This window comes from Saccostrea echinata, unplaced genomic scaffold (assembly GCF_033153115.1).
Source record: "Saccostrea echinata isolate AGI-Se365-2 ecotype Australia unplaced genomic scaffold, CSIRO_AGI_Sech_v1 ptg000027l, whole genome shotgun sequence".
In the NCBI taxonomy this organism is placed as follows: domain Eukaryota; kingdom Metazoa; phylum Mollusca; class Bivalvia; order Ostreida; family Ostreidae; genus Saccostrea; species Saccostrea echinata.
The window spans coordinates 2380732-2502627 of record NW_026889776.1 but is presented as its reverse complement, the minus strand read 5'-3'; the positions used below and the strand labels follow the sequence as shown (position 1 = coordinate 2502627).

Below are 121896 nucleotides of genomic sequence, written 5' to 3'. Positions count from 1 at the left end.
ATTTTATTAAAAGGGTTTCTGAATTATAAATAAATCATGTACCAGTGAAGTTTCAAATACAACTTTAATTTCAGGAAATGTTCCGAATATATTCCACTATCGTTCGAATAATGCAATCGAATAATCGACTAAGGAAAATATTAAATATTTTGACATCCCTACTTTATATATATAAAAGTTATCGCATTACGTGAGCCCATGATGCAAGATTGGACAGGACGTTCAATGACTTGGGGCACTCCAGATGCTTATTTTGGGTGCTCATGGTTTCAATTTGGGGCGCTGGTGAAGTTGCAATTTGGGCGCTTGTGTTGTACTTGGGCACTAGTAAAAATCATGCATGTGACATTCTGGTTTTGGGGTGAAATGACAGTAACCCAAACCGAAACCTGTACCCATTTCAGTGCATCAAATTCACCCATAGATTACATAAAATTTTATGTCTCTGCGTAAATATTGTGCAGATATGATAAAACTTGTATATTAAATTTGACAGTTGTCATTATACTTCAGACACACCAGAATGGCTGAAGAGACGGCTCCAGATACACCAACAGACACAGAGTCTGTAAGGTTTACTAGTACACCTTTATCATGTGACTCAAAACCAAATGTCGCTGAGATGTTCAAAAAGATGGGAGATCAGTTGGGATGGTTCCAATACAATAACTTAGAAACAGCACTGAGGACGGTATGTTTAAAAAAGAGAAGCCTGTTTGAGAGAATATATATATACATGTATATACAACATGTGTATATATATATATATATGTGTGTGTATATATATATATATATATATATATATATATATATATATATATATATATATATATATTTTTTTTTTTTTTTTTTTTTTTTTTTTTTTTTTTAATTATGACCCTCCTTCGAAGAAGGGAGGGCATATTGCTTTGCTGCTGTCTGTCGATTGGTCTGTCTGTCTGTAGGTCCAAAAACAGTTTCCATTCATTTTCTTGGCAGAGGTTGCACATACTAAAATGAAATCTGGTATGCAGATTTATCATAAGAATATCTAGGTCAAATTCTGTTTTGGATACAATTGAGCAATATTTTACAGATTTATGCCCCTTGGACTTAGAAACATTCCAATTATTTGCAGTTTCCCTTCATTTTCTTCGCAGAGGTTGCACATACTGAAATGAAATTTGGTATACAGATTTATCATAAAAATATCTAAGTTAAATTCTGTTTTGGGTACGATTGAGCGATTTTTGACAGAGTTATGCCCCTTGGACTTGAAAAATTCCAATTATTTGCAGTTTCCCTTCATTTTCTTTGCGGAGGTTGCACATACTGAAATGAAATTTGGTATACAGATTTATCATGAGAATATCTAGGTCAAGTTCTGTTTTGGGTGCGATCGAGCAATTTTTGACAGAGTTATCATATGCCCCTTGGACTTAGAAAAATTCCAATTATTGGGGGGGGGGGGGGGTATAAGTGTTTCACAAACATCTCTTGTTTAATCTGTAAGTTTTTTATCTACTTTCATTAAGTATATGAAATCATTATCGTTGAACATTTTTGCAGTTGTCCAAGAGTAGCAAAAAACGATCAACAAAATCCAGAGCTGGTAAAGTGGCTCATGGTTCTGTTAAAGGTATATTTCAACCTTAACTGTTTTTTTCTTTTTTTAAATAAATCCTTTATTACAATATTTTATTGACAATTTTTTCAAATAGACTTACAGGGCTGTTCATATGCAATGTATTTTTCCCAAAATATTTTGTTGTCTTTGAATTTAGCATATACTTTCTTTACAGAAAAGGAGTCAAAGAATACCAACAGATCCAAAGAAAAGCACTTGTTACATCAAGATAAAGAAATACACAAGCTTTCCTTTAACACATCACCACTACAGGAGAAACAAATACTTTACAGTTATGAAGACTTGATAGAACCAGTCTTACCTAGGAAATCCAAAGCTTGCACTGATTTAACTAAGGAATGGAAAGAATCAAAGAAAAGTCTGAAGAAGACAACTCGCATATCCATAATTCCAGCAGCAGATACAGAAAATATATCACCAGGTTTGGCTGTAAACAGTGACAGAAGGTACTCCATTTCAACTGCTGAAGTTGGAAACCCCATTCAAGAATCTACAAGAATTCATAGCAGAGAAAGCATTGACAAGCTATTAGACTTGTCCAATAGTTCCAACCTTTCAAAGAAAGAGAGTTCAAAAAATGAAAGTACAAGACAAAATGTAACTGATGAAGATTCTTATAGACACCTTAATATAATGAAAAATCATAAACAATCAAATTTTCCCGAGGATGATCAGACAAATTCCATAAGTGTGATGCAGATTAACAGATCAAGACATGAGGAAACACAGTTTTACACTACAGCACAGTGTGAGGTTTTGGAGCCTGCTTTTCAGACTGTGATGGAAGACTTTGTTGATATCTCCAATGATGATGTTCCAGAGAAGCCAGTCCAGGCATTAGAAGATTTACAGAACATTTCTGATAGATCTGTCAAGGGTCCAGAAAGGACCGATAACTCTTCCTACATAGAGATAGAGGATGCTTCAGCGCAGGCAGATGTCAGAGAAATAAATTATTTATCTGATTCCAAATCTCAAAAACTTGAAGGAGATGATTCTATATCCCCTCAGAGCGATGATTCAATCCGGAAAAGCAATGATAGTTCTGGAATATATCCTGTTTGTGAACAGATTGTTAAAGTTACTGATGTTGAAACTGAAGAAGTAATGAATCATGTAGAAGAAAGTACTGATTCCTCCTATGTTGAAATAGAAGATGTCTCCTTACAGACCAGTGCAGTTGTTCATAGCCAGAAAAACTTTGATGAAGATACAGCATCAGGTTCTTCATACGTGGAGGTAGAGGAGAGATCATTCCAAACAAGTTTCATCAAAGTTTCACAAAAAGGTAGCCAAGGAAACACAATTTCTCCTGAGAAAGCCACCCAAAACCTCAATAAAATTCAAAATGCAGGGAGAGAGGGGAACAGATATTTTAAAACAGAACAGAATTTGTCCTCCCAAGAGGAAAATTTTATGGAAAGTTCAGTGACGTGTAAAAGTAAGGAAGAAAGTGGAATTATTGGACATACTAACTTCAGTAGTGATGAAGAAAGCTCTAGTGATTGCCTCTTTACAAAGAAAGTTGTCCCAAAAGCACCAGGTTTCACAAGCTTGAGAATAACTCAAGAGGATGAAAAAGGCATGGTGGATAATAGGACTGAAGATGTAAATGGAGAAAAGGAATGTAATGTAGAAAGTTCATCAGACTTTGATGATTTTTTACCAGACATTAATCAAAGAATAAAACACACACAAGACAAAGCAGGAAACAGTGCAAATAAAGTGAAAACAGCTAAATATGTAGACATTTCCTCTGACTCGGACAGTGATTTACCAGATGTTAAGGGGGCAGGGTTACAATGGGATGAGGGAATTCTGTCGTCTGATTCTGATGATTTTCTTTCTGATAGAGGCTTTTCTGTTAAAAAAAACAAAGTATCCAGCAAAACTGGTCAACAACAACCTAGCACTGTCCACTGGAGGCAAGTGTGACAACTATATTACAAAATTACATGATACAACACAGATGAAAGAGACATACAATGTTGTTTTTTTGTTGTTGTTTTTTTTTAGAAAAAAAAACAATAACATAACTCGACATCCATAGAATATTGTTTTACTGTAATATTTTAATTACAGGACTCCAAAGCACTACAAGAGTGATTCTAGTGATGAAGAGGAGGAGTTAGAATCATGTAATTACAATTGTACCAGTTTTTGTAGACTTCAGTGTAAATAAATATCCTACACAATTGTTTGGAACCTTAAATCAATTTGCATAAACACAACACATTAAATGTTTTGCCGTCTCACTGAAATGTTGCTTTTTCCATTGATACTGATATTACATGCCTGTCATCCATATTTTTGTGGATGGCAAATGGCAAAAATGTAGATGGCAACATGGATGGTAAAAGTTATTTAAGGCCATATTGTTACTTGAGAAAATTTATTCCAGTGTTATTTTTTCATCCAAGGAATTTTAAAATATTTTGTTTCCTATGGAGCAATGTTGTTTGTAGTCCACTTTTCAGTGACATGATCAATGAACAACATCATGACTTAAAGTAGAACCTTTGCACAGACAAGTAAAAAAATGTATACATAACAAAAATCACTCATTTTAGCCATGTAATGGGCATATTTTGATAGATGTTCAGTTGAAAAAAAAAATGACTGGACTAATGAAATGCCATTGTTAAATATTGTCTGTTGATTGTTGCAGTTTTCCAAAAGATGAAAGCTCCCAAGAAAGTGTCATCAAAGGAAACTCCCAAAAAGAACAGAAGGTTTGACGTGTTTCCATTTTCATAATGACTGAATTGCATGACTTTATCAGTTGATATTATTGAAGCAGGCACAGTGACAATTTGAAATATCTTTGCATAAAAATTATTATTACTTGATATGTTCAGTTGTTACAAGATATATTCAATAAGCTTTTAGTAAATGATTGATGAGTATAACCAGATGTTGGAACATTGTTTAAGTTTAGATTATGTATTTAATTTAATCTGGAACAATTTTCAGATACAGAGCTTAGTGGCCATGTCAAGTAATGTCAAGTAATTTACCAGTTAATGTATACCAGATACGTATGTTGTTCTTTACGGCCTTGACTTATTTATAGTGAATGTTGTTTTTTACAGCATTGACCAGTTTATTGCGGATGTTGTTTTTTTATGGCCTTGACGAGTTTATTGTGGATGTTTTTTTACAGCCTTGACCAGTTTATCGTGGATTTTGTTCTTTACAGCCTTGAACAATTTATTGTGGATGTTGTTCTTTACGGCCTTGACCAGTTTATTGTGGATGTTGTTTTTTACAGCGTTGACCAGTTCATTGCGGATGTTGTTTTTTACAGCCTTGACCAGTTTATTGTGGATGTTTTTTACAGCCTTGACCAGTTTATTGTGGATGTTGTTCTTTACAGCCTTGACCAGTGCATTGCAGATGTTGTTTTTTACAGCGTTGACCAGTTTATTGTGGATGTGTTTTACAGCATTGACCAGGTTATTAAGGACATTTTTTACAGCGTTGACCAGTTTATTGTGGATGTTGTTTTTTACAGCCTTGACCAGTTTATTGTGGATGTTGTTTTTACAGCCTTGACCATTTTATTGTGGATATTGTTCATTACAGCCTTGACCAGTTTATTGTGAATATTGTTTTTTACAGCGTTGACCAGTTTATTGTGGATGTTGTTCTTTACAGCCTTGACCAGTTTATTGTGGACATTGTTTTTTACAGCCTTGACCAGTTTATTGTGGATGTTGTTCTTTACAGTCTTGACCAGTTTATTGTAGATGTTGTTCTTTACAGCCTTGACCAGTTTATTCTAGATGTTGTGTTTTTTTATAGCCTTGACCAGTTTACCAGTATTGTGGATGTTGTTTTTTTACAGCCTTGACCAGTTTATTGTGGATTTTGTTATTTACAGCCTTGACCAGTTTATTGTGAATGTTGTTTTTTACAGCTTTGACCAGTTTATTGTGGACGATGATGAGATGAGCAGCAGTGACAATGATGAAGATTTCTACATCAGCACGAGTAACATCCTCACCACTCCACACAGGGTACACAGGTAGATACTGTAAACCTATTAAATTTTGCTGTGTATTCTTTATAATGCCTTTCATGGAAAGCAACTTCCACTGTTTGAAGTACAGCGCTGATTTCTTGCACCTATACACATAAATAAGAACGTTAAGAAATGCGCTAAGTCAAATTTACACTAACTTGTTCAATAATCAATTTCAGCCAAATATGGTACATGCTAAATATAATACATTTACAGTAGATTCACTCACTCATTCAGATCTGTGTAAATATTTGATACAGACCTGTCTTCCTTGAAAAGTTTCTCACATTTCAAGCAAATCTAGTTTCAGGAGTGTGTTGATCAAAGTCGGAGGAAATATATGCATAAATTCATGCATTTTACCAAAGATGCATCAGAATTTAAATTCTGCACAATTATGTTAATTGCATTTGTGTTTTTAAATAAGAACAGAAGAGAAAGAGAAAAAAAATGAAGATTTCTTTAAAATTGTAGGAAAGTGGAACCAATCTTGCTGGATAACAGTGATGATGACAACATCTTCAAATCTGGTGGGTGCTAATATATCTTTGTATGTTTTTTTGTTTTGTTTTTATAAACACACATGAATATAGAGTATTTATATTTTTTGCTATTTTGTTTGAGAATGGAAATTTAAATTTTTTTTTTATAAAGAAGAAAATTATTGAATACCTCTCTGTGTATTAAAGATGGAAATACTAAGACTATCCCAAAATATTTACATTTGTCAATTTTTAGCTCTACTGGTCAGAGACCAGAAAAGCTTATGTATTTGGTGTCCGATGTCTGCCCATCTGTCCATCTGTAAACAATTTGTCAAAACACTTCTACAGTTTTTGTCTGATTTCAATAGTACTTAGTACACAAGATGAATAATTCTATTTCTTGGTTTTTAATTTTGACAAATAATGCTGTGGTAACTAAAAATTGAAATTTCTGTGAAATTCTTTTAAATGCTATGCCTCGTATAATTTTGATCTGATTTCGAATAAGACTTGGTGTACAAGCAGTAGACTATACTAAGATGCATAATGCTATATATCATTTAGTTACTAGTACTAAAAATTAGAATTTCTTTGGCATACTTTCAAAATGCCACTCAAACAATTTTGGTCTAATTTCAATAGGACTTGGTAAAAAAGCAGCCTATAATAAGATGTATCTTTCTTTTTATAAGTACACACCAGTAGAGCTACAGTCTTGTTAGAGACTTCTGGTTGTCATTAGTAACAATTATTGTAATAACCATTACTAGTAAATTCATAGATTATACCTTCGTAATCACCTTACATCTTGCTACAACTTTGAACTCTTCCTTTTTGTTTTTCATGACTTAAGCATGGCTAATATATCAATAAATAAAAAGATAGAGGCCAGGGTGGGAGAAAGGTGATAAAAACCAAGTGGTTAATTATAGTTTCTTTGAAGTGTGATACAAGGGTAAGATGTAAACTTAAATAATAAGTGTCTATTGTTTTGTTATTGTTAATGCTAAGTTAATATGCAATGGCACATGGTATTATACTTGCATTCAAAAAAACCTTCCAGACGTTAAGCCCATCATAAGGAAACCAAGGCAGAAAATCCAGAAGAAGCCAATGTCAAGCACGGAGAGAGATGAAGTGTGGGAGGACAAGCAGGAACCCAAGTATAACTTCCTTAAGTCTCTGTCGATGGGCACTCCAGAGAATCGGTGTGATAGAGAGGCTCTCAGGTCAGTCCTAGGGTTTGGTGTGATTCTAAATAGTTTAAAAATAACTGGATGATATGTTTTATAGCCTGACTGATTTTTTGGATAAGAAAGATGTTTTCATCCTAAAGTGCAAGGTACAAGATGGCTCCATTTTTGTTGAAATATGTTTTGTTTAATCCTTTGAAGTAAATTATTTAGCCTTGCTGAATTATTATGATGGAAGGCATTGGTTGTATATGATATCACAAACTGAACTTATTATCACAGTGAAACTTGTCTTATCCAGATGTTGTGCATTCCGAAATCTTGCCTAATATGATAAGTAAAACTTTGTTATAGCAAAGTCCTGGGTAACTATAAATTTACTTTGCTTATCCTAATAAATCCATACATAACGAATTCAATAATGTACATTTATTGATTTCGCAATTTGCATCTTTTCCTTCAAGTATGACTACCCAAAATGGTATTACAAAATTTTCATTGGAGTACTTAAGCTGATTAATTGAATTTCAAATCTAATGTCATGTCTTATGAAAAAATAATGTCAGTTCAATATTTTTAATCGCAAGCTTTTAAAAGTTGTTATAAAAGATGAATTTCATTATTTACATCCTCTATGTGACACAAAATCAGTTCGCTATATCCATAATTTCATTATATCAAAGTTCGTTATAGCCATAAAATTTTCTTGGGATTTGTTAAGAATTTCACTGAAGATTCCAAAGTATTTGGCTATATCCGTGAATTTGCTATAACTATGCTCATACTAAACAAGACCCCTTTAGTTTATTCAATGTTGTCTAATCCAGAATGTTGTCTAATCCGGCCAATTTTTTTTAACCAGATGTGTCCTGATTTACTGTAATTTGGAAAATGTAGGTTGAATTGGAACCATGAAATTGAAATGTCTCGGAAAATGTTTTGATGCATCTAGCAAAACAAAAGTGTTGTGCTATATGATGATTATCCATATGAATTTACTATCTTTATGCACAATCCATGCACTATTTACTTTCTGATGGGAAATCAAGAAAAAAATCTTGTTTTTGAGGATTTTTGTTTTTGTTTTATGAAGAACTGTCATACATGTATTGATGTTGCAAAGCCAACATCATGATATATTTTGTTGCAGATTTCTCGTTTTTAGTTTCCATGTGCATGTATGTAACTTCCTGAAGAATTTTCAAACAATTTGAAATTCAGATTCAATATCTAAAAGTATATCTATCTAAATTGTGAGATGTGATTTATTCCATGTCTATTTCTACCTGAAATGCATGCAATATTTTCACAGGAAAAATGCCAGCATTTAGGTGAAAGATATTAATTTTGTTTGACAGAAAATGATTTCCTTGTTAAAGTTTTTGACACTGTCAGATAATCCAATACACATGTAGTTGAAAAGCATTTGATTCATGTTAAGGACATATAAATGATCCCAGTGTTTAGTTTAACATTTCTGTATTTTAGGTACTCTAAGAATTTCAAAAAGATGAAAGAGGACTTAACCAACAGACTGTATAAATTATACAATGAGACTGTTTTTGAAAAAAAGGTAAAAGATTCCGGTTTTGAATGTATTAAAAGGATATGTTATGTTACCTTTCAAGCTGTCTGGTTTTAGACCAGAAGTTTTCCATTCTTTGTTTAAATAGCTAATTGTACAGCATCTGTAAACAATTTTTCAAAATGCAAAATTTCCTACACCTTTCAATTACTTTCAGTAAAACTTGGTAATAAGGTATAATAACTACAATAAGATACAATTTTCTTTTTTACATGCAATACAACTGTACTAAAGATAATTTTTGTGTATGAAAAGGAAATGAAAATTATTCCTTTTTATCATATTTTGCTATTAGCTGAGATTGAAGAAGCAAGGTACATTTCTTTACATGTTTTAATACAAATGTACCTTGGGTAGGGCATAGAACTTTGGTTCTTGAACATCGATAACTTGAATACCATAGATATGTTTAAGTGAGTTGAAAGAACAAACCACATTTTCTTTCTGAATGTTAGCCTCAATATCTTAAACCCTTTGACATCTTGTTTTTTCTCAGTCCTAGCATAATGAAATTTTGCTATATTTTATATTTTGATAAATAGCTTTGCCATCATTAAATCTCTTAAATTATTATACCCACAGCTTTTCAAGCGGGGGTTGTATAGTGATTGAGATGTCCGTCCATCCATCTGTTATGCTTTGGGATACACATCATTTATTCACAACTCCCTTTATACCACTGAATGAAATTTAATGAGACTCTCAGAAAATCTTTGTAACATAATGCCATTGTGACCTCCTATTTTACTTTTTTGATCAGACACATATTTCAGGTTCTCAGTAGCAAAAGATAGACACTGCCATTCTTCCTATAATATTGAGGGGTACCCATCTCTTATCTACAACTCCTCCTATACCACTGAATAAAATTTAATGATACTTTCATAGAATCTTTATTACATAGTGCCATTGTGCGCCTCCTATTTTTTTTCATCTGATGCTTATTTTGGGCCTCCCATAGCAAAACATGGACTTTGCATTATAATCATATGGGACACGGGGGATCATTTTGTGAGCTCAGTGCACACAGTACCTCTAGTTTTAAAATGACATTCATCTTTTCATTCATTGTCACCAAAATTTATAAATAAACGACTATAGAGGAACTCTTGAAAAATTTTTAATTTTAAAACGTTCTAAATTCTTAAAAAAAGAATAATGTCAGTGTTCAGAAAAATTGTAAAACTTGAAATATTATAAGTCTAACGTCAGTTTTTTTTTTCTTAGTTTTACAATTTCAAACCTGTAGAGCCAGTGAGAATCAAAGACTCTCAATTTGTGCTTCATTTGAAAAGAACACTTCAAGTACATCTATAAAGTTCAATGTACTTTATTTTAATTTCCTACAACAATGCTTTTGATGATACAGTTGCCTTGATTATTCATTCACAAAAGACTCTTAAAGCTTTAAACAAAGAAAGTATGTATTGATATCTGTCATATTTTCATAAGCTTCCAGAGGATCTGCCAATATTGTGGAACAATCGCCTCTTGAAGACGGCTGGGTATTGTGTGTACAAGAAGAATGCCAAGGTTCGAGACAGCAGCTCAGTCCGAGTCGAGCTCTCCACCAAAGTCTGTGACTCACCAGGTAAATACATCATTTATTAAAAGTTTATATTGAATTATTAGGAATTTTTGGTACATGAAAGTTCATTGAATACAGTTTCATCTTTGTACCTTACTTAAACTTTTTTTTATAATTATTGAAAGTTTATTGAATACGATTTCATCTTTGAACTTAAACTTTTAGCTTACCCAGACCAAAGGTCTTGGGTTTTATTTCATCTGTTATCTACTTGTTTACTTTTTTATATTTTTAAGTTTTCCTCAATACCCACTGAGCCAATTTTAACTTTGTAAGGAGCATTCATAGGTTGAGGGGATTCAGGTTTTATTAAAACAAGGACCATGCCCCATACTAAAGGGAGGTAGTATAAATAGGCAAAAATCATCTCCTGAAAACAAAGGGAAAAACTTACATGAAAGCACCCTCATATAGTAATACTGTAAACCAACTATTTTTTGCGCAATCTTTTTTTCGCGATTCATCAGTTTAAAATTTAATCCGTGACGATTAATTTCTGTGACTGAGGAAACATTCTCTACAAATACAAAGCAAAAGAAATGGTGATTAATATTTGTGTTGAAGTAGGTTGCGAAATTCGTGGATATTTCTCGCACATGAATAAAAGTTGGTTTACAGTATTTAAATCATGGACTCAAAGGTTAGGGTAGGGAATCAAAATTTTGCATCAAAATACCGGTATAGAGAGAAAATCTACAGAATGAGGAAAATTGATAAGTAAATATCTATCCCCATGTTGTATAATTTCATGATTGTTCACATTTTGGCCCTTGAGCATAGGATGTAGCCACAGTAAGGGGGGGGGGGGGGTCAAATTTTTATGTAGGAAGGAATCTTTAAAATTTATTAAAGATTTCAAGAGTAGCAGAGTATCAATAAGTTTTATTACCAGTAAAATGCAAATATCCCAGTCTGATATAGATTCAAATTCATACAAAACATAACCTTGAGGCTAGTGAAGGCTAATCCGATTATGATGGAGGTTTTCATACCTGAACATTTTGGGCAATAAAAAGGCTATGACTTGGTTGCATGATCTCAATTAGTTTACCATTTAATTTACTGTATAATGGAATTGCTAAATGCATATTTGGGGCAACACTATAAGGTTTTATTAACTCATTCATTTGTCAGAAAAGGAAAGAGGCTCAGGTGAGCAATCTTACAATTTGGGCCTCTTGTTTACTATGCTATGTTTTAGGTCCTCATGAAAAATGTTGCATAGAATATCATCAAATGTCCAACCATTCACCAGAAAGCTATTTGTAAATTATAATTTGTTCAAACTCCAGATCTTGTTATCTGGAACTCAATGGGGCTGAAAAAAAACATGATATCTTTGGATTTTTTATATTAAGGATAAAATACATGCAGATAAAGTGTTTTTAACTTCCAATCCACTTCAATATACACATGTATATCCATGGTATTTAAGATATAGATGTTCAAGATACAGGTTTATCTGTATTTGCACACAAATATAATATCTTGAAGTGGGTTTGAAGAGATACAAATTTTTTGATGAAGTAATTGACATGCTTTAAATTATTCATCATTTCAAACACTTTTCTTAAGTCATAATTACTTTCAAAAAAGGATACTTTTCCTCTTTGAACACTTGTATCCTTTGTACTTACAGAGAGGGTGAGGGACACCTTGATCCATGAACTCTGTCATGCTGCTGTTTGGCTGCTTCACGGCAAAAATGATGGCCATGGTCCCTACTGGAGAATATGGTAATACATCTCGATGAAGTAAAAAACTTAAAGAGAAATGAATGAAATCCTTTAAGAGAAAATATAAATTTCTTTGGACAACTGCTAAATATTGCTGTATCAAGTATTATATTGGGAGAAAGTTTAGAGATATCATTCATTGTATTTCTGCTTACTATAGCTATAGAACAATTTTTAGCTCACCTCAACAAAGTTGGGGGAGCTTATATAATACCCTCGGCGTCAGCTTCCCAGGTTAAAGTTTTTGGAGCAGATTTCTTTTCAAGTACTTCCATGCCCTGTATCAATCAGAGGTGCATGGAGGATGCTTCTAATGTGTTTCATGGTTAATGTTTTGGAGCAGGTTAAAGTTTTTGGAGCAGATCTCATTTCCAAGTAAATGAAAGTCCTATGTTGACCAAACTTGCATGAATGATACATCTAAGGATGTATACTACTGGACTTGCTTCAGATGCTGGATCTAACCTACATTTTTTGGATGAGTGACCAGGTTAAAGTTTTTGGGAGCAGTCCATTGCCAAGAAACTATAAGGCCTATCTGAACCAAACTTGCATGGATGATGCATCAAGGGATGAACATTCAAACTTGCTTCAGATGCTGGATTTGACTACCTCAAAGATTTTAGATAAGTCCATTCCCAAGTAACTGCAAGCCTTATAAGACCAAAGTTGCATAAATGTTAATTTGTATCTAGGGATGCACACTACTAGATTATTAGTTTAGTGTGGGACTTTGTCTTACTTAAAGACAACATTCTTTGAGGTGAGCTCTGTAATCTCTTATTACCTATGTTTTAATATTTTTTACCCACCTTCTTCAAAAATCAGATCCACTTCATTAAAGCCATTGATCTTTGTGTATTCAAAAATTTCACAATGAATTTCTGATGATCTACACATTTTCATCTCTTTTTCAGGGCCAAAAAGGCTAATTTGACTCATCCTGAAATTCCTATCATTGCCCGTTGCCATAGTTACAGCATTGCTACCAAGTACACGTATCAGTGTAGTAAATGTGGATACAGGTATTGAGAATGAATTAAATATGGTCCATAAGTTTAGATTTCTGATGGTGTGATATAAATTATAAATTTTAAATATTGTCTATGTTAAAAACTATCATTCTTAAAATTTTCAATTAAATTTGACGTGTACAGTGATATATATTGTGCACTACATGAGCATGATGGTAAATTAGAGATTTTTCAGTATGAATTTCAGATTGTAGTGGCTATGCAGCCTCTATATATAGTAACGATCTTGAACAATATGCTAGCCTAGCTGCTACGTAGGGAAAGCTAAATTTTTTATGCTAGGTACGAAATCCAGGATGGCCTACTAAGTTACCACCTTGCATCATACAAGGTACTAAAAAAATATGAGGTTGTTTTCTCAATCTTAGCAAATTACATGTAAATTTTAAAACATATACATATTTGCTTGAGTTTACCTTACTTTATTCCAAAAATTAGTTATTTATGAGATATTTGTATCCTAAATCTTAATCTAGCTGCTAAGTGAGTTGTCTGTTCATTAGAGCTAGATATCTACCTCCTAGCTGCTAGGTTAGCAGCCCAGAAGACCAAATGTGACACTGTTCCTCCCAAAAGATAACATTCAAAATAAAATAGTGTATAGATTCTTTTATACATCCTGTAATAATGATTCCTACATTTTAGTACAGTGTACTAAGAAACTCAGCCACCCTAAATTGAAACTCATGGCTTCATTACTCTTCTTTACATACAGCACATTAGGATTTTAAAACCTCCTTATTTTTTTAATCTACTTATTTGAGAAAATAACTCTTATCTGATGCACAGAATCCCCCAACTTTTAGGCTAATTCAGAATTTACTTTGCCACGCAATGTTTACAACTGAACAGTGAGGAAATTTCTGCAGAACAATTTTCATTCGCTACCCTGTCAAAATGGTAGAAGCAGAAGCATTCAAATGCAGCAGTTTTCTGTCGGGAACAAAAATGAAACTTTCCAAAGTAGGATTAGTTGCATAAAGCTGTTTCTTGAACATAACCATTGGCATTAAGTTATATCCTGGCTCATTACCTGGCCTTTTTAAAGGTGATTGGTTGCATCTTACTGAAGTTTGAAGACTCAATTCCACATGGAGCAAGTAAAAAAAATGTGAAAATAAGAAAACTATGCATTGTTTATTTTGTTTCAGTATTGGTCGACACTCAAAATCACTGGACACTTCAAGAAAGGTGTGTGGATTCTGTCACGGACAATTTGTCCTGATAAACAACCGACAGACGTCCCAGGGGTCAGGCTCTACCCCTGCAACACCCAGGACCCCCAACAAGTTTGCTATGTACGTCAAAGAAAACTATGGAACCATGAAGGAAAGGGAGAAAGACCTCAAGCATGGGGAAATTATGAAACTTTTAGGGAAGGCATTTACTGAAAGCAACAAAATCTGCTAATGAGCCCGAGAATGACATCAGCATATGCTGGAGAGAGAGATTACTGAAAAATGGAAATCACTCTCCAGTGTGGCAAAGGTTTACTGTAGAAAACAATATTAGTCTATACTAAATTAGATCTCTGTCAGGTGCTTGTCTTGTTTTTTGACAAATGAAATTTTAAGTACTGTCTGTTGGCAAAACAGTTGTAAGGGACCATGTTTACATACACATTTGTTAGAGACAAGATGAATCTGTCCCCTTATGTTGATTGTATTATCATGCTGGAATGTATCTGTTTGTTACACTGGAAAATTTAAAATAATTTCTGGAAGGTAAATTGTCATTTTCTGACGTTAGAATAAAACAATGTAGTGCTTTTCTTGTATTCAACTTTGTTTGAATCAAGGACCCTTGTTTGCTACAATAGGGTCTTAAGTTTTACATTTTATTAAGGTTATTATTATATATTAAGTATCCAACCATATTAGGACCTAATATTCTAACCATAACTATCCATTATATATGAAATACTCTGATATTAATTCAAAGCATTTTAGAGTAGAAAAGGATTTACCAAGAGAATTTTTCAAAAATTTAATTATGTAAGCAGTAATTGATGCATTGGAGTCTAAGGGGACAATTTTTTGAAAATAAAAAAATGAAACATTAAGAATATCAATAAATGTTGTGGTAGAAAGATGTATTTAATCATCAGGAATAGAAAAATGATTAAAAACTAATTATATATCAGATAGGTTTTTTTAGAATTAATTTTTAATGATTAAAAGCAAAGGGAAATAACTCTTCAAGGACATAACAAGTTCTTAAATTAGGGCACATTCAGTCTTGCATACTGATACTTAAACATAAAAATTATGTCTAGATATACTGAGATTTCAACCCATACATATCTGTTATGCGTTCAGTTTCATTGAATTGCTATTATGGGTCGGATACCTTAATAGGAAATTCATATTGCATTGGCTGAAAACCAATTTGACAATGTGAACAGGCATTCCTATGTATTTCAAACATTTTGATTCCAAGAATTTACTAGTATATGTGTAAATTTAAGGAAGTTTTTAGCTCACATGAGAAAAATCTTCTCAAGAACTACTGGACTAGAAAAGATAAAACTTATATGAAAGCTTCCAGCCATAATGTAGATTTTAAATTGTTCAATTCATGAATGCTGGCAGTAGGCTGGGGCCACAACAAAGGATTAAAGTTTTAAATAGAAATATGTAGGAAAAATCTTAAAAATCTTCTTCTCAAGAACCACAGGACTTGAAAAGATGAAACTCATTTGGAAGCTTGTAGACATAATGTAGATTCTAAATTGTTCAAATCATGGACCCTGAGACTAGTATGGGCCAGAATAAGGGATCAAATTTTTACATTGAAATCTATAAGAAAAATCTTAAAAAATCTTCTTCTCAAGAAACACTGGACAGAAAGATAAAACTTAGGTAAAGGGTTCCCTTTTGTCTTTTGGTAGTGTCTAACTACCTGCCAAATATCTCATTGATATCTGAATTAACAAAAAAGTTATGCCCAAAAATGATGCTAAAATTGTCAGGAGTGCAACACCTTTTTGTGACATTTTGAAATTTCAATATTTTTGGAGATCTGTGAAATAAATAATAATGCTTCATGTTGAAAATAAAGACTTTCCGGATAATATTCAAAGTATATTGAGCTTTAAATTTGGACTGTAGTAACTTTCGTTTAATCAAGTTGTGGTTATGGCTGATGTTTAAAAAAATGTTATACCATGTCAGGAGTGCAACAGAAAAAATGTAGTGTTGCCAAAAAAACATCAATTGTAAAATTCTGAAAGAAAATTAAGACAAAAAGAGAATTTTCGAAGTGTAAAACAATAACTGATATACATTTTAAAACTTAAAAATTTTATATAAATCACAAGCAGCATTAATGAGAGTCAAGTATATGTGCATACCCAATGATGTCAGGAGTGCAACATTTGATGTTTTGCTCCCAAGCATGAAAAAACTATTATCATTATGTGATTTTCTGATTTTTATTTTGGAAAATAAAGACACAAAGAACATTTTTACCAAATAGATTTATCAATTACAGGATCTTGCTGTGCTTCAGATCTATATTTCTATGGTCAGGAGTGCAACACATTTTTTTAAAGATTCAAATTGTGTGTCGAAAACACTTCTATTCAAGCTTAGAAGTATTCATTAATTAATAATGATCTTTTTGTATAATTTAATACTAAATTATTGACAGTTTTATTATAAAAATCCTTCTTTTTTCAATTTTATCAATTCAGATGTGTTTTTATCTTTTTTGTGATTTTTTTAATGAACATTAAAAATAAACACACTAAAAAATTGTCATAAAATTCAAGTAATTCCTCCTCAGCTTCACTGAAACAACAGAACAAGTTCTTATGTAATTTTCACTTCACAATTCTACTTTGAATGCCCCAATGCTTTTGGTCAGGAGTGCAACAAATATGTTAGAATTATAAATCATCCAATAAGAATAAAAATAAAGAAAAAATGATGAATAGAATTTTTCTAGTGGGTTACTGTGTTCGTCCTCTAAAGGAAAATATGCTATAAAGTATATTTCATCTTCTAAGTATACATTTAAGCTAGTTTTTTTGGCATAAATAGGGAATAATTTCAGATAAAATGTGAATTTTAAATACTTTCATCTGTTTTAATACTGAAGTATTGGGTTATAAATATTGCACAATTTCATTACCACTTGATGTTGCCAACACTATATGAATTTTTGTGCTATATGGTTTTAATTTTAAATTTTACTGCAGTCAGGAGTGCAACAAAACTGCTTTATAATTACCAATGCTTTTTAACTATCTTTACTAAAAGATAAGTTGAAGAAAATTTTTGATACTATTTGATGTTCAAAGCACTATGTCTCAACAAATTTAAGAAATTTTACAGTCAATTCAGGGAATAGTTTTCATCATGTCACATATAGTTTTAAATACAATTTATATATATTACACTTTGCAAATAATCATGTTTTAAGGTCTTCAAAATATGAAAAACCTGCCGTAAAAGATGAAAAATATCAAAACGACAAATTGATTTACAAAGTAAGAATGGGTTATTGTGTGTTATAATTTTTAAAACAATGTTAAATAAAATACATATCAGATGTCAGGAGTGCAACACAATAATGTAACATAGGGTTACTTCAAAATCTTGTTTTTGTAAGAGAACTTGTATATAAAAATCCTTGTTTGGCTTAGATTTAAAGAATTGACTTGAACGGACAAAAAAGTGACTTTTGAGGAATTTTATTGCTTCATATTTTTTTCATATTAAAACTTTTCAAACCAGAATTGAAAAAAATAATGTAAAATAACAATCAAAAAGCCAACTTTTTTCACATATACAAGAGAAGATACTCAATCAAGGTCTAGGTTTAATCATCTATACCCCTTTTACCATTTTGAAGCATAAAAAAAACTATAATTTCTTGTGATTATGTATTTTAGAAAGTCTTTTAAGGTGTAATGACATTTTCTTTTTTCAAAAGAAATTTTACTAATAAAAAATCTGAAACTTTTTTATCCAATTTTCTATTATATTGCCACTACAGGATTTTAAACTAGAATGCATGTGCAATATGATGATATAAGTGAAAAATATTTTATAAGTACCGGGTAGTTGAAATTTTCCAAAAAAATTCAGTTTGATGGTCATTTTTTTTTAATTCAAATGCCCATGTTGTGTAAGTTTATTTTTTTTAATTAAAGACCCCAGGTAGAGGTGGCTAATATCAGGATCAAATTTAACTTGTTGTGTGTATACAGGGGGAAAAAATTCTTCTCCATAACTGCAAGGCTATATTAGCCATATTTATATTAAATCATCCCAATGGTGTGCGGATTCAGAGACCCCTTAGAGTTAGGGTGGGTCCATAATATTGGGTCACAATTTTTCAAGGGGATATAAAAAAAGCAGGGCTGCAGTAACTCATGCAGGTGAGCATTGTGGCCCATGGGCCTCTTTTTTTAAAAGAGCAACATGGCCTCATATTAAAACATTAAAGTACCTTTCTCTTACAAAAAGAAGTCCAAAATTTTAAGCAGGGGTACAAAATTGCTTCATTTTGTAAAATTGTTATGTGTTTATCTGATGTAGACCTGTAGTAAAGGTGAGGATCTAAAACACATTGCAGGCTGCTGAAAATATTTATAGATTAATACCAAAAATTAATCAAGCTCTTTGTTATATTTTTAAGTAGGTATTCTTATTTCTGATCCTTTCCCTCAGGCCTGATCAGGGGATTTGGCCACAATATCGCTCCTAAGATGTTTGTAAATATATGAACTGATGATTCCATTTATCATCTTCCAGAGTTTGGAAGATCAAGTCCAAGAAAGTACTAAGTGTAAAGTTTTGGACAAAATTTGAAGAGATTAACATGACATTTGGGTTTCATACTTGCTTCAGAGATTCATGCCCAATAGAAGATTCCAGATCCTAAAGTACATTTATTATTGTCATTTATTAGCTCACCTGAGCAGGAGGCTCCATCCAGCACCCATCTGTAAACTTTTCACATTTTCAACTTATTCTCTATGTCTACTGGGCCAATTTTAACCAAACTTGCCACAAAGCATCCTTGGGTAGAGGGGATTTAAGTTTGTTTACAGGAAGTGCCACATTCTCAAGGGGAGATAATTAAGAATTCATGAAAGTTTGATGGCATCTTTTAAAATACTCAAGAACCATGAACTGGGCCAGAAAAGATAAAACTTGTGTGAAAGCTTTATTACATACTGTAGAATCAAGTTTGTTCAAATCATGACCCCTGAGGGTAGGACGGGGCCACAAAGGGATCAAAGTTTTATTGGTATATAGGAAATATCTTTAAAAATCTTCTCAAGAACAGCAAAGACATGATTAATCATATTACATGTAATACAGAAGCATCCTCAGATTGTGTAGATTCAAGATTGTTCAAATGATGACCCCCTGGAGGTAGGGTGGGGCCACCACAGGGGATCAAAGTTATACATAACATATGAATATATAGGAAATATCTTTAAAAATCTCAAGAACAGCAAAACCATAATTAGTCATATTTGTACAGAATCATTCTCAGGTAGTGTAGATATAAGTTTGTACAAGTCATGACTCTCCGGTGTAGGGATGGGCCACAACAGGGAATCAAAGTTATGCATAGGAATATATAGGAAATATCTTTAAAAATCTTATTAAGAGCAGCAAAGCAGTGATTTTTAGTCATATTTTTATGGAAGCATCAACGGGTAGTATAGATTGACATATGTTCAAATCATGATCCCTGGGTGTAGGGTGGGGCAGATATGGGGGATCAAAAGATTTTAATAGGAATTTATAGGAGAAATCTTTCAAAAAAAATCTTTTTCCCGTGAACAGCAAAACCAGAGTAATAGTCATATTTATTTGAAAGTGTCTGCAGGAAGTGTAGATTGAAGTTTATTCAAATCATGACCTCTGGGAGTAGGTAGGGGTCATAATGGGCAATCAGAGTTTTGCATAGGTAAAATGTTTAAAAATCTTCACCTCAAGAACAGCAAAGCCATGATTAGTCATATTTATATGGAAGCATCCTCTGGTAGTGTAGATCGAAGTTTGTTCAAATCATAACATCATAATAATTAAACCCCCTGGAGTAGGGTGGAGTCATAATATATGATCAAAGTTTTACATATGAATATATAAGGGGAAAAAATCTGCTTCTCCTTCTATAAAGAATGAAAAAAAAAAATAATGAGAGATGGAGATGTATTATTGAAAAATTGGCATGGCCATGTGGAAGTAAAAAAAAAAAAGCAATACTTTCACACCTCCCTTCCCTTAATTTTGTCATCCCCCTCCTTCTATCTGGCTATACTCATGCTCTGCGTAATCCAAATTGCACTTCAAAGAAGAAACAAAAAAAAATGTATAAAATGATTATTAATTGAGGTGAGTTCATGGTGTTGAATGTCCTGTCATTAAGTTTTTAGGACAATTCTCACAGAAGCTAGCCTTTACCTGGACCATGCGGTGCAAGATGGTTCTGCTTAGTGGTGCAATACACAAATTCACCTTTATATTTGTTGTATGGAAAAAAATCCAGAGTTAAATGTTGAACCAGGTCAAATACAATGCTCATATAAAACTTTGAGTGATGTTTTATAAGTCTTATATTTCAGGATTGCTTTACTCTTGTCACATTTTGGGCAAGGTAATATATTTCTGAATCTGTGTTAAATGAGCAAAATAAAAGTAACAACTGTAATATGATTGAACATAGGACATCTTTTATTAATTTTAAGGGCCATCCATCAGTTTGATTTGATTATCAAACCAATTTTCTGAGTACATGTATTTGTTACAGAGGTTTTTTTTCTTATAATGTTCATAAATTTACATTGACCACATTCTGATTGTTATCCAATATTTACATATAAATTATTCTAGAATCCTTTCTACTCGTGATTACCCTGATAGTTTTACTACATATATAGGTATCCTTAAGTAGGTAAACTCATTCAGATTTTCAAACCTGTATCAATAATTATAATAATTGATTTTAATATACCGTAATGCAGAGGAAATCTTCCTAATTCCGACAGTACAGCAAAATTCATACTTTTCTTGTGAACAACAAAAACACACATGGAAATTTTAACTGAAGCTTCTCATAATAAAGAGATTATTTGAGTCAAATGGTGGTGATTTAGTTTTTTCCACGAGATTGTGTTTCCATCCCATATTTCATAATTATATTAAAGAATTGGTTTTATTGTGTGTTCAAAAAAAAAAAGGGTAAATGTTTTAATTCTAGCTGCTAAACTTAGACTATGAAAGTCTTTTTTAATTCAATATAGAATCCTTTCAAGGCTGTGTTATATACTTTAGATTTAGAAATACCAAAACTTCCAGATGCATGCTCCAGGATCATGAAACATCTTAAGCCTAAGTCAAAATCTTTATGTGGCACTAAATTTTTTTTAAAAGTCAAGCAGAACAAAATTAAAATAGTATTCAATATTGCTTTACAAAAGTGTTCTTATCTGCAAATTTAGAGATTGATTCAATGATTAATAAACATTTTACAAGTGATTGAAAATTTGACTTCGTCGTTTTTATGATCCTTGGGCGAGATTAATGAGTAACCAAATATTTTTAAGAAGATATACCATACATTCAATAAATTTTATTTTGGAATTTGGCTTACAGATTGTATGACTTTTTCTTCCACATTCTTCTTTTTTTTTATTTTCTTAAATGAATATTAATTAACTTTCGAACACAAATCGCCCTATAATATTGTTCTAAATTAGAAATTCTCTGCTGTAAACATTCCGCTGATGTGGACAGCATTAAGAAGAGAGAAATAATTGGCCCTAATTTTATTATTAAAACACTAGATTTTTATGTATTTTGAATAAACATATACTTGAGGGAAAACCCCAAAAAATTGTTTTTTTCTTTTGATAGATAAATTAATAACTGATCAAGCAAATGATTTGATAAGAATCTGTTTCTATGTGATCAGAAACACCATTTTAGTTAAATCTGGATAGAAAGAACATCTCTCCTTCCATCCAGATAAATATAGAAAGGGGTTTTCTAAGTTTATGATTGTTCCACTTTTCATGGGGGTGATCAGACCCTTTAGAGTCATTTTATTTCGCACGTTAAAAGCATTAAAGACAACTCTCTGAGAAAAGATTGTTTGCGTTTAAGTTGTAATTGTACGTTTTATATACAGTTGAATGAATGAAGACTTGGTATATAAAATGTTTTAGAGGGTTATCCTGGAAACTACCTCGAAAATTAGTATCGCCTAAATCGAAGGTCATGGTTTAGTGACGTCACGATACAACAAAATGGCGCTATATTTGTCAGCTCCGTTTGGAGGATGAAAATATTTTTCTCGAATGTAAGACATAAACAGATGGATACTTCAATTGGACGGAATGGCGGAACCTAAGAGATTGTCTTTCACGACTGTTACACAATCGAAGGAGGCAAAACCAAAGAAAAAGGACCCCAAAACTGTGCGCCTAGAATTGACCCTAAAGCCATCAACTGATACAACATGTCCAGAGTTTTTCTACACCGATCTCGTGAAGAACGAGTTGGTAGGTTACTTTATTTCATGAAAACCTTAAGATACATGTTAGTTCTAAACTTTTGTGTAATAATATCAAATTCTGAAAACTTAATCCAATTTTATTTTGAACTTTTCACTACACAACTGATAGGGGGGATTCCAAAAATTTGATACGAATTTCAGCTATCCAGCATGTTTTATAATGGCATATGTGAAGAAAATGGCTGAACAAGCCATAGATAACACTGAGTTACACAGAGTGAATAACTAGCCAACAAAACGCCATTTTGAGTGACTAGATTTCCTTTGACAAAGAGAGTAGGCCTACCCATGTTCACCCATTACACACGCACAGCACTTCATGCAATGTGTTCAGATTTGTGTAAAATGATTGAAAACATTCTAGAGTTTTATTCATTTGGTTTGTTCATAGTTTGGACATGATGTATAATGCACAGCTTGCGCAAATATGTGCAATCAAAGGTCACAAAGGTTAATATTACCGTCAGGTCTGATTGCTGCTCTTCAAACACTGTTCAAGTCTACCTTCTACGATGCATTAGTACAGTATGTTTGCGTTTTAGGTTTTGGATGATTCCTATAGCAAGCTCCGAAGAAATTCTGTTTTAAACTGAAAGATGATTTTTGCTTGAATATTTTTATTATTTCTTGATGATCCATTTTGAATGTAAACACAAAGAGATTAACAATTTACGCTCAATGGAATTTTTCTTGTCGACTGCTAGCCTGACAGCAGAAAAGCTTGTTTCTGAGATTAACATATTATGTGAACTTTGTATTTTTTTCTCTCAGAATTAGATAATTGGTGATTAAGTTTTAGAACATTAAATATTAACAAACAATAGATGGACCATAATATGGGGTCGCATGTAGGTCAATGCTCTAAAAATAGGTGTAGATAAGTGTACAGTATGCATGTACACATTTATGTATTTAGCAAATGTACTTTGTCTGTTTTATCGATTGATTTAGTTTTTTTGCTACATCTTTGCAGTTCAACTTATGTAATGATAAGTAATAATTTAGAGAAAATTAATACTGCAAGATGTTATAGGCCTATTGATTTTGCTGTCGATAAAATTATCGGGACTCGGGGAGCGCTATTGGTGCGTGAAGTTGTGTATTGTTGAGCGGTCTTATCGCGCATTGCGGTATACGGGGGGTTTTAATCGAGCGGTGAAGTTATCTTAGCGGTGGGGTGAGGAGCGGGGGTGCGGGTCAGGGCGGGGTTGCGCGCTATCGCGCATGCGCGAAGGTTGAACGGGAAATAGAATATTTAAGGGAATTGCACGCGAATTTTAGGTTAACGAAGGGGTGAATGTGATCGTGTATGGGCTTTTGACGATGAAAAGAATTATTCAGCAGAAAACTATAATTATGAATTCATTATAAACAAAGTATAGGCCTAGATGAACAATGAATATTGTCCGCGTCAATCTGATTTATGCATTTTAAATATTGAATCTGATTTTTTTTTTTTTTTTGCATGTAGGTTGATAGTAAAACACCAAATGGAGGAATCCCAAATCCCGATGATCCTTTTGGGGATGACGAAGACCACGAAAAAATTGCTGCGTTGGCAAAGAGTTTTGAAGAAAAATATGTAAGTAGAAAATGTCTCTGATTGCAGACAGCTAAGCCTAAGCAGAGTATTTTAGTCCATTAATTAAATCAGCATCGTTGCAAGCCAGGAGTCGACGATGATAAATCAGTAGTTTCAGCTTAATTACAATTTTAAAAGCCATTTGGAAATCAGATTAAAATTTATCCAATAATTCATCTCGAAATGGTGGGGTTGTTATTTTCTTTATTTTCACAGAGGCAGACTTAATCTATCACTGATTTTCATGACACAATTATGAAAAGGGATTATATAATAATGAAATTCTCAAATAATTGTTTGTTCAAAAATAATTTTCAGTGAAAATGTACAGAATCACTCTTTTTTATATTTGACCTTATTGTTTGAAATGTAGGCCCCAAAGCCTGGCAAAAAGGGTAAAAAACGAGCTGGGCGCATCACTGACCTAGTAGACCTGGGAGATGGATATGATCAGGAGGATCCATTTATTGACAACTCCGAGGCAGTGTGTATATTGTATATATAAACTGTTACATCAAGTATTACTATTTTAGAATTATTTTCAACACACTTGAAATGATAATGATAATTTGTCTTTGACATTGTATTTTGAATTAACCCCCCCCCCCCTTCTCTCCCAATTTTTTAAACTGCTTTTCAAACAGCAACCTGATGTAAAATAGAATTTATTTGGGTGGTATAATGAAAGAAAAGGAAAGAAAAAAAGTTGAAGGTGGATTGGGGTGTGAAATTTAATTTCCAAACATGCAAAAGTATATACTCTGATATTTTTGCCTTGCAGTATGATGAAGTTGTGCCATTGTGTCTGACTACCACATTAGGTGGATTTTACATCAACTCAGGGAAACTCGGATTTAAGGAGGTGTCTGATGACTCAGGGGATGAATTTATATTTCTTAAAAAGAAAAAGAAGAAGAGGGTAAGATTGATATTAAAAAAAGAAACATTCTGCTGTTTCTCCTTATTTTTTTTAATTCTGAATGTTGACATTTTTACATGATTGTTATGTACAGATGATAGCATCTGATTCCGAATCAGAAAACGAGGAACATAGAAAGAAAAAGGTCAGTTCTTCTCTTTTGATTTTGTTCATTGAAACTACCAGCCTCAGGTGACAAGAAAAATATTTTGCTTTTCTTTTTTTTTTTTTTTAATCTAAAAAAAATATATATACATTTCTTTAAAAATGGTACACAGTGAAGTATAATTTTCTGCATACTGAGCTGTATTTTATTTGAATTTATTAGAAGAGGAAGATAAAGGATGGAAATTTATTAAATGAGAAGAAGAAAAAGTTACTAAATGGAGAGTCAGAGAAGACATTTAAGAAACCAAAGATCCCCACAGAGAAAGAAAAACAACCCAAAAAGTAAGGGGTCATGATTTCAGTAATTTTTATTTATAGTACATGTATATGTGTATCACCCCCCACCCCCCACCCCCACCCCCACCCCCACCCCCCAGCTCCATCACTACCTTAACATCGTCACTTTTGGGAAACAAATGTGAGATTGTGACATCATTTTTTGCATGTTGACAATCTACAGTCAAGATATTGCCAAGATATTGTCACAGTCAAGTTCAAAAATGTGTCAAAAACAAATAAAAATTACACTTTATCTATTCTATTTTATGTGAAATCAGCATCTTTTCTTTTATGCTCTATTCTATTGATATCTCCGACGTGCATCGACATGCTCATTTTCACGCCAGCCATTTTAATTAATGAAGGTTTATGTTAAAGCTTTAACATGATATACCATGTTGAATACAGCTAAACATATTTTATTTTTTGTCAACATTTGTCTTAATACACTACACTTTGGAGAAAACATTAGCGTGACATTATTACATATAAAATATGGTATATTAACTCTTTTTTTCCAATTGTTGATAGTTTTCTTAAAACACAATTTAGGCCTTAAAAAATTAATCACTTGGTTCTCAGGACTGCCCGCATCTCATTTAACAATGAGCAATACCCATTTTTATCCTCAAATGAATGAAATAAAATTTCTCTCCTGCGCTGGTACGGTGCCAAAAAAAAAAATGGAATCCCAGACTGCAGTTTAGATACTCCCTTCAGTAAAACGTTTGACAAACATCAAGATGATCCAGACTTTTGGCCCAGTTAAAAATTGCAAATACAGCCACCAAGTTAACAGATTTAAAAAAAAACAGCCTCCTTCCCGGATTTATTTTTGAGAAAACTGGCCTGAGAACCAAGTTATTAATTTTTTAGGCCTTAATACTATTTTAAATTTTATGTTTACAAATGTAAGAAAAAGGGACAGAAAAACTAAACTGGGGAAAAATATTGTATTTTATACGTTGGCATACTGTAGAGGACCCTGGTGACGGAGTACTAGGGTACATTGAATGTAATACGGGATACACATTCTGTTTAGTGGTTTCATATAAGCTCAATAACTGCACTTTTTTGTTACTTGAACTAAATCAATGTTTAAGTTCATTACTAAGTGTAGCAAATGAAATGTGGTTCGATATGGGATGATAAAGAATAAACACCATGTTGTAGATGTAGATATATATATGTATATTTAATTTCAGCAAATATCAGTATCACAGCTCTGAAATTAAAATAACAACAATAAGTTTTTAATAACAATACTTGACTTGCCATATAGCATGGTCTAATCAAGAGTTATTTCCCTTTAATTGTGCTGATACATCATTAGATGAAATGTTAAGAGTTATCTTTCTTAATTAATAATATGTACAAAGTATAAACACTCTGGAATAAATAAAACAATGAGATCAAAATATACTGAGCTCTTTCCAGAATAATATAATTATATAAGGAATATTCAAATATGTACATCATATCTACATGTATATGTGATATAGGGCCATTACTCAAAATACGTACATATGATTTCAAGATCTCTACTCAGTGATCTGTATATGAATAATACATAACTCTATTGCATTTTACACTTGTTCTCACAAACATAAAATATACTGATACCGGTACATACAATCATTACTTTGAATATTTACATAGTCATAAAATAATCACAAAGACTGAACATTGAATTTCATACTTTATATTAGAATGTTATTATAGTTGAACTTCGGTATCTCAAACACTGATATCTCGAATACCATGGTGATGTCGATGTGATTTGGAAGCAGGGATATTTTTACCCTTTGATTCCAGGGGCCGGGGCCGTCAAGATTGGGAAAAATAGCGATATTTGGTTGAAATTGGGAAAAATATCTTCATACAAATAAATAGGAAAAAACAAGCAAAAGTCAAATATTTAGTAATTTTTCTTTTTTTTATACACCTGTAGTATGAAGCTGGCTTAAACCAGCTTTAGTGATACAAAATAATAGCAGCTGTTGAAATTCAGAAGCTTAAAAATGGCAAAGCTGCAGGGTATGATAACATTGTAAATGAACATATTTATTCGTCATCTTTATTACCTTTATGCAAGAAGTTCTTTCAAATAACATTTAATAGTGGATTTGTTCCAGATGAGTGGTTAATCAGTATTGTTTGACCAGTTTATAAGAATAAGAGCGATTCAACACAGCCTGAAAATTACCGTCCTAAGCAAACTGGAGAGACTGACATGAGCATGATGCACGTTTATTTTTCAGATAACGATCCCGACTTTAATTTTTAAACATCGATCCCACTTTAAAAAGTATGCATGCAAACATCCGGAGTATTCCGAATAACTTCTCGAAAGTCCTCGGATGGCTGGTACATCGTACATAGAGAACATAAACACCTTTTTGTCATAATTTTATTTTAATAATTTACAACCTAATACTTTTTTTTCATATTGGGAATTTTTAGGTATGATTTTGGGAAAAACATGCACTTTTCAGCATTGGGAATGGGGCCGAATTTCGGCCCCAGAGAGACCCTAAAAAAATCCCTGGGAAGTCCCAATCGCTTATTCCTTATGTATTTTACCCTGGATATCTCAAAGTATTTTCTCAGTCCCATCAGGTTAGAGATAACAAGGTTTGACTGTATTTGGGAATTTAGCAAATAAACAATTATATAGAGATAATGAAATTAGTAAAAGTAAACTTACATTTAGTCCTGTCTTGGTCATGTCATAATTCAGTCAATATGAATAAACAAAGAAATATCAAGAAGCCAAGATGTCTGCTTCCGATCAGACCAAAATCTCAAAAATAGTAATTAGTAAAAACCAAAAGAGAGGGAAACTAAACAACCAATGAAATCCAATATGGCCCTGACCACAAGAAATACTGATTCATGTAAATAACTCCATGTGGATAAAACGTAAAGAAATAAATATGATAATTTAACTGAATTAATTAAATCCTGAAATAAGATAATTACTACATGAAATGAATCACACAAACAAGAAACAAATCAAAAAATAATATGGAGAGACACGCATGGTGTTTTCCGCAGTTCAACATTCAAAATTGCAAAAAAGTAGACTTTTTAAATTACATGGAGTAGATGTAGTCAAAAGCACAACCCCTCAATCAAGAAAATCATATGAAATCTGCTGTTTACAGGAAGAAGGCGACAGTGGCAGAACTTCTAAAACAGCAGGGGGATATGTCAGTTAGCCAGACCAATGGAACAAGTCTTGACCTGGATCTCATTAGTCCCTCTTCTAACGATGATTCCTCCCAGGATGCCCAGTCTTACGATGAAAGGATTGGTGCTGTCATCGACTCTGTCATTGCCATGGCTGCTTCTGACAAGAATATAGAATCCATGATAGATAATCCCTTCAAAGATGATTCTAACAGCAAGGATGAGAAAGTCATTGATGAAGCCACAGCACCTAAGCTTCCCCTTGACATGCCTAAAGAATTGGAGGAAACCATCCAAAAACTGAAGCAGGTCAGTACCAAAAACAAAAAAAGCAAATGTCATTGTCTTCCAACAAAATAAGGTTCTTTTCCAAGAAGTTATTACACTGTAATTCAGAAAGAATTTAAAAGTTTCTTGCATTTCAGGCTGCTAAAACTTCTCAAGAGGGAAAATGCAAATTTTTTACCAAGGAAGTTAACAGTATGCTCCTAGAGTAAGTGACAACCATCATTCTGAAATGTGATTTATGATTATTTTATATTTTTGAGCCTCCTATTGTTTGGCCTTTCAGTGTGGAGACAGGCTCCCGACGTTGGGGTAGCTGTGGTCAGAGGTCCAGTATCTTCAGCCATCTGGCTGCTTTCCTGCCCTGTTCCAAAGATACCCTGTTAAAACGAGCCAAGAAACTGCAGCAGTCTGAACAGGATGATCAGCTTAAGGAACCAGTGCAAAAACTCAGAGAAGGTTAATTATATCAGCAAATTAAGTTTGATAAAATGAGAAGCTGTATTGAAAGGGCTACCATAAGAAGTTACAGCACCACTTAAAGCATATAGCATGGGTTTGACTTGTATATTCTACTCTAATTTCAGCCATAAATGGAATGATGCCTGCACTACAGGCAAGACATGAGCAAGACTACCAAGCCTTTTTACAAAAGTAAGACTAGCAAAGGGAGACTAATTTTTCATTTATTAAGAACTAAAATATGTTCCACTGAATAGTAAATAATTGGAGGTGTAAAATCTTCTACTCAACAAGGGAATTTAATTAATTCTTCCCAGGTAACTTTGTATAAAATGCCACAGGAATGATAAATTCAGGATCTTCCATGGTTTGTTATTTTCTAAGGAGTTGTGTATTTTCTATCCCTGAACCTTTGGCATGGAGTCAAAAATTATATCCAACCACAAATCCTGGAAGAATTTTCTTGTCCCACTTTCACTTTCTGGGTTATTTTTTTTATTGAATACAACTGTATCATTTGCAAGAATCAGGATCAGATTTCAAAATATTTTAATCCAAGGGTTTAAAATTTCTGAATTAAATTTATTTGGTCCTAATTTTTTTTGAATCACAAGGAAAAATGAAAAATAGAAAAAATGGATCACACTTCCTGTTCTTTATAATTTATCGCATGGACTATAAATCCCCTCTAAGGAAAAATAACCAAATTGAAGTTTTTCAATCTCATTTACTGTTTTGTACTTAAGAATTTATCGAGTGGACATCATAAAGCTCCTTTATGGTTAACATATAGTAATTAAAATTGTGATTTTCAGACAAAAAGAGGAGAAGGAGTCAAAAGAGGAGCAGGCTCCTAAAGAGGGCGTGAATGACACCGAGGACAGCGATGAGGAAAAGACAACTGAGGGTAGCAAGAGAGGAGCACCTAAAGGACCCAGGAGAAAGTTCATCTGGACAGAAAGTATCAGGTAGGGAGGAGTCATTATTTAGTGTATAACTGAGAGTAGTAAGAAAGGAGCACCCAAAGGACCCAGGAGAAAGTTCATCTGGACAGAAAGTATCAGGTAAGGACGGGGTCATTATTTAGTATATAACTGAGAGTAGCAAGAGAGGAGCATCCAAAGGACCCAGGAGAAAGTTCATCTGGACAGAAATTATCAGGTAGGGAGAAGTCATTATTAGTGTATAACTGAGAGTAGTAAGAGAGGAGCACCCAAAGGACCCAGGAGAAGTTCATTTGGACAGAAAGTATCAGGTAAGGAGGAGTCATTATTTAGTATATAACAGAGAGTAGTACGAGAGGAGCACCTAAAGGACCCAGGAGAAAGTTCATCTTGACAGAAAGTATCAGGTAGGGAGAAGTCATTATTTAGTGTATAACTGAGAGTAGTAAGAGAGGAGCACCCAAAGGACCCAGGAGAAAGTTCATCTTGACAGAAAGTATCAGGTAGGGAGAAGTCATTATTTAGTGTATAACTGAGAGTAGTAAGAGAGGAGCACCCAAAGGACCCAGGAGAAAGTTCATCTGGACAGAAAGTATCAGGTAGGGAGGAATCATTATTTAGTGTATAACTGAGAGTAGTAAGAAAGGAGCACCCAAAGGACCCAGGAGAAAGTTCATCTGGACAGAAAGTATCAGGTAGGGAGGAGTCATTATTTAGTGTATAACTGAGAGTAGCAAGAGAGGAGCATCCAAAGGACCCAGGAGAAAGTTCATCTGGACAGAAAGTATCAGGTAGGGAGAAGTCATTATTTAGTGTATAACTGAGAGTAGTAAGAAAGGAGCACCCAAAGGACCCAGGAGAAAGTTCATCTGGACAGAAAGTATCAGGTAAGAACGGGTTATTTGTATAATTTAAATTTTAACATGATTGAAGCATTTCATATACAGATATTTACATTCAGTGTAATTTCCTCTATGAAATCCATTGGAAATCTACAACATTCAAACCCCTATTACACAAAGGAAAGCTTGTCAAGGCATGGTAGAATACACAATAGGAACTCCATACATTTTAAATACACCAGGAACATCAAAATGTATCCTGTTTTTGCTCAATTTAGTTTAAAAAAAATTACTCTATAATTAATATATGACAATTGTATGTTTAAAATAAATTTGTCATTTTTTCCCGCGTAATATTTATTTGCGTTATTTAACTTTCCACATCAGCATGATCAGAACAGCTCTTACATCTTTTAACCACACCAGTTCTGAAAGGTGCTAAATTTAAAAAAAAGATGAAAAGATGAATAAAATAAACATTAATAATGCAAGAAAATTAGAGAATGTGAATATAAGCATTGAGTTCTTATTTTTGGATGTTGATGGTCGTATAGCAGCACCTGTCCTTACTGACAAATTATCGTACCTTGCTAGCATGCAGTTTTCAATTTGCCAGCATGGCCAGGTGCTGTTACACGAGTGATAACATGCAATAATAAGAATTCAATGCTTAACTGTTGGTTGTAATGATGAATCATGGATAAATCCAACAAGACAATTGAAAGTAGTTGACAAGTAGGCCAACAGGCTGTGGACCCTCACACACTTCCATATTTCTCTGTACCTTTTATGGAGAAATTTGATTAGGCAGCTGAATTTGCAACAACCAATCACATGTCTGTTTTTATTTGCTCTTGGAGTGCATTGTTTTCATGTTTTGTAGACACTCAGCATCACGTAAAGGTTTATTGAAATAGTACCCAGTAGACCCAGTTGTGCTATTCAAAAATACTATTTTTATTATTGCACATTTTATAGTGCTGGAGGAATACATAAATTAGGGAATAACTGTCTTCTCATTTGTTATTTGCAACTGTTTATGCTGATGAAACGGTCGCAAACCAGGTTTAACCGGCAACACATAAGCGGAGCTGGTAAAATGGATATTTGCAACCGTTAAATCACCATTAACGAGAGAAAATACAAGAAAAAAGATAGCTATTTTTATTTTAATGCAATAAATGTATTTTGTTTGATGTTAACTTATTATTTTGATGAGTTTTATCATGCAAAATATGTCACACAGCATAATTTTGCATTGTTCTATTATGACATTACAATCAAAAAGCTTTCACTCTCATTAATGCTTGTTTAAATGCCTTAAACACCAGTGTATTGGCCAATCAAAATGCAGATTACAAAATAGCTGCATTAGAATGCAATATTAAGAGTGTCAAATGAACTTGTTTCAGGTCTTTACTGTGTGATATAGTTCGTATCAAGATGAAGAGCTTTGACCTGATGAAAACCAAGACACAGTCAGCGGAGGAATACCTGAAGCAGTTTCTAGACAAGGATATCAAACCACTCTGGCCTAAAGGATGGATGCAAACTAGGTAGGGCAGAAATTTAAACATCATAGCTGTTCAAGGTTATTTAATGATGTCAAATGTTAAGTAAAACTTTACAGAGGAAACTTTGCAACTTCAAACCTTTCTTTTAGGAATCTTATTAAAGAGAGCAGATCAGTTCATTTGCAGTGGACAAATGTGTAAGTAATGATCATATCCTTTGGAGCAAAGCTCAGATTTCATGAAAATAATTTATTGTATTAAGTAATCTTCTGCTATTTATTCAAAGAATTTAAAATTACACTGTAAATGTGCATTAATATTTATCATTTTGTAGACAAAAAGTGAAGAAGCAAGCAAACTTAATCGTTAACAAAACCTCTTCCATGCATTCCACACCAAACTCACAGTCATCATCTACTGCCTCAAAGTTTGCACCAGGATCCTCCCCTCTCCGTCCCCCAGCAGAAGAAAATTCTAACAAAGAGAAGACAGAGATCCCCAGTCAACCAGTAAAGCCTGACCCCCTGGCTGTTCATAATTATGCTGGAAAACAACCTACTAAGCTAAATGTTTCTCCACAGTCTGCGACTAAACTTAATGTTTCTCCGCAGCCTGGAACTGCATCAAAACTTGGAGAAGTGCACATGTCGTCTGATGCTTTGTCCCTGTTGGCTTCATCAGCAGCCAATCAGAAATACCTAGACAAATCATGGGGTCATGAGGTTAATGACATACTTAGAGCATCACTCACTCCTCAAGTACCTGACAGCAAGAAAAAATCTGATCCATCTAGTGCTAGCAGCAAATCATACATGGAACAATTCCAGACTTTTGCTTCATCATTGATACAGAGACAATTGTCAGAGGAAGCATTAAAATCTCAGGAAGTTAGTCCCAAGAAGAAAGATTTAACATTAGAGACTAAATCTTACACTCAACAGCAGTTACTGAACAGGCTTCAGTCAGTGGCTGCCCATCAGGCAAAACCTGTGACCCCATCTTTCTCTCATCAAGGGGTTGTAAAACCAGAGGTTAAAACAATGGCACCTCCAGCACATCAAAGCAAACCTCAGTCAAGCTTACCAGGTCAGACTACCAGTACAAAGCGACAAACTATAAGTGATGATGTATATAGAAAGTTTCTGATGGAAAGTGGAGTAAATCTACCTCCTGCACATGCTAACAAATCAAACACTTCTAGCAATATCATGCATAATGCTAGTGGAATGGTTAAAGTGTCAACCTCAGAACCAAAAAGTGATAAAACAAAAACAATAGTGATGTATCCCTCGGCTTCAGCAGGCAGTCGGCCAGCCCAGTCTCTGTTCAATACCACAGGCACAGCACGAGTTGTCCAGCCTGCAGCAGGTACTCCCTCAGGTCAGGGAGCTGCTCAAAACAAATTGTCTTCAGTGTCAAAAACATCCCCTATGCAAGTTCAAAAACCAACAGGACAGAGTTCATTGTCCCCAAGTAATCCAGTTCCTAAAATGGACAGTAAAACTGCTGAGCTCATCCAACAAATGATTAATTCTCAAGTCTCTAAATCACCTTCTTCACATTCCCAAGTGAAACAGATCTCACCCACCAGTTACCAAGGGAAACCTGTTTCTCCGTCTTCTGTGTACAACAAATCCTCACCCCAGCAGAGGGTGTCCCCACAGAACTGGAATGTGCCCCCCATTACTGTCCAGCATAAGTCCAGTGTTGGAGGTATGATAAGTCCCTCACTCTCGAACCCTACTCCTGGATACCAGACTCTGAAACTCTCCAACTTTTCCAGGGATTCAGCAGCTTCCTCCAGTTTACCTCCTCCTTCAGTTGTCTCCCCTGGTGGTTTGTAGATTGATTTTTATAGTATAAGTAATTTATTTTTGTAAAACTGGAAACATAAATTTTTCATTGTTTTTTTTTTAAATCCATTTCCTGTTGTAAAATGTTCTTTCCATTCATGTTATGGTATGGTAAAGAAATTTGACTCCACAATCAATTGATAAGATTTCATAAGGTTTTATTAAAAATTCCAGGTATGTATCCTCCAACCAGTCCTCTATTACCTGGCATGCCGAATCCCCTACTTCAGACAAGACAACCTCATCCAGGTAAGAGTTCACCTGTATTTATCAAAAGTGTTTATCATACCTGGTTATACATGTAGCAAGTGCACAGTCTAATATTGTAAGTGTATCAGAAGTTTATCGTTACATAAATCTGTGTGTTTTTGTTACTGCACAGCTGGTTAACAAAACTTTCAGGTGAACACTCATATCTCACCGTAAATTTATATCACTTGGTTCTCAAAACAACACATATTATTTATTGAAAATAGGGTAACAGTAACATGTGTAAAGACATTTAAGAAAAGAGAAAATCACTAAGTACCATTGCATGATACATGTATGTAAATAAGATTACTTGTTTAAAATCAATACTGCAAAGTACATGTATTTCAAGAAATCTTGATTCAAGTAGTCATACAAAAGCTGATTTATTTCTAAATTACTAGATACTAAGCCTGGTGATTAAATCTTACTTTCTTTGCACTTTGCTTTTCTCTATGTCTTAAAACTTTAAATAATAAGAGCATCAGTTGCCTATATGTATTTCTAACAAGCATATTGAGACACAAGAGATATCATCTAGCCAGTGACTGTTAATTGATGCTGCTGTATAATGTCTAACCCACGCTTTGCTTTCTGATGGCGTTACAGGGCTGTACCCCCCATACACTAGCAGTTCTCTTCTGCACCATCCCTTCAACAACAGCCAATACTCAGGTAATGTCCTTGTCTGGTGCTTCTGTCAATTCTATGTCTTAGGGTCATAATCTGTTGCCACATTGACTTCATTTTATGTAACACTAACCCTAGATAGGATATTGTGTATCTTGTTCTGCATATTGCACAACTGTCACATAAAAAAAAATCTGCAAATTTTTTCTTAAAAATTGCAAACAAAGCAAAATCAAGAGACACACACAAACAAAAACAGAATGCAAACATTTGATTTGGATTTGGCAGGAATCTTGGTGCACTTGAGAAGTAAAAATTTCATTGACCTGTCACAGGATATTTTAGCAATCTATCGATGTATCAGGTTCTTGTGATGTAGGAAAGGGAAATATTTTACAAATATTGTGATTTGGTTTGTTAAATATGGCTAGATGAGTCATTTGGTACAAAATGTTACTTCTTAGTTCACCTGAGCTGAAAGCTTAAGTGAGCTTTTCTGATCACCAGTTGTCCAGGGTCCGTCCGTCCATCAGTCTGTCCATCCGTCTGTAAACTTTTCACATTTTCAACTTTTTCATAAGAACCACAGGGCCAATTTAAACCAAAGCTGGTACAAAGTATCCAAGGGTAAAGGGGATTCTTAATTTTTAAAATGAAGGACCAAGCCCACTTCCAAGAGAACCACTGGGCCAGAAAATCTGAAAGTTATGTGAAAGCTTCTTAAGGTAGTGTAGAATTTAAATTGTTCAGATTCAATTGAAAATTGAAATATATAGGACAAATCTTCATCTCAAGAACTACTAGACCAGAAGAGATTAAATTAATTTGAAAGCTAAATTAGTGACGATTGTAAATAGTTCAGATCATGGTCCTCCAGGGTCAGATGGGCCATAATAAGGAATCATGGTTTTATATTGAAATATATAGGGAAAACCTTTAAGGACAGATGATACAAACAAACTGTTATCAAAAATCTTGAAAATAACAACTTTAAGCATGTTTGTATAAGTAAAATGAATAAGTTTAACTGCATAGATTTTTATTTTTCATTCAAATTTTCACAATAATTGGATTTTAAGTGACAAAAAGTTGAATAGATTAAAAGGGTGGTTGTAGAAAGGTGGAATTTTAAGCATCGTAGAAAGTTTACATTTTCTTAATATTTTAGAAATTTATTATTCTAATCATTTACAACCAAAATAAGTCAAAAAATATATACCTATCCAGACATCCATTTTTTTTGTTTGTATTGTCTGTCCTTAAAATTTTTTTTTCTCAACAACCACAAGACCAGAAAAGATGAAACTCAGGTGAAAGCTTACTGAGGTAATGTAGATTGTAAATTGTTCAAATCATGGTCCCCAGGGGTAGGATGGGGCCACAATTGGGATTATATAGGGAAAAATTTGTAAAACCTCCCTTCCCAAGAACAGCAAAGCCATGATGAATCATATTAATGTGGATGCATCCTCTCTTAGTATAGATTCATTTATTTTCAAATCATGGCCCCTGAGCATAGGGTGGGGCCTCAAAAGACAATCAAAAATACATAGAAATACATGTATATTTGGAAAAAAAATCTGATGCTGAACAGCAGGGCTAAAGGTACTCAGGTGAGTGTTGTGGCCCATGGGCCTCTTGTTTAAAGTGTTTTCTTTAAATTTGCTATCTCTGGGTCAATGCTCTGTGATTTTGAAAATGTTATATGTGTGCTTTTTAACTCAGAGAAATGAGCAAACATTTCTGAAAAATGGAGAGAAGACCCAGAGACACCAAAAAAGAAATTTTTCCAAAAAATCATACATAAATGTGCTGCTTCATAGTCGTTTTAATACCAGCGATACCACACTGGTATATGTTATCTCTCCGTTGAGGGGAGGTATCAATCAGTTTTGGTTCAATCCTTTTATGGAGCTTTTATTTTTTGTTTAACAGTCAAGTTGTTTGTCGTTTGCATCCGCCAGTATACCATATTACCATACCTTATAGGTGTTTATTAATAATGTGAAGTGATACTTTGATATCATAACTGTTATTATAAGTTAACTTAATTACCTCAATTTTTTGACAAGGTATTTCAATGTATTGATTAATATAAGATTTTCCTATGTGTATAACTTTCATAAAGTTTTTACAATTATGTTTAGCTTTCCAAATTGTCTGCTCGATTGGACATTTAAACTGTGAATGATTCATACACACTATTCCTGCTGTTTCATGCCAAAAACACCCATCTTTCCCAATCTTTTCATATGGCCACCTGAATATAATTGCAAAATGAAGGGATAGATACTTGAGTGCTTACACTGAAATATAATCAAATATTAAGCTGTAGAAACCACAGTCAAACGTCTCTTTTTACTGCAAGTCAATTAATACACGATATCAGCAATGATTTTTACTAGTGTTGTCAACGAGTACCCGGTTAACCATCGAACGATATGAGTATCGGTTAGTAAAACTGCTATTCGGTTACTCGGATAAAAATACATTTTACATAGTAAATACGTAGAAAATAAATGTTATATTGTTTATAAATGTTTAATGACACATTTACCTAAAATTATTTACCATTAGACTTGATCTAGTGGTTCACAAATAAGATTGATTTGTTTTGATTAGTTTTCACACTTTATATAATTGATAGCTTTGATTGCCAGGGGTATAAAAAATTTGAAGACCTGAGTTATAATTACCTCATTTATGCCTGTGCTAGTCAAAGGAGGAGCATAATTTAATAAGATGCCGCCACAGACATATAAAGCTTTGAAGTATTTTAAAAGAACAGCTGATTTGAGATCTGTAAAATGTAAATTATGTGAATCGGAGTTATTGTATACGAGTGGGACTTCAAATATGTTAAATCACCTAAGATTAAAACATTATTCCGAAACCAGCCATTTACTGGACACTCTACGAATCAACCAGTAATTACGGGTATTTTAATTCTCCTTGATCGCGACATATATCAGGGGCTGAAAAGAAAAATGTAACGATCGAGAGCCATTGTGAAAATGGTGATTGACGACTATATATGTTTTCTTCGTGTGTCGATAAAATTATTTACCTAAACAAAAACAAACTGTTCGTTTTGATTGACGTCTAAAATCAAAATTCTTTGAAGATATTGTGTATGTGTTTGAGTTTGTAATTGTAAATAGTTCATACACAGTACATTTGTTTTATTTCTACTGATAGGTAAAGGATGAGATAAATAATAGATATGGTACATGTAACTGTAATGAAAAAATCATCCGAGTAACCAGTTACTCGATCGGAAAAGTAAGCGAGTAACCGGTTACTAAAAATCGTCCGATTTGACAACACTAATTTTTACTGTTGTGTATAATGTACTGTACTTTATTGTTTTCATGGGAATGTGATAACATTTTTAACTGCCTCTTGATCAAGTTCTGCTTTCATTTCTTCTTTGCAAAATCATTCTGTTGTATTTAATTTAATTACCATAATGAAAATAAAGAGCATGAAATTTGCACTTACAGATTCCTCTTCTTCATGAAATCATTGTTAATTTATAAATATTGTTAGTTCTCGGTCACAATGGTAAGAGGTTAAATTATATATCCAAGTTTGTCAGTTGTAGATTGTCTAAAAAAAAAAAAAAAAAAAAAAAAATATAGTTGTCAAGTTTTTCTTGCAAAATCTTGTATTAAGGCCAAAAGGCTGATTTGTCAAAAGAAAAGCTCATCATGAATCAAATTCATGACTTGAAAAAAAGGGGGGATGGAAAAAATTGAAAATTGCTTCATAGTTGAAATCCCCATTTTAAAGTTGTTCTAGGTAGGGTAAACCTTTTTTATGGGATATTTACTTCATTTTTGAGTAAATAATTTATTTGGATAAAATAAAGGATCATTACATGGAATTTATTTCATAAGCTAGCACACCCAAATAAGAAGCTCATGAATATGTTTTGTTCTTAAAATTAGACATTAAGGCAAAAAAAAAAAATTAATCTTCAGTTTGTCAGGCACTACTATATTGGATCAAACACTGCCACATTGATCAATTTTATTGATATATTGAAAGGAAAATACCCATGTAATATAAGAGTATTAAAAAGTAAGAATCGGTTGATATCATCATTTTATTCAGAGGTAATACTTGCATAAAAAAAAGACCTGTCTGCCACATTGAATTTCGAAATTTTTGGTCTGAGAAACTAAAGATTTTTGGGGGGGGGGGGGCTAAATTCAAGCATTTTATCCATTGACTAATGAATGATCTAAGTTCTGTTGGTTATGGTGAGACTTTGTTGAACTACATCTTGTTGTCTGCTGTTTTTCCATGAAATTGTTATTTATATCACCAGAAATTCTGTTCTAAAATTGATGAAGCAATGTAAAATGTTTTTTTAATAAAATTGTTAATGCTATAAAAAATGTGCTATTATAATTAATCATTATTCTGCATGTACATGTAACTTGAACCTTTGTGATCAATAAATCAGAAGAAAATAAGGAAAGTAAAGTATAGCATGTACATAAGAAATCTATTTTTGTACAGGTAAACAATAATGTAGTTTTCTTTGAGAGCTCTACTTCTTCATCAGAAGTACAGAAATATATAAATCTTCATTTTAGAAAATTAATTTTTTAAGAAATATTTCTGACATAAAAAATTTCAGCTCATATTGTTGTAAAAAGTCTTTAAAAAAGAAAAATCTTATATATGTTTTTTTCTTTTTTTTTCCAGACAAATCTAAATCACCACATGGATATTAATAAGTATTTGAGAACATATGGAGATAGCCATGACATACCAGTACCACATTACAGTCTTGTCAGATATCAATAACATACCAGTACCACAATAGCAGGATTCCTACAGTTTTGTCAGACATCAATTACATACCGGTACCACAATAGCAGAATTCCTACAGTTTTGTCAGACATCAATAACATACCAGTACCACATTAGCAGGATTCCTACAGTTTTGTCAGACATCAATAACATACCGGTACCACAATAGCAGGATTCCTACAGTTTTGTCAGACATCAATAACATACCGGTACCACATTAGCAGGATTCCTACAGCTTTGTCAGTGGGACTCTGTAGAATAAATATGCTACATGATAATCTGATATTGTCAAACTGGAAAAAACCTAAATCCTTATGAAATAATTAATGAATTATAAACATGTAGTCGTCTGTTTGAAGTGATGACTAAGTATTGTAATTTGGGGCTAGCCAAATAGAGTAACTGTTAACACATGCATGTACCTGTATTATTTTAGAGAACATGATATTTACAATACTAAACTGATCTCGGATTATGTTTCTTGTAATAAAAAAAAGTATTGAACTTTTCCAGGTATGAGCTGAGAAGTGTACTGTTCCAAGAGATTATTTTCAAAATGAAATATCCAATTAATTTGTTTGATGAAAAATATCTTAAAAAAATATACATGTACTGGTGTACTACAGGTCAATTTTGTGGGTTATTTACATGCAGTAATTGTCAGTTAATCACAATATCTGAAAAACAAAGATATAATTAGATAAATAAAGGATGTCAATGATTTTTTTTTCTGAAATTGTTTACATACTCATTATATTAAAGATAAATAAGTATATGAAAACACATGTATATGAAACTTTGATTTTGTTGTAGAAGATACCAATTTTAAAATTTGAACCTATATTTATAAGAAATTATTATATATTCCATGAATATTAAGTTAATTGTAAATATTGATTCTGATTTTTTTCCATTACTGCATGCATTTTATTTTAAATTAAATAAGATTTTCACTTGAAGATAATGTTTGTAAATGATTAGGATATTAGTGTGCTGGATATGATGTCATTGTATGAATCAAAATCCAGTGTGTTATTGTTATTTAATACAATCCAATCAGCAGATTTATGAAGTTATATTTGTTTATATATCAGCGTCCAGTATGATGTAGAATGTTTCCATGAAGCCAATAACAAAAGTATGCCCTTGGTAAAAACCAAGGTCTTTATTGTACCCCCACTTGAAAAGCTAAAGCATACTTAGGGGTACCCATCTCTTATCGACAACTCCTCCTATATCAATGCATAAAATTTATTGAGGCTTTCACAGAATCTTTATTACATAGTGCCATTGTGCACCTCCTATTTTATATTCTGATGGGACAGATATTTGGGTGAGCTTTTCTGATCACCCATCGTCCATCAGTAAACTTTTCACATTTTCAACTTCTCAAGAACCACTTGGCCAATTTTAACCAAAGTTGGTACTAAGCATCCTTTGGTGAAGGGGAGTTTAAATTGATAGAATGAAGGGCCAAGCCCCATTCCAAGGGGAGATAATCAAGAAAAGATAAAATAGGGTGATGTCACTAAAAAGATCTGATGAAGAACCACTTGACCAGAAAAGCTGAAACTTATGTGGAAGCTTCCTGAGATAGTGTAGAATCTAAATTGTTCAAATCATGGCTCCCGAGGCTAGGGTGGGGCCACAATAGGGAACCAAAGTTTTACATTGAGATATATGGGAAAAATCTTCTGATGAAGAACATTGGACCAGAAAAGCTGAAACTTATATGGAAGCTTCCTGAGGTAGTGTAGATTCTAAATTGTTCAAATCATGGCCCCCAGGGATAGGATGGGGCCACAGTAGGGAATCAAAGTTTTACATTGAAATATATAGGAAAAATCTTCCCAATAACCACTGGGCCAGAAAAGCTGAAATTTATGTGGAAGCTTCCTGGGGTAGTGTAGATTCTAAATTATTCAAATTCATAGCCCCTGGGGCTAGGATGGGGCCACAATAAGTATTACAAGGGGGAAATCTCATGAAGAACAACACGGCAAAAGTTATTCTCGTGAGCGTTGTTGCCCATGGGCCTCTTGAATCAGCAAACTATATGAAAATCCTTTAAAATCTCTGAGCAGTATAACTACTCATTTACTCTTGCAATTGTACACTGAAGTCAACAATATAAAAAAAAGGTAGTTAAAAAATATTTTAAAAACAAATCCTTAAGCTGAACACGACTCGTAAATAGGCACACGCCATTTTCGATATTGCTATTTACGATATCAGAACCGGGGTATACTCTAATCAGGCCCGTAGGAAGCAATTTCAGTTGGGGGGTGGGGGGGGGGGTGGGCACAGCCATACATTTTTCAGTTGACAGTTGAGGGGGCACTACCAAAAATTTTCTGACAATCAAAAAAAAAAGTCATCAGCTACCAAAAATTCCTTAACAAGCGAAAAAAAGGTCATCAGACCTTTTTATTGAGGGGACACAAGCATATAGTATCTATGTTTACTATAGTACTCTATATATCGGCAAAATTATTGGGGGGCACGGCCACCCGTGCCCCCCCCCCACCCCCCCCCGGTTCCTACGGCCATGATCTTTGTATTCGTTACACCTGACTGCTTTATTGTCACGGATATCGGCGTGGAGTGGCGACCCGTGTTCGTGCTGCTTATCTTGCATTACCTTTGTTTACATTTATTGCAGTTACGTGTATTTACAAGTGTTTGTTTGTATACTGCACTGACCTGTGCAACTTTGGTATCTTTCTTTCTGCATTACAAGAAGTACACAGTTATATTTTGTCGCTACCGAGTGCTGTATAGCAGACGTCCATCTACACCAGTGACGATTGATTACAATGAACATTGACCAAGTCAGCGGCTTTATATAGGGGCCCTCAGATATAGCGAGAAACCAGTCGAATATGGCGGACACATTCCTTTTACCAATCGTGTTCAGCTTTAACAACAGCATGCTTTTAAAGCTGTCTAAGGAACTGACCTCCAGATAAATCTAGATATCTTGTACCTCACATCGAATTTTGTCAGAGAGTGTCCAGATAATTAGGTTCTCAACCTGAAATGTTTTCAGGAAGGGTCCCCAAAATAAGTCCAGATAACTAGCTCTTCGCCTGCAGTTATGCTTTTGATTGATTGATTGATTGTATGTTGTTTTACGTCCCGTTCGAGAATTTTCACCTATATAGAGACGTCACCATATACCGGTTAAGGGCTTCAAATTTAGACCTTTACTCGGCACTCAGGGCCATTGAGCAGTGAGGGATCTTTACCGTGCCAACGTCTGCCGTGACACGGGGCCTTGGTCTTTAAGGCCTCATCCGAAGGACCCGCAACTTTCACTTCGAAATGCCGAGCGCTTGACAGTTATGCTTTTGAAGCTGTCTTAGGACTGAAATATAATTATCTTAGGATCGACGAATTTATGACATGTCTTAGTCTTAAAAGGGGCCAAGGCCGCTATCCTATATTAGGAAGCTTTGGCTTAACTTTAAGACGTCAATGAGCTTATCCTAAGACATAATTCGGATGATTTATAAAGAGCTAGTCCCAGCAAAACAGCTTAGAATTATAGAATTACAGAGTTTGTTATTTGAAAATGAGTATAAAGATACTGGTCCTTTTGGGGGGGGGGGGGGGGTTAAAAGGCTAAAGAATATAAAAATAAAATATGACTTGAATCTCTCCGCACCTCCCTCCAACATCCCACCCCCTGAATATGTTGACTTTTTTTATTTGACATTTAACTATATGATTATTTATTTGTTACAGCAATCAAAAAAATGTAAATAGTTTATTTTATTTTCATAACCAGATTTATGTACAAGTTGAGCATTTGATAATTGAGTAGCACCAACCTGTTACATGTGTCGGTTGAGTGGTTTGATACACACTTCATGGGAAATATCTCAAAAAAAGGTCAATCTTGTAGCAAGCGCGGTACTCCCCCCCCCCCCCTTTCACCAGAGAGAAAGAGAGAGAACTGTTCATTGTCTGGAGACATAGAGCGACAAGCAACATGTCTAATACTGACCTAATTCTTTTCTCATTTTATTGTTCTTTCATTTAAAAGGGAATACTGACCTCACTATAGCTCTGTGCTTCATTGCTCATAAATTACTTATCAAGTAATAAAAATGTCTATGAATATATTATTTTTCAGCGTGATACCTGTAATTAAGATTTGAATGGACTAATTTGCTAAAACATTTTAATAATGACTATATTGCATATGATGGAACTGCGAATACGAACTACATGTAATATTTGTTTTACAAAAAAGAAAAAAAAAATATTTAGGACGGAACGTACGGCACCTTGAGATATTCCTAAGACCCTTTCATATTGCACCATAAGACATACGCATAATTTTTTTCTCAAAAAACTTGATTACAAGGATTTTCCACATATTTTTGTGCAATGGACAGTACTGAGTAATTTTAGCTAGTTTGTTATGTGACGAAACTGATCTGGAGAAATCTTAACACAGTTATTACAGCTACATTAATTATTCAAAACATTAACAAGATTTGTCACTTCTTTCATATTCGCGGAAGTCGTATGTAAAACGACACTATTTCCTGTAAAAATTTTTGTACATATATATACTGTTTACCTGTGGGAAGAGGAAAACTTGGGGTTGTTGATTATTTATGTATAGACAAAATGCGAGGCAGCAAGCACTGAAGGGAAAGACACTTTTCTTCAAAACAATATTGCTTTAGGTAAAGTAATTTTTTCTTAATTCTCCCTTATTCAGGAATGTTTTGCACATTTACCGTTGACAAGTTGTTTACACTTAATATTTCTATGTAATTTCTCTTGAATAATGTGAAATTTTGCTTTTTGAGTGGAAAGAGAGGAAAAAAAATAACAAATGTTTTCGCCATTTAAAGGACGATTTAAATTAATGTCAGTTTTCTTTGCGTCAACAATTTTTTTTCAGTTTTGTTTTGAAATGTCCAATATTTCATTTTGTACATTTTTTACACGTTATCTTTAATTGTCAAAATATTGCGTAAAATGTGTCATTATCGGGAAATTGTTTATTGTTTATTTTTATGGCCCCAGGTTCGAGAATTCTGGTTTTGGGGTGGGTCTATATAGATCGTATAGTGAAAATGCTCGAATTCTTTGAAAATCTTTTCTGCTCCTGATTATTTAGTAGAAAAATAAAGTGCATGGTTAACTTACGGAGAGCAAGAGTGCCTCTTCCAAAATTCTGAAATTGGTGGGCCATGGGTCAGGGGTTCTGTAGATGAAGCGGGTTTCTATATCATTTAGTGAAAATGCATGAATTCTTTGAATATCCTCTTCTCTGCTCCCGGGTATTTAACACACAATCTAAGTGCATAATTATAATGAGCAAGGGTGCCTCTTCCAAAATTTTGAAAAACATAGCCTATGAGTCAGGAGATTTGGAGTTAGAGTGGGGCTCTGTTATGATAATTTTATAAAAATGCATCAATTCTTTGAGCATTTTCTTATCTGCTGCTGAGTATTAAGTGAACTAAGTGGATCGATATGATGAGCAAGGGCGTTTTTCCAAAATTGTGAAATTCATTGCCCCTGACACTTGAGTTCTGGAGTTAGGGTTGGGCTGTATTTCTCATATAATACAAATGCACTAATTCTTTGAAAATCTTCATTTCTGCTCCTGAGTATTCGAGAGCGCTAGCAACTACGTTAGTCTATATTTCTGGAATACGCATGCTCGACTTCACGGTCGGGCATTCTGGGAAAACTGTTGTAGATAGACTGTACGATGACAATTTCGTTTTATCATTTTAAAAAAAATAGATATGATCCGAATTCTGAAGTTTCTTAATTTATTGTCTAACCTTCACATAAAAGTACAAGAAAAACTTGGGTCATATAATGCCAAGATTGTAGAGATCAACAGGTAAAACCTAGCTTTCCTTACAGTTATACCACCTTCCTGGATAATTACGGCAAGCTCAGGAAAAAAAGGATATCTTTTCAGAGTATGTCGGAAAGACACGAGAAGCGATTGATACAATGCAATACCACACTGATATAATTATAATTCTTTAATTTTTCATTTTTCCTTTTTTGACAGAAAATCCCGAGTAATGATCCGATTGTTATTGCCAGCGCTCTCGAGCGCTAGCAACTAAGTTAGTCCTTTTTGACTGGAACAAGCATATGCTCGAATTCACGGTAGGGCATTCTGGGAATACTACTGTCGATAAACTGTACCATGTTAATTTCGTTTTATCAACTAAAAATATATATGATCTGAAGTTTCGTGTTTTGTTGTCTAAACTGTATATTAATGTACAAAAAGTAAAAGTATAATGCCATGACTGTAGAGATCAATTATTTCTAAATTATAATAAATACCTAGCCTATCTTCCTGGATCTTTTCTGCAAGCTCGGAAAAACAATCTCGGATATATGTTTTCCGAGCTTGCCGGAAAGGCCCGAGAAGATGCGATTGTTACAAAACAGTACCACACTGGAATATTTTAAACTAGCTGCTCATTGGTTCTAGATCTACTGATCTCTTATTTTTCACCTCAAAATTGAAATTACAGTAGACTACAGAATGCTGAAAGCACAGTTGATGAGTTATACCATTGCCGATGTGAAGACCGGCCACTCTAGACTCACCATTCTGAATTGAGACCCCCCCCCCGTCCACCACTGTGTCTTCCTATTAATAATTAATCGATTCAGCAAATTAAACCAATGGTTCAGGTATATACTTCTGTGTTTAATGGTGGCTACGGCGCTAGCTCACCTATCTTTTTAAAAGATAAGCTTGGTAGAGATACTAAGTGTATAGTTATGAGCAAGAATGCTTCTTCCAAAATTGTGAAATTCATGGCTCCTGAGACAGAGGTTCTGGAATCAGGGCGGGACTCTATCATAATAATCAAGATATTCTCCTTTGTTATCCACTTATGATAATCACTGTAAGTAATGTAATTTATGGCTAAATGAGAAAAAATAACTCTTCACTAAATGGATTTCAAATATTTCTCGGAAAGATACGAATGTTGTGTTATAAAAGTGTATTTTTTAAGGATAGTGGGTCTTTGCTCCATGTTTTTGTAATAAAAAATATTAATATATAAATAATTAAATACACAATATATATAAATAATGGAAAAATATGAATAGTTTTACGCATACTTTGAGTATAATGTTTCAAAAAAATGGCGCGAAGACCCGATCATATGAGAAAATTGTGATATTTAAAGTATTAAAAATGATAAATTTTGCCGTCTTTGTTGTGTATATGTTAATTATTTCATAGACAAATAATTGTAATCTTTGTGAGATTGTTGCAAATTGGAGATTAATTGTACATAAAGTATACTTCAATGTTGAGATGAAATATGAAAGAAAAATTTGTCATAATTGAGATTTAATTTTTCTCTTCTTTCTTTTTGCTAGCAATTTGCTAGCCTTAATTGTTCGTCCATCTTCTTTTCTTTCGAAAACACTTCGCGACCGAGGAGTTAATCCTTCATCATCCACGTCAGCAAGAACTTTACAGCTATGAAATACAGCTAATCTCTTCTCTATAAGATACGCTTAACTCATATAAAGTTAAACATGGTTAGCAAGAGGATTGAGAATTATCTTCCTTGAAACAGTGATCATGGCTACATCTGTCAACAATATACAGTGTATTCTTTCTTCTCAACACCAAAGAATTGTACTGGAGTTAAAATTGGGAATAAATCTCAGAAATTTTTACACTATTTCTCTTCTGGAGACACAGGCGGCATCCGAAGCACCATAATTCCTAACTGCAATAGATATGCATCCTTTAGACAATCATTATCCACGCTTCCTACAGGCAATATTGATGCATCCTTTAGACATTATCCAAGCGTCCTATAGGCACCATCCATACGTCCTTTAGACATTATCCACACGGCACCATCCATTCATCCTTTAGACATTATCTACACGTCCTACATGCACTATCCATACATCCTTTAGACATTATCCACACGTCCTATAGACAATATCCACTCATCCTTTACGTATAATCCGTGCATCTTTATTCAATGATAGAGCTGAAAAATAGAAAAACTTTCAAAACTTTCATTTATTCACTCTTCCAGAAAATATAGGTCACATACAGCGTCCAAATTATAGGTTGTATTATATCGAGTATAGTTCCAAAAATAATTAGATCTCAGAAGAAATATAGGTCACATTCAGATTAAATGACATAAAAACTCGGTTAATGCAAGTTTGATCAACATAAGAATTAAAACTGGTGTTACACGTCCCAAGGGGCTGGTAAATATGTGCATTATACACTTTACATCTCGTCTCTTTTTCACATTTTATAAACTGAGATCTTATCTCGCATTAACGAGATAATTCCTCCTTTGTTATGAGATAGTCTAGGTTTTTAAACGAATATTACCTGATATTTTTTGGCTTTTGTGAATTTTCTTTAAAATATTGTTTTTTCTTTGATCTGACTTGTTATCGCTAATGTCCTTTCAACATCAAGATGTAGCGTTAAAAAGTCATTAAAGGTAATTATGAGGAGGTTATCTCATAAAATGTTAAAATGAAGCGAGAAGCAAAGTGTTTAATGGACATTTTCAACTAGCCCCTTGGGACGTATAATACCAATTTTACAAAAGTAGCTGTAAAAATCTTGACTTAATTCATGTGTTGTCAAAATACTAGTAGAAATAAAATCTATTTTGTTTGGCTTGAAAAGAAAGCATGCAAAGTTCATTGTTGACAGAGCTTTTATATAATAGGCTATAACGACTATCGATTCGATGTTCTTTAATTAAATCAGAACCAAACCATTTCCCCCTTTTAAGATACTCTAATCCATCAAATATTCTCTATGATTTCTTCCCCCTTAAAATTCATTTAATGGACGGAAAGACGACCAGATTGTATAATGCTGTTGAAACCAAACAACAAAGTGAACAAGCAGTCAATGTATATTGTAAATCGGTACTTCCCCGGACTGCGGACACCACATTAATTATTATTTTTAGCTCCCCTGGTCTGAGACCAGAAATTAAGTGATGGGAAAGTTCTTAAAGTGTATATTTTTGCCTATCAAACTGTTTCGATCTCCCTCTGTAAAAAATATTTTTGAAAATGTTTCTCCCTTTGTTTTGTACCGATTTCAATAAAACTTAAAAAAAAAGCATATAAGCAGACTACACCAAGATACATAATTCTATCGCGATTTCGATGAACAATGTTGCCATGGTTACTTAAATAGAGTACAGTATGAGATTCTTTCAAAATGTTTTTCCTCCTACAATTTCATCCAATTTCAATAAAAAGTGGTGCACGGGTACATGACACAAGAAGGTCAGTTTAGCTCACTTGAGCTGAAAGTTTAAATGAGCTTTTCTGGCCACCCGTTGCCCGACGTCCGTCCAACTAGATGTCTGTCTGTCTATCCGTATGTAAACTTTACAAATTTTCGCCTTCTTCTCAAGAACCACGGGACGAACTTGCCACAAAGCATTCTCGTGCAAAGGGAATTCTAAATTGGTCAAAATGAGGGGACAAACATAGGGTTGCATGGTTAAAAAATCTTCTCAAGAACCACTGCATGGACCATAAAAGATGTGAAAGCATCCAGAAAAAGTGTTAATTCTACATTGTTCAAATCATACCGGGGGGTTAGGGGGTTGTTGTTAATGTGGGGCCACAATAGGGGTTCGAAGTTTTAAATTGAAATCAATAGGAAAAAATCTGTAAGAAATCTTCTAGAGAACCACTGGACCAGAAAAGATGAAACTTTTGTGAAAGCTTCCAGACATAGTGTTAGATTCTAAATCATACAAATTCTGCCCCTCCTACCCCCTCTCCCTTGGGGGGGGGGCACAACTGGGGATAAAAGTTTTCATCGGAATAAAAGGAAAGTTTTTTTCTCTTTGAATAATCTTCTCGAGAATCACTCATGGACCTGAAAAAATGTAACTTATGTGAAAGCTTCCTAACACAATGCATATATTCTAAATTATTCAAATCATGGCACCTTGGGGTAGGTTGTTTCTGTCGTGAAAATGCATTTATTCTTTGAAGATCATCTTTCCTGCTCCTGGGTAAAATAAATCAAATGCATAAAATAAATCAAATGCATAGTTATAAGGAACAAGGGTGCCTCTTCCAAAATGTGAATTTCATTGCCCCTGGGTCAGGGGTTCTGATGTGTGTGTGTGTGTGGTGGGGACTCTTTTGATTATATAGTGAAAACGAATTATTTCTTTGAACATCTTCTTCTCTGTTCCTGAGTATTAAGTGCAAGTTATGATGAGCAGAGGTGTCTCTTTCCAAATTGTGAATTTTATGGCCTCTAGGTCAGAAATTTTGGTGTTAGGACAGGGCTTTATTGATTAATATTTTTAAAATGCATCAAGTCTTTGAAAATCTTCTTCTCTGCTCCTTGGTATTAAGCAGATAAACTAAGTGCATCGTTATAATGAGCAAAGATAATTTTTCCAAAATTGTGAATAGAGAAGATTTTCCAATAAATAATGCATTTTCACTATAGATTCAAAAGAGCCAGGGACAGGGGTTTTTGGCAGGGGGGTTCTATTGTTTGCAAACTAAATGCATGGTTAAGATGAGCAAGGGTGCCTCTTCCAAAGTTTTTGAATTTCATGGCCCCAGGTTAGGGGGTTCTGGTGTCAGGGTGGGGCTTTACTGATTATAAGGTAAAAATGCATGAATTCTTTGACAATTTACTTCTCTGCTCCTTAGTATTAAGCAAAAAAAAATAATAATAGTACAAAGTTATGATAAGAGAGGGTGCTTCTTCCAAAATTTTGCATTTTATGGCCCCTGGGTTAAGTGCCCTAGTGTTATGATGGGTCTCTGTTGATTATTTCCGAAATTGTAAATTTCATGGCCTCTGGGTCAGGAGTTCTGGTATTAAGACAGGAACGTATAAATCAGATGGTGAAAAAGCATCTGTTTTTAAAATACCCTTTTCTCTGCTTCTGGATATTTAATAGACAAACCAATTGCATGGTTATGATGGCCAAGTGTGCCTCTCAAAAATTTGAAATTCATAGCCACTGGGTCAGGGTTTTTAGAGTAAGGATGGGGCTTTTTGAATATGTAGTGAAAATGCATTTAATCTTTGAAAATCTTCTCCTCTGCTACCGGATATCAAGCGAACAAATTAAATGCATGGTTATGAAGAGCGAGGGTGCATTTTCCAAATTTTTGAATTTCATGGCTCCAGGGTTAGGGTATTGGTGTCAGTGTGAGGCTTTATTGATTATATTGTGAAAATGCTTCAATTCTTCGAAAATCTTCTTCTCTACTCCTAGGTATTTAGCAGATAAACTATATGCATAGTTATGATGAGCAAATGTTCCAAAACTGTGAATTCCATGACCCCTGTGTAAGGAATTCAGGTGTTAGGGCGGGCCCAGGGGTTGTGTTGAATTTATAGTGAAAATGCATTATTTCTTTGAAAATTTTCAGCTCTGCTCCTGGGCATCTACCGTATTTATGAAAATCTGGACCACACGGTCAAGTGTTTTGTTGCTGGGCAGGATTCTATTAATTTGTATTCTACTGCGAGAAGTTACCCGTTGCTATTCACACTATTTACTCTTGCTTTTGGGCAGTGTATCTTTTTATTTCAGTTTATATAGTTTTATTTTATACGTCTATGGATCCTTTATAGTGTTGTATTATATTCAGGTGACCATTAAGGCCCTTGGGCCTCTTGTTATTTATAACCTTTTCTCTAGGCATTTGATAATTGTTTGCACCTGAGAATATATAACATTGTTCATGTAATGCACAAACAAATGCATGTTTCAAGGAAACTTCTTATTTACCTCAAATTATACATGATATATTGACTAATACTGGTGATGTTTGTATTATATGCATGCAAATCTCAAAAGATGAAACAGGTGCACAAGTGCGTGTTTCTACGTGCATGTTGAGGCTTAAGTAAATGGTATCGCTGTAAGCATGCTCAGTGAACACAATTTTTCCTCTCGTCATTATCCATCCGGTTTGAATCCGTACTCATCTTCCCATGTCTTTGTTCATTATCTCCCAGTACGTTATTTTCACTGCAATCTTAATTTCACACGTTCTCTGTTAAGAAATTCTCAGTGCATTTAATATAATATATTGAGAGATTGAGTAACTGTTACTAGAGAGTGAGTAGAAACTGAAAAGATACGGCTGGTGTCTGATATTGCCAATGTTCGCAATCATGTGTGACACGAGGGGACTCGGGACACCTTACATGGGGGAGGGGGGATGCTGGTCCCCTTTTTATTGACTTGACAAAAGATCAAAAGATGTGTATACGATTTTTACAGAAAACTGTGTGTAGTTTTATCTGACTTTCATACTGTGCCTTAAGGACAGATGACACAAACTTTTTTTTTCAAAATTCATGAAAATAACTAAATAAGTTTAGCCGCAGAAAGTTTCATTTTTCATTCCAAGTTTGTCAATAATGTCCTATAAAGTGATTTTAAAAATAGCTAATTTGTAAAGGTGATAGCAAAAAAAAAAAGAAATCTGAACATTAAAGAAAGTCTACAATTTCTTAGTATGATGGAGATTTGATACATGCATCATTTACAACCCAATCAAGTTAAAAAACAAATATATCAATCCGTGCATCCATTTTTTTTTTATAGCATGTGTTCTTAATAATAGTGTTCGTTTTAAAATACATCATAAATTATGTTCTGTTACGCACGTCTTTTTAATATAAATTAGTAGATAACCCACAAACATGTATGTATACAAGGTAAAATATACAGACTGTCACGGTTCGTTGGTTAAATTATTTTCAAAATTGTGCCACTCTCTTTCCCCCCATGTGAGTGACAATAAAACAAATACGAATATCTGTACGTTTTCCGGGGGATGATGCGGCTTGTTTTGAAGGTTTAGAGGTATGTACTTTCATTATTGATCTTATTCCATAATTCCAGTACATAAATGACGGTTCTGATGTGTGCCTGTTTCTTGTTCATTAAATTTATGTGGCGAATGCCTTCACCATTTACATATCGTTAATGAATTCTAGAACGTGAATGTGTACCTTTATCATGTTCAGTTAAAACTGAACTATACATGTATTTAAGTTGTTGATATTCGAACCATCAGCATCTTCCTATATTCCCGTTTCCCTTGATTACGTGTAATTAATATCACATAGAAGATACCTCAAGGAGAAATATTCCAACTAGTATTTAACTAGCATTTACTGCTATATTCAGCTGTACTTTTATACAATCGTACAGTATGTCTTTTACTAATTAACAATTTGCAATTGCCAATGAGTGTATGAATAATTATAAATAAAGACCACAGGCACTTTATTAAAAAAAACAAACAAATTCCACACTACAATTTTTTATCAAAGAAAAAAATATTTTAAAAAACGTTAAGTGCCTATGGATGTGACAGTATACAATTCTCCGCTGGATCTGACAGGTACAAAGTTTTTTTTAATTAAACTCATAAGGGAAACTATTCCTCAAGACTTGCCAGAAGGAAAACATTTGATGAAAAAAAAACTATCCTCCATTATCCGTATCGGATAAGCAGTTTATTATACAAAATGTATACATATATATTACTTCCAAAGGACCTTTGCTCTTCTTAATAAATTTCTGACTTAAAGTCGTTTATTTACCGTATTTTCTGACAACGAATGGAGGAGGATCGCCCTCCCTTTCCCCAATATTTTCTCTCGCATCTTTTTCTACTTACATTAAAATATGCCTAAACTTAAGAGTAAAAAAGTAACGCATTTTGATGATCTAATTTTAATGTAACATCACCCTGCATCAAGACCTAATGCTTCCTAGTTATAAAGTAGTCCCCCCCCCCCTTTCCTGGAAAATCTAAACCCGTCCTTGATCTAGAGTATCAAGAGTGGTGAAAGGGCTTTATATCCGTTAAGATTATGTATGTGAAATGTTTCATCACTAGTGGGCGAATTTGTACATTTTTTTAAAAAAAGATATGGTTTTCATAAATTATGTTATTTGTGTCAATGAAACATGTATTACTGATGCTCCATGACCCTCATTTACTCGCAAATATTTCTCTACGCAAATTTTTTATGCCCCCGTAATCGAAGATTCGGGGGCATATAGTTTTTGCTCTGTCCGTCTGTCTGTTTAGCTGTCTGTCTGTTTGTCCGCAAAAACTCTAACCTTTCCCATAACATTTGATTGGTTAGAGCTATGGCTTTCATATTTCACTTGTGTATTCCTTGTGACAAGACCTTTATTTGGGAACCATCAAATTTGACGTTTTGACCTTAGAGTTTGACCTACTTTTACAAAATTTTATTAGACTTTAACTTTGGCCATAACTTTTAAATAGCTGGTGCTAGGGCTTTCAAACTGTACATGTGTATACCTTCTGACAAGAACTTCCTTCGGATACCAACTTTGACCGTTTAACCTTGATCTTGGAGATGACCTACTTTTGAAAAACTTTAACCTTAGCCATAACTTTTGAACAGTAGGTGCTAGGGCTTTCATTCTTCACATGTGTATTCCTTGTGACAAGACCTTCCTTTGTATACCAACAATTTTGGCCCTTTGACCTTGACCTTGGAGTTTGACCTACTTTTGAAAAAACTTTAACCTTGGTCATAACTTTTGAACAATTGGTGCTATATCTTTCAGACTTCACATGTGTGTTTCTTGTGACAAGACCTTCGTTTGGATACCAACATATTTGATCTTTTAACCTGGAGTTTGACTTTGCATATAAGAAACTTTAACCTTCGCCATAAGCTGCCAGACGGAGGGCATCAGTGTTTCAAAACACATCTTTTTTTTTATTTTGCATTTGTGTACATTTTTCTTATTCCCGAAAATTGATAATCTCAGTTTGCTTTCAAACTGACGAATCGCGCATAAAAGTTGTTGCGAATAATAGTGGTTTCATTAATGATTAGAAATCCGTTCGGTATGTACTGTCAGTATTGAATTGTATGCTAGTACATTATCAATCTTGAATGGCTAGTACATTATGTTATTTATGTAATATCAATATTGCATGGCTAGTACATTATGTAATTTATGTAATATCAGTATTGAATTGCTAGTACATTATGTAATTTATGTAATATCAGTATTGAATGGCTAGTACATTATGTAATTTATGTAATATCAGTATTGAATGGCTAGAACATTATGTAATTTTAGTACTCGAACTTACATTGATAAACTGATACAGTACTCCTGGCTACTAAAATATTCATGTAGCAATAGTGCAATGTTTACTCCGGAGAATTTTATCTAATAGACCAAATTCAGTTGTTTCAAAACTAATTTCGTTTATGTATGTGTCTTATATCTTTCAATGAAATGAAAGTATCTTTTGCTGGAGTTAGAATTAGAAAATTGATTTATCTCTTGTGAAATGAAATCCCTACAGTATACTGGGGGAGATTAGATACTGCGAGGATGTCTACGAAATAGATTTCTGCATATATCATATTTTTTCACTATGAATGTAATCTTTGAAGGTGTCCTGTCTTCTTCTTCATTTATCTGTTATAGATGGAGATCATTCCACTGGAATCAGGCATTGATTAGTAGAGCGATTTACTGGATTGGTCAGAAACAATAACTCCCCAATACACAAACAATGACAGCAATGAGAAACATCGGCAAGCGCTGCACCTTCTCTTGTTCCATCATAGTAAACAAATGGCCACTCGTAAACTCATTATCTACCTTGTTTCTTGTGTGATTGGAGCTTCATCTGCCTTACTTCTTAACACAGAACATGAATAATTCCAACTTTTCTGAGATTAACAATTCCAGTGAACACCTTCCGCATGAAGCACTGAGTTCCGAAGTCGCCGCGGTTTGTTATGCCGTCATATTTGTCTTGGCTCTCTTGGGCAATAGTCTGGTTATTGCCACCCTTGTCCAGAACAAGAGAATGCGGACAGTGACCAATGTGTTCTTGTTGAATCTGGCCATCAGTGATCTGCTCTTGGCACTTTTTTGTATGCCTTTCAATATCATTCCCATGCTCATGAGAAATTTTGTTTTTGGACCAACATTTTGTTATCTTTCACGATACTTTCAAGGTATGTATGTACATCTATATATAGCCGTAAGAAAATTATTAATATTGAATTTAAACGGGGAGATGTACCAATTTGTTTGATTTTCCCCCCAAATTTTTAATTTTTTAAATTAATATCACTAAATTTAACACGACCTCCCCCCCCCCCCCCCCCCGATTATCAAAGATGCCTGAAGCCATAGAATAATTCTTCCATCTTTTGTTAAGCTTTATCCAAGTCATTTACGAATTGCCCTTTTCTTGTGATAATATATTCAAGTCCGTCAGCAAATGGATGTCAACCTAAATTAATTCTGATTATCACGGGATAGACAAATCTTGAATCTGCTGTAGAATTTATGAAGTCATACCTCCCCAAGTTTGCACGTAGACAAATTACTTACTTTGATTAACATTCTATAGGACATTTGAGTTCCCTTGATTTTACTCTATATCAAATCTGTTTTTGTAGAGTGATATTCCGAATCTACAAAAACACAACTATAACCCTATTTTATTACTTTACTTTCTTTTTTTTCCTTTTAAGACGTTGCGCACGGTGTCAGAACATATTGACGTTATGTGAAAAAATTATGGTTTTAAAGTCATGACGTTGTTATAACTTCTAACCGTTATTATTCCAAATTTCAAATATTTAGCATGAATATTATCAAAACAAAATAGGACACAAAAATTTCATTGTTTATATCGTCTATTAAAAATATAAAAATGTTTTTTTCTTAATAATAATAAATCTTTTAAATAAATGTTTAGATTTTTATTTTATAGTACACAGGCACTCAACAGGATCTCAATAACCCTCATTCATATATCCCCTATTCCTCTTTTTTTTCTTTGTATCTCTGTCTTGTGGAGAGAGAAACAGTTCAAGAAGTTTCCGTTTCTCCCTCATTTTTTTTTTCAGCTTTTGCGAAAGCGAGATAGCATTAAATCTCATTCTTCCTTCAGTCTGTCTGTCTGTCACAAAAACTTTATTTTAACTGAGAAAAGCCAGGGCTTTCATATTTCATACATTACCTGCATGGCCGTAGGGACCGGGGGAGGGGGGTGCCCACCAATAATTTTGCCGATATATAAAATATAGAATACCATAGAAAACATAGCTACTTTTTGCTTGTGCCCCCTCAAAAATAACGCCTGATGGCCTTTTTTTTTTTTTTTTTTTTAAATTTTTTGCTTGTCAAGGAATTTTGGTACTTGATAGTATCCCCCCAACTGAAAATGTCTGGTTGTGCCCCCTCAAAGTGAAATTCCTTCCTACGGGCCTGACCTGTACATTGATTATAACTTTTGAATGAGAAGATAGCTAAAGGACATTCATATATGACATGTGCACTACCTGTGACACTTTTCCAAACATTCTATGATTTTTGACCCCATGACCGTGACCTTGAAGTTTGACACAATTTTCAAAAATGTTAACTTAACATAACCAAGATACATTAATGATTGGTATATCAATGTCATTAATTTATATATTTCAGATACATGTATTTATAAATGCATCTTTTTGTCTAGCCAACAATGTTTATTCATCACATACGAATGACCTACCCTTATGTCGAGTATGGCCTTTTTAATAGGTTTTTTCATTAATAAAAAGATATGGGGCATTTAAGGCTTACATTTCTAATCCGTGATGGTGACCCCCCCCCCCTCCCCCCCAAAAAAATGACTGTAGACAGAGACAGAGAGAACAAAAAAAACCCTTTCGGTCTGGGGGCATAAAAGTATTTAAAAACTACGATTAAGGATTTCCACAAACTGTCTCTCAAAAGGTCTTTATATCAAGCATTTAGGGAAAGCCTCGAGTTAAATGATATTTTGCACCAAAACTGAGAAATTAAATGAATGCATTCACTTGTATTCAAAAGTTGAATGTTTCAATTTTAGAAAATCAAGATTCTATTTATCGAATAGATGCCCAAAGCGATTCTTTTATATCATGGTCAACAGACTTGAATTCATTCCATGAACAAAACAGCGCTTAATTCCACAGCTGATGCCGTATAAAAGATAAAAAGAATACTTAAAAGTAACAAACGATTAATGTGGATTATTTTTGATAGATAATCTGCTCTGTTCGATAGAATCTTGTAGTTTATTGACAGTACGAAAGTGACTTTCTTTGGGTTGAAAATAGCCTAGGATTTCTGAGAACGAAAAGAATCACACAGGAATGACCTTTTGACAAGTATTTCTTCAAAACATCTTAACAACCGAGGGCATTATTTTAAAACTAGGATGTTTTAAAATAAATTGTTTAAAACAGGACCAATTCAATTAGGTTATGCTAATAACTTCTCGTTTGTCGTGATTTTTAAAAGTTGTTAATCTACACTAGCTTAGAAATATAAGAGCAATAGATGTAATGAAAAACATTCTGCGATATGACAAAAGTGGTTTAATTTGGATACGAAAGGCACCGTTCAAAAAGATCAAAGGACATTCCAACAAAAGGGGAAAAAAGCTCTAAATTACCCAATATTTTTTCAGTAGATAACATTCTCCTGCACATAAATGTTGTGTAATTTAAGTACAAGTTGTATGGACAATGGAATCAATGCGCAGTTAATGGATTTTCTTGAGTTACGATTACGAATAATATGCGGAGGGACCGAAAGTTGACGGCGCTTTAAAGGCGTTACAATAACAAAATTAGTCCTTCCGTGATATCACTCACATTTATCAAATGTTCCACAGATTTCCATCTAAATGGCTTTCAAGCATTGTCTTATAACGCCATGCCCCTATAAAAGACTGAAAATATACAACAAAGCGACATCAAACGATGACTACATTGCTAGCTTTTTGATAAGGAGGGAAACTTTGAGCACGTTTGTAAAGCATATTTTACGACTATTTTCCTCTCTTCTTGGAATCTGTGAGGAAAAAAATCCTCCGCTTTTTAAATTGAAATTATAACAAGCTCTAACAGAATATGGATATGAAAAATAAAATTAATGGAAATTCAGCATAATATACTTTACAGTGGGAGAGATATTTTCTATTACAAAAAAAACAAAAAAAAAACAAAAAAAAAACAGGGCTTTACTGAAATATATATATATATTAAAGAGATAATCTTTTTAAAGAATCACTCCTCTTTAAACATTTCTATGATGTGATGTTTGATGGAATTGATAGATAACTTCTTAATGGTGTAATGTTCTAAATTTTAAATTTACTGAGCGGGAATTAATACAACATTAAGAACAAATTGAAATCTAGGATATGACAAAAGATATTTTCTTATTAATATTTCCTTATTAATTGATATTTCTTATCAATAGGTATTTTCTTATTAGGCGTTTTCTTATTAGCAGATTTGTTTCTTATTAATGAATATTTTCTTATTATTAATAGACATTTTCTTGATAATTTTTCTTGATACGCTTGAATCCAGAGAATAATAGCATGCTTTCTTATTTCCTTTGATTAGCGTTGTTATTGAGCAGACAACAGAATTCATTTGCATGGTCAATAACAAACCGACAATCTTGTCAAGCCAATGTTATAGAAATCCCTAACCGTATAAGGCAATAAACAATAAACAAAAAGTAATTCCATCACGCATGGTAAAAATCTTCCTGTCAGATTTTGATCTAATACAATTTTAGCGACTGACGTTATCCCATAGTACCCATCTAATTTGGTGCAGCCGTTTAGTTGTCGTCGTAAAAATTCTAGATGGAATCCTATATCTGACAATATTAACATAAAACGTCAAAAGTACGATTTCGTTTTATGTAAACAAGGTGCCCTGAGATTTCTAGTTTTTTTTTCCTTTATTCCTCTGAATTCAATCTTTTTTCTTCCTTCCTTATTTGAATCGTAGTCAAATTAGTTAGATTGCTGAAAAGTAGATTAAGTCTTTTTTTTTGTAAATGCATGTGTAGTGACAAAATTGATGTCAACAGTGGAGACGGGGATGGGGATGGGGGGTGTGGTTCTCTCAGTCTGGCGACAAGTAAACAAAAAAAAAACCCCTAGCGTCACTCGACAATCCTTCATAGCAAATATTTTAACTAGCCATTATATTACTCTTTTTACCAAAAAATGTTCCGGGAGTATAGTCGGGGAATGGCTGTTTCTTCCAGAATAGTGATTTAGAATTTGACAAGCAAAAGAAAGCTCACTTTTTCCAAATATATATTTTTTTGGATTTTTTTTTTACAAATAAGGGAGGCACAAAGATACCCCTCCCCGCTTTCAAAAGTGGGATGCATAAGCTCCCTGCCACTCCCACCCTTTCCTGTGATTACATCAATATTACATTAAAATGGAATCTTAATATGGCTTCTTTTTACGGGAGTAATAATTCTAGACTTTTCCATTCATTTTTTTTTTCAGATTGTCTTAGAAAAAAAGGATGTATTTTTTTTTATTTACTAAGAAAGTTACGAGATGTTGAAAATAAATGATGTAAATTTATTGCAGGGGTATCGGTAGGGGTCAGTAGTTTTACCTTAGTCGCCATTTCGCTGGAGAGATACTTTGCCATTTGTCGTCCCTTACAGTCCAGAAAATGGCAGACTCTCTCCCACGCATACCGCAGCATCCTACTTATCTGGGGAATGGCGTTTGTGATCATGATTCCCATTCCAGTCCACACCAAGCATGAGAATAGGCGCCCTGGAATGTACACTTGCCGAGAGAAATGGGTTGCAGATATAGCGGAGCGGATCTACACGGTGGCGCTTGTGTTACTCCTACTGGTCATACCACTTATTGCAATGTCCGTGGCGTACGGTACTGTTACACACACTTTGTATGAGGACATAACAGTGCAAAAGGGAACAAATGGTAAAAAATGATTGTAGTATATTCATTAAATTGTGCCTGATGTTTAAACGAAAAATAGATTTTGAACGGATGGGGTGAACATAACATTTATTTTTTTAAATTTTTCATTTATTTATTTTTGGTTATTCATTAGGCCAAAGTTCTACATTAAAGACCTTCTATACACTAAAGTAAATATTTAGTAAACTTTGAGAAAATTATATTGTGCAAAGGTATAAATATTGTGCTTATCTATTTTATTTTCAACAAAGGGTTCCTCCCATTTATCTCCAGGAAAAATGTTCAAAGATAATGAAGTGATGAACAGAAACCACTGTTGATTACTTTAGAGTGGAAATACATGCAAAGTATTAAGTTAATTTATCTTGGCCTATTAAAATGTTTAGAATTTCGAATTTATTTTATTTGATCTAAGACAGATTCCTTTAAGTGTTACCACAAAATCAGAACTCTTTTGTGTGCAGTGTATAGAGGGTTCATAAATTAATTAGTTATAAAAAGTTATTTCACCTGCACCCGACTTTCAGTTGAACACAATTTTTTTTTCTAAATCTTTGGTGTTTCGTTGGGGCCACTCGCACCTTCGCACTCTCGCCTTTAGGGCGAAGATGCGAGAATGCGAAGTTCCAAAGGCGAAGAAGCGAAAGTGCGAAGATGCGAAGGCGAGAGTGCGAGGGTGCGAAGGCGAAGGAGCGATACTCAGGCCCGTAGGAAGCAATTTCAGTTTGGGGGGGCACAGCCAAACATTTTTCAGTTGACAGTTGAGGGGGCACTACCAAAAATTTTCTGAAAAGCAAAAAAAAAAAAAAAAAAAAAAAAAAGGTCATCAGGCGGTTTTATTGAGGGGGCACATGCTTATAGTATCTATGTTTACTAAGTAATCTATATATCGGCAAAATTATTGGGGGGGCACGGCCCCCCCGTGCCCCCCCCCCCCGGTTCCTACGGCCATGATACTAATATCGCACTTTCGCAATCGCAACTTCGCACTTTCGCCTTCGCATTTTACTACTGTGGAGCTCTTTATCGTTATGAGTTAACTTTAGTGGGCCCTTGAATGTTATTGGTACGCATGCGCTAGATTAGTGTGACGGCGCCAAAATGGATGTTAAGCAATGGTTGAAATCCATTGTACAATGACGGTTTTTACTAATGAATATACACTTGCTATTTTATGAAACGAGAAATAGTGTAATTGTCACCGGACACTCTAATTTAATATACAATGATAGATTATATAATGTAATGATGGTAAGTGATTGTTGTGACTGGTGCATGTGCTCGAGCAAAATTATAGATACTGTATATATGTAATCGTAGTGGTGGTGTGCACCACAGTCTCAACCTAAAGGACAAGGAACAGAATTAATATTTTATCATGATCCATAAACTGTAAAAAGTTTGATTTTGATACATCCTGGCGTAATATAAATTTGCATATTTGCAGTAGATATACTTCGATCTACATTGTAAGCATACGATAGAGAACTCCACAAAAAAAGGCGAAGGTGCGAGGGGGAAAATGCGAAGGCGAAGGAGCGATACTAGTATCGCGCCTTCGCACCCTCGCCCTCGCAACTTCGCGCTTCGCCGTCGCATCTTCGCTCCTTCGCCTTCGCAAGTTCGCATTCTGGCATCTTCGCCCTAAAGGCGAAGGTGCGAGTGGCCCCAACGGAACACCATATATATCGGACCAAAAACGGATCAAGTTCCTAATTAACAATTGTACAACTGGTTATGTTTGATTCTACTTCTCGCTCTGTGTTTGACTAGGACAAATGTAAACAATCAAGAACAATACCTTTCTGGATATGATACTCTTCGGATAGATGAACCCTCGTATTGACCTCAAAATATGAATAGTAAATATATGTATACATCCTAGAGGTTGATTTCAATCAAATTCAGTATACATATTCCATACTGAATGACAAATAAAGGATTATAGGTGAAGATAGGGAACAAGAATGAATCTCATAAAGCTTAAACAATACAGATGGTGAACAGGGATAATTAAAAAAACACGGAATCCCAGCAACATCAGAAATAGGATCAGGTGCCTAGGAGGAGTAAGCATTCCCTTTCAACAGATCACACCTATGCATGCTCAGGTCGAGTATCCATCGGCAAAATTAGTATAAAAAATGGCTTATCATTTTTTTTTTATAACATTTTGTATACTTTGTATGCATGTATATTTGAAAATATTTTATCCGCTAAACGTGAAATCTGGCGCTGCATCACCTCCACGTCACTCGTAAAAATCAAGTCGGGAACCGCAGGCACTTGAAGTTTTTAACAATACTTTTTATAAATCGTAAAAAAAAATCTTCCTACTGTAATAATTACAGTTTGGAGAATATTTTATTTATAAAAGCCATTTAAAAAAGACATGTTGAAAAAGGCAAGTGCCAGTGTCGGCAAGTGAAATAGAGGTAACAAACACTATAAAGTGTGTGATTTTCAATATTCCTGAATAAAGTCATTAATTTTGGTATTGATTTTGAAGTAGGATCAATGTTTCGTTAACAAATCATAAAAGCGCCTTATACAAACCTGTTTTATGATATCTCCTAGTTAAGTCCGTGCTTTTTTACATGCAAATAACTGGCATACAATTTAGCTCGCCTGGGCCACTGTTCAAGTAAGCTTCTCTGATCGATCCAATGTTTTACTTACGGGTCAGTGTGTAGCAAAAGACTCCTTTTTTTGACAATAGTGTGTGAGAAATATTTGATTATTAATTGTTGATTATTAAATTATTGATCGCTTCTACACAATATCTTGTGAATATTTGTTTCAAGTAGTGTTTTTCAGTGGGTCAGGAAAGGGCAGAATAATTAAACAAAAAAGCATACTAGTATAAGCACAGACAGTGAGACATCATTATTTCATAGATCGTTATTCAATTAGGCCAATTAGAATAATATTCAAGTAAAAGAGGGTAGCGGTGGTTGGAAATTGGCTTTGGGGGAAATTGTACTCGTATATTGGAGTAGGATTTCTCCCCGGAAAATTGAATCTGGCGTGGTATTTTTGTGGGAAAATCCTAATATTCTACTGTTATTTTCCGGGGGGGGGGGGTCTTACTGTAGAGTCTTTTTGTTGGGCATAGTCCTACTTTAATGTCATTTTTCCAATGTAAAGATTTTTAAAGGATATATCTTATCATTTATAACATTTTTTTTTTTTACATGTTCCATATATTACTTTTTATTAAATAAAGTCTGGGGCTGATGTAATAGTATAAATATTTAGTGTAACTTTCTGGATATATAACCATTTTATGTAAAATAAGTTAAATATTTAGTTAGTAGTTTGTCGTTAGACAGGTAATTTCTGTGACCATAAATACATCTTCTTTCCGGAAAGACAGCCATCTTTTTTTTTATTCGTTTACAATTTTTCCTCTATGATTTCATTTATCCAAAATTAGCTTAATTTGACTGAATTGCTCTACGAAAAATTGCTTTTAATACAGAAATATATTGAAATTGGTCAAACAGGTTAGATGCTTTTAATACAAAAATAGCAAAAAATGGTAAAGCGGATTTGATGCGTGCTTCATAATTCTAGATAATCTGCTAGGATCTTAGAGCAAATTACATATTCTTGCATGCTACCTAGAAAGTTCAATAAGGCAAACGATTTGTTCCGACAAGGTTTTTATTCTCACATCCTCCGTATTATAGATTGAATGGTATGACAAAAATTGCAATTAAGGAAATATGAATGCTTTCTTTGAAAGAAAAAAAAATCGGACCACAGAAATTAGCTGACGTAAAAATAATATTGCATTTGGACAAACTCTATTTCATTTCTTCATTTGTGATCATGTATTTGATTTTTCATCCCTTACATCTCCCTTCAACCAAACTTGGAATCGTGGATCCGCCTTTGATCTTTGGTTATGTAATGCAGCACAGTTTTGCTTTTTGCAGGTTTTTACAGAAGGCGTAACAGTGGCAGTATGCAGTCATTAGAAAATTCCAGCTTCAGAAACTTTTTGGGAAGTAGAGGCGGGGGCTTAAACAGTGGCGACTCAACGCCGCAAAGAAAACCAGAGCAACGGTGCATGATTCGGCATTCAAACCCTGAGCGCAGCCGCGCAGCCAAAGTACGCGTGATACGTATGTTGTTGGCGGTAGTGATAGAATATTTAATCTGTTGGACACCATTGTATGTTGTGCAAACTTGGAATTCCTTTCATTCGCAGAGTTTGAAGGAGTACTTTTCTAACCTAACTCTGTCTCTTGTCTTCATGCTGGCGTACATATCGTCTGCTTGTAATCCAGTCACTTACTGCTTGATGAACAAGAAATTCAGACAGTCTTTTCGAAGCGTTTTAAGTTGCTGTAACTGTTGTAGTTTACCAAATGTCAGTCGACATTTTTCCAATCGTAGTGATCAGTTTAATTCTCTAAAACTTCAGACGACACGCTGTAGTTTACTGAAGAATCACCACCAAGAACTGACGCAGGAACAGGTCTAAGTGTCACACATATTAAAGACCACCACCAAGAACTGACCCAGGAACAAGTCTTAGAGACATGTACACAATAAGAACCATCACCGAGTTCTGTCCCAGGAACAGGTCTTAGTGAAATGTACACAATAATAACTATCACCGAGTTCTGACCCAGGAACAGGTCTTAGTGACATGTACACAATAAGAACCACCACCAAGAACTGACCCAGGAACAGGTCTAAGTGCCACACACAGTATCCAGCACTGGAAATTGGAAATTTATCTATAGTGCCACTAAATGTTAGCAAGTGTGCCATCTTAACTAAAACTTGTCGAATGCTGGTAGTTACTCCGGAACATGTATAGTGCCAGTAATGTTAGCAACTGTGCCATCTTAACTAAAACTTGTCGAATGCTGGTAGTTACTCTGGAATATGTATAGTGCCAGTAATGTTAGCAACTGTGCCATCTTAACTAAAACTTGTCGAATGCTTGGAGTTACTCTGGAATATGTATAGTGCCACTAAATGTTAACAACAGAGCCATCTTAACAAGGAACCGCAAAGCAGAATATCCCCTCGCAAAAGAGTACATTTATGTTAGAGGCCTGTTTCTTACAACAAACTCGCCACTCATATAAAAAAAGCAAACAACTGTTAGTGAAAGGCAGTATCATACAAAATTCTTATCGACTGTCATTGACTCCAGGCCCCGGGCACATAAACGAGTTAGACGAGCTCACTTTTGATATCAGTCTCACTTTTACCAAAGGGATTAATAGTAGAAAAGTGAGACTAAATCAAAAGTAAGCTCATCTAAGTTTTATGGCCCTGGAGCCTGATTAATAGATATTATTTAACACGTATAAAACTGTACAATTCACGGCTTCTCAATGTAGCAATCACAAAACAAGCTTTACTTATTGATAAAAATACAATTCAATAAAAAATGAAAGCGAAAACCATATTCAAAAGGGTCTTTTTGTCTTCATAACTTAAGTCGGCCTAAGGAAGAACGTTTGGGCAGCTGGACAATAACGTTAAAATACCGAATCTTGGGAGGAGAGGGGTTATCGTTCGGTGATTGCAATACAAAAATTACGAAAAATAAATTAGAATAACAACAAATATTCAATTCAGGAAATGCCATTGTTCCCCATATAAGATAACTTCCGTTACGCACGCACTTACCCACATACTCAGAAGCGCGTTGCTATATCCTCTCCAACTTGTGGAGGAGCGCCACTAAATGTTAGCAACAGTGCCATCTTAGTTAAAATTTGCCTTATACTGGTAGTTACTCTAGGACACGTATTGTGGCAATGAATGTTAGCAACAGTGTCATCTTACTTCAAACTTGACTAATAATGGTAGTTACTCTGGGACACGTATAGTGGCATTAAACGTTAGCAACAGGCTCGTATTAACTAAAACTGTCTAATACTGGTAGTTACTCGAATAGCGCCACTAAATATTAGCAACAGTGTCATCTTAACTAAAACTTGTCTAATACTGGTAGTTACTCGAATAGGGCCACTAAATGTTAGCAACAGTGTCATCTTACTTCAAACTGGTCTAATACTGGTAGTTACTCGAATAGTTCCACTTAATGTTAGCAACAATGTCATCTTAACTAAAACTAGCCTAATACTGAAAGTTACTCTGGGACATGTATAGCGCCACTAAATGTTAGCAACAGAGTCATCTTAATTCAAACTTGTCTTGTACTGGTAGTAACTTTGGAACACATTATAATGGCACTAAATGTTAGCAATAGTGCCATCTTGACTCTTACGCCGTTTGAGGATATAATATTGCCATGTCCTCTCTCAGAACACAATATTCCTTGAGCATTGTAAAAACATTATGATAATTGATTTGGGACACAGATTCTCTGAATTAGTTTGTTTTTTCTTTGGATTTGCTTATAAGTATGGAATAAAGAACATCAAATTAGATACGCAGTCTCAAATGTATCAGAACGCTAATTAATGCTAAACTTTTTCCACCCTGACTCTGACTGTATTCATGGCTTCAGCGTCAGGGGGAGTGGGCTTAAAATGACAATATAGTGAAAATTCTTCAAAAATCTTCTCCCCCTGTATATTTAGGAGATAAACTAGGTGCATGATTATGATAAGCAATGGTTCCTCTTCCAAAACTGTGAAAATTGTGGCCCCAGGGTCAGGGGTTATGGTAGGGGAGTGCTCTATTGATAATACTTTTCTTTGAAAACTTTCTTTTCAGTTCTTTGGCATTAAGCAAAACAAACGAAATACATAGTTATAATGAGCAAGGGTGACTCTTCCAAAATTGTGAATTTCATGGCTCCCGGGTAGGGGGTTCTGGTGTTAGGGGCTCTATTGAATATATAGTAAAATTGCATTAATTCTTTGAAATCTTCTCTAGTTCTAGTTACTTAGTAGATAAACTAAGTGCGTGGTTATAATGAGCAAGGGTGCCTCCTCCAAAACTGTGAAATACATTGCCCCTGGGTCAGCGGCTCTTATGTAGCAAGAGGGGGAATGGCTCTATATGATATACCCGGTATAGTGAGGAAACATTATTTTTTTGACAATCTTCTTCTCTGCTCCTGGGTATTAAGCAGACAAATTAAGTGCAAAGTTATGATGAGCAAGGATGTCTCCTCCAAAATTGTGAAATACATGGCCCCTGGATCAGGGGTTCTTTGTGGTGGTGTTGGGGATGCTCTTGATTATATAGTGAAAATGCATTATTTCTTTGAAAATCTTCTTCTCTGCTCCTGGATATTAAGAAAACAAACTAATTTTATGGTAATGATGAGCAAGGGTGCCTATTCAAAAATTTTGAATTTCATTGCCCCAGGGTCAGGAGTTGGGGGGGGGGTCATGATCAAATGATAGTGAATTATATCTATGAAAATCATTTTTTCTTCTCTTAGGTATTAAGGTAAAAAGGAAAAAACTAACTGCATGGTAATGATGAGCAATGGCGCCTCTTCCAGCATAGCGAATTTCTTAGCCCCAGGGCCAGGGGTTCTGGTGTTAGGGCGCTGCTTTATTGATCATATAGTCAAAATACATTTATTCTTTGAAAATATTATTCTCTGCTCTTGGGTATTTGGTAATACCACTAAGTTGATGATTATGATAAGCAAGGGTTCTTCTTCCAAAATTGTGAAATTCATGGCCCCTGGATAAGGGGTTTGGGTGTTATGGCGGGCTCCATTGATAATATAGTAAACAAAAGACCGCGAAGGCCCTTTGCTTTTTTTTTAAATCAGGGAAAACGCTGAGGACACATAGCACAGGGGATAAAGAGTAAGTGATACCAGCTATTCGAATGGGTGATACCACCTATTCAACTGAGAATGGCCCGAATTCGCCTTGGGTCAATAAAAATGCAATTTTTCATGCTATAAAAATCGGGTTGTTCTTGGGACATTTTCCTTTATCGTGCATAACTTTCCAACACTGTTCCCCCTTGGTATCGAAAAGGAGGATATTTCTGTATCATAGCGTAAATTTAACTTTTTTATCAACCAAATATTATAGAATGTGGCTCCAATTAGTTTTACGAGTCTAGAGAGTCTTTGATCATTGACTGAATTTTGTTCATTAGTGGTATTGAAATCAACATCATCCTTTTTGAAGCAACGCTAAAAAATGAAATTGTTCGAAGAATGCGTCTTAACATTTCTTTCTTTGATTTGGCGATTGTCATATTTCTTTTTTTGATATATTTTTTGAAGGAGGGACTATTCATTATTTAGTATAATAAATGCAAATTAAACATCTCACTTATTCGAATAGTTGATATTACTATTCGAATGAATGATATCACCTATTCATTCTGAAAAGTGATATCACATTCGAATCTATATAATATAATGTATCACATATTCGAATGGGTGATATTACCAATTCAATTGAAAAAAAGGTATTATCAACCCTTCGTAATATTACCTATTTCCCCCGTATATAGCGTATTCTTATGTAAAACTTTTATCCCTGGTGCCAAAAAATAAATAAATTTGAATCTACACTGCCTAAGGATGCTTTCATATAAATATGACAATCATGGCTTTGCTGTTCTTAAGAAGATTTTAAATATGCCTATGTAAAAATTTTATCGCCCATTGCGGCCCCATCCTTCCCGGGGGTCATGATTTGAACAAACTTGAATCTACACTACTTGAACATGCTTTCATAAAAATATGACTTATCATGCCTTTGTTGTTCTTGAGAAGATCATAATCGAAGATTAATCCTCAATAATCAAACAATCAATCAATATACCTATTTTTTAGTGTCACTTGCCCCGATAGAAAAATAATTAGAATTCTAGCACCTGCACGTTTTGTCGAACATTGGTTAAAATCCATTTCCCAAATCCATTTCTTTTCTCTCTAAATTTTATCAAAATCCACAACTTTCTGAGAATCCTGTAGATAGAACGATCAAGAGATGGACAGACACGACCTTCCCATTTCGATCGCAGGGTAAATATAGGATTAACTATTCCACTGTCTGATAAGCTTTGTAAAATGTTACCTTTTCTTGAAAGGAGTTTTTTTTGGGGGGTTGGGGGGTTGGGGTTAAATCCTTAAACCAAAGACAGGAAAAATGGACAAACATACCAGTCAGAAGAGTAAAATTTTAGTTTCTCAGTATACTATTATATATTTAATTCTACAGCATTCATCAACAAACACAATTTATCAGCAAACTGAAAAAACACTCCTAAAATAATATTGAGTCAATATACAGAAGACATGTTCATCTTCTTTTCGATTTCAGCAATTTTTTTCAAATTAATTACACGTCTCAAAGAAATACCATCAAGATACGTATCGAAAACAACATGCTGCTTGTTACATCAACCTGGATCTTGATGTAAGAATTTTAATGTATACATAAAACGCACCCCTACATCAAACACTCAGATACCGGGCTCTATGGGACTCCCTTTATCCTCTCAGACTTCCTTACTGATCTACTGATTAACTTAATACACAGGTGTTTAGAATTTTGACACATCAACGTTTTTATAACCTACTCAGTCTTGCTCATCGGGATGTACACTTTCGATTTCTTGTAAAGATTTTTTAGACAAATAAACTGATAAAGATAGAAAAATAAACATCCAATTTATAGTAAAGAGGATATTCATATAATTCAAAATAAATTTATTATGGGTAGCACTGTCTTGAGAGAAATCCCTCCCCCCTAGCCTTGTTACAATATAACGTCTAACATTCACAATTTTCCTTCTTAAAGCTGAACACGACTCGTAAATAGGCATACGCCATTTTCGATAATACTCTTGTCATTCGTTACACCTGACTGATTTATCATACCTCTACTGTTTTTTTCCCTATATAACATTAGATCGTTAAAGGTGCTTGGACACAGATTTGAACTTCATATTTTCTCAAATTTTCTGTATAATTTCATGACTTATATGTTGCTATAGCATTTCATACTAAAATATAATAAAAGTCTTATTTCATCTCGGAGTTATTAAAACTTCGAATTTCTGGACGCGTTGGATTGACACATCCTTGCGCTTTCACATATTTTAATTTTACTCTTAATACTTAAGAAAAGTGGCAATTTTGTTGTGTATTAATGAAAAATATTAAAACTATAACCCAGAAAATTCAGAATAGAAATGTTCGAAAGCAAAACCCACTCACAGTATTGTAAGTCCGTGCTCAGTGGTGTGTGCAGAGTTTAACAATTGAACACACCCAGTGAATCGTAAACATTAACAATAACAGAGCTCGTGCCCTGTTTACAAAAACAGTTAACGTTTCACGGGTGTGTTCAATTTGTTAAACTCTGTACACATCACAGAGCACGGACTGACAAAACTGGCGAGTTGGTTTTGCTTTCGAACATTTCTACTCTGAATTTCCTGGATTATAGATGTAATATTTTTCATTAATACATAACAAAATCGCTTCTTTTCTTAAATGTTAAGGATAAATTAAAAATCTGTGTAAGTGCAAAGACGTGTTAATCAAACGCATCCCGGAATTCGTAGTTCCAATAATTTCCAGATAAAATAAGTTTTTTAATTATATTTTCGTGTGAAATGCTATTGCAATATATAAGTCGTGATATCATACAGAAAATTTGAGAAAATATTAAGTTCAAATCTGTGTCTAAGCACCTTTAAATGTGACTAATTCCCTAGAAATTGTTATGAATGGACTAATCCCCGTGCGTTAGTCAAGTGAGCTAATCTCTGCATCAAAAGCTAATTTCCGGTTATCCGTAATCCTCTAGATTTTACTTTTACTTTGGTATGACATGTGAATGGACTAATCCCCGTGTGTTAGTTCAGTGAGCTAATCCCTCCTATGAAATCACGCTATCTGAATCCTCTAAATTTTATGTTTGTATCGGTATAATAAAACAGTTAAAAGTATATCATTGCGGGAGTTGGCAAGATTCCAGTTGCTACACAGTACTCAGTAGCGACTGTGTACTTCGTCTACGACAGGAGAGTAAGATACCAAAGAAACTTACAACAGTTGCAGTATACAAACAAACACAAATACAAGTAAGTGCAATAAATTAAAGAAACAAAGGCAATGCAAGATAACCAGCAAGAACACGTGTCGCCATTCCACGCCGATACAAAAAAGCAGTCAGGTGTAACGAATGCCAAGGGTACATCCCGCTGCTGATATCGTAGATTTTTTGTTTTGTTTGTTGTTTAACGTCCCTCTCGAGAATTTTTCACTCATATGGAGACGCCACCACTTGCCGGTGGAGGGCTACAAATTTTGACCTATACTCGGAACTGAGGGCCATTGAGCAGTGAGGGATATTTTTCGTGTCAGCACCTACTGCAACACGGGGCCTCGGTTTATACGGTCTCATCCGAAAGACCGGTCCCCACGTCCCGCAGTGGGATTCGAACCCGCGACTTAAGGATCAACTCCTTACTCCGCGACTCTAGAGCAGAAGCTCTAACCACTGCGCCACGCGGGCGACTTGATATCGTAGAAAGTATAATCGAATATGGCGTTTGCCTATTTACGAGTTGTGTTCAGCTTTAAAATGGTAGTAACGTTTGCCTAAGCTATGCATATGATTTATATTACATAATATGAAACAGTAGAAATTATAAAAGATGTGGCAAAATAAAGGCTGTAAAATAACACCCCGTTTTTCTGTTGCAGGCACGGATCCAGGAATTTTATCCAAAGGGGGGGGGGGGGTTCCACCCCCCAGTCAAAAAAATTCCAACCCAAAAATTTCTTGACAAGCAAAAAAAAAGTAAATTCCATTTCAAAATCTGAAAAACACCTATTTCGTGGTGGCGATGGTGGGGTCCATATTTTCTAGGGGGGTCTAAAGTCATTTTTTATTTGCTTCAGAATGTACTTTTAATAACTGCAAATTCCGGGGGGGGGGGGGTCCGGATCCCCCCTCGACCCCCCCTTCTAGATCCGCGATGTGTTGGTCAATTTTTTTTGTCCCTTAGAAAACAAGAGGCCCAGGGGCCACATCGCTCACCTGCACACTGTGGCTAGGAAAAAAGCAAAAATCAGTTTAGTATTGAAAAGCCTTTGTCTGTATACTCCTATGTTAAACTTTGATCGTCCATTGTGACTCAACCCTACCCCTGGGGGTCATGATTTGAACAGACTTGAATCTACACCTTCTGCAGATGCTTTCATATAAATATGACCAATCATGGCTTTGCTGTTCTTGAGAAAAAGAATTTTTAAGATTTTTCCTATATACCCCTGCGTTAAACTTTAATCGTCCATTGTGGCCCCACCCTACCTCCAGGGGTCATGATTTGAACTCGATTCTACACCACATGAGGATGCTTCCATATAAATATAACCAATCAATGCTTTGCTGTTCTTAAGAAGAAGATTTTTCCTATATATTCCTATGTTAAACTTTGATCGTCCATTGTGGCCCCAACCTACCCCTGGGGCCCATGGATCATGATTTGAACAAATTTGAATCTACACATAAGTTTCATCTTTCCTGGCCCAATAGTTCTTGAGAAGAAGATTTTTCAATGATGCAATTAATTTTTCACTAATTCATAATTATCACCCCTTGGAGGAGGGTGTGGCCCTTCATTTGAACAAACCTGAATCCCCTTCACCCATGGATACTCTTTGCCAAGTTTGGTTGAAATTGGCCCAGTAGTTCTGGAGAAGAAGATGAAAATGTGAAAAGTTCACATCGACAACGCCGACAACGAAAGACAACAGACAACTTTTTGATCAGAAAAGCTCACTTGAGCCTTAAGCTCAGGTGAGCAAAAAATATTTATTCACACTTCTAGAATGGGTTGTTGGGGAGGGAGGGGGTCAAGACCTTGGATTTTCAGAGTTAATAAATTCTTTAATGAGTAAAGTAACCTTGGACACTTCCAGGAAACATGAACCCTTCTCAAGTGCGGAAAAAAGATATATGAAATATAAAACTTGCCCATGATATGAAGTGTCTGGGGCACAGTCTAGCACCCCCCCCCCCCACACACACACACACCCACACACATTTTTTATTCCTTGAAACACCAACAATATCATATTTTGTCCCAGTTAAACTATAAACCACTGAGTAATATTGATAACATCAAATTATTTTAAGGCTATCTTTCTTTTGTTAAATTAGCTCACCTGACCCAAAGGCTCAAGTGAGCTTTTCTGACCAAAATTTGTCCGTTGTCTGTCATCGTTGTCATTAACTTTTCACAATTTCATCTTCTTCTTCTTTTGATCAAACTTGCAAAAAAACATCCTTGGGTGAAGGGGATTCAACGACCATGCCCTCTTTCAAGGGGATAATTAAGAAATAGTGATACAATGTAATTTGGTGGCATGTTTTAAAAATCTTCATCTCAAGAACCACTGGGCCAGGAAAGATCAAATTTATGTGGAAACATCCTCATGTAGTGTAGATTCAAGGTTGTTCAAACCACGACTCCCGGGGTTGGGACGGGGCCACAATGGATGATCAAAGTTTTACATAGGAATACACAGGAAATATCTTTAAAAATCTTCTTTTCAATAACAGCAAAGCCAGGAAAGATGAAACTTATGTGGAAACATCCTCAGGTAATGTAAACTCATGTTTGTTCAAATCATGACCCCTGGGGTTGGGGCAGGGCCACAATGGATGATCACAATTTTACATAAGAATACACAGGAAAAATCTTTAAAAATATTCTTTTCAATAACAGCAATGCCAGGAAAGAAGAAACTTATGTGGAAACGTAAACTCAAATTTGTTCAAATCATGACCCTCAGGGGTAGGGTGGGGCCACAATGGATGATCAAAGTCTTATATAGAAATTCATAGGTAAAATCTTTAAAAAATCATCTTCTCAAGAACAGCAGAGCCATGATTAAACATATTTTTATGGAAGCATCCTCAGGTAGTGTAGATTTAAGTTTGTTCAAATCATGATCCCAGGGTAAGGTGGGGTTACAATGGACGATCAAAGGTTTACATAGATATACATAGGAAAAATCTTTCAAAAACTTCTTCTCAAGAACAGCAAATATTATGTACTCTGAGGGTAGGATGTTGCCACAATAGTTAAGCCATGATTTGTCAAAGAAATATGGAAGCAGCCTCAGTTAGTGTAGATTTAAGTTTGTTCAAATTGTCCCCCTCCCCTTAAAGGTAGGTTGATACCACTTATAAAATACTGGACTCCTAACCAAATGCCCAGGTGAGCAATGTGGCCTATGGGTCTCTTGTTAGTCATATTGATATACATGTATGACCTCGATCTAATAAAGCAATACCAATTCAACTGAGACTTTAAAGCAATGTCTACATGTAGCCTTTATTATGCTGATTTACAACCAACATGAGGTGCCCTTTTTATTTCCAATTGGTAAAAAAAGCACCGGTAACTTTTATAATTGTTTAGCATAAATGAATGTCCCATTAATTGGCATGATACCAGTTTATGGTTCTTGGTATTATATCAGAAAAATCAATATTAATTCTGCTGTTTACATGTATCTTGTGCATTTAAAAAATGCTTTTTCTGAAATTTTGAACCAGTAATCATGTATAAATCTTGCACCAAATTTTCTATCTGTCATTTTAAAAAAAAAATGGAATTCTAGAAATGGTGGGAAAAAAGTGAATTCCATAAAACTTAAGTATTTAACAACTAACTTTAATATTGTATAAATTAAATTATTAAAATTTATAACACAAACTGATGTCACTGTTAACAAAGCCCATTAAAAAATCTGAACACATGCAATTCATGTACTAAATAGTGCAAGTTTCTTCAAATCCCTCAAGAGGCAAGTCACTTATAGATTCACAGAACAATCAATCTTTAACTGTATGACAGACACATTGGCCACTAGGTCCAAACGATGTCAAGGTTCTGAGAGAATGTCTAAGTTTGGATGCTGGTCAATCTTATGATCCTTTAGGTTGTTTTATTTCCTCACATTTTCTTGATTTTCGTGTTCTCTTTTCAATTGGAATAACTGCATCAGGGTTGAAAAGATAATTTGGCCTCTTGTGAGTTTCTTCTCTGATATTCATTCCTGAAAGAGTCAGAAAGACATATATTAGTAGTTATATAAGCATATCTACACTTTATCATTCTGTTATGAGTGAGTCTATTTAAGGAATGAATTTAATAGCTACCCAAGTTACACTTTATAACCTGGGTTGGGGCACTTTACGCTTTATAAACTGTGAAGCACTTTATAAACAAGATGTGTTTGTGAAACACTGATGCCCCCGTAAGGCAGCTTATGGCGAAGGTTAAAGTTTCTCAAATGCAAGTCAATATCCAGGCCAAAAGATAAAAAAAATGTTAAATTTGAAAGCCCTAGCTGCAACTGTTCAAAAGTTATGGCAAAGGTTAAAGTTTTTTAAAAGTAAGTAAAAGTCAACGTCAAAGTTGTTGGTATCCAAAGGAAGGTCTTGACACAAGGATTACATATGTGAAGTATGAAAGCCCTAGCACTAACCATTCAAAAAATAATGGCCAAGGTTAAAGTTTTTCAAAAGCAGGTCAAACTCCTATGTCAAGGTCAATGGGTCAAAGTGGTTGGTATCCAAAGGAAGGTAATGTCACAAGGATTACATATGTGAAGTATGAAAGCCCTAGCACCAACCATTCAAAAATTATGGCCAAGGTTAAAGTTTTTCAAAAGTTGGTCAAACTCCTAGGTCAAGGTCAAAAGGTCAAAGTGATTGGTATCCAAAGGAAGGTCTTGTCACAAGGATCACATATGTGAAGTATGAAAGCCTTAGCTCTAACCGTTCAAAAGTTATGGCCAAGGTTAAAGTTTTTCAAAAGTAGGTCAAACTCCAAGGTTAAGGTCAAAAGGTCAAAGTTGTTGGTATCCAAAGGAAGGCCCTGTCACAAAGAATACATATGTGAAGTTTGAAATCCCAAGCCACAACTGTTCAGAAGTTATGGCCAAGGTTAAAGTCTCATAAAATTTTGCAAAAGTGGGTCAAACTCCAAGGTCAAGGTCAAATATAATGGTACCCAAAGAAAGATCTTGTCACAAGGAATACACATGTGAAATATAAAAGTCATAGCTCCAACCAATCAAAAGTTATGGGCAAGGTGAAAGTTGACAACAGACAGACAGACAAACAGATAAACAGACAAACAGACAGACAGGACGAAAACAATATACCCCCGGGATCTTTCGATCCAGGGGGGCATAAAAAGTGTCAACTGTTCCAACCCAGGTTATACCAGTATAACTTGAGTAGCTATTAAATTCATTTCTTATAATTTAATTTTCCATCATTAAGTATAGAAAATAAACAACTTCTCCTTCAAAAATGCCTTCAAATTGTACATATTTTAAATGTGATGTCAAGCGGATTGATACCTTTTTGAAGTAAGTTGTGACGTAGGTAACACAGGTAATGAGATATAAACTAATTTTTTTATCCAATCAAATGATGCGTTACAACCAAAATTAAATTATAATACAAATAAACTTCTAAACTAAGTAATGCAACTGTATAAGAAACCTTTCATTAATCAAGTTGAAAAATTGTTTTTCTTCATGAAATTGATTTACTGCAGCCTATTTAATAAACAATGGTCAAAGCTAAGTTATTTTATATATAGATATTACATATCTGTTGTAACTAATATAATTGAGACTTGATTTATCTAAGCTGATGACCCAATAAGTTGCAGTCTTCATAAAAATACAAAGGTTTGATGCCTTTGACTACCAAATATTGGTCTGGACTAGTAAAATATAGCATTTGCCTTGAAGGCTATTAAAAAATTAAAACATTTAAAATCATTCATATAAAAATCAATGAATTAATGCAGCAATAATAGGCCAGTATTTTATTTAATTATCCTTCTATTTTACATAGGATACTCAGAAAAGGTTCCAACAAATAATATTCACCAGCATTTTTTTTACAAGGTAAAAATACTGTTTTCCAACAAAGTTTTTGTTATTAATGAAGACAAACTTGTGGGAGAATTTGTTTTGCTGTGTCATTTGGAAGAAATGATACATTTGACTATATTTGAGGGAATCTGTTGATAATGAATATATGTAACCCCCCCCCCCCCCCAAAAAAAAATTTTTTTTTATCTTTTTCACAATTTCTGATCTCTGTTTGGTGTTACCTACTAATTTTTACGTCTGTAGACTGAAAAATTAAAAATTGCTGGCCTATTTGATTTTTAAGGGTGAGAACTCTTACTAAATGTTTTTTCATCTACTTTTTCCAGTTGAACAAGCTGTGTTCTCATCACCATCTCCACTTCCTCTGCTGTCTTATATAACTAGAATTTAAGAAAAAAAAAAGGCACAGTGATTCGTGCAGTGTAATTACCAAATTTATGCTATATCTCATCCTCGCAATGCCAGGGGTCTTGAATCAAAACATTGCCATGGGACCCCTGGCCAATTTCATTCAATTTTTCCTGGGCTGACTGTAGCGATGTCTTTCAGAAAAATTACAAATCTTGATTGCTTTTCTTATCTCTCAAACAATCAAATTAAGCCATTCTATGATAAAAAAAACTTTTAACATGTGCATTTGAGGTGTCAAAATCCTTTCTGTTTACATTATATAATTATTTATGAAAGCTTTAATTTGATTGGTGCTTCTTACTGAGAGAACCCATTGGATGCCTCTCAGCGACCGGTAGAGAAAACCAGAATCCTTACACCCATATCAATTGAAATTGGCCAGGGGTCCCACAGCTCTTGACTTGAAGGACCCCTGGCATTGCAAGGATGGGTATATCTGTTTTCATAAAATCATGCTGAAGTGGAATAGAGATATACTGAGGCAAATGTTTTTACCCAGCTTCTAAGTACAAAAAAAATAATAAATACTGAAAAAATAGTGCTATCTGAAATTTGTGGTATAATTCATATTTTTTTTTTTGCATTTAATGGCTGAATCTTGAGAATTTCAAACCTTAGATATTTCTTCTTCACTTGTCACATTTCTGTTCTCTCTGAAACCATTATTTATCCTCTCCCTGCAAACTACGGTAAAATATCTAAGATAGAATTTGTTCCCATTCACTAGGTAACGATTAGATATGGTCAGGCCTGCTTAGATGATAAGATACAGTCTGTGTTATGATATTATCTGATACATACCTTTCAGTCCTAAGTCATCATTCTTAAAAGCTCTTTGTCTTACTCGGTGTAGTTTCTTGAAGATTGAAAGAATCTAAAATAAGAAACAATAAAGCATCATCATTTTACTGAAATAACTACAGATGTCTTAACATGACAATACACTCAGTGGATACAATGAATACTGAACTTACTAGAAGAATCTATTTATCTGACCTTCTGACCTTAGTTAGCCAGGTCCATATTTAAAAACCCTCTGGTCATCAGCTATTTTGTGTTGTGTACAGATTGTGTAATCCCAAAATTTCTATCATGGCCAATGATATGTTAAGCAACCTTTCTGTCAAGTATGAGTTTTCACAACCTTTGAGACTGGCAAGTTTAAATTCCAAGGAATAATGTAGCACTGAATTTAACAGGATAGCATATTAAGAAAATATTTCACACCAGACAAGAATATAAACGCAGGTCAACTGACACACCACTTAGTAGTATCTCTAATGACTAAGCTACCATATAGCAGGTTTCTTTGGCGTGTGTAAAATTTGCTTCTTCAAAGGTATGCCAATAATTTTGGCAGAACTTTTTTTGGCAGACACAGAGTTCCATAACATTACTAAAGAGAGGAAATTCACATTTTACATGAATTTCAGTAGGTTTAATATACGTTTGAATACCTATTTTTGCATGAGTTTAAGTAAAAACCAATACCTGATGAAATATATAACATTTAACAACAGACTGATCAAGGTTATTTTTCTTGTCCAAGATCCCTTGTCATGGTAGGTGTTGGCACGATAAAGTACCCTCACTACTCAAAGACCCTGAGTGCCGAGTATAGGTCTAAATTTGAAGCCCTTCATCGGCATACGGTGATGTCTCTATATGAGTGAAAAATTCTCAAATGGATGATTAACAACGTTGTCAATCCATTTCATTTTGTGTCATGACTTTCCCTGGAAGTGACAGGTGTAAGACCTGCCAGGTAAGATTCACCTTGGATCAGTGTCTTTGGGGAGAACAACATTTAAGAAGGGATGGATCTGACAATCATGACAAGGTGGATTCAATAGCTGGTGACATATTTTGTAGAGCACTTATCTAACGTTCAGAGGATCCAGGTTCGAATCTTAGGCTGCTCCGACGCATTGTCTGACAGTCTCAATATTTATTCCTGTAACAATACCACTAACTAAAATATTCTGTGACCCAGTCAAGAGATGGATCACTGTATAAAAGAGATAAAGTATGTTAAGTCTACATAACGTTACAAATAACGTTACAAGTTGTGATTTAGATGTATTTTTTCAATATTTTAGTTGTTGGTTTTTTTTTATCTTTCCAGGAAAATCGTTATGTATATGGTTTCGTCAGAGACTCTTGTACGTCATCGTCGGATACCCACGGGTGATCTCGTCTTTGACTCATCGGAGTGATGAAAAAAAGACGAGATGACCCGTGGGTATCCGACGATGCTTGTACGTCTATGGTTCCATTGGGTTGATATTGTGACAATTTAGCCTTCACGATGTCGATTGTTTAACAGAAGAGAACACTGAATGGAACATATTGTATTTTTTACAATGGATTATATTGCAATTTTTTACTGAGATCATACTACAAACCTGTGACCGTGTTACCGTTTGTGCCATCGCAGCCATGATTGTTTACGAAAAGACGACCTTTACTATCTTCTGAGAATGAAGAGCTAGCATTGGAAACTACAAAAATCACCTAAAAATCTTTTTAAAAAATAATAGTAATAATAAAAAGACAAGAAGAATTGATAACGCATAAACATCAGTGGGCAACGTCTCAAAGTTATGGTCGGTGTCCGCATGTGTAGCTCACTCCGTTAACGGTTTGGAAAAAAAATCGTACACAGTATTTCAGAGGAAAAAAAAGGGGGGGGGGGGTATTTTAACTATTTATTTATTATTCTCAGTTGAGAAGTTAAGGTTACGAGCCGTCATTTTCTCAATAGAGAATAAATAAATATTTATTGATTGATTTATTTTATTTTATTTTACTCTATTTTATTTTATTTTGTGTAAATACTGTACGTTAACTAGCATTGGGGGTTCAGACCCCGTCCTACCCCGAATACCAGAATAGAACCAAATACACATTTTTAAGTTGAAGAGGCATTTTATTGATTTTTTTTTTTTTTTTTGCCTCAAATGGTATTTCATTTAAAATCTCAACTTTCTGAAAATTTCAGAATAGTGAATTTTTTTAAATAAGCGATACAATCAATGCTCTGAACAAAAAAATATTTGAGAACATAGCATCATCCTGTTTTCCAATAATCCGTTAATCATTGATCTTGAATTTTACAAATCGACCTTGGGATAAATTTGTGACGTATGGTAGAAGTAAAAAAAAAGTCAGTGTGAAGATAGCGGACAGTATTCAAAGTCATAAATCCTGTAAAGAATATGAACAGGGCAAAAAAACTTACCCCTGGAAACCCCGTAGGTGGGATCAGGTGCCTAGGAGGAGTAAGCATTCCCTGTCGTCCGTCTCACTGTCGAGAGCCCTTTGTATTGATCAAGTAACTTGGTCTAAATGGTATTAAAAAGTAGTTGGGAAACATGTTTGTCAAAATACAACCCAACGATATGTTGTATTTGCAAACAAAGTCATTATAACCACCCTAGTATTTGCGGAATGCTGACTTTAAACGTGATGGTTGAAAGCCCCGTAACATCAACTTGTTTGTCAACAACCTGTCTTAGTATAAAATTGACGTACTCAGAACGTGCTCTTGAATTTGATTAGTAAACTCTGAGACCCCAAGATGTATCAACTGACAAAGCTTGATGATTCTAAACCTCTTATTATTTGCGTAATTTAGATATCGATTTTAACTCCAAAAGTAGGTCATAGTAACCTACTTTTTAGTTGACACATTCTCAGGACCCAACTGACAAAGTTTGATAATTCTTAGCCAACTTGCTTCAGAAATATTGAAATATAACCGTAAAATTCCAAAAGTAGGTCACAGTGACCTACTGTTTGGTTAACACACTCCCAGGACCCAAGATGCATCAACTTTCAAGTTTGATGATTCTAAGCCAATTAGTATCTGAAATAGCCATCACATTCCAAAAGTAGGTCACAGTGACCTACTCTTTGGTTGGCATACTCCAAGTACCCAAATGCATCAACTGACAAAGTTTGATGATTCTAAGCAAATTAGAATCTGAAATAGCTATAAATTATCAAAAGTAGATCACGGTGACCTATTTTTGGTTGACCTACTTTTTTAGGACCCAAGAAGCATCAACTGACAGAGTTTGATTATTCTAAGCCAATCAGTATCTGTAATAGTAGGTTAAGGTCACCTACGTTTTGGTTGATACATCCGAGGACCTGTTAAATTCATAAAGTAGGTCACTGTGTCCTACTTTTTGATAAATATAATTAGCCATAAAATTCGGAAAGTAGGTCACGGTGGCCTACTTTTTGATTGACACACTGCAAGGTCCCATGATGCATAAACTGACAAGTTTTGACGATTATAGGCTTCAAAGTGTCCAAGTTACGCATCAAAATCAAACTGAAAATGAATACCTGCAAAATTCAAAAAGTAGGTCCTTGTGACCTACTTTGAATCAACATGATATAAGGTTTCAAGATGCATCACTGACAAGATTTCATGATCCTAGGCCTTATAGTGGGCAATGTATCAAAGTTTTAACAAAACATAATTTTTAGTCAGCTTTGAAGTGACCTTAAGACCAAGTCCTTTGCCCCAGGGTGATGTCTGCCCTTAAACAATTTTTAATCTACAACATATCCTCATCTTTGTATGCTAATCTGCCCAGTGGTTCTTGAGAAGATTTTTAGCAACCACTACTTTTGTTTTTATTTCCCTAATTATCTCCCCCTTTTTAAGGGTCACATCCCTATTTATAATTTAAAAGAAGGCCCTTGAACTAAGGATGCCCTGTGACAAGATTGACAAAAATTCTTGAGATATGGCCCATATTAAAAAAAACTCGACGCACACCGCACAATTGACCATAGAATTATCTCTTTAAGCCTTTTGCTCAGAAGCGCTAATAATAAAATGTCTTTCTTTCTTTGTTGATACGGGAAATAAAATTGCAGCTTTTGCAGAAAAAAATATTTCCGTGATGTAGGCACGCATCAGGAGGGGGGAAGGCAAGGGGGGCTACTTTTTTTCCAAGCATGACCTTTTACCGTTGTAAATGTTCAATGAAAGGCTGGTTGCCCTCCTCCCCCCAACATTTGCTGCAGTATAGTCAATTCAGGGTAATTTGGTAATGTATGAATAAAATTTAGTTATGAAAGAAGTTGGACCCGCCCCCCCCCCCCCCCCCCCCCCAAACATAACCTTTTATGATTGAAAATGCTTGTTGAAATTGAATTGAATCGAAAGCCGTACATTTTCTTCTTCTCATGTAGAAATTTTTGAACAAATTGTGCTGCATAATACATGTATATGAAAAACGGAACACAATTAGTGCCCTTTCTTATTCCAGATTGTTGGAAGACCTGGTCTCTAAATTGTCAATGAGGAACTCCGGCATCAACTTCAGGGTACTTGTGTGTAGAATCAGAATGATTTTTAACAATGTTGTAGATGACCAATTTACGAGTGTCATTTTTAGCTCATCTGAGCTGAAAGCTCAAGTGAGCTTTTCTGATCACCCGTTGTCCGTCGTCCGTCCGTCTGTAAAATTTTCACATTTTCAACTTCTTCTCAAGAACCACTGGCCACAATAGGAAATACAAGTTTTACATTGAAATATATAGGAAAAATCTTTAAAAATCTTCTTCTGAAGAACCACTGAGCCAGAAAAGCTGAAACTTATGTGGAAGCATCCTGGGGTAGTGTAGATTCTAAATTGTCAAATCATGACCCCCGGGGTAGGGCGAGGCCACAATAGGGAATACAAGTTTTACATTGAAATATATAGGAAAAATCTTTAAAAATCTTCTTCTGAAGAACCACTGAGCCAGAAAAGCTGAAACTTATATGGAAGCATCCTCGGGTAGTGTAGATTCTAAATTGTTCAAATCATGCCCCCCCCCCCCCCGGGGAAGGGCGGGGCCACAATAGGTATTACAAAGGGGGAAGTCTGGTAATGAACAGCATGGCAAAAGTTACTCAGGTGAGCGATGTGGCCCATGGGCCTCTTGTTATTGAAGTAGTTGTCTTTAATGTCAAAAAGCCTGCTCTTTAATTTATCATGAAGAATGGTTGTATAAAGCATTGAAAAGAAATACGTTTTGGTGCTATTGACTGTTGAAAAATTTGATTTTATTTTCCAAAAGTTCTTTGGAGTTTTTGAGAATCCACATTTCATTTACATGTTGTACAGTATCACGTCACGTCTGAAGTTTCTCCTTCACAGCAGTTTATATTTTGATGAGGAGTAAAGATAGGGGCTTAGTTGAACACTTATTGCAAAAGAAGCTGATATTTTCGTGTGTATAAAATTTTCTGGGTAAAATTTTCATTAAGGATTTAAGTTTGTTGATAAATACATGATATTTCATCCCGATCTGATGTCCCTGCTGTTACCCTAATCTTAAGTTGTGTCACGTATCGTTATATCAGAGTATGAGCATCTAATGGTTTCTGCTAAAACATTGTATCTCAGATAAAACAGTAAGGACAGAATGATATATTGACTGGGGGTATAACAATACTAAGGTAACATGTGAAATTGTTATCCTGCGAAAACCATCGCTGACCGAGGCAAAACCAAGGTCAGAAAAGGTTTTCAAGGGACAACAATTTCATGTTACCCTGAATAAACATGTAGTATTTTTTTTTTGGTTATACTGAATGTATTTAGAATGCACTTAAAAGAAAACGCCACAGTGAACCATGCGTGCAGACATTCTGCGCAGTTAACAATTTTTATACTGTTACCCGTTGTCATGCATTGTCAACCGTTGCTATGTAATACTACCCAGAGGGCGTGGTTTACGTAGGGTAACAATATATTTTAACAAATGTTTTTTTAAACCAATCAAATTTGGCTATTTAACATGAAAGTATAACAAATCAATATATTGTGATGCATAGGGGGGTCAATATGATACATTAATAGAAGGCACTGCATGAGATAAACAACTCTCTAGAAAAAAAAAGATTCATCCAGAAATAAAGAACACACTGTAATACAAGTGCACATTTAATATCAACAACAATGTAATCAACATCTATATATATAATTATAAATATATATCAATCTTTCATTCAAATGCATTATTGCACCTTTATAACAATCAAATCAAGCCACAAAATTTGGATTCGTTGACAAAGAGAGCTTTTCCTCTCCTTTTCATCTCTCTTTTGTCTCTCAAGTATTTCATATATAAAATCTAACAGAAAGTCTCGACATTTAATGCACCATAAAAATGAAATAAAATTCTTTTAAAAAATAAATTCATCCGATAAGTAAATGTACCAAAACACAAGATGGTAACTTTTATCCTCTTATCAAATGTATAATAGGTACCCTATGCTATTTTTACTTGATTTGTTGAATCTTAGCTTCTCCGTTTTGTTATAAATCCGAAATTGCTGTATAATAAAAAAGTATGAAATGGTTCAGGTTAGATCAACTACACACTAAATTAGTAACTGCTTTGCTAATCTACAATATTCTGGGTCTTTACTAACAATCTAAACACAAAGATCATTAAAACAATATTCAGTCTTGTTAACTTTTAAGTTTGATTATTTTCTTATGATTTCTTATTGGTATACAAACATATAATATTTAATTTCATACTTTAAAAAGCACCTGATGATTTCTATTTAAAAAAAAAAAAGATGAATCATTCTAACTAAGAATGTTGCAAAATTTTGATTCGAGAAAAAAAAAAATTTCTAAAGAAGAAATCCTAAATAAAAAAGAACCCCTTCATGAACACTGAAATTGAGAGATTTTGGTATTACTGAGAAGAATTTACTTGGCATTGCTTTCAAAGACTGCTTTGTTTCTAAGATAAGAACAAAACATATTAACTCATATTAACCATTCAATGAGGAGTAATATGGAAGTACATGTAATAGGTAGAAAGTATTTCTGTACCAATAGTTCTGCCATTTATTTTGTCATCTTGTCAAAGCAAAAGATAAATACAAGATTCTAAGACAAATAATTTTTTGCAGCAATGATTGGGTATATGACACAAAGTTAAAATGTCTAGTGAGGGTCATCCAACAGCTGATATCATGTTCCATGGTCATCACAAAATGTGTCTAACGGGCCCAGGACCACAAATTTGACCTATTTTGCCTTGCCCTTTCTGAAAAATAACTGATAACTGATCAAAACTTATACACCCTTAAGGAAAGTCAAATATCAAAGTACAGTTTTTATAAGAAAAACCCTTTCATGTACAGATTACCTCCCCTCAGAATAGAGTAACCCTACAATACTTCTGTACAAAAGATTAGCAGAAAATGGTTGAGTAAGTTGACATTTGCATGTTCAACCTCTGATCAAAAAACTTGGTGAGTTATAGAGATATGAAAATTAATCTACCGGCAACATTTCACATACCTTACTAACTATTAGGTCATGGATGGTCAGTTACACACATGTAACTTGGCAATAAAGAGAGAGTGATGAGCATTACCAGTAACTGATGGATAACAAAAAACACAACCAGAAAAGTAACCACCTCTCAGAGCTCTCAACAAAAGGAAAGGAATGTACAGAGAATATATGTCATTATGTGTATGTATTAATTAAATGTTTAAAGAGGGACTATGCTATCATATATAAAAATCAAAATTATGTCCTACCAAACTCAGTGTAATACATGTATAAACTATGCAGCATGTGCAGTCTAAAAGAGATGGTGTAAAAATCTCATACAAAACTTAAGTGTAATACATGTAATACCAGTACACATACTACACGATACACAAAATTATACAAGAAGTCCCTATAGAGATACTTCAACTTAAAACATACAGTCTAGGCAGTAAATAGTCCCGAAATGCTTAATTACAGTTAATACATTAAATAGTCACATGAGTACAATGGCACATCTCCTGAGTGGAGAGTCTATAACATCAAACTGTCCTGAGATTGAAGTCAGTCTCAGTCTGACGTGTAAGAGAACACAGTCTCTGTATCATGGGGCATCAACTGAAACAGACTGAACTGCTGCTGCTCCTGGGACAGGGCTGTAGACACGGGGGTTTGCAAAGGGAAACCTACTGATGCATTTACAGGGGTGGTATTTATCACAGCCGCTCTTGCAGGTGGATTCATAATCACTGGTGTACCTGAAGAGACAAAAATACATTAATTTTTACTATATTAAAAGTCAAACTTGGAGACTGAAAATAAAAAGGAAATATGTGTTATTTAAAGTCAAACATGAGAAAATCCATAATTTATTGAATATACATGTACTGAAAATATACTTTTATCCATGTCTAATTGTTTACAAGAAGTCTGTGCTCATAAATTTTCCTTGGAATTCTGTATCTAAGTATTCAAAGATCATCTTTTCTAAATACTTTACTGTCACATCAAAATAAAACATTTACCTTGGTAGTCATGCTCCACTTACATAACAAAAGGCCCATGGGCCACATTGCTCATCTGAGCACTTTCTCTAGGAAAAAGCAGAAATCAATCATTATCGAAAAAGTGGTCTGGGGAAGGGGGTGGGGGTGGGCTGTTTGAACAATCTTGAATCTACACTACCTGAGGATGCTTTCATATAAATATGACTCCTTATGGCTTATGTATATTTTCCAAGATTTTTTCCTAAACATTTATCTTCTATTCTATTGTAAAAATTTGATCAACCATTGTAGCCCCTCCCTAACCCCTGGGGTCATGATTTGAACAAATCTGAATCTACACTACCTGAGGATGTTTCCATATGAATATGACAAATCATGGCTTTGCTGCTCTTGAGAAGAATTTTTAAGATTTTTCCTATGTATTCCTTTGTACAACTTTGATTGCCTATTGCGGCTTCACCCTACCCTCACCCCCTGGGGTCATGATTTGAACAAACTTGGATCTACACTACCTGAAAAGTTTCAACTTTTTTGGCGCAAAGGTTCCTAAGAAGAATATTTTTAAAAGATGCCATTAATTGTTCACTAATTTGCAATTATCTCTCCTTGAACGAAGGCTTGGCCCTTCATTTTAACAAACTTGAACCCCTTTATCCAACAATAATTTGTGGCATGTTCGGTTGAAATTGGCCAGTGGTTCTTGAGAAGAAGTGGAAAATGTGAAAAATTACTGACAGACAGATGGATGGACAGACAACACTAGACAAAATGTGATCAAATAAGCTCACTTGAGCCTTTGGCTCAGGTGAGGTAATATTAAAATGAAATGTAGACTGAAAGGGACAAAAGAGACACTGTCATAGGTAGCTAAACACAGTTTCGTATAAAATCCAGGGGTTTTTCCAAGAAAGAAGGATGATGGGTAGGGATTTTCCTGCTATTTAAGTGTACTTGAAAATTGCAACTTTTTTGTTTTTGTTTGCATAAAGTAGAGTCTTATCTTAATATTAAATGAAAAAAATATGCATATATTTTTTTAGAATAATTTTGTGTGTGACATTTTAATAGTGGGAGGTAACTCTCAAAACATCCAGTTTTCACACGTGCAGAATGGCAGGACTTGAATAGCAGGTAATGTAGCTCTTTCAAAAGCTGGAAAATGTACCCTAAAAGTACATCAAAAAGAAACCTGAGGACTTGTTCTATCAAATGCATAGAACTTATATTTTCTGATTTCTGCGCTGTCCATTGATAAAGGGAGGTAAAAATGCATATGTGTACTGGGATAAGACACATAAATTACCCCATTTCCCTCATGTTTTGTGTGTTAAATACATGTTTTTTAGTAAGTGATGAATGGATCATACTTTGATATTTATAAAATTCATCATTTTATCTTTCCATTGATATATAAAAGTCTATGTAACAAGCCTTAATATTATTTTTTTATAGGGGTCAGTTTTGCTTGTCCCTCACATGGTAACGTCGCAATAACGTCATACATAAAACTGTGTTTTGCACCCATAAAAGTTTTGATCAACAGTCAGACAGCAGTACACATGAATAGTACAGTAAAACTTGTTGAATCCGGATGTTGTGCATTCCAGCATGTTGTTCAGTCTGGCGTAATATTTTAGTCCCTTGAATTTTCTTTATAATTTATGTTTAATAAATGTTGTTCAATCCGGATCTTGCCTATTCTGTAAACCGGCCGCTATTTAAAGAACTAACTGCTCATAATTAGCACAAATTATCTCCTCTAATCCGGCCACTTATTTTTACCTGTGACCGCTGGTCATTAGAGAAGTCTCGCGTGGGGTAATTATTGTCCCGTTAATGATCTATCCTGTATCGACAGTTTAGATTTTAACAAACGTAATTAAAAAAATTCATTAATGGCTCAAGGAAGGCGAGGAAACTCGCAAAAGAACGAGTGATAGTGATGGTTGCGTGTAGCATGTCTGTAGAAAAACTTGGAGACTTATTCATGACCTCCTTTCTACTTTCGTTTTGCGTGCATGACGTGCAATTCGAATTACTTCCCTTTGTGTCGCTAGTTTAGAAAGAAATTAATTAGAAATCTGTCCCTAACAAAATAATATTTACAGCTACGATGAAGTTTTGGAGTGTGTTTAAAACATTTAACGATTTTCAAATTTAATGAATGACCAACAGATAATATATTTCATTACTGAATAAAAAATTTAAACAGAAATGAAAATTCTGAAGAACAAACAGAGTTCAAAACAAACGAAATAGACGATGTTTTCAAGTGAAACGTAAAAAAAATGACACATTTGATCAAGTATTTATTTACCATCTTTGTTTATATCTATGAAATTTTTAACTTGCTATAACGGTTCAATTTTCTCCAATCCGGATGTTGTCTAATCCGGCCAAAAATTTTGGAACCACTGGTCGCCGGATTAAGCAAGTTTTACTGTACATGTATAGGGCATCCACATTTTGATGAATAGTGATAACTTCCCCATTTTTGAAGTGGGGACCTGAACAAACTGTGTACTACACAAAAAAATAATCCTTCAGCTAAAGCTTCACCTGGATTGGGGACATCAGGGAGTGGAAGAATTCCCTGCTGAGCCATTGCAAGCTGCCGTGTAATCTGTTGAAGTTCTTCCTGTTGTTGAAGAATGGCCTGCTGTAATTTCTGGGACTTCTCTCTCAACTGTTCATGAAGCTGCTTCTGGATTGGTGTCAGAAATAACTGTGGAGTCTGACTCTGTTCACATACATAAAATAAAACGTATACTAACAATTCAAAGAAATATTTCTATGTTAGAAGTGACAATTAAGGCCCAAAAAAATTAATCAATAGTTTCTCAGGCACGCCGCATCTGGTCAAAAACTGCCACATTGATCAATTTTATTGACATTTTGAAAAGGGAAATAACTCAATTTTCTATTTTTCCAAGTTGAAAAAGAAAATTGAGTTATTTCCCTTTTCATAACAATTAATAGAATTTTTTTTATTAGACAAACAATATTCTTCTAGTCTATACAGTCCTTTATTAATTAACTTTTAAAGAAATGTTTAGAATAACATAATTTAAAGTTGAGTACATTATAATTAGTATATTAAGAGAACAAAAAAGTAAGAATCAGTTAATATGATCATTTTGTTAAACGACTGACATGAAAAATGAGACACCTGCTTCAAAAAAACAAAAAACAAAAAAAAAAAACCTGCCTGCTGCATTGAATTTTGAAATTTTTGGGCTGAGAAACTATTAATTAAATTTTTATCGCCTAACAATTAGAGAGCACAAAAAAGCCATTCTATCAAAACTAGTACTCCAGTACTCCACATGTCGCACTGAAAAACAACAGGCCCATGGGCCTTGAATCGCTCTTCTGATAAACTGTACAACCTATCACTTCTATTTGAAGCCTCGAAGTATCCTGTATATTTACATAAACCCTTGAAATTCCAATTCACACTCTGAGAACCCAAGATGATTCTAAGCCAATTAGTACCTGAGAGTTGGTCATGGTGACCTACTTATCACTTGTCATTCTCTGAGGACCCATCAACTAAGTTTGATGATTCTAAGCCAATTAATACCTAAAATGTTTTTTAAAATTATAATCATAAAATTTTATAAGTAGGTCAAAGTGACCTACTTTTCAATTGTTTTACTCCAAGGACCCAAGATGCATCAACTGACAAAGTTTGATGATTCTAAGCCAATTAGTACCTGTAATATTTAATTAAAGCCATAAATTTTCAAAAGTAGGTCACCGTGACCTTCTTTTCAGTTGCTGTACTCCGAGGACCAAAGATACATCGACTGACAAAGTTTGATGATTCTAGCCAATAAGTACCCAAAATATTTAATTACAGCCATAAATTTTCAAAAGTAGGTCACAGTGACCTACTTTTCAGTCAACCTACTCCGAGGACCAAAGATGCATCAACTGACAAATTTTGACAATTCTAAGCCAAATAATTCCTGAAAATATTAAATACAGCCATAAAATTTCAAAAGTAGGTCACCATGACCTACTTTTCAGTTGTTGTACTCCGAGGACCCAAGACGCATCAACTGACAAAGTTTAATGATTCTAAGCCAATTAGTACCCGAAATATTTGATTAAAGCCATAAATTTTCAAAAGTAGGTCAGAGTGACCTACTTTTCAGTTGTTGTACTCCGAGGACCCATGACGCCTAAACTGACAAAGTTTTATGATTCTAAGCCAACTAGTACCCGAAATATTTTATTAAAGCCATAAATTTTCCGAAAGTAGGTCACGGTGACCTACTTTTTAGTCGACCTACTCCGAAGACCCATGACGCATCAACTGACAAAGTTTGATGATTCTAAGCCAATTAGTACCCAAAATATTCAATTAAAGCCATAAATTTTCAAAAGTAGGTCACGGTGACCTACTTTTTAGTCGATCTACTCTGAAGACCCAAGATGCATCAACTGACAAAGTTTGATGATTCTAAGCCAATTAGTACCCGAAATATTTAATTATCGCCATAAACTTTCAAAAGTAGGTCACTGCGACCTACTTTTTAGTCGACCTACTCCGAAGACCCAAGATGCATCAACTGACAAAGTTTGATGATTCTAAGCCAATTAGTACCCGAAATATTTAATTAACGCCATAAATTTTCAAAAGTAGGTCACTGTGACCTACTTTTTAGTCGACCTACTCCGAAGACCCAAGATGCATCAACTGACAAAGTTTGATGATTCTAAGCCAATTAGTACCTGAAATATTTAATTATAGTCATATAAATTGAAAAGTAGGTCACGGTGACCTACTTTTCAGTTGACCTTTTTTGAGGACCCAAGATGCATCAACTGACAAAGTTTTATGATCATAGGACTTAAAATGTCCAAATTATGCCTCTAAAACACTTTGAAATCGAATGCCTGCAAAGTTCAAAAAGTAGGTCACTGTGACCTACTTTTTAATAAATATGTTTTATGGCCCCAAGATGCATCATCTTACAAGATTTAATGATTCTAAGCCTCCCCGTATTCGAATTAATGACCTTAAGTGTTTTAAAAAAGATAAGCCATAAAATTCAAAAAGTAGGTCAAGGTGACCTACTTTTTAGTTGACGTACTTTGAGGACCCAAGATGCATCAACTGACAAAGTTTGATGATCATAGGCCTTAAATTGTTCAAAATATGCCTCTAAATCAGTTTGAAAAAGAATGGCCGCAAAATTTAAAAAGTAGGTCACTGTGACCTACTTTTGAGTCAACATGATATGAGGTCCTTAGATGCACCAACTGACAAGATTTGATGATCCTAGTCCTTATAGTAAGCAAAATATCAACATTTTAATAAAATGTAATTTTTGGTCAACTTTGAAGTGACCTTGAGACCACGCCCTTTGCCCCAGGGTAAATCCCCGTGCAAATTTTAATCTACAACATATCCTCATCCTTTTGTGTAAGTTTGGTAATAATCTGCCCAGTGGTTCTTGAGAAGAAGATTTTTTAGCAACCAGTACTTTTTTTTCTATTTTCCTAATTATCTCCCCTTGTTAAAGGGTCACAACCCCAGTTTTAGTATAAAAGGGGGCCCTTGGGCCAAGGATACCCTGAGACAAATTTGACAATAATTGGCCAAGAGGTTCTTGAGTTATGGCCCATATTCTAAAAAGTTTACGCACACCGCACACCACACAAATGGCCATAGCATTAGCTCTTTGAGCCTTTGGCTCAGAAGAGCTAAAAAAGAATATTTAATATTCCTAATCTGATTTGATTTCTATAAACTTTCAGCTTAAATTTCAAAATAATTTGTTTCAAGTACTACAAAAAGATAATTCTGCCCAACAAATGCCAACATTACATAAATTTAGTGCATTATAAAGTTATGGTCTGGTTCAATCCTTGTGACCCTGACCTTTATGTCATCTTGGTGGAGGGTGGTGACACACTCCCAAGTCGTAAGAGAGGGCAAACTTGTGATAAAGAATTGTGACACATCTTGCGGTCGATAGCTACCTCATTTTTCAGTATGAATTTTAACAATCTCTCCCTTATAAAGGCAACTTTAAACAAGAGGCCCATGGGCCTTGAATCGCTCTTCTGATAAACTGTACAACCTATCACTTCTATTTGAAGCCTCGAAGTATCCTGTATATTTACATAAACCCTTGAAATTCCAATTCACACTCTGAGAACCCAAGATGATTCTATGCCAATTAGTACCTGAGAGTTGGTCATGGTGACCTACTTATCACTTGTCATTCTCTGAGGACCCATCAACTAAATTTGATGATTCTAAGCCAATTAATACCTAAAATGTTTTTTAAAATTATAATCATAAAATTTTATAAGTAGGTCAAAGTGACCTACTTTTCAATTGTTTTACTCCAAGGACCCAAGATGCATCAACTGACAAAGTTTGATGATTCTAAGCCAAATAGTACCTGTAATATTTAATTAAAGCCATAAATTTTCAAAAGTAGGTCACAGTGACCTACTTTTCAGTCAACCTACTCCGAGGACCAAAGATGCATCAACTGACAAATTTTGACGATTCTAAGCCAAATAATTCCTGAAAATATTAAATACAGCCATAAAATTTCAAAAGAAGGTCACCGTGACCTACTTTTCAGTTGTTGTACTCCGAGGACCCAAGACGCATCAACTGACAAAGTTTAATGATTCTAAGCCAATTAGTACCTGAAATATTTGATTAAAGCCATAAATTTTCAAAAGTAGGTCACGGTGACCTACTTTTCAGTTGCTGTACTCCGAGGACCCATGACGCATAAACTGACAAAGTTTTATGATTCTAAGCCAATTAGTACCCGAAAATATTTTATTAAAGCCATAAATTTTCCGAAAGTAGGTCACGGGGACCTACTTTTTTAGTCGACCTACTCCGAAGACCCATGACGCATCAACTGACAAAGTTTGATGATTCTAAGCCAATTAGTATCCGAAATATTTAATTATAGTCATATAAATTGAAAAGTAGGTCACGGTGACCTACTTTTCAGTTGACCTTTTTTGAGGACCCAAGATGCATCAACTGACAAAGTTTTATGATCATAGGACTTAAAATGTCCAAATTATGCCTCTAAAACACTTTGAAATCGAATGCCTGCAAAGTTCAAAAAGTAGGTCACTGTGACCTACTTTTTAATAAATATGTTTTATGGCCCCAAGATGCATCATCTTACAAGATTTAATGATTCTAAGCCTCCCCGTATTCGAATTAATGACCTTAAGTGTTTTAAAAAAGATAAGCCATAAAATTCAAAAAGTAGGTCAAGGTGACCTACTTTTTAGTTGACGTACTTTGAGGACCCAAGATGCATCAACTGACAAAGTTTGATGATCATAGGCCTTAAATTGTTCAAAATATGCCTCTAAATCAGTTTGAAAAAGAATGGCCGCAAAATTTAAAAAGTAGGTCACCGTGACCTACTTTTGAGTCAACATGATATGAGGTCCTTAGATGCACCAACTGACAAGATTTGATGATCCTAGTCCTTATAGTAAGCAAAATATCAACATTTTAATAAAATGTAATTTTTGGTCAACTTTGAAGTGACCTTGAGACCACGCCCTTTGCCCCAGGGTAAATCCCCGTGCAAATTTTAATCTACAACATATCCTCATCCTTTTGTGTAAGTTTGGTAATAATCTGCCCAGTGGTTCTTGAGAAGAAGATTTTTTAGCAACCAGTACTTTTTTTTCTATTTTCCTAATTATCTCCCCTTGTTAAAGGGTCACAACCCCAGTTTTAGTATAAAAGGGGGCCCTTGGGCCAAGGATACCCTGAGACAAATTTGACAATAATTGGCCAAGAGGTTCTTGAGTTATGGCCCATATTCTAAAAAGTTTACGCACACCGCACACCACACAAATGGCCATAGCATTAGCTCTTTGAGCCTTTGGCTCAGAAGAGCTAAAAAAGAATATTTAATATTCCTAATCTGATTTGATTTCTATAAACTTTCAGCTTAAATTTCAAAATAATTTGTTTCAAGTACTACAAAAAGATAATTCTGCCCAACAAATGCCAACATTACATAAATTTAGTGCATTATAAAGTTATGGTCTGGTTCAATCCTTGTGACCCTGACCTTTATGTCATCTTGGTGGAGGGTGGTGACACACTCCCAAGTCGTAAGAGAGGGCAAACTTGTGATAAAGAATTGTGACACATCTTGCGGTCGATAGCTACCTCATTTTTCAGTATGAATTTTAACAATCTCTCCCTTATAAAGGCAACTTTAAACAAGAGGCCCATGGGCCTTGAATCGCTCTTCTGATAAACTGTACAACCTATCACTTCTATTTGAAGCCTCGAAGTATCCTGTATATTTACATAAACCCTTGAAATTCCAATTCACACTCTGAGAACCCAAGATGATTCTATGCCAATTAGTACCTGAGAGTTGGTCATGGTGACCTACTTATCACTTGTCATTCTCTGAGGACCCATCAACTAAATTTGATGATTCTAAGCCAATTAATACCTAAAATGTTTTTTAAAATTATAATCATAAAATTTTATAAGTAGGTCAAAGTGACCTACTTTTCAATTGTTTTACTCCAAGGACCCAAGATGCATCAACTGACAAAGTTTGATGATTCTAAGCCAAATAGTACCTGTAATATTTAATTACAGCCATAAATTTTCAAAAGTAGGTCACAGTGACCTACTTTTCAGTCAACCTACTCCGAGGACCAAAGATGCATCAACTGACAAATTTTGACGATTCTAAGCCAAATAATTCCTGAAAATATTAAATACAGCCATAAAATTTCAAAAGAAGGTCACCGTGACCTACTTTTCAGTTGTTGTACTCCGAGGACCCAAGATGCATCAACTGACAAAGTTTAATGATTCTAAGCCAATTAGTACCTGAAATATTTGATTAAAGCCATAAATTTTCAAAAGTAGGTCACGGTGACCTACTTTTCAGTTGCTGTACTCCGAGGACCCATGACGCATAAACTGACAAAGTTTTATGATTCTAAGCCAATTAGTACCCGAAAATATTTTATTAAAGCCATAAATTTTCCGAAAGTAGGTCACGGGGACCTACTTTTTTAGTCGACCTACTCCGAAGACCCATGACGCATCAACTGACAAAGTTTGATGATTCTAAGCCAATTAGTATCCGAAATATTTAATTATAGTCATATAAATTGAAAAGTAGGTCACGGTGACCTACTTTTCAGTTGACCTTTTTTGAGGACCCAAGATGCATCAACTGACAAAGTTTTATGATCATAGGACTTAAAATGTCCAAATTATGCCTCTAAAACACTTTGAAATCGAATGCCTGCAAAGTTCAAAAAGTAGGTCACTGTGACCTACTTTTTAATAAATATGTTTTATGGCCCCAAGATGCATCATCTTACAAGATTTAATGATTCTAAGCCTCCCCGTATTCGAATTAATGACCTTAAGTGTTTTAAAAAAGATAAGCCATAAAATTCAAAAAGTAGGTCAAGGTGACCTACTTTTTAGTTGACGTACTTTGAGGACCCAAGATGCATCAACTGACAAAGTTTGATGATCATAGGCCTTAAATTGTTCAAAATATGCCTCTAAATCAGTTTGAAAAAGAATGGCCGCAAAATTTAAAAAGTAGGTCACCGTGACCTACTTTTGAGTCAACATGATATGAGGTCCTTAGATGCACCAACTGACAAGATTTGATGATCCTAGTCCTTATAGTAAGCAAAATATCAACATTTTAATAAAATGTAATTTTTGGTCAACTTTGAAGTGACCTTGAGACCACGCCCTTTGCCCCAGGGTAAATCCCCGTGCAAATTTTAATCTACAACATATCCTCATCCTTTTGTGTAAGTTTGGTAATAATCTGCCCAGTGGTTCTTGAGAAGAAGATTTTTTAGCAACCAGTACTTTTTTTTCTATTTTCCTAATTATCTCCCCTTGTTAAAGGGTCACAACCCCAGTTTTAGTATAAAAGGGGGCCCTTGGGCCAAGGATACCCTGAGACAAATTTGACAATAATTGGCCAAGAGGTTCTTGAGTTATGGCCCATATTCTAAAAAGTTTACGCACACCGCACACCGCACAAATGGCCATAGCATTAGCTCTTTGAGCCTTTGGCTCAGAAGAGCTAAAAAAGAATATTTAATATTCCTAATCTGATTTGATTTCTATAAACTTTCAGCTTAAATTTCAAAATAATTTGTTTCAAGTACTACAAAAAGATAATTCTGCCCAACAAATGCCAACATTACATAAATTTAGTGCATTATAAAGTTATGGTCTGGTTCAATCCTTGTGACCCTGACCTTTATGTCATCTTGGTGGAGGGTGGTGACACACTCCCAAGTCGTAAGAGAGGGCAAACTTGTGATAAAGAATTGTGACACATCTTGCGGTCGATAGCTACCTCATTTTTCAGTATGAATTTTAACAATCTCTCCCTTATAAAGGCAACTTTAAACAAGAGGCCCATGGGCCTTGAATCGCTCTTCTGATAAACTGTACAACCTATCACTTCTATTTGAAGCCTCGAAGTATCCTGTATATTTACATAAACCCTTGAAATTCCAATTCACACTCTGAGAACCCAAGATGATTCTATGCCAATTAGTACCTGAGAGTTGGTCATGGTGACCTACTTATCACTTGTCATTCTCTGAGGACCCATCAACTAAATTTGATGATTCTAAGCCAATTAATACCTAAAATGTTTTTTAAAATTATAATCATAAAATTTTATAAGTAGGTCAAAGTGACCTACTTTTCAATTGTTTTACTCCAAGGACCCAAGATGCATCAACTGACAAAGTTTGATGATTCTAAGCCAAATAGTACCTGTAATATTTAATTAAAGCCATAAATTTTCAAAAGTAGGTCACAGTGACCTACTTTTCAGTCAACCTACTCCGAGGACCAAAGATGCATCAACTGACAAATTTTGACGATTCTAAGCCAAATAATTCCTGAAAATATTAAATACAGCCATAAAATTTCAAAAGAAGGTCACCATGACCTACTTTTCAGTTGTTGTACTCCGAGGACCCAAGACGCATCAACTGACAAAGTTTAATGATTCTAAGCCAATTAGTACCTGAAATATTTGATTAAAGCCATAAATTTTCAAAAGTAGGTCACGGTGACCTACTTTTCAGTTGCTGTACTCCGAGGACCCATGACGCATAAACTGACAAAGTTTTATGATTCTAAGCCAATTAGTACCCGAAAATATTTTATTAAAGCCATAAATTTTCCGAAAGTAGGTCACGGGGACCTACTTTTTTAGTCGACCTACTCCGAAGACCCATGACGCATCAACTGACAAAGTTTGATGATTCTAAGCCAATTAGTATCCGAAATATTTAATTATAGTCATATAAATTGAAAAGTAGGTCACGGTGACCTACTTTTCAGTTGACCTTTTTTGAGGACCCAAGATGCATCAAGTTACAAAGTTTTATGATCATAGGACTTAAAATGTCCAAATTATGCCTCTAAAACACTTTGAAATCGAATGCCTGCAAAGTTCAAAAAGTAGGTCACTGTGACCTACTTTTTAATAAATATGTTTTATGGCCCCAAGATGCATCATCTTACAAGATTTAATGATTCTAAGCCTCCCCGTATTCAAATTAATGACCTTAAGTGTTTTAAAAAAGATTAGCCATAAAATTCAAAAAGTAGGTCAAGGTGACCTACTTTTTAGTTGACGTACTTTGAGGAACCAAGATGCATCAACTGACAAAGTTTGATGATCATAGGCCTTAAATTGTTCAAAATATGCCTCTAAATCAGTTTGAAAAAGAATGGTCGCAAAATTTAAAAAGTAGGTCACCGTGACCTACTTTTGAGTCAACATGATATGAGGTCCTTAGATGCACCAACTGACAAGATTTGATGATCCTAGTCCTTATAGTAAGCAAAATATCAACATTTTAATAAAATGTAATTTTTGGTCAACTTTGAAGTGACCTTGAGACCACGCCCTTTGCCCCAGGGTAAATCCCCGTGCAAATTTTAATCTACAACATATCCTCATCCTTTTGTGTAAGTTTGGTGATAATCTGCCCAGTGGTTCTTGAGAAGAAGATTTTTTAGCAACCAGTACTTTTTTTTCTATTTTCCTAATTATCTCCCCTTGTTAAAGGGTCACAACCCCAGTTTTAGTAAAAAAGGGAGCCCTTGGGCCAAGGATACCCTGTGACAAATTTGACAATAATTGGCCAAGGGGTTCTTGAGTTATGGCCCATATTCTAAAAAGTTTACGCACACCGCACAAATGGCCATAGCATTAGCTCTTTGAGCCTTTGGCTCAGAAGAGCTAATAAAAATGCAAATCCTAACAGGATCACATAGACAACCTTGACTGAGAGCCATTTATCTTCTGATTATTAACAACCTTTCTTTTTAGTGTGAACCTTAATAGCCTTTTCTTTCGGAAGTTTAATCCTCAACAAATTTATATAATATTCACTTTAAAAAATGACATAATTCACTTATAGGGCGGAAAATGTACAAGTATGTCCTTGTAAATTATTATCAAGGTGAAAAGATCATTTCGTAGGTAACATACTGGAGATTTTTGACCATCAATAACAGGAAGTTGTGAACTGTGATGCATTGTGGGAATGTGCGAAGTTGAGGAAACACTGTCTGCTCCATTTCTGTTTGATACCATTGCCTGTAAATAAAGTAAACTTTCATTAATTTCCCAAAATTTAACTTCTAAAATCTTGAAAACAATAAAACTTCTTCCCTCTTGATTTTAAAAGAACTGTTTATGCAATATTTCCAATATTGGGAATGCCCATTTTTAAAAAAATATTGCAATAACTTAAGTTGTCGTAATGTGATAATAACCTCTGGCCATGCCCTCCCATCTTTTTAGGTGCACAATCAAAACAATTTAAATACTACATAGACAAAAGCATCCATAGATACACAAAATAATTATGTACAGTGTAAGCACTGTACTTCACTTTTGAAGCTGGGAGCATGCTAAACTTGCTCATCAGTCACTGAAGTGCAGTTTGGCTTTGGAAAATTAGTTGCAAATTTTCTTTCCACCCATTGCCAAACTTTTTTGGTGAGTAGTCAAAATAAGCAAGGTTCTATATGAAGAAGTCTACAACAAAGTGACTATCTTAAATTTATTCCTCCTCATGATTAACTTTTGACACATGCTGTAGTTCAATCATGAAAATGTTCTAATTGCCCTCTTTGATACATGGATCTATACTATTTACATATTCTTGCTCCATAACTTAAACAAACACATCCATTACTCATGTGCTATTTTAGAAAGGTAACTTCAGATGAAGGTAATTGACAATTACAGCAGTCTTTTCTAACATCACAGTACAGGGTTGTCCCTAAGACCTGGGGGAAAGGGAATTTCCCCACCTATAATGACATAAGCCTATGGTTATTATGGTACATGTATTTCCTCTCAACCCCCTCTTAGAGGAGGAATCCCAGACCCTTTCTACTTGTTTAATATCCCCTGCTATTTCAATCAAGGGACAAACCTACAATATATACTAATCGACATCCTCTGCTCTTTTGCTACCAAAATTTCATTGGAATTTAGCTTTCTTGATATGAATAGCAGGATGAAAGGGTAAAATTAGACAAATCCCATCAAATTACAGAGGATTGGTCTTTACAACTATGGTAGAGACCCATAGATTTTTGAAATGGATTCCTACCAGTCTATCTGGGTTGACATGTAACATATTCTGGGCTGCAGCAGCTGGTTCTGTGTATCTCTGTAGCTGTTTGGGGTCATTAGCAGTAGCCTGGTTGAGGTATCTCTGTTGAAGCAGAAGCTGGATATGCTTGTGTTGTGACAAAGAAGAATCTTTTGTGATGTGAGAGGGCAGTTCTTCCACACTTTCTTTATCAGACATCTGATTTCCTGTAAAATACCATATGAAAATCTAGTCAAAAAAGATAACACAGTTACATTATACCATATTTATCCCAGCTAATGTCTAGGGCACTTGGGAACAAATTACAAAGTGCCAGAAAGAAGGGGGTAATAACAATAAAATATACTGAACAGTGATAAAATTGTTTTCCCTTACTAGTCTGTAGAACTATTCTACTGTGGTAAACTTGAGTAATACAGGGGATGAAACAAGTAAAATTGAATAATAACACAATTAAAGTTACTAGAAGACACAGTCCAATGACACAAACAAAAGACGACCAATTGATCTAGAGGCTTCTACAACAGGAGTTTGATTAAATTTTTACCAGCGTTTTTGGTTTCTAGTCCATAAGATGCACATTCACGGTTTCCTTTGTGATGAAATAATCAGCCTTTATTTTATTGTATAACAGTTATTCATACCAAGAAATAACCACAAGTTCATCATGTTTTCTTTTAACAACATAGGTTTTGTATCAAGATGCAATAACTTACATTCTATTAACCTTTTATTTAAATTCAGATGTACAGTGTAGTACAGTCGTAATCACAAAGGCTCAGTAAACCATATACAGGTAACTCTTGATGGCTCGAACTTTGATCTCTCGAAGTTCTTGATCGCTCGAAGTGAGTCTCCGGTCCCGAATTTTTCCCCTATATAACTAAGCAAATTTACTCTTGATTTCTCGAACTCTTGATCTCTCGAAACCCTTGATCCCTCGAAGTCAAAATGCAGTCCCGCTATGCATATTCTATTAGAATTTTACATCGAAGTGGCTATGTGTAATTAACACCTTTACCTGGACATTTAAATCGTCCTAGGCAGAAGACGCGGGTCTTGGGGAACGGGATGTTTATTCAGGTGACACTTATGCTGCAAGGTGATAATTGATTTATAATTAATCATATTTTGCCTATATGCTATTAAAATAATTATCATCGACTGTCTTACGTACGGTAATTCAGAGACGCAGTGTCAGTGAAATGTAGTAAATGATTAAAAGACGAAACACTAATTTTATTTTTATTTTGAGTCTGTGTCAAAGTTAAACGAAATATGAAAAAGCAGAAACAGCCTCAATGTCAATATGACGACTATTATTGGACAAATACTTACAGAACTGCGTTCAATTATCATGCTTGGAATAGTCAATGCATATGTACGACGCTGTAAAACGTTATTTTCAAGTAACGAATGCATAGATCTAGTATGATGTCCGTATTACAAAGAATAAATAAATATACATGAAATGACGATATACATTTTTTGCGTTACTCAGTTTAATGAAATATTCATCTAAAAAATATCGTTGTTTTATAAAAACCACGTGTAAAAGGTTAGCATGGTTAGCACTGCATGAAAATCATTACATCTGGTTAGACTAATTTTAAAACCTGTCAACAAACCCGGAAAATTCCGGACTCTTGAAAACTCGAACTCTTGATCTCTCGAATTTTTCCTCGGTCCCGCGGACTTCGAGGTATCGAGAGTTACCTGTAGTTCCATATTTACTTGAAATTGGGTCAGAGTGACCTAGATAAAAGTATGAAAAATTCCTTTGTAAATCTTAAGTATGCACTTACCACTGACATGTTGATCAGTGCTGGCAGAATCAATAGAGTGTGAAGAGGACCAGTTGGACCGTGACCTTCCTCCTGAGGTCACAGAACATACGGAGGGACTTCGCTGGACTTGGAAGGAAGACTCCAAGTTGTCTGACTTAGAATCAATACCCAAATCCTTGAGTACCTGTTCCCTGACATCAGCATAGCTAAAATACAAAATTGGTAATCAATAAAACCATGTTTCTGAAGATAAATGACCTTCAAAAAGTTTACATATATTTTGTGAGTATTAAATAGTGGAACATATATGAGCTTAGCATTAATTTTTTTAAGCTTGAAATCTTTATCTTTAAAATACATGTATTTCATTAATCAAAAAACAAGATTAAGTGATTCATATCTCCTAGTTCTCATATATTTTGAATCTTGTTCACAGACATATCATTTTGATTCTGGTGTCTAAAGCTTTGAATATACTTTAAAAATTGACATTGCTTTAGCTAAGTGAAACCTTCTTCAGGTTTGCAAGGCTGACACTTGCACAATCAGATTATAATACATTGTATTACATCAAGAGAAAAAAAAACTGATTCCAGATTTATTACTTAAGAGTTATTTTGGGTTCCTTACCTTACAACTACATTAGTGCAGACAATAAACTCTGGCTTGGAATTCCACTGATGATATGTTATGTAATATCTTGTTTTTATCCAGATCCACTGTTGCCCCTTTGTCAGAAAACGATAGTGGGTTGACGATCCCTCCCCAGTCTGCATTACTATTAAAACACAATATAAATACATCACTTACTATTGATACATCATGTATCAGTTGCGTAAAGGGCCACAATACTCACCTGAGTCCCAATGGCCCTATTTTTCTTCATCAGTAGATTTTTTCCCTATACATGTATACTTCTATGTAAAACTTTGATCACCTATTGTGGTCCTACTCTACCCCCAGGAGTCATAATTTGAAAAAAAAAATGAATCTACAGTACCTGTGGATGCTTCCAGAATTCAATATGACTATTCATGCTTATGTAAAGTTTTTTTTTTTATATATTCCTATGTATGTTAAACGTTGATCGCCCCTTTGGGCCCCATACTACCCTCCTGGGGTCATGATTTGAACAAATTTGTATCCACTACGTAAAGAAGCTTTCACATAAGTTTCAACTCTTTTGGCCAATTGGTTCCCGGAAGATTTTTAAATATTCTTTCTTATATATTAGTATGTAAAACTTTGATTGCCTATTGTGGCCCCAACCTACCCTTTGGGGACATGATTTGAACAAACTTGAATCTACACTACCTGAAAATGCTTCTACATTAGTTTCATCATTTCTGACCCAGTGATGCTTGAGAAGATTTTTAAAAGATGATATTAAATTTTCACTCATTCTTAATTATCTCCCCTTGGAAGAGGGCAAGACTCTACATTAGAACAAACTTGAATCCCTTTACCCAAGGATACTTTGTAGTAAGTTTAGTTGAAATTGACCGAGTGGTTCTTGAGAAATCGAAAATGTGAAATATTTACATACAGACAGACAAATGGACACCAGACAAAATATGATCAGAAAAGCTCATATGTAATGAGTCTTCAGCTCAGGTGAGCTAATAACTGTCAAAAGACAAAATATCATACCTATTGATAAATCAGCTCTTGTTGAAACATGATGTATCACTTACATAATGATATTAAAAACAGTAAATTCCAACAGACAGTTTAATATGCTGAACTACTGAAATATCAGTTAGTGTTAAACGTAATATTTACATTTCTAATTGTTGTTTTCTCTGTGATAACTCTTTGAAATTTAGGTGAGTTGATTTTTTGGTAATTACACCTGAATGTAAATTTCACGAAGTGAAATGTCAGGAGCCTAACATGCAAGTCAAGTAAAATTTATATTTACAATTTTACTTCATATATAAATGTAAATATAAGGAATAACTGTCTAGTTTGTTGGGAACACCAGGGAATCAACGACAGTTGGAAACGTAGGATTATTTATGCATAATGGGCTCCTGTCAAATCATGATTGTAAGTGAAGACTTCACATCTAATGTCTATATCCCTGATAATCGATAAATACATCAAATTCAGAACAATAGCTGCTCCTTACCTTAACTGATTTATAATCTATAAACTTATCTAGGTTATGTTTAACATAACCACACAGAGTATCCTACCACTGTTTTTATGAGTGGTTGGTAGTTCAAGGTACATAAAATACATATAAATCAGACAGTGGTACACCACAAAGTCAGTCAGGATCAGACTGCTCATTAACTTAATTAAGACATATATATATATAACATTACCCCAGGGTAGTCAATTGAAGTACACAATTCAGTAGGTCAGGTCTGTAATTATATATTATTAAATGTCAGGAATTTTGATGCTGATTAGTCCGAACAATCTTGTTTGAGGTGTACCTCCAAGTGCAAGTTAACATCAAAACAGTAAAACTCATAGAATGACATGGATGTAACAAATTCACAGATAAAGCAGTTTTTGGGGATCTCTGGCAGAATCCTAAATATTTCTTTGTAAAATTTTATGGTTTTAATGGACTCTAATAAGACAAATTTACAGATATATATGAAGTGATTAGTTGTCCCACTGAGGTTAAAAATAACAACATTTACATCTTTTATAACAAAGTTTTAAAGATCTCAAAATTCATAAAATATTGAACTGAATTTATTTTTCTGTTAAGTATTTTTATATGAAATTCAATTCAACAGAAAACTTAAAGTTATTCAGGGTATGTCTTGTATTTAGTGCTTCTTTAACAAAATTTGTAGTCATACTTTAAGGAAAACCTACATTATGAATTCACTGCAAACACTTTAATGAATTCATCATGGACATAACGAATTACGCATATAGTGAAGTAAATTCACAGGTCCCCAGGACATTGCTATATCCAAATTTTACTGTATTAATTTTATGGAGGTTAGGTTTATTCAGCCTCCATCAACTATTACCTTATCAGGTCCATATAGTAACAATTAGACCTCATGGAAAGTCAAAAATTACATACATGTAGTATACTGACCTATAAAAAAGTTTTCAAATCAATGTCTCCTCAAGTAAACTTAAAACTCCTGTAAAATTTCCATGACACTTTTTTTTTTTACATTTTTCTTTTTGAAACATGAAATATCTTCAGTAAATAATATAATGGGATTCTTTGTGCCTGGGGTTAAAAAAAAACTATCATCCATTAATGTAACATGTACACTGAAAACTTACACTGCTCATGTGATTTAGCTATCTGTTCAAGGTCATCAGGATGATAATAATCATATCCAGAAGTCCCTAAAACTTCAAATGGTAGATATCCAATTATTGGAGAGGCCCTGAAAAGCAAAAAATACATATATATATATCAGAACCAAATCATGCTTTTGCCTGATTTTCTTCAATGTATGATTTGTCTGTAGTACTGACAAAGCACTGGAGAATTCATTTTCACCTCTAAATATGACATTAACCTTACATGACCTTTTGACCTTCAACAAATATGAAGGCCACATCACAACACACTGCAGAAAGCAGACCCTTACAACTCCAATTCCTGTTCATGACTTTTCATCTTTGCCATAAAATTTTTAAAAATGCGTTTGGTGAAATCTTACACATCATTATTTTCAGAACTTAAGATTGAAAACTTTGAATAGGATTATACATAGCTAAGTAACAAACAATCTTTGACACATCTCAAAGGTTTAAATTTTTAAATGGTAATACATAAAATTCTTCTTCTCTGGTTGTGTATAAATACCTGTGATCCAGAAATAAAAACTTCCATTCTAAGCTGTGTCGTGATGTGAATTCTGTTTTAGATTCGTCCACTAGAGACATTTCCCGTATAAACTGAGAGTTGTGTAGTCTCACTGTACAACAGAAACAGCTGTTTTCTTTTGGTCCAGTCTGTCCGTACTGGGAACACTCCTCCTCCACACTGCTCACTGGACAAATACACAAAAATGTTGGGAGAAAATATGCAATACATGTACATGTGCATATGAATTTTCTATTAACCACTTCACAATGTCAAGGTTTTGTTATATCCTTTCCCTATACACGTATTCCTTTGTGTAGAGGAGCCTGGACATTGACAAGATGCCTCTAGATAGAACTACTTTTCCTACAGAATTCATTCTAATAACTAGACTAAAAAATTTGAACAGTATAAATTTGAGTGACTGATGATGCACTATTTTTGTGTAAATTAATGTGATGACCTACATTTATCCCTGCTCCAGTGCTGGAACCCTGACAGACTAACCACTTCATACAGGGGACTGTTACTGGGGGGCAAGGATTCCCTCCTGAAGTGACAACTATAACACAGCTGATCCTTCTCTGAAAAAAAAACCAAACAATTTACATGTATATCTGAGTGTTTCTGTCATTCTCTTATATTTTGGTTTTTTATTTTTTAAAAACAATTCTCACATTAATCAACTACCAGATATTTTGGCAACATTTACCAGAAATTACAAAAAAAGGAGTTAGAGGACCCGTGAGCACTGAGCTCAAAAAATGAAATCCCTACATTCATATGATTTTAATGGCAAAGTCCTTTTTTTTTGCTATGAGAAAGAATGGCAGTGTCCATGTTTTGCTGTGGGAAAACCCAAAAATCTGTCTGATCAAAAGGAAAAATAGGAAGTGCACAATAGGAAATAAAGATTCCGTGAAAGACTCATTAAATTTTAATATAATAATATATGAACATATCAAACAAATCATTTATATAAAATTATCTATATTCAATTCATCTTTCACGGGGGGGGGGGGGGGGGGGGGGGGGGGGGGGGGGGGGTGGGGGTTACTACTGCATAACAAAAACATACATGAATTTCTTGGCAGCAAATTCCTACCTTTGGCACGTTCCTCTGGAGAAAGCATGCTGTAGTGGAACAGGATGTTATAGAGGTTTTGCTTTTCATTCTCATGTATAAAGCTGTATACAGATTGATTAGTGAGGTCTGCCTGTCAAAGTAAATAATCATACAGAATATCTTTGAATTGTAAGCTTTAAAAAGAAAAAAAAATTGGGTTTTTTTTCTCTCAAGTAAAAACAAAGGTAATCAAAGATTACGAAGCTCACTTCTTCGAATGTTATCTATAAGTAAGGCAAATTTCACATCATGTTTTTTTTCTAGTTAGTGTACATCCAAAGATCAATATCTATGCAAATTTGGTTTAAGTAGGACTTATAGTTACTTGGAAATAGACCTGCTCAAACAAACTTTTAACTTGTATACTAATCAAGGAAATTTTGGTCAGTTCCAACATCCAAAGCAAGTCTGGAAGTTTTCATCCTTAGATGCACCATATATGCAAGTTAAATCAAAACAGGCCATAATATTATACAGCTACTCCAAAAAAATTACCCTTGGTCACTCATTTGGAAAATGTAGGTCGGATTCAGAATCCAAAGCAAGTCTGAAAGTGTTCATCCCTGGATACATCATTCATGCTAATTTGGTTAAAATACAAATGGTTAAAATTCACTATGTCGACAATCTAGGTCAGATCCAGCATCCAAAGTAGGTTGGTTATTGTACATCCCTAGATGCATCATCCGTGAAAGTTTGGTCCAGGTAGGGCTTATAATTACTTGGGAATGGACTTGCTCCAAAATCTTAACCAGGTCACTCATGTGGAAAATCTAGCTCAGATCCAGCATTCGAAAGCAAGTTTGGTAGTGTCCATCCCTGGATGCATCAAACATGCAAGTTTGGTCCAGATAGGGCTTATTACTTACCTGGGAACGGACCTGCTTCAAAAACTTTAACCTAGTCACTCAACTGGAAAACCTAGCTCAGATCCAGCATTCAAAGCAAGTTTGGTAGTGTCCATCCCTGGATGCATCAAACATGCAAGTTTGGTCCAGATAGGGCTTATTAGTTACCTGGGAACGGACCTGCTTCAAAAACTTCAACCTGGTCACTCATCTGGAAAATCTAGGTCAGATCCAGCATCTGAAGGTAGTGTAGTGTCCATCCCTAGATGCATCATCCATGCAAGTTTGGACTAATTAAGGCTTTTAGTTACTTAGGAATGGACCTGCTCTAAAAACTTTAACCTGTTCACTCATCTGAAAAATCTAGGTCAGATCCAGCATTCCAAGCAAGTGTGGTAGTGTCCATCCCTAGATGCATCATCCATGCAAGTTTGGTCCAGATAGGGCTTATTAGTTACCCGGGAACGGACCTGCTTCAAAAACTTCAACCTGGTCACTAATCTGGAAAATCTAGGTCAGATCCAGCATCTGAAGGTAGTGTAGTGTCCATCCCTAGATGCATCATCCATGCAAGTTTGGACTAATTAAGGCTTTTAGTTACTTAGGAATGGACCTGCTCTAAAAACTTTAACCTGTTCACTCATCTGGAAAATCTAGGTCAGATCCAGCATTCCAAGCAAGTGTGGTAGTGTCCATCGCTAGATGCATCATCCATGCAAGTTTGGTCCAGATAGGGTTTATAGTTACTTGGGAATGGATCTGCTCCAAAAATTTAACCTGGTAACTCATCTTGAAAATCTAGGTCAGATCCAGCATCCCAAGTAGGTGTGGTTAGCGTCCATCCCTAGATGCATCATCCATGCATACCGACGCTTTGGGTATAGCATAAGCTCACTATAGTTATTTTGGCCCTGCTGTTCTTTCTCAGCTGATTTTTTTTTTAAATTTCCCTTTATAATTTCATAAAAATGTTGACTTAATATATGAAACAAATCTGGCCCTAGGAGAGCTATGATTTAATCAAAACTAAAACCACACAATATTGGGATGCTTCAATATCAATACAATGAACAATGGCCCTTTACTGCAATGATGCTCTGTGCCAAATTTGGTTGAAATTGGCCCAGTAGTTCTGGAGAAGAAGATGAAATTGTGAGTGGTTCTGAAGAAGAGGATGAAATTGTGAAAAGCTTATGACAATAATGACAATGATAAACAACAAACAAATTTTGATGAGAAAAGCTCACTTGAGCCTCTGGCTCAGGTGAGCTTAAAACCTCTAATACATTTCACCACCTCTCATTTGTTGTCACCAGCTTAGCACTTCATAAATATAAAACACTTTAGCCTTGCATCAATAAACTAAAGTGAGTATATCTAACAATGTTAATTTAGAGAGTTTACAGAACTACCCCCCCCCCCTTCCAAAAAACCTTTTTTGCATTTTTCTGAATGCAACTCAGGTCACCTAAAAAAAGGAGAGATTTTAAGATTTCTACATCATCAATGAATACTGTAAAAAGCTGAATGTTCCTGATTCTCCCACAACGACACAGCATACATCAGTACTTACTGGTGATTCTCCCACTACGACACAGCATACATCAGTACTTACTGGTGATTCTCCCACTACGACACAGAGTCCATCAGTACTTACTGGTGATTCTCCCACTACGACACAGAATCCATCAGTACTTACTGGTGATTCTCACACTACGACAGAGTCCATCAGTACTTACTGGTGATTCTCACACTACGACAGAGTCCATCAGTACTTACTGGTGATTCTCACACTACGACAGAGTCCATCAGTACTTACTGGTGATTCTCACACTACGACACAGCATACATCAGTACTTACTGGTGATTCTCACACTACGACAGAGTCCATCAGTACTTACTGGTGATTCTCCCACTACGACACAGCATACATCAGTACTTACTGGTGATTCTCACACCACGACAGAGTCCATCAGTACTTACTGGTGATTCTCCCACTACGACACAGCATACATCAGTACTTACTGGTGATTCTCACACTACGACACAGAATCCATCAGTACTTACTGGTGATTCTCACACTACGACACAGAATCCATCAGTACTTACTGGTGATTCTCACACTACGACAGAGTCCATCAGTACTTACTGGTAGGTGTCCCAGCAGGGATGTAACACTCTCTGATACATACAGTATATTGCCTTGTTGAGTAAAAACCAGTAAAAAACTGTCCAATGCCTGAAAAGGAATCAAGAATATCAGTTTAACACATTTTGTTTCTATCTTCATGTACATCACACAAATGCTACATGTAGTTTAACACATTACATCCACAATGAACTATAACTGTTAGTACTTTTTCACAAGTATGTAGATCCTTGAATGCAATACTCTCAAATAAACACTTGCATGAAAAAGATCGCCATTAAAAAGGGTGGTGAAATGATACTCATTGGCTTACATTTAGCATGTGATGCATGGAGTATCACTGAAAAGGAAGAGGGCTACCAGGATACACAAAAAAAACTTTCCTCTGGCAAATGATGTATCATTATAGTTACATAATAAAAGTTGGTACAAAGATACATGAAAAGCATACCTCTAGCATGAGATGCATGAACTCATCATTAGAAAGAAAGGATGGCTTCCAGTCCTCCTTGATTTCATGGGCCTGTGCCTGTACTGCTGTCTCTAAATAAAAATTATTGTGTGTCTTTAAATCTAAATACATGAATATATATTGATATAATATTATAAAATATTATAGAATTGCACACAGGCATGTGGTATAAGGGGGGCATGTGTGTGTGAGATGGGGGGCCGGCTGCCTTCACCCCTCACTCTTTGTTGCAGCATGGTTCAATTTTTGGATATTATTGTATCCAAAACTTGTTCAAAATTCGAAAAGTGCATGTCATTATAAAAGTATTACCTTTTTTAAGGGTAATGTAAAAGTTTTATCCTGCAAAAGCAATTGTTGACTGAGATGAAGCCACTGTCAACAATGGTTTTCAAGGGATTACAACTTCACGTTACCCTAAAATATTATGCTATAATTTTTGGTTATGCTAAATGTATTTAGAATTCATTTACAGGAAAATGTCATGGTGAATCGTATTCTGCTCATTCTGAGCAGTTAAAAATTTTTATACTGTTATCCATCGTAAGTATTTTCAACCATTTCAATGTAATGTTACCTGGAGGGCGTGATTTATACATAGTAACAGTACTTTATAACAAATGTTTTAAAACCAATCAAATTTGACTATTTAACATGAATGAAAAACAACAGTGATTTATCATTGCAACAATATCTTTTATTTTTTTTTTTTTTGTATTTTTATCAGACAGTACACACAACCAGGTTTCAAACTCTTTATCTACTGACATATGCCTCCCACTATTTCATACTTTAATAATCTGGCTAAAAAAAAAATTATCGAATTTAAAACAGCCTTACAGGTTTGACTCACACCTTCTCTTATGGAATTGTATTACAAACATAGGTATCTCTTTTTCTATATGATTCCAATAAGCAAGAAATTGTTCAAAGAGTGTTTACAAATGAAACACGAATGAATATATCTCACTTTGATAAATATTTCAATAATGACATGTGATGTGACATGAGCTATGTAAATATGAGACTGCTTACTTCATAGATTGAGCTCAAAAGATAAGCTGTAGAGCATGCTCCTGGATTTGCTTTAATGTATATTTATATACTGAATGAATATTATGGTTTAACAAGAGGCCCACAATGCTCACCTGAGTAACTTTAGCACTGATTTCTTCAGAAAATTTAAAATCTTCTTCATATTCCCAGGAAAAATTGTGACCCCATATTATTAATTATCCCACCTCAGACAAATTTGCAGATTACTGATTCATTTGGATAAAAGCTAAATACAAGACAACCTGAATATTATGTCTCCATCCATGGTAATACATAAATTGGGCATTCAATTCCGTTCAAAGCATTGTTATTGTAAATAGAAGGTTAATAAGTGACCCCACGGACCGAAATTTAACAATTTTACTCTTAATGCTGAACTTGAAATTGAAAACTGTTGAGGTCTGTTTTTAACTCTAGCCCCTTGAAATCCCTTATATGTATTTCTATTTAACTGGGAAATTCCCACAGACAAATTCAAAGGCTCATAAAACCAAACATATTTTTCATATGCATACCAAAGTTAACAAGAAATGTTTGTAAAACACTTATGTCTCCCCCCCCCCCTCCCCCAAGTAATTTGAATTTTTCAAAGTCCAAGGAGCATAAGTCTGTCAAAAATTGCTCGATTGTACCCAAAACAGAACTTGACCTATATATTCTTATGATAAATCACATTTCAGTGTGTGCAACCTCTGCGAAGAAAATGAACAGAAACTGTTGGTGGATCGACAGACTGACCTACTGGCAGACAGCAGCAAAGCAATATCCCCTCCCTTCTTCGAAGGGCGGCATAAAAATTAAAGAGTATTATGCCTATGAACAGCTGTACAAAGGAACATACATCTTATAGGTTTATTTCTGAATTTTTTTTAAGACAATTCAGACCTCTTAAATTCCTATCAGGGGTCAAAAAGTGCCCATGGACCATTATTTATTTTTATTGTACCGTATTTACTCGCCTACAAGTCGTTTTTTTGGGAGTTAAACTTTGGTCCAAAACCCTTTATCCGACTTATACGTGAGTTATATAAAGATTGGTATTTTGGCAAGTCAATCCCTCAAATTTAAACTTAAAAGATACAACCGACTTATAGGCAGACCAACTTATAGGCAAGTATGTACGGTATTCTTTATGCTAAAACCAAAAACTGTTTTAAAGATTGGTTGAGAAATATAAAAAGTTCCACTAAAAAGAGTTTTTGTACTGGTCTCTAAAAATCTCTTATTCCCCAGAATTTTATTTTCATAAACTAATCAGTCAGAAGAATTGCAAAGTAAATCTGTACCTTAAATTTCACTAGAATTGCTTGTTTATCTTTTAGAAAAGTGACATGCATGATTTCATTTTAACTTACAAACTCCCCTAAAGAATTTTCAAATACTCAAAGATCTACTTTGATTGACACCTTACCCTACAACATCTTCTCATCAATATCTAGACACAATTTAATCCTCTACAGAATTTTCTTATTTCAATATTTAAATTTTTATCCCTCCTTTTTTATGTCTGGAGTCTTACAATGCAAAAAGGATCAAAATAGTACAGAAACACTGCCACAGAAACACTTTTTATAGGAAATCTTACAAAAAATCTATTTCTAAAGTTTGAGTTAACTTGCATGTGAAATAAGAAATCTTTTAGCTTCCTTTGAAAATTTCTGTTTTTGACTTTCAGAAACCGGAAGTGACATAACCAGATGTACAAAACCTTAAATATGTGAGACATTTTTATTTACTATTTTTTGGTTATAATATAAATTCAATATTCTAAAAGACTTTCTTTAAATCTGTGTTGAAAAAAAAGTGCTGAGGATACTAATAAAATAACAAAAAAACAATAGGGCTTTTCACTACAAGTTCAGAATAAGGATGGCAAAACTGTGACTTGATGAGTTGTATTGTTTGTATTGGTAAGAGATTACTGATACTTAGAATAGATCAATAGAATGCAGAGGGTCCTGGGTAATAACCTGTGTTCTTATAGTACAGTAGTCTATCCTACTCTTATCACCTGACCATCCACTATGAATTAAGATGAAAAGTAATCTGCATTATTTAACATTGTCACTCCAAGTCACAGACATTGAAGTAAGAATGCCGACAGTCTATTCATTATTGTATGTGTACAGAACTGCAGCAGGTGCTAATACAAAACTCTTATGACATGATCATTGTTTTCTGGTAGGCAGTGCAGTCTTAGCACACACAATGCTTCTCAGTAATATGTCTTGGATAGTTTGGAGGTGATTGGTAGTACAGTTATACAGTCATTTTTTCTCCTATCTTGTCATTAAGATATTTTGGTAGAATTTGATTTATTCCACTGCTTTTACCATGGTAGGTTTAGAGTATGCTATGATTGGTTGTGGACTCTTTCACAGTGGTTGACTTCCATATTCTTTACTTTGGCCAGTTTTAAGTATGCTTAGCTGTCTTGTGAATTCTCTTAATAATTTTGAGTTGTGCTACAGTTGACAAACATTTTTCTTGAGAGTATTGAGCTATGATGTTAATTGAGAATTGTTAAGTTTTGAGGATATTATTACCAACTCATAGATTTTGAGAAACTTTAGTTTTGTAGTATTCAATGCTTGAATGATTTTTCTTTCTTATCTTGATGGATTTTGAGGTTGCCTTGGTTGACATTTGATTTCTTTACCTATGTAAGTTTTGGAGTATGCCTTTATTGACAATGTAACCTGACAATGTAACCTGTGGCTGACTTGAGATTCCTCCATAGTGTTGTTGCATGGTTGACATGTAGCTGTTTACATTGTTAGTGACATGAGAATTCTTACCAAACTGAGCTTTAGGTTTCATATTGTGTGAGTACTTCAGTATTCCTAAGGGTAGTTAATTTTTCTTTTCAAAAGTATTCTTATCTTTACGAGTTTGAAGTATGCAATGGTAGTCATGAAATATCTTGACTACTTTTTTTGTGTATAGGCTTTTTTTCCGCAAAGTTTTTATACCTTGGTAAGTTTTGAGGTATGCTATGGTTGACTTGAGGACTGTGGATTTATCCATCTTTTTGCTGGATGTGGAAACCATTGAGCAAAGTTCGTTGACGAGCATGTTAAACTGGTCTCTACGTTTCTTCTCACTTAGGTTCCGATTCACCCTTCAAATAAAGACACTGTGTAAGCCTCTTTTTTACAATTACATACAAAGACAATTCAAACAAAGAGACACAATCGGTGGCATTTGAACAAAATTATGGATGAACAAGACACTAAGCACCCTACCTGTCAGTAATGTCTTTATTGCTGCCCCCTCCTTTACTGTCCTCAGAGAAAAAACTGAAGATGTAAGTGATTCAATTATTAATTAACTAATAATCAGATACAGTAAAACACTTTTTATTTGCTAGAACTTTATTTTTGTGTAAAGAAACAAGGCTGACTGCTCAAAAAAAATTTCATTCATGGCATATATTAGTATTATTAAAGTTTATACATAGCAATGACCGAAATTCGCCAACATTTTATCTTGCTTATAAATACCAAATAACAATCTTGGAAACTAAGGTGTCATGAGAATTAAGTGCTCTACTACCTAATTCTTCTAACTCTTGACACACTTTTAAAATTTGCTGCCTCTGTACTAATAAGGGCCATAGGAGTTTTGTGTTAATGGTATCATTTTTGTCTTAGTTAGCAGGCCAATTCAAGCTAATTTATAGAAGGGAACTTTTTTTTTAAGAATTGGGGGGAAAAAAACAAGCTATGGACACTAGGTGATCAACTTGTTTTCCTATGTTCAATGCTTGAGAGTTCTAGCAAGAGAGATTAATCTATAAATATAAATTAATTCACAGTTCTGTGACATCAGAAATTGACACTGAAACCAACACTGAACAGCTGGTGTTAATTGTAGTATTTAATATATATATGCTATAAATACCCTTAATAACCACTTATCTTATAGTAATATATTTTATACTAAATTTCTAAGATCGAAAACATCAATATTTGGTGTGGGTTATTTTCAAGATTTAAATAGTCTGCCTAAGAGACATTAACACTCTTTTTACATAGAAATGAAATTATTTATCAATCATAATTTTTAAAAATTTTGTGTAAAACACAGAAAGGCAAAGAACTAGATGTAGTATCAATCTCAACTACCTGGTCTTATATGATGCCCCCCCCCCCCCCCAAATAATAATAATAATTTGTAGTACAGAAAATCAAATTCACATAAAACTGTATCTTTCTGTTTAATGTCATCTGTGACTAAACTGAACAAACAGTTGCAGCATCAGAATTATCATTTAATGGACTGCTCCAGACATCATTAACCATCATCCTTGACAAGAAACACAAAAAAGAAACTTCTATCATGTCTGAAGCAGTCATAAACAAGGTATCAGCAGCCATGATTCAAATATCAATCTTTTCAAAACTTAGCTACTCAACTTCATGATCACAATTATAGATCATATTTAAATGGCTTTTTTAGATACCCATTAATCAACTTTGAAACGTATAGTTTATCCCAGACCATGAAATCCTCATTTCTGTCAGATTTTATTACTGGTGTGTGCAGCTATTACAATAATTACTTTGAGCTGACAGTTATTCCGCGCCATCACCAAAGTCATTTATTGTAAGAGTACAACAATTAACTCTGTTAGTGACGTCTTTCAATATCAACTCAATATCAGTACATGTACACACCTTTTGGTACTTTTCCCATCTTCATCAAAATCATCTCCTAGGGAATGCTCACTACAAGCAAAGAAACTTTAATGAAAATTACTTTGTGAAATTTATCAATAGTTCATACTGATATTGTATTCAGTGTCATTTTTGTGAATTCTTAGCAATTTGATCCAGAAACAACAGCATTTAATTTTTAGGCACTTCTATATTAATTAGTTGATAAATGTACTCAGAGACAGCTAAAAAAAAATTATTTTCATTTTATAAATCTCAGACTGATTGACTGATTAAACACCAAAATTAGGAACTGACACCCAACGATACAGGACAGTACGAGACAGATTAAGAAGTTGGAATCATTTCCCCATAATATCTAAGCCACAAATTACCATATGCCACTCTCCTAATTACTTGCACACTTACTTTACTGTTATGACCAAAAGTGTTGACAGTGAAAAGGTAAATACCTGTAGACTGTCACCTTAGATCACTGAGAGAAGAGTTGATGATGACAAAGGTTTGATAAAAACACATTTCCCCATACAACTTTTTGATGACTAGTGCAAAAAGGACCAATTTTGTACCCATCTTATTGTATTTTTTAAGACATACATGTCTCATCAGGTGGTATTAATGTTGATATTAAAATGTGTTAAAGTAATATGAAGAAAAAGTTTGTTTTTTTTTTTTAATTAAAAATAATAATAATAATTTTAGCTATAAACTCTGCATTTTTTAACATGATGCCTTAAAAGTCACCTGAACGTTTAAATTATTTCTTAAAATAAATTATCATTTATGGTAATGGTAAACAAGTTGACTAAAGAGACAAGAAAATAAACAGAAACAGTCTATGATGCACCAGAATTCAAAATGCATTCATTGACAACATAAATTTTCATTCACCTACATATGAACTTAATTATTAGCAGTGTATCTACATGTATAGAGTCATTATGGTTTGACATATATATCCATAAAATCATTGAACATCAGCTAGTAAGGGGTTCACATGGGATGTGCATGGATGACAGCTTGGTAACATAATATAAAGGAGTTCACATAACCATGCAGACTTTCAAAACACTTTGTGATACAGCATTGAGTTGACCTATTATTCCAATGAGTACCAAACTTAAAGGTTCATCTCCTAGTTACTATAAGCTCTATATAAGCTCTACATGGACCTTTTTTCCAGACAATGATATGGAGGAACATAAACATGGGATGGGTGTCTTTGGTCTTATTAAAGCACGCCCTTTCTTTAATGTGAAATACAGGGCCCTCGATAAAGCATCGAAGCAAAAACTGTGGAACTCCCTTTGTTTTCAACTTTATTTCTTATGTAGCTTGTAACAAGAGCTTTGATTGGTTACAAAGTCGGGTGTAAATTTCCATACACCCAACTTGAGCCAGGGGTAAAAAACGTGATGACATGTGCATTGTTTCTCTATGATAAAAAGCAAATAACATGACGTCACGATGCATTGTAAGACATTAAAAAAATCTTATCAATAGCTTGAAACACAGTTGATTGGACTTGTTTACAAAGAATTTATTTGGGTACATAGGAAATAAATTCGTTATCCAGATCCAATCAAGGGTGTACAGGGATTTAACTTGATTTGACCTGGATAACTAATACTATACCAATGGGAATAAACTGAAAAAAAAAACTAAATGAGGATGCTTTGGTTAGATCTCTTTCTTATAGAAAAATCATTATACAATATTTTATAGCCAGTCATAATCTGGAAAATAAAAAAAATAAAACTATAGGCCTATACATTATATGGATACTTACTCCCACCACTTTAAATCATTTTTTTTTACATCTTCTTTAAGCAAATTATATTTATATGGAGATATGGATATCCTGGGAATTGTATTTCAAATAATGAAAATAAAATGATTTGCTTCGTGATGAAATATGAGTATACAAACGTAAGTATTCTTATTCAATCAGCTTTGTTTTAAATTGCAATGACTATATAATAATAAAATATTTAACTTGTCAATAAACCAATTGCATACAGATCATTTATGATTTATGCTCTCAATTATAACCAGTGATTTTTTTTTAGATTACATTTTACCAAATTGTACCACTGACAATATCACTCTCAAAGTGTCAAATTCTGTGACACGATTTTCTCTAACCTTTCGCTTCTGCTTGGAAGCATGAGCTTTATCCGCTTCCCGTAATTCATGTCATTGAATCAAAGATAACAGTTCCAACATACTGATACAGCATCATCATTATCCATTCTGTAACTTTCTTGCAAAAACACGGGGAGACATCATGATCACATTCATGTCAGATACTTATCCGTCGCCATTTTTTTTTTTATGTTGTGCGACTTTCATCGTGGTTATCGTATTTCGCACCGACAGGTCTTTTCAGTACATAATGTCAATCTGTCTCACTTAAAAGTTAAAACCCAGTCTGTCCCTCGTAAAACCAGTCTTTGAACACTGGAAAAAGGGTGTGGTTGCAAAACTGTTCAAATCTTACAGGGATTAACGAAAAGGCACCACCAGGAGTAGAGCTTTCTGACTTTTTCCACAGGCATCTGACAAATGGTTGGTGTAACCCCCCTCCTTCTGAGAATTTTTAGACACGATAACATAGGAAATATGCATGGATTCCCAATCTTCCATACCTGATATCATTTCCCGTTTTTGTGAAGTTTTAGAGATTGTCCCTTTACGGTATATAAAAATACTAAAAGCAAGAAACAAAATCTTGTAAACACACAGGGATTCTGAGAAGGAAGGGGGTTGCAAATTTAGACCTGAACGGCGACCATTTGGCCGGGGGGGGGGGGGTAGCAGATTTTGGAAATAGATAATCTGTCCTCGAATATGTTGGAAATAAATAATCCGTCCTCTGTAGTCCTGTCCTTGCCTAGGAATAGAGCCTGGTGCTAACCCCTCCCCCTTTCCAGGAAATAGAAATTTAGAATTTGTCGGGCAATTTGTCCTTTTTGTGTGTGAGCTTTTTTTTTTATTTTTGCTTTTTAAACTGAAGAAAATGAATAATCTTTTCTCGATCATCTTAGAAATAATTAAACTGCCTTTCATCGACATGAAAATAAATAATCTTACTCGGAAAAATTGCCCCCCCCCCTTTCAGAATAAAATGGTCATCGTCTAAGATCTCATATTTTTTTTAGAGTTTCATTGGGATATGATATGAAGTTGGTCACGTGTTTAAATCCTATGCCCGAAGGGCATTTATGGTAGATACAATGAAAAAATGCACTTTTTAGACTTTTTTGTGGAAATGCAACATAGCATAAACGTACGACGTCAGGTGACGTCACAGTCTCTTTCTTCCTCCATGGAAGAGAAGGACCGCTACTATCGTTTTGTCTCACTTTGGTTAAAAAGCGTGTGCAAGAGGGGGAGTCCACGCCTCTATTTACAATATAATTACAATATAATAAAAACTGATAACAAAAATGCCCTGTTTCCTTTAAGGCGCTGTAAATCCATGAATCCTGGTCTTAAAGGAATCCAGGGACACGGTCATAATGATGCCTTCTAGCAGCTGGTTCCATATCCTGATGGTGTTTGGAAAAAAACGATTCCTTGACGACGATGGTAAGGCAGAATAGGATCTTACAAGTACCGATGTTCTGTTCCGTTGTGACTGTTCAGGACTGTGTGGCAGTCTAAACCTTCCAAATGCTTTCCATACGCAAGAAAGTCTGATCACGTGACCAACTTCATGTTGAAATGCAATGCCAATTTAGTTTGTATTGTAAATATTGAGCAGCGAAGGGTCTTTTGCGTGCCAGCACCTACTGCGACATGGAACCTTGATTTAATACGGTCTCATCCAACAGATCGTTCTCCATGCACGTCGCACACTGGATTCGAACCCACGACGTTAGGATCAACTCCTTACTTCGCGACTCTAGAGCAAACGCTTTAACTACTGCGCCACGCGGCGACTGGTGAATTAATTACAAATAGAATTTTATTCCACTTTGATGAATTTTGTCGGACTTACGGCCAATACTAATAAGAGACTAAGTACTGCTTATGCAATACTTATTGTCTATTACTGCTTAGCACTATCACTCTAAGAACGTATCACAGGAGATTTCTGTACAGGCCTACAGCCTTGAAATTTCAGACGTCAAAGACAAAACAATATGTTCTATGTGGTAAAAATGCTGTTTATAAGTCATTATTTTATAAGCACCTTCTCTTCGTTGACTCTAAAATCCTCGGCCCTGGATGAATATCTACCTAGTTTCTTTCTT

General features: G+C 34.5%; 5 protein-coding genes across 6 annotated transcripts; 3 read left to right on the top strand and 2 right to left on the bottom strand.

Moving 5' to 3' along the window:
• The first annotated feature begins 517 nt into the window (after nt 1-517).
• Nucleotides 518-15033, top strand: LOC133193096 (uncharacterized). The gene is made up of 13 exons (XM_061329071.1): nt 518-691; nt 1549-1618; nt 1782-3552; nt 3710-3765; nt 4296-4359; nt 5547-5654; nt 6126-6181; nt 7200-7365; nt 8818-8902; nt 10367-10505; nt 12142-12238; nt 13156-13263; nt 14424-15033. Exons 1-13 carry the CDS (start codon nt 524-526, stop codon nt 14680-14682), a joined length of 3147 nt encoding a protein of 1048 aa, XP_061185055.1. The 5' UTR covers nt 518-523; the 3' UTR covers nt 14683-15033.
• A 7490-nt stretch (nt 15034-22523) lies between these two features.
• On the top strand, nt 22524-41023 carry LOC133193430 (ubinuclein-1-like). 2 transcript variants are annotated; one of them, XM_061329367.1, is made up of 17 exons: nt 22524-22801; nt 24287-24397; nt 24771-24881; nt 25179-25316; nt 25411-25461; nt 25645-25766; nt 28931-29264; nt 29381-29448; nt 29527-29699; nt 29828-29894; nt 30518-30670; nt 32901-33044; nt 33152-33199; nt 33337-34838; nt 35030-35104; nt 35714-35779; nt 40451-41023. In XM_061329367.1, the coding sequence occupies exons 1-17, from the start codon at nt 22637-22639 to the stop codon at nt 40477-40479; spliced, it is 3357 nt and encodes a 1118-aa protein (XP_061185351.1). In that variant the 5' UTR covers nt 22524-22636; the 3' UTR covers nt 40480-41023. The 2 variants fall into 2 exon arrangements, with proteins under 2 accessions (XP_061185351.1, XP_061185352.1); XM_061329368.1 differs by lacking the exon at nt 35714-35779.
• A 12355-nt stretch (nt 41024-53378) lies between these two features.
• LOC133193303 (cholecystokinin receptor type A-like) lies at nt 53379-66509 on the top strand. The gene is made up of 4 exons (XM_061329251.1): nt 53379-53451; nt 56086-56624; nt 61064-61429; nt 65371-66509. Exons 2-4 carry the CDS (start codon nt 56315-56317, stop codon nt 65919-65921), a joined length of 1227 nt encoding a protein of 408 aa, XP_061185235.1. The 5' UTR covers nt 53379-53451; nt 56086-56314; the 3' UTR covers nt 65922-66509.
• A 9527-nt stretch (nt 66510-76036) lies between these two features.
• LOC133193302 (complex III assembly factor LYRM7-like) lies at nt 76037-81153 on the bottom strand. The gene is made up of 5 exons (XM_061329249.1): nt 81119-81153; nt 79515-79587; nt 79327-79397; nt 78601-78682; nt 76037-76442 (listed from the first exon to the last, which is right to left on the bottom strand). Exons 1-5 carry the CDS (start codon nt 81143-81145, stop codon nt 76312-76314), a joined length of 384 nt encoding a protein of 127 aa, XP_061185233.1. The 5' UTR covers nt 81146-81153; the 3' UTR covers nt 76037-76311.
• Nucleotides 81154-85653: 4500 nt separating this feature from the next.
• LOC133193429 (circadian locomoter output cycles protein kaput-like) lies at nt 85654-119952 on the bottom strand. The gene is made up of 16 exons (XM_061329365.1): nt 119783-119952; nt 117638-117688; nt 116204-116257; nt 115931-116079; nt 111882-111973; nt 111431-111520; nt 108413-108524; nt 107775-107891; nt 107308-107494; nt 106776-106882; nt 104139-104286; nt 103527-103714; nt 101719-101927; nt 100584-100691; nt 90592-90772; nt 85654-87783 (listed from the first exon to the last, which is right to left on the bottom strand). Exons 1-16 carry the CDS (start codon nt 119830-119832, stop codon nt 87596-87598), a joined length of 2031 nt encoding a protein of 676 aa, XP_061185349.1. The 5' UTR covers nt 119833-119952; the 3' UTR covers nt 85654-87595.
• Nucleotides 119953-121896: the final 1944 nt, after the last annotated feature.

What these genes read in the sequence shown, in the direction of transcription:
- LOC133193096 (XM_061329071.1), top strand. Translation starts at nt 524, where the DNA reads ATGGCTGAAGAGACGGCTCCAGATACACCAACAGACACAGAGTCTGTA. An exon ending in TAGAAACAGCACTGAGGACG is followed by an intron (nt 692 to 1,548) that starts GTATGTTTAAAA and finishes ACATTTTTGCAG; the next exon opens with TTGTCCAAGAGTAGCAAAAA. An exon ending in ACTCCCAAAAAGAACAGAAG is followed by an intron (nt 4,360 to 5,546) that starts GTTTGACGTGTT and finishes TGTTTTTTACAG; the next exon opens with CTTTGACCAGTTTATTGTGG.
- LOC133193429 (XM_061329365.1), bottom strand. Translation starts at nt 119,832, where the DNA reads ATGAATTACGGGAAGCGGATAAAGCTCATGCTTCCAAGCAGAAGCGAA. An exon ending in GCACTGGAGCAGGGATAAAT is followed by an intron (nt 107,495 to 107,774) that starts GTAGGTCATCAC and finishes GTATTTGTCCAG; the next exon opens with TGAGCAGTGTGGAGGAGGAG. An exon ending in CCCTGATGTCCCCAATCCAG is followed by an intron (nt 87,784 to 90,591) that starts GTGAAGCTTTAG and finishes TTGTCTCTTCAG; the next exon opens with GTACACCAGTGATTATGAAT.
- LOC133193303 (XM_061329251.1), top strand. Translation starts at nt 56,315, where the DNA reads ATGAATAATTCCAACTTTTCTGAGATTAACAATTCCAGTGAACACCTT. An exon ending in TCTTTCACGATACTTTCAAG is followed by an intron (nt 56,625 to 61,063) that starts GTATGTATGTAC and finishes AATTTATTGCAG; the next exon opens with GGGTATCGGTAGGGGTCAGT. An exon ending in AGTGCAAAAGGGAACAAATG is followed by an intron (nt 61,430 to 65,370) that starts GTAAAAAATGAT and finishes TGCTTTTTGCAG; the next exon opens with GTTTTTACAGAAGGCGTAAC.
- LOC133193302 (XM_061329249.1), bottom strand. Translation starts at nt 81,145, where the DNA reads ATGGCACAAACGGTAACACGGTCACAG. An exon ending in AAACGGTAACACGGTCACAG is followed by an intron (nt 79,588 to 81,118) that starts GTTTGTAGTATG and finishes TTCTTATTTTAG; the next exon opens with ATTCTTTCAATCTTCAAGAA. An exon ending in GTGAAGAAGAAATATCTAAG is followed by an intron (nt 78,683 to 79,326) that starts GTTTGAAATTCT and finishes CTTAAATTCTAG; the next exon opens with TTATATAAGACAGCAGAGGA.
- LOC133193430 (XM_061329367.1), top strand. Translation starts at nt 22,637, where the DNA reads ATGGCGGAACCTAAGAGATTGTCTTTCACGACTGTTACACAATCGAAG. An exon ending in GTTAACAGTATGCTCCTAGA is followed by an intron (nt 29,449 to 29,526) that starts GTAAGTGACAAC and finishes TTGGCCTTTCAG; the next exon opens with TGTGGAGACAGGCTCCCGAC. An exon ending in CAACAACAGCCAATACTCAG is followed by an intron (nt 35,780 to 40,450) that starts GTAATGTCCTTG and finishes TTTTTTTTCCAG; the next exon opens with ACAAATCTAAATCACCACAT.